The sequence below is a fragment of the Centroberyx affinis genome, unplaced genomic scaffold (assembly GCF_046629955.1).
Source record: "Centroberyx affinis isolate AG114_WGS23_722 - 3 ecotype Tasmania unplaced genomic scaffold, CSIRO-AGI_Caff_v1 ptg004640l_1, whole genome shotgun sequence".
Classification (NCBI taxonomy): domain Eukaryota; kingdom Metazoa; phylum Chordata; class Actinopteri; order Beryciformes; family Berycidae; genus Centroberyx; species Centroberyx affinis.
In genome coordinates this window covers 124,674-235,672 of record NW_027282241.1, presented here as the reverse complement: position 1 = coordinate 235,672, position 110,999 = coordinate 124,674, and the positions used below count along the sequence as shown (strand labels likewise).

The window sequence follows — 110,999 nt, the reverse complement described above, 5'->3', positions numbered from 1 at the left end:
TGTCACAATTATGACAGTTGTCCCACGTGAATGACTTAAGATTTATTTATTGATTCCAATAGGTTCCAATTTGAGCAGTCCAATACAAGTCACATGTCGGGAGCACGCCTCGCGATCCTGTTCACACGGATCAAAAATCAGATCTCTGTCAAATGTGAGGGGGAGAATTCAGAGCTGGGAGACTGTCAGCTGCAGTGTGAACACAGCCATAAAACATGTCACCTCAGCCCCTGCAAATCTGACATGCCGCCATCATCAGCGATGCAAGATAAATTTAGACATTACGGTTGCGGTCGAGATGATGTGATGAGTTGACTTGGATGACACCGGGGTTGCCATGAGTTTCTGGTGTTTGTGTGTGTGTTGCCTTGCCTACTGTGACTTTGACTATATATGAGAGGGGCCTGGAGGCCGTCACTGACCCATCTGTCACCCTGCTCCGTCACCTATCATATACACAGCGACTCAAATCTTTCCTGTTTTCTAAAGCGTATTAGTAGCTTTTGTAATGTGTTTATTTTTATTGTATTTGTAATTATAGTTTTCCTTGTTCAAGTTTTGCTTTTATGTGAAGCACATTGACTTTCCCTGTGTAGGAAATGTGCTATATAAATAAAATTTTACTTACTTACTTACTTACTTACTTATATGCATTTGAAAAGCTCATTCAGGCTATATACAGTATGTATTTAAGAAACAAAATGTTTCCCCATACTGATTGATCAATATACAGATGATTACAAAACCTAAAATGTTAATAATTTGAAAGTAACCGAGTCAATTGAGGCTATTAATAATGTCAATAATATTCAGTAGTGGGTGGATATTTCAATTTAGGACAAACCCAAAAATTAAACACAAATGAATTCTCATTTGTCTCACTGTCCCCACATAAATCAGTAGTGATGCAGTGCAGGGTTAACCAAAACTAAAAGAGTTTATTCACTCTTTTATTTGTTGTGTTATCTGTCCACTTTTTCGGCTGATATAAATCCTTAAAATAAAAAATTGTAGTGTATATTATAGTAAGTATTGTCAGACTGATTTCAATTACAGAGAAATAAGGTCTTTTCAAGAAAATACAATAAAATAATAATGATTGTTCTTCTGCTGATCATTAACCAGAGCTTATAGTTGAGCCTCCCATTCATTTACCAGTACAAGAGTGAAAACATGCCTTTTGATTTCACGCTTCCACTGAACATGTGGGTTGTCTCTGACATTTACCATGTGTGTCAGATTGCAAGAATGTGTGTTTGTGTATGTGTGTGTGTGTGTGTGTGTGTGTGTGTGTGTGTGTGTGTCTAAGTGTAGGTGTGTGTGTATTTTCCATGTGACAGATGTAGCTTTTTGTCCTACAGTATAACATTCAAGAAAGAATTGTCTACAATATTAAAGATGCTTCGTGTAGCATAAATATCAGTATATCATTGTCAACTGTGATACCTTGGTTTAATTACTGTAAACAAATGAGACCATGGTCAAGATGATTGGTAGCCTCTATAAGCCCCGATGCCTCCTGTCACATAGAGGATTTTTCTATTTGCCCCTGTCACTCTCCCGGACGTCGCTCCTCATTTGTTTTCTCTTTGGTTTTAGTGAATAGGTCAAACACGTTGGAAGAAAACTCTGAAAGCTTTAGCTCCATTTGCACTGGAAGAACAGCATCCTCTTCCTGTTTTGTGCCGTAAAGCAATCCAGCAGATTTCCCACCACATCCGGCCTGGTGACTCACAATGTAAAATGCAGTGTAGAGGCCGGTAGAGGCTAATGGCTCAAATTAATGTGGAAATGATTTATTGATGTTAAAATGCTACACATAACACCTTCAACACAGGATAGCAACACATGCTTACTGTCTCTGTATGCATGCATGCATCCAACACAGGGACCATCATAACTTCCTGACCTGTTTATCTCTCTGTGTTGCCGTGTGTATACACAGTATGTACACTGTAAGCAGAGCTGCCACGCATGTTTCCCCCCAAACACAGCTGTCAGGCTGGGATCTGGAGGAAAGCACCAGGTCACGCTTTATTCACACATTTCATTCAAGTGACTGCAATGCGAAACATGCTTTATAATAAAAGAACAAAAAGATTAAAGACAACGACAACTACAGTGGGAAGTTTACACTATCCAACAGCCAAATGCTTTTTTCGCTCTGGCTGGAAAGTTTGTGTACTTCTCCAGTCACTTTGACAAGTAACCAGCTGTCATTTGGAGGTCTTATTCAATCCTAACAATCTAGTTGGCTGGTAAAATATAAAAAATAGCTAGTGAATTTTCATCTGCCACTGTGGCCGCCAGTGAGTATTATTTTCCTGTCGTAATGATCGATAAGAGTAGAAAGAAAAGAAAAGAAAAAGAAGAAAAGTAAATAAGATAATATTAAACAATAGATAGAAATAGTGGTCCATGGAAGGGTGATTGTATTCATGTGCACCCCTAGGTAATAGCAATGATGAAGGCAACAGTAAACATGTCGTCCCCTATGAATGATGAGGTCCTCATCTGGATCAATCAGTAACAAATATGTCGCCTAGTTTTGAGCTCTAACTGTAGTTTCCCCTTTGGGCCAATCAGTGTCATTTTGAATGCTGGAGTGCAGCGTTTTTGTCAGCATGAGATCAGTGGTGTCTGAGGTATTGCGTGTGACACATGGGTGAGCAAACAAATGTAGTGCTTCCCCTTGTGCTAATCAGTGTATCTTTGAAAATGCCAGAATGGAGCAATGACATGTATCATTCCCTAAAGTTTTGTCAAAATCTGATCAGTGGATTATTTATGTGGAAATATGCCTCTCCCAAGGACTTGATCCTGCATTTTGGGATACGTAAATGATGGAGTTTGAGTCTCTCAACCTTTTGGTTTGGTTCACTTTTCCCCCTGCTCTAATTCTATTCTCATTCTCTCTTCACCCCTCTCTTCCCTGCCGCTCACCCCTCTCTCCCTGACTCACTCTGAACCTCTCACTCCCTCTGAATTTCTAACTAAGTCCTCCTCCTTCTCTCCCTCTCTCTTAATCTCTCACCTCTCTCTGAATCTCTCTATCCCTCTCTATGAATCTCTCAGTCTCTCCCCCCCCCCCCCCCCTCTCCTTCTCTCTCCTCATATGTTTATTTTGGGGGATTGACTCTGACTGGCTGACTGCTATGGAGGCCGGAACCATGACTGAGAGGGAAGGAGGGGGGTGGGAGGGACCTGGCAAAAAGAGGGAGTAGGGAGAGAGAGAGCGAGGGAGAGAGAGAAGTTGAGTGGGTAGTGAGCTGCTATAAAAGAGAGTGCCGGGTCTGTCAGTGGCATTAGCTTCAGCAGACTGAGATTCACACAGAACTAGGAACAACCAGAGAGAGAGAGAGAGAGAGAGAGAGAGAGACACCGAGCACCGACAGAGTTGAAACTAAGTGCTCACACAGAAGAGTGCAGAGCTGAGACCTACCAGACTGCCTTACCAGTAGATGTTTCTTTGAGACTGGTGATCTTCAATCTGCCTGGACTTGAGAGGTTTGAGGAGTGTTTTGCTTGTCTTGACTTTGGAAGGAACTTTGCTTTATTGTCTTTCTTGAGACAGAGGCTTTTCTCAAAATAAGACAAGGCACCAGAAAGAGCAAGGAAGGAAAACTTTGGGCCGTGCAAAGAGGCAATCAACTGTTTTTGCCAGTTGTGTTCACACCTGGTCACATTAGGTTTCAACTAGAATCGATTTCACACCTGTTTGGGCTCCAGTTCCCACCTATGGCTGCCGTACGTCAGATGGCCATGGAGGCCTCCGGCTTCCACGTCCTGCCGGCTCACCTTATGGCCTCGGCCATGGAGGAGTTCCCTCAGCAGCTGCCTGTCCCCAAGGGCCCGGCCAGGGGCAAGAGCCGCTCCCGCCGACCCCGCGAGGCTCGCTTCAAGACCCAGCCCGTCACCTTCGCTGAGATCGCAGAGGTGGAGGAGGAGGGCTCCTCGCCGATGGAGGAGGAGAGGGCGCGCCGCTCCTTCCTGCAGTCCCTGGAGAACCTGCGGCGGAGCACACAGACCCTCCACTGCCCGCCGGCCGCCCATCACAGCCGCACCACCACTCCCACACAGGCCAGCCTGGACTCCAGTGACTCCGACTCTGCCCAGTGAGGGCTAGGACACGCCCCTCTCCCGGCGTAGCCTCGCTTTGCCCTGACGCAGCTTCGAATGGAGGCCAACTGAACTGAACCAAACTGGCCTGTTCGCCAGCCTGCCCCTGTGTGTGTGTAGCCACTGCTGTCATATCAAAATCTGCATTCATACAGCTAAATACATACTAACATATCGATATGTGTTGCTAGAACATGCACTCGATGCAACTTTGTAAAGAACTCTACCAGTACCACTGGCTGGTTATACTGATACAGCTGTATAGATATGAGTGTAAAGGTAGCACATGACGCGGTGTTGAGCACACCACTTTGACTCTTCAGATATATTCCTTTTCTACTGTGGATGTCTCTATGAGGAAAGCTTGAAAGATGAAAGATGGCTGATATTTTTCCACTCTAAACTTGTATAGGTATTTTGTTTCAATCCAGATTTTCTAAGTGACCAGTCACCACAGAAATGACTGTTAAATATATTACTATTGTGACTTACCAAACTGTAAATACATTGACTAAGCAATGTACTGTGCTTTGAAAGTGACCTGGCAGTCATTGAAGCAGTAGAGTAGGGTTAAAAAGAGTTTGCGCTCTTGTTTTCCAGCTTCACAGTGAGTGAAATCTGTACTGTCGCCTCTATTCCTGAGCAAAAAATGCCTTTCTAAATGTCAAGATATTTATTCTCTTATTTTGTTCATAACCAAATGGAATTCTAGATGTAATTTTATTGCTCTTTCTGACTTCTAAAGTCACCTTCTTGACTTTCAAAGAGAAACATAGCCTTTATACTTTCTTTTACATTATACATACGTATATATGTTATAATGTTATGTTTGTCATATGTACTTTAATAAATATTTTCAAATATTTTTGATTCATTTAATTCATATTTGGGAAGTATATCTGTGAAAGTTAAATACTGCTATTAGTGTACAACAAGTTGATAAATGTCTTTCAGATAAATGTCCATTGATAAATGTGACATATTTACATTTTACATTTTCGACATTTAGCTGACGCTCTTATCCAGAACAAAATACAATGAGTGCAACAGCAGTGCAACAGATTGCAAACATTATAAGCAACTGACAGTAAGGAGTGTAGGAGGGTCAGTGCCTCAGCCAACAGACAATAGATGTAAGAACATTTTGCTTTGTCCCTACATTTTTTATTTATAATAGAAAAGAAAAGGTAAAGAGATAAAATCCAGGCAGAAAACATACTTTTTTTTTTAACAAGATGGGACAAGATGAGGTGTAAACAGAGGAGGGGGAAGTGATGTACATTTTGTCTATCTCCAGTGTTATTCTTAAGACAAACTGAGGTCTGGCTCATAGTTAAACACTCAGTACTTGAGCTGGGTCTGCTGCATGCTTACTGGCCCTGTGACGCACTAAAGTAATGTTGGGTTTGCATCAGCGAACTCAGCCACAACAACAGCCAGCCTGCTGAGAGAACTGCCCTCTGTAGTCTGGGAGAAACCCGGTGCAGCCGTCCCTCCTGTTGCTAATAACCCTCCTCTCCTAATCCACTCAGCGACAAGTGAAACGTGATGTATGACTTCCGTCCATGTGCGAGTCAGCACTGTGTTTCGGACAGGGCTTTAGTCGGGAACCTGCTTGCTGGGCTGCATGTGGCTTGACTAAGAATAGACTCTCTGATTAAGTAAATCTTAGAGATGAGAGAGACGTTCTCTCCGGAGGTATGATGGCTTAAGTGTTGGACCGTGAGACACGTGCCGTGGGGAGATGTTATCACAGAGGAACACAGATTTGAGATCAGCGTGACTCGTGGGTGTGCGTGTGTGTGAGAGAGAGAGAGAGAGAGAGAGAGAGAGCACGTAACACAGTTCAGCATCATACATGTGCACATCTACGTATGCACATACATCAAGTATGCATGCATTCTGATCGTTTGACGCATGCAAGTGCAACAGCACTATGGTAATCAGAGCATATCATCATAATCATGACCCACAAGCTCTCTGGGCATGGCAACCCTGACCCTGCTGCTTCTGGGGTGAAAGCCAAGCACAACCGCCCTTCCTTTGACAGCGACCACTTCGTATCTTCCAGCCAATGGGGAGGATGGACAAGGACCAGCTGGAAGCAAATGGAGGGTCAGTGTCACAGAGAGGGCCACCCTAGCTCTCTGTTTGTCTCTCTCTCTCTCATCTCTGTCTGTATCTTTTGCTCTCTCCCTCTCTCTCTGTCCACACACACACACACACACACACACACACTAGTCATTGTTTACCCAGTGCTTGGAGAGCTGTCACACTTAACCACATCCACAGCAGATTGACTGTCTGTTTTTATGTGTGACAATGCAACTCTGGAGGCATTTGCGTCACTAAGCTTTTGCTGAGAGAGTCAGGAAAGATTTGGAGAGAGTGAGAGAGAGAGAGAGAGAGAGAAAGAGAGAGAGAGAGAGAGAGAGAGAGAGAGAGAGAGGGGCAGACAGACAGACAGATAAAAAGAGAAACATATTTGTCATCTTGTGCCGGGGTGACAGATTGCCTGCTCCGGTTCATCCCTCCACTTTCCTCCCTCTTTCTCCGGCAACCTAGTTTTTATACTGTTGCCGTGGAGATAGGGGAGTGTATAAAACGTGATGATGGAGAGCATCAGTGAAATGAACCTATGAACCATACATTTCCACTCAATCTGACATATTGGTGACACCCCCCTCCTACCCAGATACATAAATCAGTTTCACTGAGTAACGCTAACTCCGCGACAGATGCCTGGCTTCTGAAGGCAACTGCTATATTAGCACTAGCTTGCTACTAGCAGCTTGGCAGTTTGGTTTGGCAAGCTGCCTCAAAGTGACAAGGTTGCTGGTTCAATTCCTAGTATGACCAGCACCCTGATCTTCCTATGTTCTCCTGAACAAGGGCACCTAACCCTCATATATACAGTATGTGTACCAGTCTGTTCCAAGAACAGGTATTGGAAACTAGCAAGCATTAATTAATAATAATAAACTTTAAATAAGACTTATGTAAAAACAGAGTTTACAAAGGTATTTACATAAAAACATAAAGATTATGTGGCTGAGTGGTAGCACGTATGACGAAAAGAGGACTGGGCCAAGAATTGAGCCTTGCGGTACCCCAGGTGATATTTGCTGATGAGGATGACAAGTTGCCTATGGTTACGGAGAATGTCCTATTGGAGATGTAGGAGATGAACCAGTCTCACTGGGACCGGTGATACCCACCCAGTGCCTGAGGCGTTCAATTAAAATTGGGTGACCTACACTATCAAAAGCTGCGCTGAGGTCTAAAAGGGTTAAAATTGAGCAATCTCCTATATCCGCTGTTAGAAGAGGGTTGTTAGTTACTTTAAAAAGCCGTGTCTCTGTGCTGTGTAGAGCTCTAAAACCAGACTGAAATTAATCAAATAGACTGTTGCTGTTTAAAAACGAAAGCAATACTTTCTCCAAAACCTACTTTCTCTTAAAGTTAAAAACACTGTGATTCAACACAATGGGCAGTTGCTTGTAAAAATGTCCTTGTGATTGTATCTGTCCTCATAAAAATAAAACATACAAATATTCAGGCAAATATTGTATTCCTGCAGCGCGAGTTTCCTCCTTTATCTGTGTTAACTTGTTTAGGTGACTCATCAAACTAGGCAGTGTTTTGTAATCAGCAGTGTTGTTGTCGCTTCAGTAACAGCCTGTTCTCTTCCCTAAAGATGCCTGCTTCAGATGGATTCAGATATCAGAGAGACAGACACACAGGTAGACACAACACTTACTCCAACAATGGAGGAGCTAAAACACGCCTGAATGGACTAGTATATCTATTAAGTCTTTAGCCTGTTGACTTAAGTCTTTAGACTGTTGCTGTTTAAAAAGGAAAGCAATACTTTCTCCAAAACCTACTTTCTCTTAAAGTTAAAAACACTGTGATTCAACACAATGGGCAGCTGCTTGTAAAAATGTCCTTGTGATTGTATCTGTCCTCATAAAAATAAAACATACAAATATTCAGGCAAATATTGTATTCCTGCAGCGCGAGTTTCCTCCTTTATCTGTGTTAACTTGTTTAGGTGACTCATTTGAAAACTAGGCAGTGTTTTGTAATCAGCAGTGTTGTTGTTGCTTCAGTAACAGCCTGTTCTCTTCCCTAAAGATGCCTGCTTCAGATGGATTCAGATATCAGAGAGACAGACACACAGGTAGACACAACACTTACTCCAACAATGGAGGAGCTAAAACACGCCTGAATGGACTAGTCTATCTATTAAGTCTTTAGCCCACTCTGACCCACATCAAGGAATAGATTAATACAGTGTCTGAAGAATCTAGGACAATATTATTTTTCTCAGCAAATCAATAGCTCACTGTGTCTCTGACCTAGATAGAGGAGCCAGGGTCCAGTCTAGAGGAGATTTGCTGTGGAAGAGTTCTCATAATTTAACTGAATGAAAGAAATCTTCATAGAAAACTAAAATGTTGACGATTAGGTCAACAACAGGCTAAAATCCTAAGGTATCTTGCGGTTAATAAAATCCTCCACCTTATTGCTTTTCATACCAGTTCTATCTCATATGATCATTTGAGTATCACAGTAATATTGTCATTGGCTCTGACTCTTGGACTCTTACCTCTTACACTTACCTTGTTTGAACAAAAGGATTCTACTGTTGCATTCATTGAAGTTGCTCTGGATAAGAGCATTATCTAAATGCCTAAGATGTAAATGTACGTATGTCAATTTTCTTCATCACACTTCACACACAGAATGCTTCAGTGCAACTCAGCACACCTGTCCTTTGAAGTATATCTGTCATACATGTGTATACTATAAAGTATTTACAATGTCACTCAAGAAGCAAATATCCTACTATATCAACTGATTGGGACATTTTATATTATTTGAAACCTTTTGGAATATTTATATACAGATATGGAGAAATTTTAACAACCTTACTAAACAACCATGGCAGAAATTCTATATTTTGGTCAAGATTTTTGATTACCTTCATCACTTCACAAGTAGTTTTTCCCCTCAGATGTGTCGTCACATATTTTGGAAATATGTATTCACTACTAAATATACTTTATAGCAATACATTCACATATGTTCAGAATAATGTACTGTGCATAGGATGTTAGAAGGTTTACCCGGCTGACATTTAGCTAAAGCTGTGTTCATCCCAGGTGTGCAGCTGGTCATCATGGCCGGTGGCATCATTCACCACTCACTGCAATCAAAATTACAATCCTACTGGATAACCTAAACACTCACATCTACAGCGTCAAATGACTCATGTCTTCTAAGCCACCTACTGGGTGACTATTCCGACATTATAGTTATTTATTTCCTTTATTTTACCAGGTAGGTTATTGAGAACACATTCTCTTTTACGATAACGACCTGCCAAAAAGACACAGAGGCACACACAAAATAGCAGCAATACAGATAAACAAATATAAACAGAGTTAAAACATTAGTAAAGACAGGCACAGACATAGCAATTAGTAGTAAAAGGACTTAACATACAGGCCAGACTTAACATACAGGCCAGACAAGACATAGTGCAGGGTTAGGACACGGGGGGCAGGGGTGTTAGGATAGTTGACATTTCCAGACGTGTGTTAAAAAAGACTTCAATAGTCTGCCAAAGGCAGCCAAGTCAACAAACTGGCCCAGCAGTAGCGATTTATTAAGTCCATTCCAGGCTGATGCAGCAGCAGAGTGGAAGGCTTTGCTACCAAAGGAGTTGCTGGTTTTTGGGACAGTGAGAGAGATTAGAGAGTTAGATCGGAGGTTATAAGTAGTAGTAGGTGTGTCCAGTGAGTGCTTTGTAAATCAGGGTGTACCAATGTGACTCACGTCTGGCCTGGAGAGAGGTGAGGCCTATTTGACTGTAAAGTGAACAGTGATGTATCCACCATGTGAAAAAAGGGATGCCTACTCTTAGGAATCAGGAATTTTCAGCTTTTTTAAAAGACTTAAAAGGAGAATACAGGTGTTATTTACAGTTATAGCCCATTTACTAGTCTAACCAGTCGACTTCTAGTTTACATTTCCTAATCTGCAATGCATGCCATATGTAATTAGATTTCAATCGTTTGCATTTCTATATATCATCCCATCCCTACTGTCCATGTTGAAATATTTTAAGTTGTCTTTTTTGTTTTATTGATTATGCACAGCGCTCCTCTTTAAAAGATAATTTGTTTTCTCATGGGATTTCCCTGTAAAGGTTTAAATAAAAAAAATTAAATTTAGAAAAATTGATAGCACAAAATCAGAAACATTTTATGGTTCTTTTTAAATGATAGTGGGTAACCTAAGTCCACAGTTGACAAAATGCTAACATTTGCGCAGACTGCTTCCTCTAGAGATTCAGGTTTTAGAGATACTGAATTATGATTTTTTTATTTAACAAAATGGATACACAGTGTGGGGTTTTGAAAATAAACTCCTCAGCTGTTGTTCACATGTAGAAGACAAGAAGAAATGAGTTCACTTGCACTTCCTAGAAGAATGCAAGAGACTGGGCATTTGTCTCTGGCAGTGTGCTGCTGGCTCTGTGTCATCCTGTCTGGCAAGTCAGACTCCAGCTAATAGACTGTCATTACAATAGTGCACTTAAAGCAATGATGTTGCCTCTCAAACATCCTGGTGTCCCACCTACACTATGGGTAAAAACCTTTTCCACTTCGCCAACATTAATCAAATGCCTCTAGTTTCTTTAGCTTCCCTTCATGTTTGTTGAGTCTCAGAGGTGACAGGACTTTGACTGGCTGCATTTCACCTGCCTGCCAATTTTGTGGTTTGAGCTTATACTGCTTGTTAGCTGGCAAAAAATACTGTTCATACAGTTTGTCCCACATGTGCTACAGCTTCCAGTTAACAAATAATTGCCTTTTTATGCTATTTTGCAGAAATCTGCTGCCAGGTTGTTGACAAAGATATAACGCACGCCCCAGGATCATATTACCGCTATTTTAGCTCCTGTACACTGGTTGCCTGTTGATTTCAAGAGTTTACTGATTGCTTATAAGGCTCAGCTAGGTCTGGTTCCCACCTCTCACATGTCTGAATGGCTGAGGGCTTAACCCTTGATGAGCTGGAGTGCAATCTGAGATCCTCAGACAGGAGCCTGTTGGCCATTTTGAATCTCAAGACCAAAGGTAACCAGGCGCCTCGGCTTTAAAGTTACAATATGTAACTTTTCATCTGGAGGCCCTCCTCCCTCTCAGTTGGTCAAATTCCCACCCCAACACATTCATGTTGATGAGCTGTCTACCTTGAAAAGCGTCTAGCCTGACTGAGGTAACAGACATCCAGAAAGCCACCACAGGTGTTGAAGAAGCAGACGGTGAACGCAGCCAAAAAAAAGTAATGCCGATGTTCGCTGTGTTTTTGAACGAGTCTTGTCTGCTACATGTTTAGCTTCGCTGTTCTTTCGTTCCATACTGCTTTCCACCATTGCTGTTGTTGTTCTGACCTTCCTGCACTTGATAGCCACATCCCAGCTCTGCAACTGGTTTATGTGTACAAAGGTCCCAAATGTCATTGAAAAGCCAATTTCACGCAAACTGAGGGGGTCACAGACAGACACAGGATATACATAATATATCCTATTATTTATTTGTTGTTATTTTTATTTTTATTTTTTAAGTTGCATATGATAACTTTAACACAGCTAGGCTTTTATGAAATCAAATTTTAGGTACATTTTCTTCAGTAAATATCTGTCATTTTTATAGCTTAGTGTACTGATTTCATTCATTATATGTTTATTGTTCGTAAATGCACTCTGTAGCTCTGTTTTGAGTTTTGAGTACTACATAAGTAAAGCAAACGTCTCAAGATATTTGGTGAATAAACAAGCCAGCCGCGGAACTGGTCTGCAGAGTCAGAAGGATGTAGTCTATTTTTTAGGGTGAGTAAGATCAGTAAAATGTTTTCAAAACTACATTTACATCTTGGCTACCATCAAGGCCTTTCCGGTGAAGCGCTCTCTTACGCAGGAGGACGGCGTGAATCACATCTATTACAATATTTTCTATGGAACAAGCGTCGTCTTTGCCAAATTCAAAGCATCTGCTCGAAAATTCCACCCACTGCCTGGGAAAGCATTATGCTAAGTAGTCTCTTGGTGTTATTGTGTGTATGTCTGACAACTCACAGGCGCACATCTGCCCTAATTACATGTTGATGAATCTATTGACATTTATAGTAATGGATTCAAACTGCTGTATGACGGCTACCCGCCTGGTTGGTGTCTACTTAACTATGTTATGAACTCAGTGAACAAAACGACCTCGATAACTTGCATTCACAAGAGAGGCAAGTTATTGTATATGTATATTCTATAGTGTAAAAAGAGTAGTAGTCACAAAAAGGGCCACTTTACTAATGAAATGAAAAACATATGAATGAGTGAAAACATACATTATCTCCAAATCCTTAAGTGAAAAATCCATCCTGTGGTCCAAATGTGGCTTTTTTTCCCCAAGGCAATTGTTGTTATTAAATATTTCTGATTCCAAGAGATCCACGTGAACTTTGACCCCAGAATAAGATTAGTCAGATTAGTCTGGAAATAAGCATTTTGGGAGCATGCACGTGTGCCCATTTGTGGGTGTTGTATGTGTGTGTGTGTGTGTGTAGGTGTGTGTGTGTGTGTGTGTGTGTGCGGGCGGGCGTGCATGCATACACGTGCATCCGTGTGTGTGCATTTGTGCATGTGTGTGTGTGTAGTCTTGGCAGCAGCATGTTCCCTAAAACATCTGAATCCCTGACCTACATCCTGGTCTCATGACTTCAGGAGCGTCTGGTGGGACTTGAAAAGCAGAGCCTGGAACTTTTACCAGGCTTCTTTCATCTCTCTCTCTCTCTCTCTCTCTCTCTCTCTCTTCATCTCTCTCTCTCTCTCTCTATTTCAAAGCTGTTCTAAGCTCTTCATCCCCCTCTACTGCTGTAGAAAAGAGGTGATTATGGATGCAAAACAGAAGGTGACCCACATATCTCCTCTCCCAGTGCTCTATTTCCTTAAAGCATTCTCTTCCTGGTTTGCCCTCTGGCCCTGGGGAGAAAGAGAAGGATGCTGGACACTTCCAGCATCCTTCCTTCCAGTGTCCTTCTTCAGAGACTGATGGACACTTCCTCCTTCAATATAAATCTGACAAATTATCTGAAAAACACATAAACTGGGTCGATGCACCTGAAGATGATATCACTTGTTTCATTGAGGATTTGGATCATAGCTGTTTCCAAGGTTTCAGCAATGACAAGTGCAATGATGTTTAGACTTTTAATGCTCCATATTCATACCGGTTATTATGTACATGAAAGATATATTTAATTAAAGAATTCACAATTTAATATGTTCATATTTGCCATTTTATTGTTTATTGTTTTTTTCCATGTAATATTGTCTTATTGTTTGTAAAGTGCTAGCAATTTCCGAAAAGGCCTTTATGGACACATTTTATTCTTACAAAGATGATTATTATATGCACTGTATACTAATACTGTCAAAGCTCTTGGCAATGGAGGCCATTTGGACTAGTGAAATGTTTGGATACAGAAACACACAAACTGAGACAAGTCTTGTTCAGAAAATATGTGAAATACATATGAAACGTGTCAACATGTTTTCTAAAAATGTCATGCACAGTCCAATTTGTAGTTGAAATCCTTTTAAGTGATTGCTTAGATCAACAAGGAAATGCCACTAAAGAGAAGAAAATATTTCCATCCTTCTGGTGTGCACACAAACCCAGTGAATCCTATTTTGCATAGAAACTGATGGAACAGTAGAAAACCCATGGGAAGAAATGGACCTCCAGTTCAAAGGACAAATGTTCTGAACGAGAGAATTTTCCATTTTAGGCAGAGAGAGGCAGGATAAGAGAGAGGGCAGCTGATTTTGGGGGATGCCAAGCTCGCTCTCTCACTGCTTTACTTGGAATACCAGAACAAGCAAACAGTCTCCAGTGGACCAACTGGATCAAAAACCCAGTGACTGAGTGTCCTTTGCCTATTTTTATTTGAAAGTATGACGCATATTACATAAGCTGATAAGCCTATAGCCAATCCAAATATACAAGGAGCCACCAAACATTCTATTTCTATTAGTGTTATAGTTGGATTAAAGGACAAAACGTTGGCCAACACCATGCCACGTCACAACAACCTTACCTTCTGACCTGTGCATCTTACATCATGCTTACCTTGATGTGAGCCAGTACCTCAATCTGCTGCATGGCATCTTTTTTTTTTCCAGTACTGAGATATTTCATAGTTATTTTCAACTGATTCTCTGGTGAATCTGTAGCTCAATGGCTGGAGCGGCCTATAGCACTAACACTGCTAGGGTTTAGGGTTCAATCCCCACCCATGCTAAAAGTGTATGCATTCAAAAAAATCTCATTCAGGAAGCTTGAAAACATAAACCGATCATCTTCTGTATCAACATATTCCAAAAAAATTTGAATTTTTTAAAAAAGCTTGTATTTTAATGTGAGAAAATATAAGCTCAATCCTGTTTAGGAGACTATAAGAATTATATGCTATGTCCAAAATGGCTGATAACACATATTTTAAGTAAGATATAGGCCTAGAGCAGGCTAAATGTTACGATTTACATCTTGTAAATAATCTTTCATATAACCTTTGGCTTTTATTCTTTTTTTTCTTTTTTTTTACTGTGTTAACTCATTGTTCTCTCTGCTTTATTGATCTTTGTCGTGGTCATTTTATCTTTATGTTATTTTTTTTTTATTATATCACTTACTTGTTAATTAATTCAGGATATCACCTGCAAGTAGTAGTGAGGGAGAAGGAGCAGTGGCCAAGAGTTTTAGGTTAAAGCGCCCCTGGCTGGTGGTTCTGGATGCAGCAGTTTTACAGTAGTAGTACAGTGTACCTTTGACAAAAAACACACATCAACTTTTAAAGCAATGCAGACCAGACCAACTCACAGACCAGCGGGATTTATTTTGCCATATTCATAAAACAAACTTGCGTCTTACCGTTACATTTTTAGACTTGCATTCATACGCTAGTATGTACTCACTGTGTGTAGCTTTAAAAAGTTAAATGCAGCTGGTGCCTGCCAATCAAAAGTCCCTAACCTATTATACATGTTGTTGTACTTCAGAGATGATTGATGGCACATGTGCCCAATCAGAAGTTAGAAGGGAAGTTATGGCGAATCACCTGCTAGTATACGCCTTATTTTGGACCAATGTGCTTGTTCGCCTGGCAGGATGCCACCAATCCCAGTAAAGGGGTGGATCCTCGTACAAGGAGCGCGAACAGTTAAGGAAAGAAGACACAAGAAAATGGCGAATAGTCTGAGTTTAGGTGTTCGATAATATTGTAACGTTAAGCATAAGGGAAATATTATTCCTACCGAAATAAGCTCGTGTCTTTGCGCAGGTACCTACTCCTTTCAAACAATGGATTGGCAACCGCTAAACAGTCATGTTAGCGTTAACTTGCAGCTAAGTTAACTTTAGCCTAGTTAGCTACGATAGCTAAGTAACGTTAAGTTAGCTAAGGTTACTGTAAATGGCGTCCCTACGGCAAGACTTGCCCAATGAACAGCCTGTCGCACGTTATAGTGGGTTAGCAAGTTTACCATTTGTTTAGCTAATGTAAGCGGAATTGAATACACTGAGCTGAAAGCTGTCCTGTTTTTATGCCCTACTCATTGATAATAATGGATCTAGTGCCACTTTCCAAGTGACGGTATGGCTTTGCACAACTTGGTTTTTGCCGTCGATGTGGATTATGGAGATCACGATTTAAGCGATCGTGTGGATGTCAGAAATCACCGTGTAAAACGAGGAATACTACGAATTCTGCTGCATTTCGGCTACAAGTATGGATTTGGGAAGGTGCGCTGGGGTTATAAATTCTTCCAGTCCAAGACTGGCCGCAATGCTAACCGCATATCCAGGGGCTCAGACTTCAAAGAACTTCGGGACAAAACTTTTGAGGACTTTGAGATGGAATTTGAAGCCAAATTGGATGTAAAGGATAAAACGTGCCCTTCCCAGCAGAAGCAGCAGCCCAATCCATCTGCCTCAGTTCAAAACGCACTCAAAGAAGCTCTTTTGGATTTCCAGTGGGACAGACCAGACATCACATCGCCCACTAAACTGTCATTGAGACCTAGGAAGTCGAGCCGAGCTGGCAAGGCTAGTATTTCACAGGAGGATGATATTTCAGGCGATGGGGAAAATGTGTTGTTTGTTGTCTCGGAGTGTCCACATTCCAGGACACAACTTGTAAATTACCTTTCCCTTCAAAACCATGACACACACAAGGACGTGTCAGACCACATTATATCCAGAGGGCTCCACGAAATGTTGGTCCAGCGACAGGTTGTGCTGCACTGGATTGACAGTAGTTCACATCTCCAGGTGAGTACAGCATTATTAAGTACTGTATCAGTCAGTGGGGAATCATCACAAGCCAAACACTGGTACATTTTGGCTGTGGCTGGTAAGTTAGTGTCCAGTGAATTTTTGAAATCCGCTAGCCACTGTAACCAGGGATCCAAAAAGTTAGTGTCCTGCCCTGGTGTCAAGAGTAGCAACCAGAAAAAGACTGCAGATGTTTTCACAGTCTGACACACTATCAAAGCATCAAACTAACTTTTTCATCCAACGACCACAGTGGATAGTTTCTAAAATTCACCCAGCACTTCCAAACAATGGTTGGTTACTTGCCAGAGTGGCTGGCTGGTAGAAAAGGCAGCAGCGCCTAAAAGTTACTAGCATTTGGCTGGTGCTGGTGTTAATCTTCCACTCTGTACACTTACTTTAATAAGTTTGATCTTTTGTCTTATTTCAGGTGATGAGATGTGAGGACCACCTCGGCTCTCAGAGGCTGTCGGCGGTCCTGGGGCAGATGGGTGGCAGAGTGGTTCCTGTGGACACTCTGCTGAACCTCTGCTGTGCTCAGAAGTCAGAGCTAGACTCCGGCCCTGGGAGAGAGGCCTTTTCCTTTGAGTCCAGCATTGGATACCTGCTGTCTTCTGAACAACTCTACCGCCTGGCTTTTCCCGTCATAGGAGGGGTTCTCCGTTGGGGGCAAGGTTAGTTACATGGAAGTGAACTGTCAAACAACGAAATCCTTTGTTATTGCACAAAAAGTCATTAGCTGTTAGGATAAATGAGATACGTGCATCAAACATGTCTGAAATGGTTTTGTTGCCTGAAACTGATTGCTTGATTCATAATGTTCATAAAATGAAGCTAAATTGTTATGATACATCATACTGTACATCCTCATTGTGGAATGGAGTTTCTTTATTTGCTAATATTTATACGTGCCAAGATTACACACTGAATACTCAAATCTACCGATTATGCAACTGATAAGAAAAACAACAACAAGGGACTTAAACATCTCACCTCAAAAAAAAAAAAAAAAATCAAGGTGACAAACTAGGACACAGTTGAATTGGATAACAATCTAAATGACAACAAAACTCAACAAGGTGGAAACCAGTATAACAAATAAGGGAGATTAAATAAACCTAATGCAGGAAATGAAGCGTCATCATTCATGTGTGCTGTGTTATTCTTCACCCAACCAGGCGACGCCTCACAGAGCTGCAGTGTCTTGGTAGAGCCGGTGTCCCGCAGACAAAGGCTTCTGCCAGAACCGGTGGAAGTGCGTCTGAAGGGAGTGCTGCAGGGCTGGGACGCCTCATCGCTAACAGAGGCCTCCACAGAGTCATGGGTGCTGCAGTGCTCCAATAGTGGAGACCAGGGACAGGCTTCCTTCCAGCATCTCATAATGGAGCTCTCGGCTCAGGCTCTGCACATGGTGAGACATTCAGCCAAGACAGTTGTTTCTTTATGCAACAATGGTGCTTGGGGCCAGTTTTTGTTTTAGTTCCACATCCGTCCCAGTTACAGCTCTATTACAGAGTACAGTACCAAAAAATGACATGACACGACATGTTCTCTCTCCACTCTCACTTTTTCTCGACTGGAAAAACACATCGCTCAAACACATCGCTCATCGCCCCATTCTCTTGGGGTTAGCAAAAGTAATTCTGGGAAATGTAGGAAATCGCTGAAGTAGAAGTAGACGAGGAGGGTTGAGCAAAAGTGGGTACACCATATAAGTAAATTACAACACTTCATAACAAAATAACTGCGTTGAACATCACAAATTGATAATGATTGGTAAGTGTGTCCCAAGGATGGATTTTTCCTTTGAACACTTGGCTGATTTGACAGGGGCTAGGAGTCTGAGGTTCCTTTTTTTTTTGTGTTTTTGTTCTGTGCATTTAAAGAACCTCCCTTTCCCCGTCTTTCGCCTGTCCCCCCAGTTTGCAGAAGTGAATGACAGCAGCCTGGTCTGCTCGGCTGTCCTCTCCCCGCTGTCGCCCTTCACGGCTCTGCTCACCGTCCTCCAGCCTGGGATCACCCAGCACAACCAGCTCCTGACCACCGACACCGTCGCCCCCGCCACAGCCGACACCTCCGCCGACCTGCCGGATGTAGTCAGCAGTGTCCTGGGAGTCGTCTATGGCATCATGGAGGAGGAGGGTGACAGTGGAGATGGTGAGGATAGAATAGTCATATTTAGGGTTCAGAAATGCTACTTGTCCATTTTGGGAAAATGTTTGTAGCTGGAATTCATCATCAAAACCTAATGTTCTTTTTTAAACAAATGGTCTGACTTGTAACTTTAAAAGTACTTATTTTTTAATTTCTAACGGGAAGTTACTGTTTACCTGCACCCTTCTTTTTGCTTCTTTTATGTTACTGTTCCTATAATCCTTATTGAAATCTCAAATGTTAAAGGAAGTTAAAGCACTAAATCTGATAGGTGGTGGTAGCGCTGTCATGTCATAGCGAAAACTGTTTTCATTTGAATACTTGGGATATCAGATTGTTTGCTATTTATTCCTGTTTGTTTGTTATTTCTCAGCCCAGTCACAGGAGCCCCAGGTTCCTGAGTGGGCCCAGCAGGAGCTCAGCCATTGGTCGAGCCCGCTGATGACGAGCCTGACAGAGAGCTGGTTCCCTCAGTCTGACCAGTCAGGAGTCAGTTCCCATTTAATGGAGTCAATGAGGTATGGGGATTCTGACTTAAAAATTCTCCTATTGATAATTATTGTATAGCACTCAACCCAGAGTTACCAAGTGCTTTACAGGCAAAAAAACAAATAAAAACCAATGAGATGAACACAAGGTTAAAGAGGAATAAAATGGATGGGTCACAGAATAAAATTAGTAAAAGCAATTGCTGTTAAAGTCTGTCTGCAGAAATATATTTTGAGAAGTGATTTAAAAGATGACTGATTTTTATGTACCTGTTTAAAGTCTTCAGGCAGGGCATTCAAAAGACTAGTTACCCGGTTGGACAGTGAATGCCCAGTCATTTTATTTATTTTGATGCAATGGATCCCTGCTCTGACATAGTAAAGAAAAATGATAGGCACCTTAAATAAGAAATGCATCCAGACATGACGAGATAGAAGTGGCCTGAAGCAAAGTTTGCTCTCTCCAGACTGGCAAGATACATGCTGCTATTATGTCAGTTAGCTGAAATCTATGTTGTGTGTGTGTGTGTGTGTGTGTGTGTGTGTGTGAGTGACAGACTTTATCGATGTTAGCTTTGAATATTTGAAATCATTTGAAAACATTTTGAAATATTTAGTGTCGGACAATATTGGAGGGAGGCTATTAGTTATGTATGAGAAAAACAAGACCTAAAACAAACTCAATCTTGGCAAAAATTGACAATTTTAGTCCAAATATTTGACTTTGTTGTGCTGTTGCCCAGGTTGCTGCATGCAGTGCCAGAGCAGAGAGAGGAGGAGGAGCTGTCTGGTCTACAGCAGGAGCTGGTCAACGGTCTGGCTGAACTCTACCAGACCTCCCAGGGCCTTGACCAAAAGAAGGGCAAGAAACGTAAGAAGACCACATCTCAAGTTTTATCTGTTTTTCAGGGTTTTTGTGCAGGCCTGTCAATTAATATGTAAGATTTATTTGATCATTTCCAGGTCTTAAAAAGTTTGGCAATTACCTAGTATCCCATTGGGGATCAGTAAAGATAATCTTTTATGGAAAAAAGTGATATTCAGTCCATAAACACATTTAGAATACACAGACTGCAGACCAGCTGACATTTCATAGATTGGGATATTGCTGTGAAGAATATTTTATACTTTTTGGCCAGATGGGGGTAATGCTCAGCCACCATCAGCATACATCATGATGTTAAAATCCAGTCAAAAATTAAGATCTTGAGTTGTGGGATGGAAAACATGTAGGAACCCTGATTTTTAAATGCACTTTGTTTATTTTAAACAGTTTGGTTATCTCCCACAATATTTCCTGTGATGTCATCTTGTCACATCTTTAATAAAGCAGTGCCTGTCTTCCTCGGTATCATTTCTCTTCTCTGACCTGCAGGTGGCGCCCAGCGCACGCCGGTGAAGCAGAAGATGAAGACCATGAGCCGCTCCCTGCAGATGCTGAACGTGGCCCGGCTCAATGTGAAGGCCCAGAAGAACCAGGCTGAGGCCGAGCCACCGGGCGCCGAGGGCAGGGGGCCGGACAGGCAGGGGAAGAGACGCTCGGATGACAAGAGCAAATCTGGAGCAGCGAACACTATCAGTGAGCGTCTCTCAACACTTCACAATACCACGACTGATGGTATCACACTGGTATAAGATAAGATGAAACCTTAACGATCCCTGTGGGGAAATTGGGTTTTTGCAGCATGGAAATCTCTCTCTCTTGTGAATGAGACCCCGTGTCTCAATGAGATTACCTGTCTAAATAAAGGTTTAATAATAAAAAAATAGGATTCAGCAAAGAAAAAATATGCAACCGACAATTTCAACACTAGAACATGTTACTTGATGTGTTATACATATATTCACACTATATATATACATATATATACTGTGTATATATATAAAAAAACAATGAGAGGGACATGGACACAAGGAACACAAATATGGGAATATACAGCACATACATGATGTGCAAAATATCACCTAGTCAAAATATGGGCAACCTAGATGTGATTTTGATTGCTATTTGATGTTGATTGATGAAGAGAGTAATCGATTGGAGAAAATCCCTATACAGAACATTCCAGGGGAAACCTGGAGTACAGTACAGGTCTTGATAAGTATGAAAAGTGAATTTGATAATTTCCAGGTCCTGAAAAGTTTGGGAATTGCACACAAAACTCTGGATAAATATGAAAAAGTTATTTAGTCATAATACACATGAGTAACCATTTAATATAGCTGCAAACACACTGCTGTTTAATATGTTGTCATATTTTTTGTTGTGAAGAGTAATCTTCAGCTATAATATGGCCTGGGTTAGTCAATCAAGACATAACAAAAAGTAAAATCGTTTCAGAGAAATTAGACCAGAATCAAGATATGATACAGTCAATAGCACAAGCCACCCTATGTTCAATTGTCCTATATTAAATTCTCTGTCTAAGTCTAATTTAACAAAACAAGTTTCATGTCTTCTCCCCTCAACCAGACTTCAGGAGTGAGGCAGAGCTGCTGACCCACCTCACCTCCAGTTATGAGAAGACTTTGGCAGAGAGAGACTCGTCTCTCCGCACCGGAGTCCAGCAACTTCTGTCTGCTGTGAAAAGCTTCCTCATGGCCAAGTCAGACCTGGGGGTGAGACATGTTTTAGTCTTTTTATGTATTTCAAGATTGACTTGACCTGATCCACATCTTTCCTTACAGCAAACTGATGCTGGATGGATTGATAGATTGTTGTGCTGCTTGTATATTGTGATTTTAGTTACTATTAATTATCTAAGCATTTTGGGATATTGCAGTAGTTTAACAACATTTAATTTCAATCAGAATGCCCACTGTAGTTGAACAAAGATGTTGAGATAAGATGCAAAAAGTGGAGTAAAATAATTTTGTATCACAGGTCATTGAGATGAATAATTTTATCTAACAAAATAATCAGAATAGTAATTTTAGCTAGAATTGTGCTGTCTAATAGGCAGATAGATTTACAGATTCATTTAATTATGACCCACTTAGGTAGTAGATTCCCTGTGAAAAGTGGTGTTTTTCTCAGGCGTCTGTTGGAACAGGAACGGTTTTCTGTCCACATACCAGTGAATGTATTCTTCCACACATCCATTATTTTCAAATCAGTAATGTTTATTTAAGGCGACAAGAAGTATATCTGAACAAACAATGTGTTTCACCTGCAGGCTTGGTCAGGTATGCACATTGATTACTGTTATCTTACTTAGCTTCAATATTAATCTTTTGGGGGGGGGGGGGGGGTTAGGGTGTCATCAGCAAGCAAGTAACATACACAGTCTACAAGACCATAACAGAGAATAGAAAGGAAAAAATAGGTGTAAAAACTAAAAACAACAACCAAGATATGTTTAACAAACAAAAAAATAAGGATAATAATAAAACATAGTTAATACATGAATGTAAGTACACTAAGGTTCAGTCCTGCAATTTCACTGTAATTAATTTGCAAGTGTAACAATTTATATCTTACTTATACTTTGCAGGTGAAGACCTCCGTCTTTGTCCAGCAGCATCTTCTCAAGTCCAGCAAATCGATCAGGCAGCTCTATGGTGCTGGTCCTGATGTTGAGAGCAAAGTCAGAGAGTGAGTGCTTTCTAACCCAGTATGTTATCTTGTTTTGAGAATGAGTATTAACATATAATTCCCTGCTCATGGACAGGTCACTTAAACTCCAGTCTGTGGTTGTACTGGCCAGATCCCAGGTGTGAAATGTGTGATTCAAGATTCAAGATCCTTTATTGTTATGTCTCAATATACAAGTACAAGAGAGTAAAAATCTTAGGTTACAGCTCCTCGACATTGCAGTAACTCTGTTAACATTGTTAACTGTTAACAGTGTTTGTAGCTGGGCATTGCTGATAAACAGCATGTGTGGCCAGTCAACTGGATAAATCAAGGTTAAAAAAGTAATTCTGTGCTGAAGCTGCCAGTAACACTTTGTCCTCTGTCCTAGGTGCCAGCTCCAGGCTTTACTGAGGTTGGAGATGTGCAAACTCCTCCCCTCGGAGCAGTCTGACTCGCTGGATGCTGATCAGATGGTAGAGGAGGTAGGACACTCACTCACTAACAAGCATCAACAATAACATTTTTTTTTTGTATTGACACTGACCACAACAGCAGGTAGATTCCAAAATTCACTAGGCGCTTTCACTCTTTTGTAAGCCACACTAATTTTTGGAATAGATAGGAATCTGAAATGGATCTGAAATAATGTCTGGTTTCCCACCAAAGAGGCAGTAGCCAAATTATCAGTATTTGGCTGGTTGCTATTGTTAATTTTCTTTGACTGATACCGGTACCCATTCTAAAACTATACTTTTTTGGTGATGCCTTTCGTTTTTTTAAGCAATTTTAAGTACGATTTCATCATGCAGTGGAGAAACTTATTTGTGTGACACATTTAAACATGACGTTTTGTTTTTCTAAATAGAATCAGACCGTGTTCAGTGGATTCCCCAGTAAAATCACCACAAACTAACAGAACATTTTAGATCTCATTGATAGAATCAAACATTTAATCGGCCTTCTTTACATTTTGAAACATTTTCATCCATCATTGGAAGTGATAGGTATTGTTTTCTGTATCCAGCCTTACTAATAGCTGTTTGAAGCCACAACCATGTTAACTACAGTGTTCTGCATACATAAACAGTTAAATTTAAACTTCCCCTGTTCCTCAGGTGGCTGACATGCTCAGGATTATCTCCCTAACCAAAGACCCAGTTTTCCTTGCAAAATTCATGCAAGATGAGATCCTCCCAGGGTGAGTGTGTTTTACTTCATGCAGGCATGTGATCTAATGGGAGGGTATTCCCTGCTTTTTATATTTATGATCATTTTCTTGTCCGTAAAATGTTAGAACACAATAGATCTGCTTGGGATGCACAATTATTTGCGTAATTGCTTCCACAATTGACCATTTTTGAGTTTGGAATTATAAGGTTTATCTGTGTGGAGTGCTGTTCAAAACTGTTAAGTGCTTCCGATGTTTTTAAATATTTAACCCCAAAAAGGTTATTTTAAAAAGAAATGACACCACACAAGCGAAAATAGCCAAATATTTATCTTCCTCACCTATAGTTCTTAGGATCTAACACTAGCCTTTCTGTGTCGTGGCAGGTTCCTGATAGCCATCCCAAGGGTGCTGGCAGACGTTTACCACAGTCTGGGCACCCAGCTCCCTGAGGCCCTGGTGGCCGTTCTGCCCGCTGACTTCTTCAGTGACGAGTCTGTTGCCAAGGACAGCGTTTCTCTTTCGGCCTCCTCACCTCCCCTCTCCAACGCTCACAGCCTGGCTTCAGACAGCGGGGATCGTCTGCAGGACCTGCGAAACCGCTCTGCCAGCAAAAGGAGGTAAGGAGGGCTTTGGGTTGTCTAGAATGACACGTTACAGGGTTCCTACAGTTATGGAAAACCTGGAACTGTCTGGAATGTAAACAGTTCAGAGAATGAAGAATTAAGAGAATGATACACACTCCACATGTTTTGGAAATATAGAAATCTGTGCATAATCCATTTTGTCAACCATTCAAGTGTTGTAAATCCAATCTGATCCAGTTTGAGAATCCAGTCTGATAAAGTTTTAGGTCCCAACTGACACTTCTAGTTAGCCTAAACTAGACTTTTTGTATAGTTGTATAGACCTAGACACCACCTATACAGCAAAAAATGTGACATTTGAACATAGATGCTGACAAATTTTGGTCCTTGAATTTATGCTTTGTCTTTAAACAACTATGGAGTTTGATGAGGCATAATATGATTAAGCCCTGATATCAATTGTGCTAAAATTTTATATTAGTTATTTTGTAAGGTACATGCCCAGGGTTTTCTTAAATGTTTATTCTTTTGTTTATGTTTTAGGAGTGGGATGCTGACTCGTCATCGCAGTATGACTGAATCATCACAGAGTCTACGCCAAATAGAGATGCCTAAGAAGACTACAAGAGCTGTAAGCTGACATAAGCAGATATTTAATCAATGCTGATATTCATCCATTTATATTGTTTTATAACTAGACCTGGATCAACTAGTATTTGCTAAATAATGTGTTTTTAACCTAGGTAGAGTCAGCCACAGAAAAGTAATTGACTTTCAAATAACTTCTGTGATTGTCTAAATTCTCTAACACTTACTGCATTGTCCTATGTGATGAAACCCTACCCACCTGGGACCTAAGAAGGCTAACACAAACCATGAAAAGTATTTGCAAATACTACCTCACTCAGGTCTCAGCCTTAATTTGAGCAGCGCCTTAGATGAGTTATTATGTTCTCAACAGACCAAACCGAAGGTCTCTGTCGCTTTGGAGAAACCAGTTGCAGAGCCGCCACCTCAGAAGCAAGCAACACAAGGTACATGCTGATTCACATCTAATTTATTCTGTATGTCCACAATGAAATGATCAATGATTGTAATTCAGGAAGGGCTCGGTATTGTTGGACACTTTTCTATATCGGTTCCAATACTTGGAATGCAATACCAATTATGATACCTTACCTTTTTCAATACCTTTCTTGCAACAACTTTCACTGTGCAAATGAGTAAACTATGTGTGAAATAAAAATGTGATATACTTTTCTAAATATGATCACATCATATTCAGTTAATCTTCTCAGTAACAACCCTATTATGCTAATTAAATCTAATTCTGATTATACGTCATTTTGAAGATTTTGACACCTCAAGATCGGTGCAGTTGCAGTAGGTATAATCTTTTGGATATCGGAGTCCTAAATACATGTTCTTAATGTCCCCAGAGGTGACCAAGGTGAGGAGAAACCTGTTCAACCAGGAGCTTGTTTCCCCCTCAAAGAGAGCCAAGCTGCCACGGAGCCAGTCTGTGTCCGCCGTGGAAAGACTGAAACGCAAGCGATGTCAGGAGTCAGAAGGTAGAGATTCAGCATTATAGGTTAATTTAGAGAAATGGTAAATGAAGGGATGAAAGCTAACCTTTTATCTACAGGAGATGCCAAATCTAAAACTTTACCTGCCACTTGTGATATTTTACCAGCCAACTAGATATTCTGTGTACTGCTAGATTGTTGTGGTTGTTTTAAACAATTCATCTCTAAAAGGAAATCCTTCCTTTTCAGAGAGACACAAACTCTTAACAAATAAAGTGTGTGAGACGCCCCTCCACAAGCAAGTGTCCAGTCGCCTCCTGTATAGGCAGAGAATGGGAAGGTATGTTTCACTTAATAATTTGCCAAATTGAGATTTATACAGGGAGAATATTGTAAAAGGCTACATTTTTCACTTCCTCAGTTCAAGATAAGATATGTTTGACCCAAAAATCATCAGCAGTAGCTGACAACTTTAAATAAGAAATGTTTACTCCAATGTTTTGACATTTCTTTTTCAGGAGATCTGCCCCAACTGAGGACAGCATTGTGGAGGAATCCCCAGTGAAACCTGCAGATGGTATTTGGCTGATGTCACAATTTTTATGACCTTTTCCCTGCACAAAATATATCTACACAAATGTAACAATTGCTTAAATACTATAGATTAGCCTTGTATTTGATTACATGCAACAAAAGTAGATGTGTCGCCTTGTGAAATGTAGACAAGAACTGGACACATTAGACACCACTGGAGACATCTTAGGTGTTTTATTAGCAACTTATTAACTATCACTTTTTGAAAAATAATCAAGCACAACAGCACAACCTGTTTTTCTTTCACAAAGCGGTGGTGATTTTTTTTTTAACATTTTGACAGCATGCTAGTGCCACTCATCTTCATTAATAACCTTTATAAATGCATTGAAATGTATGCAGGTGATGCATTGTGTTTTATTGTGCATTGCTTTTGTAACAGACCTAAGAAGGAGCCCAAGGATAAAGAAGTTTGCTAGAAGACATTCAACTACCTTCTACCCAAGCTCACAACCTCGCTCCCGCAACTTGGACAAGGCCCTCTCTGCATCCCAGCTTCCTCTCAGTGACAGCAAAGTCAGCGGGGTCAATCTAAAAACAGTCCGGTCTCCTATGCGTCTTCTCTTTGGAGCTGCTCAGTCCCCCAGTCGTCCTTCCACCTCCTTTGAGTCTTATGCAACCAGGGCCAGCAGGAGACGGCTGTCCACAGAGTCTGATGTCTTTGAGGTAAATTCTCCAAAGAATTTGTTGATTCATTAATGGGGATACATTAGTAGCCATAGCACTAGCACCTAAATGCTTTTAACTTTTGCAGATAAAGAGTGCTTTTGTTCTTTTCTTTAAACAAACTCTACCCTTGACTCCTGTGATCACCTTGTTTCACAAGCAGTTTCTTGTTTAATACAGCGATTTGTTTTGGTAGTTGAGATTCTGATAGCAGAAGTTCTTAGCCTTTGTTAACAATGCTATTGCAGGTTAAGAGGCTAACATTTCCATAAAACAAACAAATGCAGAATTGCACATGACTTAAGGATCTTCCAAATATTTTCACATGATTTTCCTACAAATGACTTGGAAATGTTTTCAGATAAATTTTTTGTAGCACTACTTTGCTAACAAATATTACCAAATTTTGCTCTAAATATGCTGTGAACAAGTACTTTTTATGTGTACTGAAGGAACTCTCACTTCATGATGAATCTGACCTCTTAAATTTCTTAACTATTTCTTTAAGTGAGTTGAGAGATGATACCAGATTGCATCCTTGTTTTATACTCCAATAACTATTTTAAAAATTGCTTGCAATAAAGGTACTCATTGGAGATGACAGTAAAGTCTAAAATTGTGCATTCATTTGTCAAATTCGGTTGGTCAATTTAACAACAGCTTGATTATTTTACCAACCTTTTTCTCTGTTTTCTTTTTAGAGTCCAAATAAAACGGGGTCACCTGGTAAATATGGGAGGGCCACTACTGGGAACAGGACACCCAGGACACCCAGGACCCCTCGGACCCCAAGAACACCCAAGACCCCACCGGCATCCAGTAGGCGGGTGCTCTCTGTCTCTGAAAGCCCTGTGGCAGGCAGCTCTCGTGAGTCTGGCATGGCACTCAGGGGCAGCCCCTTCAGATCTCCGGCCAGAAGGACCCTTATAGTACAGACGCCTACTAAGGAAAGCCCTGTGAAGAGCCCGCTGAAGGGTATTCTCAGGACCCCGGTCAAGGCCTCACTGGATTGCAAGTCCCCTTCTGGATTACACCTACTCAGGAGCCCAAGTTCCAGGACTCCCCGGAAGAGTGTCACATGGTCGCCGTCGCCACGAAAATGTAGACTGGCAGAGAACAATGCAACTTTCAAGGTGCCAGAGTCGCCTCGCAATGCAACCAAAAGCTCTCAGAGATTAGTGAGAACACCCACCAAGCTTAGCAGTCCTTTCAAAAGTCCCACCATGAAAACCAACATTTTCAAGACCCCGGAAAAGATATCTCAGAGAGGACATAGCTTTTCTCCTAAAGTACTATCAAAGGTTTTCTCCTGTGTCGGTATGTCGACACAGGAGAAAAATCAGAGGTCCTCTGAAAGGCTTCATAACAAGATGAACACACCTGTAAAGGATGTAAAAACTGACACTGTTGTTAGTCCCCAGGAAACCCCTCCGCAATCCACACCACCTCAAGACCACAACTTCTCACCGAGACCCAACACTAGAACTCCAACCAGCCCTGGTCCTATTCACCAAATGATTACTCGCTCTGGAAGAACTCCAATTAAAAGCTCAAATGTCATGTCTCCATGTAAGCCAGTATTCACGCCAGAAAGAGGTCCCACTATTTCAGAAAGATCAGATATTTCCCCAGAGTTTCCAGGAAAAACCCTGAGAAGAACTAGGTCTGGCCAAGGTGCTACAAGTAGAATCAGACATAACTTAAGGTCCCAGTCTAATGAGAGTCTGCCTTCTAAACCAAACACAGAATCTAGCTGTACTGAGACCTGTGACCCTGTGGAAAAGAAGAACATGCAGTCAGAAGTGCAAGAGAAAAAGCCACAGGCTGAACCTTCCCAAACCTCTGAAACTGAGTCAAGTTCCCAGACAGATTCACAGCAATTTGACTCTTCACATTTTAGCTCTGCCACCACAGAGGATGACAGCATGGACATTGTTGACGCTGCTGTTGTCAAGACCCAACTTAGTGGAGGTCTCAAGATGAACATCAGCTTTTCCAGGAAGCCTTCAAAGTCCAGCGAAGACTTTCAGTTTAATGAAGCCTCTCCCAAACCGCCTCTGCCACCCCAAGTCACACCTGGCCGAAGCTATGGCTTTCGGAAGACTCCTGACCGCCAACAAAGGGAGGCTGCCGCTCGTTTGGGGTACTCTACTGATCCCCCTCGATTTTCAACCCCCAGAAGTTCTGCAACACCTAGTCGACGAAGAGGCTTGGGTACTCCAAACCCTCTGACTTACCAAGTAGAATTGGAGATGCAAACATCGGGACTTCCGAAACTCAAATTCAGACGCACAGACTCTTTTAATGCTGGTGATTTGGCCACTGATGGTCCTCGATCTGGAGGTCAGAGCCCTTCAGTGGGTGTGAAATTCTCACAGCTGGAAAGCCCCTTGGCTTTGTGCTCTAAACACAGAGATCCTGGTTGTGTCTCACCATCTGTCTGCACTCATGTCACCCCAGCCAAGAGCACACCTGGCAAAGGCGTCCAAACTTACATCTGCCAATCCTACACCCCTACGCGCCATCCTGTGGGAACCATGTCCCCAATGGGAACGGCAGAGATCATCCCCTTGACCCCTTCACCTCAGAGTGTAGGCAAGGCAGCCCCAGACAACCTCAACAGCTGGCCTCGGAAGAAGAGAGCCCAGATTGGGGTGGTGGGAGGCAAGGATCGTGGCCTGAAGGGGGAGCCTCTGCTGGAGGAGCTACTGGAGGAAGCCGAGCTTGGAGTTAGCAGGTTGCAGGACATTGAGGACACTGACGACCCCTCAACCAACAAAACTGCACCACTGGCTCTGACCTCCAAGCGGTCACCTTGTATAGGAGCAGACGCATCGCCCCTCTCCCCGCTGGGAGACTTGGACTGGATGGAGAAGCTGGCTCAGCAGGCTGACGGGGCTGATCCTCAGAAAGGTGACGATGACATGATCTGGACTGCTGGAAATGGAGATGTCAAGTCAAGTAAGCTGTGATAGAACAAAGAATATTTACAGTTTCATTCCAAAATGAGAGATCTGTAATTTTTTAAACATTTTTCTTCTGAAGCAGATATGGTTTTGTATAGGGTTGACCTGGTTTCACCAGTGTGATACGGTGTCAGAGCTGCAGATTTCTGCACACTGACTGAACCGGCATTTGTCATTATAAGATGATCTGGCCATATATCAAACGGGTTTTAATGTTTTTTACACCAGCCCAACCCTAGTGTTGTAGAATGAAACCTTTCATTTTTGAATTCATCCTGTGTGGTTGTGTTACAGTAATTCAGTCATGTCTGTCTTTATGTTTTGACAGTAGCGACTCCTCCCAGCTCTAAGATGAGGAAGTCGGTGACAGCGAGTGGGATTCTGGCCCTCACTCAGTCCCCCTTGTTGTTCAAGGGCAAAACAGGCTCCGCTACTAAGAGAACTCCACGCTTTAAAGGTAAGATGCACAGTGCTTGCTTTTTGCAACTATGTTTTTATACTGCCAATCGGTTAACGTTTTTATCTACCAGGGCTGGAAACTAACTTCTTTGTCTAGTGGCTACAGTTGCTGGTGGATGCCAAAACTTGCCAGCCACCATGCCAACCTGCCAAAGTGGCTGATGTATAAAGAAAACCTTTCACCAGACAGTCTAAATCTACCAGCTGGTGACTATTTCCCATTCTGGAAGTTAACTAACGTTCCACTAAATCTCTGAATGTTCTAGACGAGGCTGCATCTGAGAGGAGGATGGGGTTTGAGTTGGAGCTTTCTCCCTTCAGCCAGCCTTCCAGACGCTCGACCACAGGGAAGACCTACAGCAGGAAGAGACTGCTAGACTGAACCACAACGCCCTCCGGCAAGCACTGCGACAAACTGCCCCATTTTGTGTTTCACTGTGAAGTCATGAGCCTGTCTGAGCCACACTTTGTCAGGTGTTCTTTTGATGGCTGGCCTGAAAGATGTCTTTCAAGCACCGCTTCAAAGCTGTTCAGATGAATGTCCCTTTCAGTCTCTTCCACCAACACGTTTGGCCCCCGAAAAAGTTTTCTGTTCTGCCCAGTGGCTTAATGGACATTTTAGTAGTTTTATATGATTATAGGTAGGCTCAACGCTAAGGTTTAAACTCCCGAAGAGATGAGCTGTTCTGCTCAGGTGTTTAAAATTGCCATTAGTATTAATTCAAACCATTATTTCCCATTGATTAATTTATCTTAAAAATTATGTAGTCATTTCCTGCCTGGGTCTTTTCGGAGCTAAAAACTTGGAAAATGGTCATGTTTAATGCCATCACTCACTTGTTCTTCAAAATTGTAATCAGCCACTTTGCAATCAAGTCAGTCTAAATTTGTTGCGATAAAGACTATTCATGTTTATTTATTAGTTTGTTTACATGTTCCCTCTGTCACAAAATTGCTTTTAAGTAAAAGGGAAGGCCTGATAATGGACTTCTAATGTAAATATGTTATATGTTGTCAAAGTCTTTTGTAAATAAAACCAATTTTCCTAATTAACTTATTGCAGACTTTTTTTTTTCCAGATACCCCACACTATATTTATTTTCTTCATTTTTCCCTTTGTTCTCAAGTCTTGGCAAAGCAGCACTATACAGTAAAGCAAACTGTTTTGAAGGAATGAGTTTTTTTCCTTGTCTTTGAGAATGACTTCATTTATATACTTCCAGTTTATCCGCTGCCACCTGATAAAAGGAAACCTGATAGTTCCACCCTCTAATCACCCACCTGTCCAAAGGTCAGTGCTGTAAAAGTTAAGTGCCCCTCATGTGATTTTGGTAGGTGCATTTATGAGTGTTGGGCACAGGAAATCACATTTAAATAGCTTCTAATAACCCAAGAGTTTTATTATACTTGATTATGATCTACTAATGAATTTGATTATTTCTTTTTCCTTGGAATTGCTGGTTGTCCTGGGTGTGTGTGCCTTTGAAATCAGTGTTGAGTATTAGTCATGAGGTATAGGCTTGGTGACGGGCACCTGCAGTCTTTGCTGCCAAGAAAGATAAGGCGACACGCCTCTAGGTCTGCCAGCCTGGGCAAAACCACAGAGGGCAAGTGATCTGCAGCAGGAGGGTCCTGCAACAGGTACGACTTCAAGCATTGTTCCCACATCAACAATATGCATAATAACAAATATGACTTATCACTCAGCTTTTCCAGAAAGACCCTGGTGATGTACGTTTCACTTTTTTTCCCTTGCAATTTATTACAATAGCACTTTTTTGGTGCCACAAATGGGCTCATACCTTTTTGTGGTTTATATGTGTTTGTTGCAGAGTAATTCCAGTTCCTGCTGCAAGGCTATGTGAACTTTGATCTGAGTACTGCATGCCTACAATTTCCTCTTTGATTCACAGATTACTGAATTATCCCCCATAAGGAGCTCAAGGCCTTTATATGAAACCGTGTTGCCAGTGTTTCAACACTAGAGATTGAAGGCCACAATATGAAATGGTGACTTTGAGTAGGTTAACCTCTGTGCGTGGGCCTGAACAGCGACAAAGACCAGATGTCTTTATTAATTCTATTGTAACCCCTATTGTGAAATCAAAAATAATCTATGTAGATTAACTGATTTGCTATTCATTTTGTAAGACACATATAGTAAGTAAATCTTTATTTATATAGCACAAAACCGTAGTTACAAAGTGCTGTACAGGAGAGAGAAAGAATAAAAACTAAATAAAAAGAGTAAAATATACACCAATGTCTATATGTATACATGCACATATACAAAAGTACACTCAACAGTCCACATGATTCAATAAAAGGCCACAGCAAAAAGATTTAGTTTTTAGATGCTGTTGGAAACTTTCTACTGAGGTAGCATTTCATACTGAAATGGGGAGCTTGTTCCAGAGTTTAGGGGCCACAACGGAAAATGCACAGTCACCTATTATGTATTAATAATAATATATAAATAATATAATATATAAATACCAATAACATCACATGAAAGGTCACATGAAACGTTTTTCATTTTTCTGTTTTGAGATGATGCTTACTGTAGCCTAATGCATATGATGACTTTATATTATAAAGATTCATATCAGAAAAAAAGTTGGGTGCTCTACATTTTACAAATACAGAAGTGAGATCAGATTACTACCAGATTTGCAGAATAGTGTTACCCAGTTGTTTTAAACTGACATAAATAGGCCTATTTGCCATAAATTCACAGTATAGTAAGTCGTATCAGACTGATGTAGGTTCTATGAAGATAGTTTTTGTTTATGTTGGTTGTTTGCCTCACAATGATCGCTGACTGGAGGTCAAAGTTCAACCACTTTTTTACCACTACTAACACATTACACTGCCTCCAATTCAGTACAGTCAGAGATGATTAAAAGTGTCTGGTCATGAATGAATGAGGAAACCTTTTATTATTGTTATAAATATTATTATTGGCACAGAACACAAAGGATAATTCTGTTTAAAGCGTTGTTGTTGCTATGGAGTAATCCATGGGCTACGGCTGGAATGATGCCTCCAGTCTGCAGTTTGCCGCAGGTGGACCTGACTGACAGCGGGGCTCCGCCTACCCAAACAGGAAGTCAGGTACGCAAATGGCTGGAGGATTTTCCACTATGTGAAAGTGCTGTAGCCCTGATCACTTGCGCCCTTCAGTATTCACACCACGCAGCCATAGTCCTCTCTACCAGTGTCAAGCCAGCTAGAATAAAACAATACCACTTCCTGTAAAATAACTTTCAAAATAAACCTTATTGATGAATGTGGCGTATCCTTTTTGGATTATGCAGTGCCACCGTGAAAATAATGTATTTAACGGAATCCATTGTAAATCTAATGTGTATTAGTGTGGTTTTGTTGATCTGCACACACAAATATTTGCTCATTCTTTTCACCATGGCAATTTGTCAAAGGTGAAACACTTTACTGCGTTGTTTCTGGTCACCATCAAACTTCATCATGGTGTACAGCACTTGAGAAATTGATTTTCTATATATCATGTCTGTTCTTTATTGAGCAATATCTAATTAACAAATAGTCCAGAAGTAAAGTTGTATTACTGTGAAAATTCCCACAAGCTTGAGAGTTGGGGTCGGCTCAACAGGGTTTCTTGGTATCTGTTTATTCTGCTTTTAGTTCACTGATCAAGAGGCATACCAGTTGACCAGTCATTCAGCTGTCTGTGGGATGGACAAGTCCCACAAAAGGGAGTGGACATTGTGTGCCCATTCCCCAAAAAATGAAGGGGAGTTGGCCTACTGGTACTGTGCTTGCTCACTGCGCTAGAGATTCATGTTGTGTGCTGTGATGATGCCCTAACATACAACCAAATTTGTAGTTTGTTAGACATTATTGGCAATCAATAAAATAAAACAGAAAAACAGAGTTTAAATTTGTATCGAAAGATAACTTAGGCCTACATTGTGATTCAACCAAAAATTGATGGAAGACAAAATTACTGCTATTAGCTATGATCAGTGTGGAAATAAATGTCTGTTGCGGGTTTGAATGGGGAATTTAATTCCAGCACCAGTTGGTCGTCAGACTCCTGAAGTCTACTGACAACGGTTTGTGCTTTTATTTTGAAGATACAACCTTCTGATTTCCGGTATTCTCCTGGCTAACTCTGGCTGGCTTGACGCAGCCTGTGTCCCCTCTACTTAACCATTCGCTCCGTTTTCATTCCATTACAGGCGGCACATCACCGAGGCGCCCATCCACCTATCCATCCCTCTCCGACTGCGGAAATAAGAGAAAAATTAGACAAAAAGAAAAATGGCAAGCAGCTTCTCGAGAATCCTGTCGTCCAAACGAAATGTTGGGATCCTGTCTTTAGTGGGAGCCGGATCTGTCACGGCGGGATTTCTGCTCCACAGGGAACATGTCACCGCCGGAGCGCCTGTCCGCAGACTCTACCCTGCCAGGTAACACAGGCCTGTTAATTCACCGTGATAGTGCTTAATTAATGCATAATTAACTGATTCATTAAGAGGCAGTGCTCTCTTTTATGTAACTGCATCATCTTCATTCAAACCACAAATTAATTCTATCACATTAATAATCAAAGCATGTACGATGATGCACCTCGGGAAAGGTGTGAAACGGGCTTTTTTTTATTTATTTATTTTTCATTTTTTGTTGTTTTTCAGTATTAGCCTATCTATAACATGAGATATTTACCCCATCAGCCTAAAACACCCTTATGAAAAAGCTAATCATCTAATACATTTTCGAAGTAGACTACACCGATATCACAGCAAAATGCAAGTCCCTGGGGAAAAATTATAGGAATATTGTAGTGATAGGAGGTGAAGAAAAACGCCCTCAAATAGGCCTAAGGTGTAGTGAGTATAAATTAACTCACTATTGAGGACACACTGCAGCTAAGTCCTTATAAAAATATGGGAATTTTAGGGTTGATGATGACGGAGTAAGCAAAGGTGTGAAACATGAATTGTGTTGGGTTTTTTTTGTCTTGTCAATATTACAACGAGACATTTACCGCATAATCCCCAAATAGACAACTGATGTCTTTGCGTTTCCTAACTGTTTAACCAACCAACACCCTTTTAGTGAACTGCTCACAGCCACAGGAGGAATGACAGGTAGGCTAGGCATGGCTATGATTTTTTTGTCTTTTCTTTTCGTTTAGCCTGTTATAATGAATCATAAGAGGCTCGCCTGCATCTGACAAAAAAAGCTGTTTCTGCGCCATAATGTATTGTATAGTGATACATGGGAACGTGTGTGAATAATAAAATACAATGAGAGGCTCCATATGGGTTGCGTACGTGTCCCTCGGCACGCCTGCAGGCATTGGGCTATAAAACAGTAAGATTAGTAAGATGTTATCTTGCTGTTGCTCAAATAAAACCCTGAAGTCTGAATTAGGATACGGATCAAACGAAAGTTAGCGTCAGTTTTGGGCTTGTAACTCAAAAAGTAATCAATTATTAATTTCTCATTTCAAAAGTAGAACTCAGTGGCGGCCAGTAATCGGCTGATTGAGTGGGGCGGGACTATATGGCTCTCACTGATTGACGAAGCATAAACGATAATACAAACTACTACATTAGTCTAAATATAAATTCACTCTTAGTTTAATATAGCGAAATGAAGTCATATTTCCTAATTGGCGATTTAATTATTATGGGAAAACTCGTATTGGTTTAGTCCTAGTCCCTGGGCGCAGCAACGCTTCCTTAGTCAGTGTTTGGATAATTCAGCTAACGTTATAAGGTTAATATGACATTTATAGGGGAAGACATCAGACGTGTTATTTTTGAATGAGAAGTGTAATGATATCAGTAAAATTCAAATAAGGCACGACTAGTTTCTGGGGAAGATAACGGCATTAATGATATTTGGCCCGGTCAGTAATGCGTGCCAGCTGACTAGCGGTGCCAGGTCGTGTCAGGTAGCCTAGCTAAAATGCGTTTATTATTGGACAGCTGGAGGCGTATTCAAACAGATTTGCAAATGCATGCAAATGTCTGTAATGAATGATTCACACACATGACGGAGTACAAAATATATTTGATGCACAGTGCTATAGTCCAGATCCACATCTTGTAAACAAATAGTTTTAGAAGACAGTAGTAGTTTTCAGCGATCCGGGAAACAAACGAACCAAAAAAAGAAAAGAAAAGAACACTAAAGTCGGGTTTGGCTGCATGTCCGATAATGGATTCCTCTGCTTTTGACTCAGAGGTTGTATGTTGCGGACGTTATTGTCCATAGCACAAAATATAGGCGTGGTCAGGGGCGTAGCTAGGAATTATGGACCCTGCACACAGGACCCCCAAACTTTTTCATGGGAAGAACATCCAGATAGTTATGAACTGGACCAAGGATCCCCATTTTTGTTTCTAGATTTGTCTTTATACAGTATTATAAAATTGTCTATGATGTAGGTGGGTTTATCAAAACCACATTGTTATACATGCTGCCGTTGTTTTAACTTTTAGGGGGTGAAATATTTTTGAAATTGAACTATACCTGATTTTGCTTTTTCACTATTCTATGCTGTGCCATGTCTCATTATCCTAAAGGATAATTCAAATAAATATATATAATATTTGCAAATTCAGTTTATTTAAATGATCCTTTTGGATAATCAAACACAGTATTAGCCTGCCCTGCCATTCAACCCCAGGGAAACAGGGACACCTGACTAAGCTACTCAGTCCCTACTTTTGCTGTATTAGCCTTTGGGTGTCATTGCCAAACCCAATCTCATTCCATCCTTGGCCTTAAGAAAGGATATTGTTTGGATGAAACCCAATGTTTGACTGCAGTTCCTTTTTGTTCTTAGACCAGGCTGCTTGGAACCTGAAGCAACACATTTGAAGAGAGAGGAGATATCATGCAGCAGTTATTAGTCTTACTGCAAATTCAGCAACATTATTAAACTAAAACAACAAACCAATCTGGAGCCTTCCTTCTCCCTCAGCATCAATGAAGCTCACTTAACATTTCATGTGAGGTTTTAGACATCGATTATTGTCAGCCTGGGCAGACCCTTGGCACTGGACTCGCTGTGCCCCCTTTCAGCTTTGTTCAGGAGCGAAGGTCCATAACATTAAACTCTCTTCAAATAATACCATATCTCCATTCAAAAAATGCATTTATTATTCAGAATACAAATATACTATGTATCGTTATGTATCCGACACTTTCATCTACGGCTAAATCTGTGGCCGTCTTGGGCAGCAGGGTGGCATAGTTGGACAGACCGTCCCGTAACCAGAAGGTCTCAGTTTCCGCTCTGTTTCTGCCCTGTGAAAGTGTCTTTGAACAAGTCACTGAATCCCTATCTGCTGCAAGGGCGCAGCTCTGTGGTTACCCTGCGCTCAGAGTGGCAAAAAATAAATTTCGCCTCAGGGATCAATAGAGTATGACCCCCAGAAAACCTTATCTTGTGTTTGCGTTGGAACAGTTCGGAGTATCCTGACCTACGCAAGCACAACAACTGCATGGCCAGTCACCTGACACCTGCCATCTATGCCAAGCTGTGTGACAAGGCGACTCCCAATGGATACACACTGGACCAGGCTATCCAGACAGGAGTGGACAACCCTGGGCATCCCTTCATCAAGACCGTGGGCATGGTGGCAGGAGACGAGGAGTCTTACGAGGTCAGACGCTTTGTTTAGGGAGGTTTAGGGCTGCATAATATTGATAAAAAAATGTATTTGTGTTTTTCTGAATGCAGTTGCGTTATAGATTGTGAAACATGTGGGCCCAGCTTTTACTGTTGTTTCTTTTTCAGCGTTTTAAATTTTTTTTTTCCTAAAATTTGTCATCTAGGGATACAATGAGATGCTAATGCTTGGGATTTGCTCAGTTTGAATAAAGTAAAAAGGTTTTCTCCAACATGCCACTTGATTTTTAGGCTAGGGATCCTGCACAATAACCAAAATACATTGCTTTCGAAGCCATCTGAAGCATATATCAATCATCATCAATTTTGCCAATGTAATATTTTTTTCTATAATTGTGCAGGTCCATGGATGTTGTTTCATTAGTTCACTTCAATGTGCCCTTACTCACAGCTTCACAGATCTGAAGAACTACGCCAAGGTCTTCCTGGTTTCCACCGGGTCGTTTACACCAAGCCATATCTTGTTGAGTCTGTTGAGTGAAGGGAATAAATCAAGATACATGGATGTATAGCTTCAAAAATGTCCACATACCAATGATCTACTTTAGCAATACAGTCAGTGTCTCAGTGACATTGTTACTGATACAAGAAATAGCTGAACCTGTTTCTCAAGTTCAAGTTCTGTGTGCTGTCACACAGGGGTAGGATTCATTTCAGCACAGAAAACCTTTAAGACTTTATCATCAGGTTTTAGATGACTGATTTTCCAGCCTTACTAAAGACAATATAGTCACCCATCCTCCCTGTCCTGTTTCAGAGTGAGGACTTTAATAGCCGAGAGTAGTTTTTAGGCTAGAAGGACGCCTCTTTTGGGAGGTCATTGTATCTATCTATAGCAAATGTCTCACTACATTCCCACCTTAATTGCCTAATAGTGATATAAAAATGTGTAGCACTGCTGATAGCATTCAATGTATTTCACAGATTGATAATAAAACCTTGGGATGGCTATGGATCAAGGGAACCAATCAATGGGAGTGTTTAAGTCACTCGGACACAAGTCGAGGCTTGGTCAACCTGGGCGAGGCTGTCTCATGTTGAAAGACCCCATGACTCCAGGTTGCATCACTCCTGATGAGTCCGAGTGCATCACAAAACGTTTTACTCATAGTGTTTTTCACTTGTGGTGTTTTAGCTGATATTCCATTTTGGATAGTTAGCAGAAGTTTTAGCTGAAGGTAATCATACAATAAAATATAAAATAGAATGTAGATCATCCAGTCAGTTACCTACTTAAAAAAAAACTGCTATGGTTTGTTGTAATGGATGCTACCAATCATTTTGTAAGAGCAGGTTCCACTATTTCGAAATGATGACAAATTTTTCTGATGAAACACACTGAACACTGGTCATATGGGTGTGATATTAGTGTTGCTCAGTTAGTGGACAGATGTGCAGCTGACCCACAGAGTGTAAAAAAGGTTTGGATTATGCAACCAGCCAACCTATGGATTTACAGATTGGGCTCAGCAGTAACATAGGCCACGCCCCTCCAGACCAGCCTGAAGAATATCATGCAGAGATGCAAGCATATGGCATTTTTCCACTAAGTTATTAAGAAAAAAAGTTACGCCCCACACCAAAATGAATCTTTTATTTGGATAGCATTGATTGATGTTGCTCATTGATTGATCATGAATTATGTGCTTGTTTCTTTTTTTGGACTTTGAACATTTGAAATTCCCAGTCATTTCTAATGAGAGAATACTGATTTCCTGTTTTCTTCCTGATAATGTCATCAAAAGTCACTCAGCCCCTTTGATGATGTGAATGAGTATGATACATGTGTACACTGACTGCACAAAATATTAGGGACACTTTTTTTATTTTTTTTATTTACTTGTTTACATTCATGATGTAATCCAGGTAAAAGGTCAAGCAAAAAGAGAATTTCTCCTTCAGGGATATCACAAAATCGTGGATCTTCTGAAAAACATTTTCTTGAACTGAGGAAAAAACTCACTGATGTCTACAACTTCTGCATATTTTAGATAATGTCAAATGTCAAACAGTATTATTAACAGTATTATGCACAAAATGTCATCTTAGATATTCAAATTTGTAAATTTTGGGTCGGTTTCAGGTATTTGCAGATCTGTTGGACCCTGTCATCAGAGAGAGGCACAACGGCTACGACCCCCACACCATGACACACCCCACCGACCTGGACTCCAGCAAGGTACTATACATCAGTAAATAAATGAATAGAATAGATTAAGACTTTAAGAGATTGAGGTTTAACTCAACCGTTGGGATTATTCCTGCCTCCGAGAAATGTTTGTACAACTAAAATTCCAACCTGCGAAACATACGTTCCACATGTAGAAATAACCTCCAACCTGTCTGTGGTCAGATCCACTCGGGCCTCTTTGACGAGCGCTACGTGCTGTCGTCCAGAGTGAGGACGGGCCGCAGCATCCGGGGGCTGAGCCTGCCGCCCGCCTGCACCCGGGCGGAGCGCCGGGAGGTGGAGAAGGTGGTGGTGGACGCCCTGGCCGGCCTGAAGGGCGACCTGACCGGGAAGTACTTCAGTCTCACCCTGATGACGGACAAGGAGCAGCAGCAGCTCATTGATGTGAGTGGTGTGGAGGAGCTGCTGTGTACAGATGTAGACGTCGTGTGTTGCAGAGGTGACACTATTTACTGTGTGCTTGCTGTACTAATGCAGCATTTTTCCTCCTTCCTCAAGAGGAATTGTATCAGAAAAATTAAGTTTTGCTCTATTTTTTTTAGCATTTTTGCTCCTTCCTCAAGAGGAATTGTTTTTAGAAAAATCTATCTATTTTCAGCTGTCAAAATTTACAAGAAATGGTTTACTAAGTTTTGTTTTGTTTTACAATAGTGGTTATAATTGTCTTTATATTTATGGCTGCAGAATTGTCTGCAGTTTTAATACAGGATAGAGGGAGGATAAAGGCATGAAGTGGGACTCATGCAGTGGCTACCACTGTATACAGTGCTACTGCAAGATTGATTCAGGATAAATGCATGAATTCTATTCTAATGGCTACTGCTGTATGTCCTGAGTGAGGTCCCAGCCATGGTTTTTACTTTAGACATCCCAGAGTTAAGGGTTTATAGAAACTTTAATGTCCTCACAGAGAAAGTACAAGTTGAAACACGTTCACAAGCCATAAAAAGGGATAAAGTACATACCGGTGACTCAAGCTGTAAAACGACACCAGAGTTGTTTCTATTTTGTATCACTAGACTCTGTTGCATGACGCATATCTTGACTGTACACACCCAAACCACAATCAAACCATAATTATGTGTTATGTAATTATCTATCAGTGGACTTGGATTAACTCTTTGGGATCTCAGAGTTGATACAGGTACACTCTGCTCCTGTGTAGTCGAATAAGTAGAGGTGGTGGTGCTAATAATACCAAGGATATGAGTTCCCACTGGGGTCACCCACACAAAAAATGTGGATAAAAGGTACATACACCTCTGTGGGCGTGGCTACAGTTTGCCTCCCAGTTGTAGCATGTCTCCAATCTAACTTCTCACTTTTTCAGTCATAGCCATTGTTGCCACTTCTGTTCTCTGTCTTTACAACAGGACCACTTCCTGTTTGACAAGCCCGTATCACCCCTCCTGACGTGTGCAGGCATGGCTCGTGATTGGCCAGACGCCCGTGGTATTTGGTAAGAGAAAAACCTGATCATACAAGTTTCTATTTAAACAATGTCTCTTAATTATTGTGCTTGCCGTAGGCAAAGCACAATGTTATTATCTCACATACTTATTATTATTATTCCACACAAAACTTGTGCGCGCTACTCCTCCTACAGTTTTCACAGTACATAGACATATGAGACATCAAAACGTGCGGCTTATTGAGGGGAAGTGTGCTATTACTTTTCTAAGACATTCGTCGCAGGCTTTTTTGAGATATTCGCGATTAAGTGCGAATTTTTCCCCATTGACTTGAATGGGACTTTTCAAGAAACAGCTGTAGCTCAGAAACCGTAAGAGCTAAAGTTCCCAAACTCGGTGGATAGGTTCAAAGTGTCCCCTTGTACTCTGATCTAAAAAATTACACCGATTGACCTAAAGGTGGCGCTATAACAGCCGTCTTTATGTTTTGGTCCATAACTTTTGAACTGTAGCGTGTAGAATCAAAATTCTTTTTTCCCTGGATTCCCTGGGTCCATACGCATCTACTCATATAGGCCACGCCCATTTCCGCCTGAAAGAATTTCCCGCAATTTTGAATTTTGTCCAAAACAGTTTTCTCGCTACTTTTCCTACAAATTTTGTCCAATCTTGTTCAACTTTGCTACACAACATGTCTGGACCGTCCTGCACAAACGTACCAATTCATTTTTTGATATTCCGTACAGTTTTGATGTTATGGGCTTCCAAAGTTTGATGACATGTTGTAGGCGGGGCCTATGATTTAAAAATTGGTATAACTCATGAACACATTATGCTATCCCATCCAAATTTGGTACAGTTGTGCACGTATCATGTCTCAGCCGACCTGTAAAATCTTGTGTCATTCCGCCAATAGGGGGCGCTACAGCGACCTATTAAGTTTTAAATGATTGTAACTCGGTGACCGTAAATGCTGGAAACACAATTCTTTTTTCCCTTGGATTGTCTTTGTTCCCTAGTAACCTTGCAGCCACTCGTGACACCCTAGCAACCACCTAGCAACACCCTAGCCTTAGTTACAGTTGTAGTTTTGAAACACACACACACACACACACACACAGGTGTAATTAACATTAAATGACTGATTCTACTTCCATTACAACTACTGCTGCTCCACCTGGTGGCGTATTCATGGCACTGTTGATTCTCCCTGTACTGTAGTATCGTGTTTATGGCGCCAGGGGGCTCCCCAAAGGCACTTTCAGCACAGTGCCTCCTGGTGGCCTATTCATGGCACTGTTGATTCTCCCTGTACTGTAGTATCGTGTTTATGGCACCAGGGGGCTCCCCAAAGGCACTTTCAGCACAGTGCCTCCTGGTGGCCTATTCATGGCACTGTTGATTCTCCCTGTACTGTAGTATCGTGTTTATGGCACCAGGGGGCTCCCCACAGGCACTTTCAGCACAGTGCCTCCTGGTGGCCTATTCATGGCACTGTTGATTCTCCCTGTACTGTAGTATCGTGTTTATGGCACCAGGGGGCTCCCCAAAGGCACTTTCAGCACAGAGCCAAAAAGTTAAGTTTCACTTTGTCCGCCAGTTTGGTTTCACTCTGTCCGCCATCTCCCGAGCCCGTTTCTCGAAGCAGGCTGACCTGCATGTAAGCTGAAGCTAACTGAAGCTATCTGAAGCTAAAGTAGAATCTATACAATTATATCATATCACCAGTTATTTCGATGCATATGCGCGAACTCAGTCCACCTGACGGCCCTCTGTTCTGTGGCGGACAGACAAGCATGGAGGAAGCATGGACACAGACGAAGCATGGAGGTTTCTGTTGGGGCCGAGTGCACTGCCGACGCTTGCCGGAGTTTCCCGGTGGCACGCTGGCGGGCAGTGGTGGTAGCTGGACGCCGAATTGTTCCCGGTGGTCGGGCGGAGATTTCGGCTGGGGTTTAGACGCCGGCGAACGGCGCTTTTGGCACCGATGGGTACCAGAGCTAACAGGGATAACATCCGGAGCTAACTGAAGCTAACCCAGGGCGGTCCGGTTTCCCGGTGGCACGCTGCTGGGCGCCGTTTTGTTCCTGGTGGTCCGGCCGAGACTTCGGCGGGGTTTTCGACGCCGGCGAACGGCGCTTTTGGCACCGATGGGTACCAGAGCTAACAGGGCTAGCATCCGGAGATAACTGAAGCTAACCAGGGGTACAATGCAGCCCGTGCTCGCGGTGGCAGGGCAGCGCGGGAGAGAGAAGCCGGCGAACGGGGGCACCAGAGCTAACAGGGCTAGCGGAGTTTTTATCAGCCAGCTTGATGCATTTGGGACAGAAGGACCGCGGTAAGTCAAAACAAATACACACAATCTGTACATTTAACGGAATCTCTAGCTTTGTTCGATAGCAGACATACTGTTGTGGAGTGTTGAGAAAAGTATCCCAATGCCTTTGAACACAACTGGCTCTCATATTTAGTGAGTCTAGTCTTTGTCAAATTGGACAGGGGCCGGGACAGGGACATTGCAAGGGCGGCAAGCACAATTAAATTTTCTTTAGAAAATTTAGCATTTTCTAGTTGAAAGGTCAAATCTCACTGTCATTGGCTCCCACAATGAATTAACTGATACACTAACCAAACAAGCTCTTCTTGTTTTTCCCATGGCGCGCCATGTGGCCGGGGGCAGAAAGTGGCAAATTCAGGTCACTCAGTCACTCAGGGACGGTTTGCACAATGGATTCTAGGGGGCGCACCATGGGTCTGCACAGGATCTGTGCTTGTTATGAAACAACTTAGTCTAATTGCTGCTCTCCGTAAACAAGAACTGTCTTCCATTCCAAAAGGAGGTGCTTTGAGGAGGAGAGTCCCTTTCCAAAATATGGTCAATTTAAAGCAAGAGACAAAACGGGAAGTCAGGGTTGTGTTCCTCCCACTTGGCCAGCTGTTGAAGGAAGATAATAATAACATTATTTAATTAATTAATTAATCAGCCATGGTGACCCACAGGGGACAGTAGTCACATTTACACAGGAATATTTGACTGAATGAATAAAATGTGAACTGGGCGAAATGCAAAAAATGGTACTTGTAATTATTTTATGCCCCCTCATTTTTTTTATTTCATGTGCATTTTTTGAAGTAGAGCTGAACAATTAATTGAAAAAAAAAAAAATCGAAATCGCAATATGAACTTCAGCAATTTCCAAATCGCAGAGGCTGCAATTAATTGCTTAAGAGAGAGAGGTGTCCGAACTGGATTTCTGAACAAGCTGTTTTAGTGCTGCGGGTAATCTTTGATCCATGAATCAAGTACAATATTGGTGAAAATCTTTCATCATACTCAAACTCGATAAATCCTGCGAACTGACAGCAATTTTAACAAAATAAAATAAAAATTACATGAATCACAATTTGAATCGCCATTGCAATATTCTGTCAAATAATCGCAATTAATTTTTTTTTTGTCAGTATCTTTAAGCCTGACTTTCAAGGGCATTTTTTTGTCCCGACTCGAGCTCCTCTTATGATTTACCCATTACCGAGCTGTGGTGGAGGTGCATCAGCAGTGCGGACGGCGCTCCCTCAGCATTCAGTTTCAGCACGTAGCCTGAAATAGCTCGATGCAACCTGTCGGCCAGCCAAGATCAATCAGCAGCCTCTCTCCTCTCTCCCTCTGCCGAACCTCTCCTCTCCTTAATAATTCACCTTCACCCCCCCCCCCCCTCCCTCCCTCCCTCATCTCCCCTTTCAGATCCATTGGCAGCATTCACTTTCTCTCTCTCTCTCTCTCTCTCTCTTTCTCTCTCTCTCTCTGCATCCATCCTCTCTTCTATTGTTTTTCTCCGCCCATATTCCCTGCTCTACTTTCTCTTCTCTTTTTTTAGATCATCCCCCCCCACACACCTTTCTCACTCTCCCTTCTCGCTTCCCTCCTCTCTACTATTCTCCTTCTCTGCCCAAGTATCCTGCTCTATTTCCCTTCGTACTCTTCTTTCTCTCCCTCTTCCCCCTTTTCTTCTGACAGCTTTATCCAGTCTCTCTTCCCTCCCTACTCTCTCCTTGACCCAGACCTTTCTGTTACCACATTAAATCTAACAGTTTTTAGAAGGTCAGTTTGGACAGATGTGCCACTGCTGTATCTGGCAGTATGCTGTATATGAAGCCTTTCATTTCAAAATGCTATAAAGCTGATCTGGAAAAATACTGATGCTTGAAATTCACTATAGTCACTGTTTCAAAAACACAGATAATTTCACTCTCAAAAGTCTTAAAATGGCTCATAACTAATAAAACCCAATAATGTGCTTTACTTTCACGCCAACAAACATTTTCTAAGAGTAGGTGTAATTTTTTTCAAACGGCGGATAACTCATTTTGGATTGAAAATCTTCATATGGTTTGTATAGGACCATACAGAACCCATTGTAAACCGCTGCTGTTGTGTGAAACCTTGTAACTCCAGTTTTTTGTGTTCTTCATATTTTTATTTGAATTACTAGTTTATATGGTTCCTTTATGTGTTGAGTAAATTCTGTGACCCTAGCAGCTATGAAACCCATTCATATCTTCCAAAATACATCAATTTATAAGTAGGAATGTCAATAAACATTTGGACTCATAGATGGACTTTTTAAAATTATTTTTAGAATTAAAAATGTTAGATTTTGATCTAGAATATACATTGATTCCCTGTAATTTGCCAGCACTTCTAAGAACTGTTGACGCAACACAACATTTCGTCTTTTTCTCCTGATTTTCTTGAGTTACGAGGCTTTCACCTGACAGTGGTGAGATGCTTTTGCTTTGTGTTGTTTGTTGTATGTGACGTCCTGTGTCTTTAGAGAAGGTTGTAAATCAATATCATGTTACAAGGCCAACAAGCACAGTGCAGCCTTGCAGACCACTCGAACAAACATAATAATCACTGACCTGCGGCAGAAACAAGCATTAGTGTCACAGACTGGAGGTTAATAGCTTCCTCCCTACTCAGCAATCTCACATGGTTTCCTTAATGGAGAAACAAATCCCATCCCATCTCTACTTCTTTTACTGTCTTATTAACTTAAACTACACGCTGCCTCCCAGTACACAAATACAAAATACAAAACAAGATTAAAAAATATATATATATATATCACATTAGGGCTGGGCGATAATTCAATATTATCGTTTATTGTCTTTCAGTGGAATCATATCGTGATGATATGAAGATATTTTAATATCGTGACACACATTGCTGCCATCTAAATTGATGATGACAAGCAAATTTTACTTAAAAACTCTCATAAAATTAGGTATGGTAGGAATATTATTTGAATATTTTTGTTTTGTTTGACATCACAGCTAACATTACCATTTGGTTCAATGAGATGAACATTAATTTGATTATTTAACGTGATTTTGCATACATGAACCATATCGTGATATATATTGATATCGAGAAAAATCCTTATGATTATCGTGATATTGATTTCAACCATATCGCCCAGCCCTATATCACATAAATATGAGCAGATGGCGGTTTGCACAACATTCCTTTCTTGTTCAAGTAATAAATGTCCATTTTGCTACTTTAACTTGCTGACTAATGCGATGCAATAGTGATTCAACCTTTACCCAATTCATGAAAGCTTTTATATTTGCTGTTCTAAACACCCGGTGTCTGGTAGCTCTTTCCCGGGAAAAATCCTCTGGTGCACAGGAAGTGATGCGTTTTCCGTTTTCCGGCAGCAGCAACACTGCTTTGTTTTGAATAAACAGAAGAAGAACTGAGCAGCGATAGCCACCATGGCTGAACAGACAAAGAAAAGAGAAACTCAAACTGCATCAACAGAAAGAAGAGAGGAGAAGAGAAGGAAAAAGACGTCACCGTCCTGCCCACAATGTTTGATTGACAGGTGATCTCGAGGAAGCGCAGTGCAGAAACACCACAGCAATGAGCGCTGAGCACCAAAGATGTCACCAATTTTTTTTTTTTTTTTTTTAAATGAGGATCTTATGGAGGATCACCCACTTAAAACCGGTTCTCTGAAATGAAATCATAAATTTCTTGTCCATACTTGATTGGATATCGGTGTCTTCTTTTATACTGACTTCTGCATCCCAGTAAATACCTCCGTCCCTCTGCAGGCACAACAATGAGAAGACCTTCCTGGTTTGGATCAACGAGGAAGATCACACCAGGGTCATCTCCATGGAGAAGGGAGGCAACATGAAGAGAGTCTTCGAGAGGTTCTGCAGAGGCCTCAAGGAGGTAAGGATGTGTTTGTGTGTGTTGTGTGTGTGTGTGTGTGTTTTTGTGTATGTGTGTGTGTGTTTTTGTGTATATGCATGTGGCTGCGAGTTTGTCGACGTGTCACGCAACTGTGTAATGCTGTGTGCACGTGCAAGTGAATAAACACACACATACCAGTCGTTCATACTGGCCCCGCGATTGTGTGTCCAACCATATTAAACACGAACACACACAAAAACACACTGTCCAAGCAAAGCCACACAAACATAAACTATTTATCCAACTGATCCAAGTTCCCCATTAGAGAAAGAGCAGTGGACACAAAAGCAATGTCCTACAACATTTGGTATTGCACTGCTGCACCGTAACCATGACTGCTATGAAGCACACACACCTCAATGCTACACAGCAAAATTGTCAGTGTTGATTTTAACTCTAACACCATGCCAGTGTTTATATACTGTATATATCCACACCCATCAGTTTGTTAATTTAACAATTTTACATCCACCCCAGAGCCATACCAGCTGTATGAGTGGACAAAAAACCCTCCAGTTAACACTTGACATCTTCAAATAATTCAAATAATTGTCACTGAAAAATCAAGACTTAACAGTGGAAAATTTGTTGTGTATGCAGACTATGTAATTCTCTCTCTCTCTCTCTCTCTCTCTCTCTCTCTCTCTCAATTCAATTCAATTCAAGGTGCTTTATTGGCATGACAGTTCACAAACAATATTGCCAAAGCATGTAACAAGAGATTAATCATCAATTAAATTATTAAATAACAAAAAAATTAAGTAACAGAAAAATAATTCCATCCCCTCCCATGTATTATTGTGTGTGTGTGTGTGTGTGTGTGTGCGTGTGTGTGCGTGTGTGTTGCTGTGCCTCCACTGTCTACTGACTGTCATTGTTTCTGTGTTTATGTCACTTGTGTTTCTGAGAAAACATAAACCAGCAAAATATAACCTTATCCAATTAAAAAAACAGAACTTTTCACATACATTCACATTCTCTCTCTCATTCTCTCTCTCTCTCTCTCTCTTTCTCTCTCTCTCTCTCTCTCTCTCTCCCTCTCAAAGGTGGAGCGTCTGATCCAGGAGAAAGGTTGGGAGTTCATGTGGAACGAGAAGCTGGGTTACATCCTCACCTGCCCCTCCAACCTGGGCACAGGGCTGCGGGCCGGGGTCCATGTCAAACTGCCCAACCTCAGTAAGGTAAGCCTCGCAGGACACACACACACACAACACACACACACACACACACACACACACACATATAATATATACAGTATATACACACGTAGGTGGATATCTACAATTTCTACCCCAGACTCACAAATACCAAGAAACTTGAGTGAAGAAACTACAGCGAGCATGCACAGCAAGGTGCATGCACACGTAGCACACCAATAAAAAGCACACACACCAATTCATACTCACATACACACACACACACACACACACACACACGCATTCGGTCTCCCTTCACACCACTGGAGGATGTTATTTAACTCAGTGAGCAGTGCAGTCGTCATTTTGAACCTTGTGGTTTCCCCTCTCTGCCTCATGATTCAGCTGCAACACCATTCTTTCAAAAATACAAAAAATGCTTATTGGGCTATAATAGAATGAAGATGATCCTTCATGCTTTATCAGATAATGAGCAGATTTGGGGAGAAGCATGTATGTTATATGCAAATGGGTCTCAGACGGATAGATGGAGAACAGGTATCTGCGGGACCTTAAAAGTATGAAGAAGTCTTAATTTATCTCAATTTAAGTCCTCAAAAAGTAAAATATCTTAAATTCAGTTTTAAGAGGTCTATACTGATGTACTGATGGGTTTATTAATTATGTTTTATTACATTATTGGCAGTTAGATTAATACTATTAATACAATATGCTGAACACATTTTGTTTTCATTGCCTCTGTTTTACTAAACAACTAATAATTGGACATCATGTCCCTCAACATTTAACTTCTTAGTGTCCTTTTTCTTATAGTGTTCATTCATAGTTTCAGAGCTTTGGCCATGTTCATTTAGTAACCCTACAGTAACACTGAAGAAACAAATTCTTAATCACACATTGAGTAATATGTTGATTGAAGCTATATAGAATAACACTTCCCTCTCCGCCCCTCCAGGATCCACGCTTCAGTAAGATCCTGGACAACCTGCGCCTGCAGAAGCGAGGGACGGGCGGGGTGGACACCGCCGCTGTGGGCGGGACCTTCGACATCTCCAACCTGGACCGCCTGGGACACTCTGAGGTACGAACGCAGGGAGAAATCCACACAGGGGTGGGGCCAAAGTAAAGGCAAAGGGAGTGACTGAGCAATTCTCTCCCTTTTTTTAGAGCAAACTGCTCTAGTGGAGTTATTCATTGACCAGCGGTTGACGCCTGTGGTTGTACTGGGCAGCTCTCAGGTGTGGAGCTGTATGAATGTAAAGCAGGGCGGTGCTGGAATCGCATGCTTGCCCAGTAAATCTTTCCTGGATAAATAAAGGTTGAAAGGACTAGTATTTGTATAGCATTGCAATGTTATCAGCTGAAAGCTGCTACGTGTAACATTTTATCGTCAATAAATCGTAACCACATGAAAAGCCCCTATGTGTAGAAAATTTACCTCAATATATAATTTTCAAATTAATTTTGATAGCATAGTGTAATCGCTGTAGAAAAATGAGACCATCTGCTACGTGTTGCTCTCTATGCATTTATTCTAGTGCAAGTAGCAACATCTTTGTGACATGACTCAACAGAGTTTGTGGGAAATGTGGTCTTAATTCTGAGAAACACTAGCACTAACAATACCACTGATGTGAGATAGAAGCTTGTCACCACCATGGTCTCATTTGTTTACGGTAATTACACCAAGGTATCACAGTTAAACATGTTCCACGTAGCACCTTTAATGAATCCGTGCAGTTAAAGGAGAGCTAGCCATGGAAATTTACTGGGAGAGGAGAGGAGAGGAGAGGAGACGAGAGGGGGAGGAGAGGAGAGGAGAGGAGAGGAGAGGAGAGGAGAGGAGAGGCGTTTTCTTGGCTTGGCTGTTGCATCTGTCTTTGTTATCTCCTTGGTCATGCTGTCATTCCTGTGACAGAGTAGACATACAATGGAGCTGTTCTCTATTGTTGTGAGTGTGTGTGTGTTGTTGGACATCATATTCTGATTACATGGAGAATGGAGAACTATTTCTTGGTGGAGTGCAGAGTGTGCAGTGCTCAGTGCAAATGTTCCCGTTTTGTTTTCAGGTGCAGATCGTGAATCACTCATCTAGTTTCCTTACTCTGCATTACTGGATCCTATTATTGGACCTGGGTCAAATAGTATTTACAGATATGTTTTGTGGTTTGTTTAAGCCCACTTAGGAACCAGGTGGAACAATACAATAAGAGTCAGGCAGATTTCTCAGTGGTTAGCACTGTCACCTCACAGTAAGAAGGTCCCAGGTTCACTTCCCATCCCCGGCCCTTTCTGGAGTTTGCATGTTTTCCCAGCGTTCGCCTGGGTTTCCTCCAGGTGATCCAGTTTCCTCACACAGTCCAAAGACCTGCAAGTCAGGTGGATTGGAGACCTTAAATTGTCCGTTGTCCACCGGTGACCTGTCCTGGATGTTTCCCTGCCTAACTGGGCTCCATCCCCACGTGACCCTAAAAGGGAGTAAGTGGGGGTGAGAAAATGAATGAAGTATTTGAAAGACCGTTTAATATACTTTAATAGACAGAACACAGGACAAAAATAAATCCCCAAATAAATCCTTGGCATAGCAGAACATTGCGGTTCTCTGACTCCATGCATCCACTCCTACACTGGGCTACTTTGAGAACGTGGGCAGCTCAGTGTGGTGTGCTCCTCCATCACCCAGACTGATGGAGAGCACTTAGTCTGAGGGCCGAGGAGTTCAGAGAGGGAGGGAGAGAGGGAACCGCTATAGCAAAACCAGGGAAGACAATGATAAAAAACGCCTTTCAAAAATGTTGTCCCTGAAAAATAATGTAGTGCCCCCTTTGGGCCAATCAGAGCAGATGCAACTAACTTTATGTGCAAAACAAAAATCTGAATTTCTGGAAAAACTAGCTTATAGGTCTTTGCAAACTTTCACGATGGTCCTTCCCAATCTATTTAATTTTATAATTTTGTTCTCGATCTCAATGTCAAAACCCATCATTCCAATAAATTTTCCCTCTCACAGGTCCAACTGGTGCAGACGGTGATCGATGGAGTCAACTACCTGATCGAGTGTGAGAAGAGACTGGAGCGAGGCCAGGACATCAAGGTGCCCCCACCCCTCAAGCAGTTCAAGTAGACACTGACCCCTGACCTCACCCCACAACCCCCCCCACTCCCCCCTCGGCACACACACATATGCACAAACACCCTCCTCTGTGCCCATAGATATGGTTAATATCTATGTCATTGCCTCATTTATTGTTACTATCTATATAATTACCCAGTGCGCACCCACATACTATATGCATCTCTATAATATAATCTAGATATATTATATTATATGCAGCTATCCGTCCAAACCCCAGCCGGAGTCCCAGAATACTGCATTGGGCCAAATTGTATTTCAGATCCTCCATTTTGAAGGATTGTCATCTTTCAAACCCAAACTGTAAATTCCAACTAAGCTCTAAGACAGCAGCAAAAAATGCACAAATTATATACTGTTGTTGTAAAGGAGCAAAGATGGCCGCCAGTTTGCCAGTCTCTGCATGGCTGAACAGTATCTATGGCTCTGCAATGGCACTCCTACTCCTTAGCCCACTAAACCCGGCTTTACCCCGCCTAGAACCTTTCCTGCCGCATGTCCTATACTCAGTGTGTCTGTTCCCCCATTTCATGTGTGTTGGTTGGCCATGGCTATTATCTGGTCCTTGTATATTCCATCCATTTGTGCTATAATCTCCATTGTGGATTGTGTGTACAGAGTTTAGTTTCTTTTCATCATTCTGAATGGATTTGAATGTAGAGTAACCACGTAAGACTGAGGAGACTCAGGTTCCTCAGAGGATTCGTACGTTTGACGACGTTCTGACAACAAACCGGCGTGAAAATGTAGCGGTGAAACGCACCCTGGTCGGGCCGGGTTCTGTACTGTAAGCTACTGAAGCAATATCATTTTAACTCACCATTGAATGTCACACTGTAACGTCTTTTATTAAAGAAATCATCTATTTAACAGTACCTCCCCTCCTCTGTCTCTCTCTTATTTATCAGTGGAGCATTGCATTTCTTCTATTTTCCGAATTACTTGAACTTTTTTTCTTGAGTGTCCGAGTGGATTTTGCCCCAGCATGAAGGCCAAGCTTGGAGTGACTTACAGTAACCATGGTAACCACGAGGCTCGAGGGGTGTGATTGCGATCAGCGTGGTTGGGTGGTGTCATGTGACAATATTTAGTCAGAGCCATAACAACACTGCATTATGCTGGAAAGTCTCTTACACAGGGTTTTGTGTGTGTCTGCAAATCAACTTGATCTTTTTGTCTTGAAAAGTTTGGAAACTGCACAAAAAGTATGCAAAAGTACTATTGTTCCCCCCTGATACATATGTGATTACACATTTTATATAGTTAATGACCCACTGTCGTGTCACATATTGTAATATTTGGTGTTATAGAGTGATATAGCCAGGTTGACTATCATATTTCCCAAGCACTGTCAGCATACATCACGGGAACGCTGACCAGAAATCTTCAAATGGAGCCAAGAAATGACGGTGTGGAAAAAAATCCAACATTTTAAAGCTGAAAATGTGTAGGAACCCTGCGTATACTGCAAAGACAATCTGTATCAGCTAGGGCTGGGTGATATGGTTGAAATCAATATCATGATAATCATAAGGATTTTTCTCAATATCAATATATATCACGATATGGTTAATGCATGCAAAATCACGTCACATAATCAAATTAATGTTCATCTCATTGAACTGAATGGTTATGTTAGGTGTGATGTCAAACAAAACTGAAATTTTCAAATAATATTCCTACCATACCTCATTTTATGAGAGTTTGTAAGTAAAATGTACTTGTCATCATCAATTTAGACAGCAGAAATATGTGTCACGATATCAAAATATCTTCATATCACCACGATATGATTCCACTGAAAGACGATAAACGATAATATTGAATTATCGCCCAGCCCTAGTATCAGCATCATTTGGTGGTGAATTATTGTGAAATCCGACCTGTAAACACACATGATCGTATGCTGCAAATATCCAGTGTAGAATCATATGGCGTCCGCAATTGAGCCCAACTGTTGAATATGTGGCTGTTTGTGTGGAGATTTGAAAGCGAGTACAAAGATGGCAGCATTTTTTCTCTCCAGTACAGTGAGTGTGTAACAAGTGCATCGTCCCATTGTGAATGAATGGATATTTGGTGTTTCCACTGGTGAAAGGACAATGACGGGACAACAAGGCGTTCTGTGTTCGGGGGAGACGCAGCTGAGATGTGAAGTGTTGGTGTTACAAGGCATGAGGAATCTCTCTCTCTCTCTCTCTCTCTCTCTCTCTCTCTCTCTCTCTCTCTCTCTCTCTCTCTCTCTCTCTCTCTCTCTCTCTCTCTCTCTCTCTCTGCCTCTCTCCCTTGAAATTTCTCTCTCTCCAAGGATTTGGAGGAGGTGACTCTTGCTGAATACACCCACCTTCTCACTCTCCTTGTCCCCTCTCTCTCTCCCTCACACACATACACACACACTCCTTTCCTCTCTCCATTGCTGTCTCTCTCTCTTTCCCTCTCTCTGTCTCTCTCTCTCTCTCTCCCTTCGCTGTCTCTTTTTCACTCTTTCCAGTGTCTCCTCAAGGAATTGGAGGAGGGCTCTCATGCTGAAAACACACATACATTCTCTCTCTATTGCTCTCTATCTCTATCACATACACACACCACACACACACACACACACACACACGTAGTACTCAAACTCAAAATGTCACAAGCATACTGCCGCAGACCCTGACTCCCCTCTCCTTCTCCTTGTTCCAGATTTGGCTGAGCGGGTTGCCATGGCAACCATCTCACCGAGGAAACGGGGGGCTCTGATGGGGGAGGAAAGGGGCTTTGTGGGTAACGGCGAACAAATCTCTTCAGCACAGCAGTGTTCCTCAGAGCAAACGTGCACACACACACACACACACACACACACACACACACACACACACACACGTGTTCCCAGGATAAAATGATGGTTGAATGGTGATGAAAACATGTTATCCTACAGCATTTAGTATATTTATCAGGGTGTATGATGGGATAACAGTATGTCTTCCATCCGGTCTACTGTAACTGTGACCTTGAACTGGTACAGATGTGTTTCAAACTGCTGCATAATAGATACTGAACAACAACCTTACTGATTTGTGTTTCTGAACGCCCCCCGTTCCCTCTCTCTCTCTCTCTCCATCCCAACTCCACTGACACTGACCACCGACCAAAAAACACTCCAGGGTTAAGCCTAGCCTCATTTGGTTCTTGATTATTTCCGTCTAATTTTGTCATTTCCTCCTTAGCTGTAGGTTTACTGTAAACAGAGGCTGGACTGGAAGGGGGGCAGCTCTGCTTTAAGGGATTATCAAGGCTCTGTAAGTCTCAGGAGAGAGATGAGGGGCATTGATTCAAGGATATAAGACTGTTGTTGCACAAAAAACACGGCTTTGCAAGAAGTAAGCTTTTCAAGAATGAACAGAAGAATACTTATTTTCACAGTAACGCACATGTATTTTTGAAATCATATAATGGGAGGTTTTGAAAGGTTTCAAAGACTAAAAGGTCATGAAACTCACTCGGCACATAAATGACCGTATAAACTTTCAGTCCAAGTAAGAAAAACCCCAAAATTGCAGAATGTGGTTTTCCTGTACTGCACTGCATCTAGGAAGGTTAACAGGAGGCAGAGAGGCAATGTACACTGAGTGTACAAAATATTAGAGCCAACTTTATTATCTACATATCAATATTGTGTAACGGTGTGTATTCTTGAGTTGCACCACCATTTGCCCTGTCACAACTTGAGTGTCTCAATGCTAAAAACTCTTTCCTTGATCTGTCTCCCCTCCTTTATATCTCATCTTCCTGAGTGATGAGCAGGGTTGGGTAATAACAGAATACATGTAACAGAGTTACATATTCTAAATACAAAAAAACATGTCACTGTATTCCATTATGTTACCTAAAAAATAATGTATTCTGGGGACAGATACTTGTGGACAAAGTAGGGGATTACCTTTGGGAAACTTTCGAAGTGAAAGTGAGAAACTGAGAAGGCTGTTTAAATAGTGGCAGGAGTTCATCTTTATAAAATGTGTTTTTCTGTTCTGTAACTTCAAATATACAGTAATCTGAAAATAACTGAAAGTAATCAGAATATATTACTGAGTTCTCCCTTGGATTCATTACTGATTACAGTCTTGATGAGGTAACTAGCAACTGCAATGGAATACCTTTATAAAGTAACTTGGCTCCCTCTACTGGCCTTTAAATACAACTACAAGGGCATTCAAGTGCAGTGGCAGCAGTTTGAAGACTTTACTTCCTGGTTTTAGAAAAAGCAACACAAACTTAATGAAGTGAAGTTGTAGGTCAGTCACACATAGAGCTGTTTTGAGGAAGTGTCTGTCTGTACTGTGGGTGCACACAGGTCAGTGATGTACTTTACCTATTTTATAAGGGCAAAGAAGAAGTGATTCTGATTCTGAAAAATACAACATGTATCTACTTATGTACAATATAGTTATATGATATGATGTTTCAAACTTAAACAATTGCTGCAAAAAATGTGCTAAATCTTTCATCCATACATGATGGATTGATAATAGCAAATATTATCAACCCTTTTTAGAGAAGAGGCCTTGAATTCAGATTCAGATGTGAACTCAGATCATGGACTGACAAAATCATGGACTGACAAAATGTCGTACTGTACATACAAGAAGAGACATATTGCACACATACACACACTCTCTCTGACCTCTTCCTCTCAGAATATAGTTTTACACCTCATCCATTTCTCGAGAACCAACCTCGTCAACTCAGCTGACCGCTCTCTTTCCTCCTCCTCTTCCTCCTCCACTCTGAGATGAAAACAAAGCCTTCATTTGATCCCTCTCTCCTCTTATCTCTCCAAAAATCAATTCTGTCCTGTATCTGCGTGAACGGCTGCCATAATAACTGAAAGTGAATTGCTGGGAAAGTGTACAGCCTACAGTACACGCTCAAAAGGTAAGTGTGTGTGTTGAGCAGATCTGAGGTGTGTGTGTGTGTGTTTAACTGTATGAATTTGAGGCAGGGTGTCGCTGAAAAACAGATAGTGTGTTCAGTCAACCTTTCCCTCATCTTTTCTGTCTGTAAAGCAGAAAAATGTGTATCTCTTAAAAATATGTTTCCCCTGGTGGTGGATCTTCACCTCAATTTCTCACCAGAAGAAAACAAAATCTGTTCAATTTTTGCTGGCTTTTCAAACAATGAGCAGAGATCACATCTGTTTGTGATCTTATCATTTCAAAACACAAGCGTCAATTGATTCTACATGAAACTCAGGCTATACATTAGTCCATTCATTCATTCATTCATTCATTCACCACCAGGGAAACACAATATACATCGATACAAGATACAATTGTTGTCCCAACACCTGCTTCTTGGCTGCAAAGTGATATGATTAGATGTGAAACAGTGTGTCTGTTATTTTTTAAATAACAGACCTCAGAATGCCTTCATTGGCCAATCAGGATTGAGTATTCAATAATAAACACTGACAAGACTGACCCCTATGTCCCCAGTCTCTTTACTTCCCTTGTGACTTAGTTGGAATAACCTCTAAATTTCAAGGTTTTCAGCATCTCACAGCTATAGTGAATCTCATCGTCTATCATCTATAATATTGAGCTAGATAAAGAAAATGCTGTGTAGCCAGAGTTAGTATTTGGCATTCAATAGAGATAATGCTGTTTGTTAAAAGCAGAGGTAGAGACTTGAGTCACATGACTTGGACTCGAGTCAGACTCAAGTCATAATTCTAATTGTTTAGGACTTGACTTGATGCATGAAGATGATACTTGAGACTTGACTTGACTTTGGTTCTGGTGACTTGGGACTTGACTTTGACTTGTACTTTGATGACTTGAAAAGGTTTCTAAAGTCTTGACTTGAGATCTTGTGTTTGTGTAAATGACTTGGATTGAAAGTGATGAGATTTGTTCCAGCAGACGACTGAATTTAAATTCTGTTTTCTGAATTTGTATGGAATGATTGAATTTATTGAAGTTGAAACTGATTATAGAAATGAAACTCATGATGCTCTTAACAAATTCTTATCCTATTAAAACATATTGCATTGAAAAGTCCTAGATATTTAGTTTTCTTTAAGATATTAAATTGATACTGGACTCTTGATTTGTTCTGACTTGATTTTGCGTTCTACATTGACTTGAGACTTGACATTAATGAGATGGACTTGAAGTGGACTTGGCCTGGTAATCTACATTTACACTTGTGACTCGACTTGAGATTAGTGTCTCTAGACTTTCAAACCTGCTTGAGTCTTCCAGGCAGCAGTGTTTGAGATCCTGTGATCCCTCATGCTGCTGAGTCACGAAGGAGGATGCACAGATATGTTACATTGTTTCCTAGAACAGGTAGAAAACAAACTCAGGTCATGAAAAATATCATTAACTTCTCAGAAAGGTTTTGATAATCAAGCTACATCACTAATGGTTATGGCACATGGATTTACTATGTTGACAGATACCTAATCCTGAGGGCTTAGTTACATTTTCCAGTACAATTAGGAACCAAGGACAAATCCAACATGGTGACCAGTCTGTGTTCTGCCTCAGCTGTCCGCCTTTCCTCTGACATCTGAGCCTGGGTTCAGCTTAGACCGTTTAAGAGCATAAGAGACAGTTACATCAGATCCTGTCAGCTGGTAAAAGTGGAGGTTCTTAAGTCACCGCTAGTGTCGGCAGTCCGGCTGGAGGGGAATCTCTAAATACACCATGAAGGTTTTTGAAGGTTGATACCAATATTTTTAGGCTGAAGTAGCTGAGATTTAGTAGATGAGATTTTGTGCCCATATTCCATATCTTTGAGTTTGGCCAATTCTTGTCAGGGTGGAAAAGCCTCTGACACAGCATTTAGACCAGTGGTTCTCAACCCTGTGGTCCGGGGACCACCAGGGGTCCTTGAGGGGGTTCCAGGGGGTCCCCAGCAAATTGATGAATTGTTAAACTTCATTATTTCATTTACAAGAAGTGAACACAATTAGAGAATGTAGAAGAATGACTGTTTTGATCATAGTTTCACTGTTATCTCTCTATCTACAAAACAGACAGTCATGGGATTCTGGACAAAATCATATCTAACAATAAAAATATTGTCCGAAAGACAAAAACTCATCAAATGGGGGTCGGTGGCTCCAATGTGGACTACATTAGGGGTCCTTGATATGAAAAAGGTTGAGAATCACTGATTTAGACCATCATGGGACACTAAAACTCTCCAGACTGATGAAATTCTTTTAGGGTCAGCAGACAAGGTGACAAGACTGAGTGTATGATTTTATTACATTTTATGAAGTCATTTTATTTGATTTTAGCACATTGTTTTAGGGTGACCCACAGCACATATTCAGTGGGAGGGAAACTGTGGGAGACATTAGGCCTTTAAATGAAGAATTAATTTACAAAATCATAACTTAACCAATAAATTAATGAATAAAATGTGCAAAAGTACCACTGAACAGGTGTGGTAGAAAGTTTTAGTGTCACATAATGGTCTGAATGGTGTTTCAGAGGCTTTTCCTCCCTGCCAAGAATAAAGATCTGGAGGAAACAATGACTATACAAGACACAGTCAAAGTCACATAAAAGATAAAGCAAATCAAAATGTCTACATCAGTGCTCCAAATGGCAGAAGTCCAACATCAAAGCAGCAGGCTCAAGAGCCAAGCCTGTTTAATTCTTGACTAAACAAAGACAGCTCCTCATTGAGTCTGCCACAGACAGTTTAGACTCACCAAGAGAGAGCGCACCAGCTCTTTCAGCCTTAAATCTTTTCAGTTCAGTGAAGAGGGAACAGACTACATAAATAAATACACTTGACCTTAGGGACAGATGCAAAAACAGATTGTGTGACCATAAACAGCAATTTCCACCAACTGTTTTAGAAATGTAAGGGCACAAATAATCAGGAAGCCGACCCAGAATGGCCTCATAGATAAAAAAAAAAATATACCAATAAATTAGCCTATGAATGGATTAGTGGACTATGATGAGTATGCAGTGATGTAGCGAAGTGTAAACCCGCCTAAACTCATTTCACCAACCGTTTTATTTGCATAACAGAGTTGACCCACCTGTTTAAAATCTTTCTGAGGGAAGTTTATAGTATACATCATAGTGAGCAGTGTCAAATTTATGTAAGTTGTATAAAAGTTGGGGTCTTTCATGGGAAAAACAAATGAATGCCTTTCTGATAATGTAATTGATTTGTGTTTGTATTGATGGATGTTGGCCTTATGGTGATTGCTGACTGGAGGTCATGGTTTGCCCTTTTTTTTCATGATCCACGTGGAAATTGTTGCAGGGGCAAATAGTAAAAAAAATTAATATAAATCAGAATAGAGCAAATAGGCGTTGTGTAAACATACTCAATCGACAATTCCAACATGAGGAATAAATGCATGAATGAAAGCATGCAAATATATGGATGTATTAAGAGGGTATGCAAAATTGCAGCAGAACTTAATACTGACTGAAGAGAATGTGAAATATGCAGTATAATAAATGCAAAGCTACAAAACACCACTCTATAACAATTAGAGGAATAACAGAATATGAAGAAACACATTACACCTCTACATCACAGTGCTGTATGACGGTAAGTAAAGAGGTTTAAGTTTCTTTTAAATGATTAAAAAAGGGGCCATTATCACTTCCTTGATGTCAGGCTGGAGGTTTTGATTTTGGCGAACGGTGATTGGCTCTGAAACGAGGAACTCGCGTGTGCCCGCCTCTCATTGGCCGAGCGGGGCGGAGTGACGCGGCTCAAACTCCAATGGTAGGCTGCCACACTGTGGTTACGAGAAGCCCCAGCCGCTGCTGCCCAGCCTCCCCGCCGCCTCCAACCCTTTCTCTTTCTTTATCGACTAGTAGTGCGTTCTGCATTTGGCCTTTCCCCGATTCCCGAGCAGTCAGCCTCGGCCTTCATCTCGCTGGTAACGGGCCCGCTTCAAACACACACAATCTACAACCCAAACTAACGGCTTCTGCTTCACTAAAGTAAGACGTTAGCGCGGTCCACGATGCTGAGACTGATTTTCCTCGCTGCTCTCGCCGGGTTCACCCAGGCCAGTGATGTGCTTGAATTCACGGATGACGATTTTGACAGCAGAATTGGAGACCATGATCTTATTCTCGTGGAATTTTTCGCCCCCTGGTAAGTCTTTACGACGTTTTGTGGAAAAAAATAACCTGTGGAAATGTTAACGCATAAGCTAGCTGAACTTGCTGCGTGCTTCATATCGATATAATCTAACGTTAGCTAACTAGCTTGCTGGATACTTTGCTGAACTTGTAATACTGCAAGTGTTTCCCCATGGGTTTTCTCGAGATTTATTAAATGCATTATATCCGCTATACAAATTGCATACCGCCTCTTCTCTAGTTTAGCAACAGGATCCTTACTGTCAAAATCCCATTAACGTTAGCTGTATTGGTTAGTGACCTAGCATGTTAGCTAAAGCAGTAAGGTGTGTAACGGTTCATTTATTTTTTCGGTCGAGCCAGTAATCAGGAGACCGAGTTTGACGATGCACTGATTATTCAACTAGGCAAACAGCAGATCATTTGTCATAACTTATGTTAGGGTAATTTTCAAACAATCAGGTCAGCTGTGAAGTATTTCAATGGAAACTACGTGAGAATGAGGTTACTAAGGAAGTTGGGGGCGTGGCCGTACACTGTTGTAACGTCCTGATTGGCCGGGGAAGTTTTGGTGTCCACCTCTGATTGGTCCCAGTGAACTGTTACATGGTTCCACTGAGGCAAACTTGAGCAGGATGAGAGTGAAACAAGAGGATACAGCTCTAAATATTTGACGCTGCGCACAATTTCTGCTGAAATAAGTAAAGCTAATATTTTTCGTCTTGTGAATACTTTTCCTTAACTCTTGATTCAACTTCTTGTATTATCTAAATCCTGTTCATATACTTCAGTGGTATCAAATTCCACCCTGTGAAGTCACTAGATCTCCCTTAGAGTTTCCCCAAGCTGAAGCCTGAATAAACTGCAAGGGGAGTGTAAATGGTGCTTTTGTTTAACAGATCCATATTCTCTGTCCTCTCTCTCCCCCCTCTCTCTATCAGGTGTGGCCATTGTAAACGGCTAGCACCTGAGTACGAGGCAGCCGCCACGCGTCTGAAAGGCACTGTCGCATTGGCCAAGGTATTGCACAACTCCCTGCTCTTCACTTTGTCCACCGTGGTCCAACTTTCTGTACTCTGTACTCTGAACTCTGGTACTTTGTGAAACTCAGTGCCTCTTCAGAAGGTGAATGTTGTTGTTTTTTCCTTTAGGTTGACTGCACAGCCAACAGCAATGTCTGCAGCAAGTATGGAGTGAGCGGCTACCCGACTCTGAAGGTCTTCAGGGACGGAGAGGACTCTGGCGGCTACGATGGGCCCAGAACTGCAGGTATTTGGCTCTAATGTGATTTTTAACATGTAGGCCTGTATGAAATATCCAAAAGGCTCTCACACCTGCTTGAACAGTCCTAATGTCTGCTTATCCTTGCTGACTCATGATCTCGTTTATTCTGTTTGTCTCTCCATCTGTTTCTCTGTCTCTGTTGCGCTTGTGCTTTCATTTTCACTTTCTTAGATGGGATTGTCAGCCACCTGAAGAAACAGGCCGGACCAGCTTCTGTGGAGCTGAAGGCTGACGCAGATTTTGAGAAGTTCATTACAGACCAAGACGCAAGTGTTGTTGGTAGGTTCTTGCTTGGATTTCAGCCGTTTCTGTCTCCAATACTTGATTTCTCTATTTGCTAAATAGTTTAAGTTACTTTAGCCTCTGCTTTCAGACTCTGTAGCTCAGTTCGAACGTGAATCAGCATGTGAAAGTGACTTTAGGCAAATATTGGTACATTTTGACCGTGGTTGGTAAGTTTGTCATCTCCCCAGCCATCATTTAGACATCCTGTCTGTCCTGGATGTTTTTATAGTATTCGGCTCTTAAAACAGTTATATAGTGGCTGATGATTTTTGGAAATTATTTGTCACGGTGAGCGTTAGATGGAAAAGTTGGCTCCCTGCCCTCAACATGATTCATCATTCCTTCCCAGGGTTCTTTGCTGATGCTGGAAGCACGGCCCAGGCAGAGTTCCTGAAGGCTGCCAGCGCCCTGAGAGAGTCCTACCGCTTCGCCCACTCCAACTCTGAGGCTCTCCTCCAGAGCCACGGCATCGATGGAGAGTAAGTAGTATAGACACACTGCTGTCAGCCAAATAAGTCGGTCTCTTGTCAGTCAGTAGTGGAACTGGTGTGGGTGAAGCAGCAGCGCAGCAGTGACCTTTGATCTGTTGTTTCACAGGGGAGTCGTCCTGTTCCGCCCACCACGACTCAGCAACAAGTTTGAGGAGAGCACCGTCAAGTTCAGCGAGGAGAAGTTCACCAGTAACAAGGTCAAGAAGTTCATCCAGGACAACATGTGAGTCCATGTCCTATCCTCTCAGGTGCAGTTGCTCTTGCTCCTTGTAGGCAGCAGAGAGGATAGTTGATTTTATTTCCCAAGTACAATACATGTACAGGAATGTGCCTTGCTGGCATTGGTGCAGACATACAGTCATCTAGCATAGTAACATAGTACATATTGACACACATGGCACAGTGCCAAGAGGATCTCATGTAATGGGTTGTGTGTCACTCTGCAAACACAGATTCAGCTTTTACTCCGGTAGCATGACTACTAAACCTGTAAAATGCATCATTCTGGGCTCAGATTAATGGTATTTGCAGACTCCTTTGACTAAAAAATATTAGATTTTCTTCTTGGCTTGTTTTTAATCAGATGTTCTTTAGATTCCGATGTCCTAACAGGTTGGAAGCCCGTGAGATAATTGAGTGTCCCATATGCATAGGCAAATCACCGCTAAAGACAGCAGACAGCATTGGCTATAGTACAAACATTTCTCTGTCTGGTTTTGAGAGCAGATCATACAGGACAGACTGACAGGATATTGTGCAGATGATGCTAGAGAGAACTTGGGTGATCCTGCTGTGTTTGTGTGAGATTGTATGTGGAGAAGAATCAGAAGGATGCACGTCCTCACACACCACAGAAGTAATTAGAAGGGATTAACAGTAGAGACACATCTGGGTACATGGGAGGTAGACCTAACGAGTCTGTCAGCCTTAACAAGTAATTTTTTTTAACATTTTAGTCACTTGGCAGTAACTTTACAGCCCCATTATCTTAAAGTTGATATGACCAACAACATGACGGCCTGTTTAGATTTGGTTGACTAATGAATTTAAATGTGTGAATGCAGCTAGCATGCTACTTCCTGTGTTACTTATTTTGCTCCTCTGCATGATGTCCTCAAATGCTGCACTATGCTGCACTCAAAAAGTTCTGTAAGGAAGGTGATGACAATAAATAGAAAAACGGTTGAAAGAGCACTAGATAATGGTGGGTGACTTGGCCAGTAACAGTGTATATCACGGCGTAATCTTTCTGTTCTGGTAATGTCACATTCAAAATGTTAAGTGCAGGAACCCAGTGGGAATGCCTGTTTTTGTCCAGAGTTTCAACAGTGCAGTTACTTTAACACTTTGTTAATTTAAAGGCAGATATCACAATTAAGTATTCTGACTTTTCTTTTACTAGGAACACTCAAGTACACCTTTTGATAAAACAGAAACAAAAACGTTTACAACATTGGCGCACATGTTTCATTTTCATGTGATGAGATAGTTTCCTGGTGTTACCACCCGTAGGTAATGGCAGTCATGCAACAAAGCTTGCAGAGCATGTTTTCCTGTAGTTCTGTTTTTGCAACCAGACCGTGTCCCTACGGTAAAGGATATCCCCTTTTCTTAGCCAGTCTTTGTCATCTTTCTTTTGTTTGGTCAGAGATCAAGAGTTGCAGTTGTTTCACTTTTACTTTCCTCAAGCCTCACTTACATAAACAGTGCACATGGGTGCGACTCATAAAGCAGCCCTACCCATGTGTTTTCAGCAACTTTGCAGCTAATGACAGCTTGACATTAAGTCTGCAGAACGTAAATACATCTGCATGACCCAACCAAAGACTGTTCACCTGCAGCCTGGCTCATCCAGTAGAAACAGTATGGACAAATCTAAACCTTAGAACAGATTTTGACCAGTGAATTTTTTCCACTGGCATGCCACCCACCACTAGCAATATATTATGTGGTTATTCATGCGTAGCTAAAAGAATATAGCCTGTTTGTTTACATTTCGTTGTGAAATGATGAGTTCTTACTTCCTGTCTCCCCCTCAGCTATGGAATGTGCCCCCACATGACAGACGACAACAAAGACCAGATGAAGGGCAAGGACCTGCTGGTGGCCTATTACGATGTGGACTACGACAAAAACCCCAAGGGATCCAACTACTGGAGGAACAGGTAAGGAGTCCTCTAACTCACCACAGAGCTGCTCCTTCTCCAGCACCACTCTAAAAAAAACTATAAAAAAAAACAAAAAACAAGGAAATGAAGGAAACATTGTTCATTTTTATTTTGTTGGATTTGTTTTCTCTTTTTTGTGTTGCTATTGTCACTCTGTGGTACTCTGTCTTCTCCTGTAGCATTCTCCTGTCGTAGTTGGTTGTGGGAAGCTTTCCTCCCTTCATACAGGACCAGTGATTTGAGGCACATTCTTTTTCCAGTTTATCTTCAAAAGCATCACTTGGAAAACGGACCAAATGAATGTTTTGGGTTTTTTTTTCCAGGGTGATGAAGGTGGCCAAGGGCTTCGTGGATCAGGGCAAGAAGCTGAGCTTCGCCGTGGCCAACAAGAACGCTTTCGGCCACGACATCGCTGAGCTGGGCCTGGACGCCAGCTCCGGAGAGCTGCCTGTGGTGGGAATCCGCACCGCCAAGGGAGACAAATACGTCATGACCGAGGAGTTCACGTGAGTAAAGTCAAATTTATTACCATTCCACACCAAGGGTTGCTAGGAAATTTTCCATGGTGCAACAAGTACATTTAAAATGGTAAAAACATTTCACACATACACATAAATCAGTGAATCGTACATCTTCCTCTAGCCAGTTTGTTTAATTAAATAAGAATATAAAACAAACGGTACAAATCCAGTGGCGCTGTATAACTCAACAGAAGCCTATTGAAACACAGTGAGGGATGTTAGTCCTTTATGTATTTTGGGACGGGGCTTCAAAATGTGAAGTGGCACCTCTGTGAGTGGGTCACACGTCAGCATGTGAATAGCACTGAATGACGAAGGGTTCAGGTACTTTGAAATGTGAGGTGCAGTTCCAGTTTTTCTTGGTGTTCAATTCCATCCTCAACATCCTCAACCCGTCATCCTGATAGATGTCACATTGCTTTTGGAACAAGCGTGGGCCAAAATGGTGATATTTTGGGGCTGGTGTCCAGTGACGTTGCATTGGTGTTGGAATTTGATACACAGTTGCGCAACAGTGACATATGGTACTAGAGATCTGCAGAGAGAAGAGAAGAGCACTAACAAACAGATGAACAGGAAGACGCTCATTTTCATTTAACTTGGCAGGAGTTGACAATGATACAAATATTATTGTACATGAAAGTGTGACTAATGTAACCCTGGAGACATGTTGATTCTACATGCCTTTTCCTAAATGTCCCATTTCCCAGCTGATTGCTTTTAATGTTGTTTTTTTTTTTTTTTTCCCTCCCCCCAGTCGTGATGGAAAGGCCCTGGAGCGTTTCCTGCAGGATTACTTTGACGGCAAGCTGAAGCGCTACCTCAAATCAGAGCCCATCCCCGAGAACAACGACGGACCCGTCAAGGTGAGACACAGCGTCCGGTAGGGCTGAACGATTTTGAAAAAATATCTAATTGCGATTATTTTGACTGATATTGTAATTGCGACATGATTTGGGATATTAGAGGGAATCATAATTTTTACATAATTATTCTCATTTTCATTGAAAAACTTATTAAAATGATTATGGTGTGATTTTTTGCGGGGATCTGTACCAAACAAAGATGTTTTCTTAAGTCTGTAGAATATGTTGACATCTCTGCAGTTCAACAATATTTACGACAATATTTAATTTAAAATGGTATTTTGACACACATTTCGCCTTTAACAATCGCGCCTCCTGCGATTTGAAAATTGCAGTAGGCCATATTGCGATTTTGATTAATTGTTCAGCCCTAGCGTCCGGGAATGTTCCTAAATTTCTACTTTAACCTTATGTATACTCCGTGTCAGGGGTGTAATTTTTTTTTTTTTTTTTTCTGTAATGGATGTGATTTAAGTCAAAACGTTCTTGTGTCAAAGTAAAATTACTGACTTCAAAAATACTCCTTAAGTATAAGTACACAAAAGCTACTCGTTTAGCACTGACGGGGTAAATCCGTAACCTCTGCCCCTGTGTCCAGGTTGTGGTGGCTGAGAACTTCGACTCCATCGTCAACGACGACAGCAAAGACGTGCTGATCGAGTTCTATGCTCCGTGGTGCGGCCACTGCAAGAGCCTGGAGCCCAAATACAAAGAGCTGGGAGAGAAGGTAAGGGAGAGATACATGCGGGACATATACCATTTGGTAGACATTTTTATTAAAAAGGCCTTAGCATGACTAGCAGCATGACTGCTCATGTTATAAGTATGGGTGGCCCAAGTGGGAAAACGACCCCCTAACCCAGACAGTGCTGGTGCCATGCTCGACCCATTTAACTACAGGACCAGACGAAACTCAGACTGTCCCTAGAACTGGAGATTTAGATTTTATTAACCAGTTTACTTTGCAGAGAGTAACAGTTTCCCTCCTCTACCCCACACAGCTGGCCAGTGATCCCAATGTTGTCATTGCCAAGATGGACGCCACAGCCAATGATGTGCCATCTCCATATGAAGTCAGAGGGTGAGTAATGAACCACTTCACTGTCGTATTCAGGGTTTGGGGGAAAAAAATGATGCCTTCAAAGTTTTGAAACTGAAAAGATGGCCTTGAAAGTATGTGATCAGCTCTCCATCCTAGCATCAACATTTCACATCCAGAGGAAAAATCCTGTAGTGGAGAAAAGAAGCAGTTTTAAAATTAAGGATTTCACCAGGATTCCTTGACTTAATTTGATCAATGTCATGTCTTATCCCAAAATATGACGATTTGGAGTCCTTGAATTTCACCAACAAGACCTTAAAAGTCATTGAGAAAGTTGTTGAATTTGATGTCTGAGTGAATGTGGGAACCCTGGGTATAAAATATTGATTTTGATGTCTTGGTCATGTTCATAACCCATTTTAAAAAGTAGAGTGTGAAGCGCATCGTTACCTAATGCTATGATATATATTGGTTCTTTCTCATCTGATCAACCTTTCCTTCTTTTCTAGATTCCCCACAATCTTCTTCGCCCCAGCTGGACAGAAAATGAGCCCAAAGAAATACGAGGTGAGTCTCAGCTTGAGTGATCGTTAAAACAAAGTTTCATGTCTGTATTCTGGTTAAAGTCTTGGTCTTTGCCTCCTGATCTGCATGTTGGCTAATGGACTCGTGTCTCCGCTCTGGTTCCAGGGCGGTCGCGAGGTGAGCGACTTCATCTCCTACCTGAAGAAGGAGGCCACCAACCCCCTGGTGGCGCAGGAGGAGCCCAAAAAGAAGAAGAAGAAGTCGGAGCTATAAAAGCTCAGAACTGGAACTCGACGTCCCCCGCGACAGGAGGAGGATCGGGGAATCCCGACAGAGAAAGAACTAAATTATATTCCAGTCTCTTAGTGAACTACCGAATGCTCTGAAGCCAAGTCACCATGACGCGGCCCTCCCTTTGGGTCCTCCGCTGCTCTGGGAAAACTGTGGAAGGTGGAGATGTGGTGGCCAGGGCCTGCCTGATTTAAAAACAACAAAAAAAAAAATTGTTAGGGAAGAGGGACAGCTTTTGAAATTTGAGATTATTTCCCCTGGTCTGTCTACTACACCTCAGACTGATGCACTTTGGTTTGACACCAGTCTCCAGTCATCTATCGCTTTGTTTTTGTTGTCGTCGTCTTGACAAGGGGTATTGGGTTGGTGAATTATTTTTTTTTTTGTTTTTTTTTTTATTTTGTACCACGTCTTTGTTTTTGTACATTTGGAAGGATCGTGAAATAAAAGGCCCACAAAACCAAAAAGAACTGTATGATTTGATTCATGAAAGTAATCTTAAAGTTTTGAGTAAAACTATTGCTGACATTCGAGTAGGGCTCGGCAATATGGTTGAAATCAATATCAAGATAATCATAGGGATATAAGGATAGGGATATTTTTTTATATCACAATATGGCTCACGTATGCAAATTGACATGTTAAATAATCACATTAATGTTCATCCCATTGAACCAAATGGTAATGTTTGGTGTGATGTCAAACAAAACTGACATTTTTTTTTAATAATACTCCTACCAGACCTCATTTTGTCAGAGTTTTTAAATAAAATGAGCTTATTATCAACAATTTAGACAGAAGAATTGTATCACGATATCCCAAAATCACCATATCATCACAATATGATTCCACTGAAAGACAATAAATGATATTGAATATTATCGCCCAGCCCTACTTTCAAGCTACTGATGAAACCATATGCTTCCCCATTTAAAATTTGGTTTTGCTGTCACTATGTTCCCCTATGTTCCACTCACTTCCCCTGACTCTAAATCTTTGTATCATGGCATTACTACATCACCTTTTCCTTCATTTCTTGCTTCCTTTTTAAATCCATTTCTTTCCCCCCAGAAAAGAGTTTCATTCAGCTCAATACATGCAAGGTGGGACCTTGAGGATACGAGAAATGTAGTCTCGGCCATTTCTCATTTACTCAATCCAAACAAAATGATAAAATGCAAATATAAACAAATAAGGCTATTTAAAAGGTTACCACAAAAGCTTACAAACAAAATATTAGATTGACACAGGAGCTATAAAGAATCTGTTAAATCAGTGTCATGCCAGTATGCAAAAAATTAGATCTATACGCAGTGTCAGTCACAAAATCACTTCTCTGTCTTTGGGTTTTAGTGTGATATTGAAGTCCCAGGCCTAGCAACTCTGCTCTCTGTGGTTAGGCTTGGTGGAACTTGCTTCTCCTGTTTTTAGTTTCATACGTACTGTATACTTTTGTGAAGAAAAGTTTTCAGTCAGCGTTAGGTGTTGGCAGTCGTTATATATATAAAACACATAATACCAAGAGAGCTTTCTTTGCTCCATTTATGGACACTACAGTGATGCAACAGGTGCAAGGTGCAGCCGAGTCATATTCTGAGAAAGATAAATATTTCTGTGAATAGGGCTTGAATGCCACACTCATCATTGCTCTGTTAATGAAAGTAATTCTGGCCCTGATGCAGTGGCTTGATCACAGTAGTACGTCTGACTTTGTATAAGGCAACTTAAGCTGCTATTTATGTCTTTGGTGGTTATCTGCAGTGGCGTAATTATTTATCTATGAACTGTACTTGTTTAACATGACTGTGGGCAGTAACGCGCCAAGCCGGTAGGTGGCAGCCCCGCCTGTTTTGGTGATTTGAACACTTCCTGCCAAACGTCAAACGAGGAAGACAAAGAGCCAATCAGGATGGAGAACAGAACACTTGCCCGGACATGTTCACCCTGTACACGTGCTGCGGTCTGAAAAGGTAAAAATCTTCAACCTTTATGTTTACTCTTTTTCTGTCATTGCCTGGCTTTTAAGACACATATCTATCTATTTTAGCTGGTATTTGTAATTTACGTCATATTATTTTCTTGAGAGTGTGGTCTGCAGTGTGTTGTTTGACGTGGCTGTCGTGAACTAGCATAACGTCAGCTGTGCAACATTCCATTCTCTAGCATGGACACAGCGGTACGCCAAACTCCGTTCAAATATCTGTCAGTTAGATCTTGCCTTGCTCATCGGCAGACGTATATACCGCATGAAACATGACTCTATACTTATTATGAATCCATAGGGGTCAGTAGTTAATACGGTATACATACAATCTACCAACGACGTCTAAAGTCATTAAAATATAAACTTCTGCTATCGGCTCACACTGATCGGTACCGTCCATCACGGTGCCGGAGAGGACTGTAGGAATAATCGGGCTTTCAAATGTATAAATGGAGATTTTAGTGATTTACGAGCTTCTTGGTGGGTCATATGTATGCCGAATTTACCAGTGGAACCTAATGATGCAGAAAAAGTCTTAAGTCATATTTTACGAAGTATGTTATGGTCGACGACAAGAAAAACAACATTAAACTGCTAGGTTTTGGATGGAGTCTGATGTGACGTAACTTCACACAAGAAGCTTGTCACACGAGAAAACACGAAGGATTGTCTCTCCGAATTATTACCTCATACTTTAGTTAACTGTTATACTTATCAAGCTACATACCTTAGAAAATGTGTATTAGTACTCTAAAGAATTGGCCATGTTGGGTATTGCAGTTTTTCTTTCTAGTACTTAAATTTCACACACCCGGCCCTTATCCTCCATTATGTTTCTACATAGCCAGCCTGCAGAGTTTATGGGTTACAGTTACATGAAACAGAGGTAGGAAAATAGCATGTATTTACACTGTTTCTAATATAACCCAGATTACATAGACGAAAGTATTCATCTTAAAAATAGCAATTTGCTATCTGAACTCCTTCCCTAATAATACATTATGGTATTTGTGTGCGCTTTTTTTTCTCTTGCAGAAATGATTCCCTGGTCAAATATATGGGCTGATGATGGCAGAAGCCTCTAACAGGAGTAAAGCCCCCTCATGGGGGCTCCTCAACAACAATAGGTTTTTATGCAGTAAAGCCATGATGCTTCATGCTATGGAGAACACTAAAGCCAGGAAAAACCGCCAGCGAAAGAACAGAATCGCCAGCTTGAAGAGGAAAATACCAGACAACCACGATGACACACTGGATACAAATAAACTAGTCAAAAAAACAAAAGTGTGCTTGAGCCATATGGGGCAAGAAAGTCAAAGCACTCTGAACTCAGAAGACACACGCAGTGATGTGTCTAAAACTGGACAGCAGACCTCTGGGTCCGGGCAGCAGAGGTCAGCTGACCAGCAGAGGTCGGCTGCGGCTCTCGGGGAGAGCTGGGAGGTGGACAGCGGCTTCTCCTCTGAGACGAGCCCTCCGGCTAGCGGCCGCAGTTCGCCTTGCCTGTTCACCACTGTGGTGGCCTTGGACTGTGAGATGGTGGGCACGGGGCCGGGCGGGCGCTGCAGCGAGCTGGCCCGCTGCAGCATACTGGACTATCACGGCAACGTCGTCTATGATAAATACATCCGTCCCTGTCAGCGCGTCACGGACTACAGGACTCGCTGGAGCGGCATCCAGAGGCATCACCTGTGGGACGCCACGCCGTTCGCTGAGGCCAGGGAGGAGGTACGGTCTGCCTCGTATTTGTGTTTTGAGATCTGCTGCCTGATTCTCTAACCATCTCCTCTCACACAACACACTCAGTTGTTACTGTTTATTGAATACACAGTGAGCAAGTCTGTATAACCGATAGGGATGGGACGATATGCTTCTCTCCCAATACGATGCGATACATGATACGGGTTTTGATTCGACCACGATACAATCTAACAAAAGTTCAAAGACAACAAAGAATGATTTTCCCCTTTCAGGTCGTTTAATTCGATTATCACAGCAGGCCGGAAAACTATTCAGTATGTCACAAGAAAAAAAGCCAAATTTGAGGAAAAATCAGAAAAATTCCACATGAATGATGATAAATTTGTATGGTAGAAATATGTTTTTTCCTATCCCATAAATCAGTTTGAGATCCACTGAATAGAGTATAGATTTTGTTCCTGCTTGCTTCCCCATTTGAGTCTTGCACAAGGCTACCTTTAAAGTTAAGATCAAGGTGACAAGGGACTTTCCACCAATCACAGATCCCAATGTATTCCCTAATTGTGTCCCACTATAAGTCATTCATATTTTAAGTTGTCTTCTTTTGCACTTCCATGGCTCCTCTTCTTCCAGATCCAGGCTATTCTAGAGGGCAAGGTGGTGGTGGGCCACTCTATCTACAATGACTTTGAGGCCTTGGACATGCTCCACCCGGGTCACATGGTCAGGGACACCAGCACTACGCGTCTCCTCACCCGATTGGCCGGCTTCCCCCGCGGGCGCTGCCTCTCCCTGAAGATCCTGGCCAGTAAGCTGCTGGATAGGAGGATTCAGGTGAGAGCTTCATGAGCGTGGGTCACTTTGGAAAATGTAAACGAAATCTGGAGATGTTTCATCACAACTATTAGTATCTTTAAGTATAAATATAAGTATAAATGTGTTTGATTTTATTGCTACAAGGACAGATAAAACTTTTCATTTGCTCTCAAATACCATGAAAGAAATAAGGCTTCCGCTGTCATCTCTAAGAACTACTAAAGGGACATTTTTAGAAATATTAAGGTTTTTTGTGTAGTATTATAAATTAATAAATACTTTGGGAGTATAATAAAAAAATTCCAACAATCAGAAACATGTTTGCAGGCAGGTTATCAAAAGACATTCTGGGAAACGTAGCAAAGTGGGTTCACCAAAAAAGTAGATTACAACACTTCATCACAAAACAACTCCAGGAATGCAGTGAAAATCACAAATTGTGTTATTTAACAGTGTAAGAGTATCTGAGGGTGGATTTTCCCCTTTAATAATGTCCACACATAACTGCAGTGTACTCACCTGTTCAGTACATGATTGTAATCAAAGAATTCTTGCTGATCATAACTTAACCCCGTCTGGTTTTCCCTGCCCAGGTCGGGAGGCGGGGCCACTGCTCGGTGGAGGACGCCCAGGCCGCTCTGGACCTCTACAAGCTGGTGGAGGGCGAGTGGGAGCGGGAGCTGCAGGAGAGGATGAGGGACGACGACGCAGCGCTGGAGCCCAGCTTTGCCTCCTCCAACCACTACATGCAGGACCAGTACTGGCCAGAAGACCTCACAGCTGACAGCCAATGAGAGGAGGGAGAGGCGTGGCCTGGAAGCAGGGACTACTAACAGTGTAGTCTGTACTAATTATATACTTGACAGACTTAAAAGGAAAAAGTAAACAGCAAATCAGTGGTAGATAAATAATTAAAGGTCCCCATTACGTGGCGATGAACTCATTCATCAGAGTGGTTTCAGATGGCAGATAGCTTGAATAATGCACATTTTGACAGAGTCTGGATGAGAAATAATGTAGGTAGTAAATGCTCAGTATGTCTGTCTTACTACCCTAGTATTAGTCTTTCTAACAGAAGAGAATACTGTGAAAAATAGGACATAAGACTTTCATTCCTCTGTAAAACAAATGGCCTGACCACATTGTCTCATATGAGAAGACGTACTGTATCACCTTTTGGAAGATAACTGTAGTTCTTGAATGAAAACACATGCTAACTTATTACTCGAGTTTTAAACATGTTAAACATGTTTTAAAGTTCCTAACAGCATATTTTTCTTGCTGTGTGTTACCAGATTTTTGCCAGAAGAGGTGTTGACAGGTTTTTAGTAATCATGCTGTTTCAGACTATGTTTTGTTCATAGCGTGAAAAGTGTCGACACTAAGTTGGTGCTCTTAAAGTCGGGGTCATTAACAAATCAGATGCAAGGTTTAAAGTTCCAGTTCCTCAACAATACTTGCTCTTACTTGAAGGGTTAATTTATCAACTATTTAAAGGTTTGGCTAAGTGTTACATATATTAAATATTCTAGACTACTTTGATGGTTGTGTTCACTTGTAATGGTGGGATTTCATTACCACTCATTGCATGCTGCTCTTAAATGCCCTAATAAAATGGCAACATTAAGAAATAATATCTTAGTCTGTGGTCTTCATTTGATTTTGATGAGTAAATGTGACAATAATGGAAGGAATTTGAAAAGTGAAAATTAGAGACAAGACAGATCACCTGTTTTAAGAATGCAAAGTTAAGTTTGATTTGTTTCTGTTGTGCTGGCTCTTTCACCTCAGTATAACTTAGTAGTTTCTGGTTAAACTGCAATTCCCAGCTGTAAGAGAAGAGAGGCCAAGTCAGAGTTGAGTTGGTGAGAGGCTCCTTTAGTGTTGTACGCCCTCCAGTGATCAGTACAGGAAATCCTACGCTTGGCTCTGAACATAGTTTACTCTTTCCACAGATTAAAACACAGCTCAAACTCAGTGTCACGCTTTGTCATTTCCCTCAGTTTTATTGATGCTGCAGTTTGTGGAGAAATTGAAAGAAAGATTATAGATGGGTTTTCACTTTGTTGATGAGCCTGTGAACCTTGAGAGAAGAGTGAGAAAACTTCTAATACATATAATAAATAAGGAATTGCTGTGCTCATACTGCTCAGTTGACAGTGAAATGGGCAGGCGATATTTCTGCTATTCAACTGCAACAACTTTTTCATCAAAGAAAAGAAGGGAAATGCAAGTAGTCTGAACTAACATAAGCTCACAAAACTATATTTCCCTTTAATGGAAGCTTTGCTGCAGTTAATCTTCTAATGCAAAGTAAATGGTAGCTTGGTACCTTCAAAAATATCTTCTCCACCACTGCTTATCTTATTGTACTGTATGTTATCTTATTTTAGCATATTGCATCTTATCGTATCTTGTCTTATCGTATCATGGTATCATATTCTATCGTGTTGCATCTTATTTCATATTATTTTATCGTATCATGTCGTATCGTATTTTATCGTATCATATTGTGTCATATCTCATGACCTCCCCGTGGTCTTGAATCATTAGGTCAAGGATCACGCTAATGCAGGGGAAACACTCCAAGCATGGCGTCATCGAGCGCTACGAAATCCCCCGTCTTGAGCCAATGTTGGATCAGCAACAGCAGCATTAACAAATGAAACCGCAGTTCTGTTGGGATTGGGAAACGCTGGAGGGATCATCCAGGTCAGGGGTCAGTCACAATGGCAGCAGGTGAATGTGGGTCTGTTTCCAAACGCATTGCAAAACCCACCACATTAAACATGGGTTGACCCAGTAGTCTCAATTCATTTGGCGTGAGCGGAGTCTGACATAACACTGCAGGGATGGGATTGTTAGACACACAGAAGTACCATTCAGTTTTAATGCATGATCCCTGCAATGTCCATGTTTTACATATATTACATTAATTTTATGTGCTTATTGTATGTCATTAGTTTGTGTAGGCCTAAGGGGTTTGAGCGTGAGAATAACTGGATTAAGTGTGTGGCATTATAGTATCTCTTATTTTCTATAACAATTACACCTAAGCTGCAGATGGAGATGTACAGTTTTTATACTCTCTCTAAATAGCTCTCTAAATGGCTTTGACCTTGTGCCTCAGCTTCTTTCTCTCTCTCAAACACACACACACACACACACACACACTCTCTCTCTCTCTCTCTAAAGCTTTAACTTGGCCCTATGGCTCAGCCCGTAGGGAGCACAGAGCCTGGCATTGTTTGGCCAATCCAGCTACTTTAGCTCCCCAGACCACTTCGTTGAGAAGATCAGGCCTGATTTATCAGCTTACTGGTCGGCTGCCTGCTCCCTTCATCGTTGCGTCAGGAGGAAAACGTGTGCCGATGACGTCAGAGCTACCAGCGTCTTAGAGAGGAAAATGTCCGACTTCCAATCACACAACCGCCACACAAAATAACAGCCGGCTGGTGCGATGAGTCCATAGACACTCGTCACTAAGGCACTTCCAGATGCAGAAGAGAAGATGGGGTGAGATCCAACAGCACTGACAATCTCTTATGTGTGCATGGATCATTCACTGGAGTTCCTCTTTAAACAGTATTATCAGAATCAAATCACTTTATTCACCAAGTGCCATAAATGCACAAGAACTTGCCCCTGGTGGCACTGATGCAGAGACATAAACAACTTAAACTGTAACACAGGATGAGGTACCACTATACCAGGACCTCACATTCACTGAAAAGGACCATTGGAAGACATATAATAGAGTAGACTATACATATCACTCTACATATTGCTGTTGTTGGGTGAAAACCTCATATCTCCAACTTTTGCCAACTTTTCAGTGACTAATAAAAACAGAACAGCCTTGTTTTTAGCTTGATGACCATGTATGATGATGATGAGTTTATCTAATTGGTTCGAATTTCACAAACTCAAGGGATGCAGAATTTTCTCAACCCATAGAGAAGCATATAATCCTTCAATATGAAAAGCGACAAAATTGGAGTTACAAGGTTTTCAGCCTACAGCAACAATATATAAATTCAGCATTCAATTACCATGATTACAGTCTCCTACAGTATTTGTTCTCCAATGGCTCTTTGTTAATTTGTTTTCACGCACACTTCCTTGTTCCCTCACTAGATTACTTGAGATTAATCTCCAGACCTTTTACTCAATCTCATTCAGTTGTGATTAGACATGGAGATTGAGCACATGTCTGTACTGTGTACTATGCACTGATCACATTATATAAACATGCCTCCCACTTTATAACCTTTACGTTACTCTCCATTCCTAATGCTCAGAGTAATACACACACATTAACACACACACACACACACACACTCTGCAGCACAGCAAGCAAAAAGATTGGTAAGATATAATATGCATGTGAAAAGTAATCTGATCACAGGGAATTGTGGATAATTTGGGGTCCGTGTTTACTGATATGAATGGACCTAAGCCCAAATCCAAATCCTTATAGTGGAGGTGGTTGTTGTGTGTGTGTGTGTGTGTGTGTGTGTGTGTGTGTGTGTGTGTGCCTAACCCTAACCCTATTTTGAAGATTTCCCCTTCACATCATTCAGATATCAACCAATGCTATCAGCTGGGCTTAGAATGATGGATTTCTGATGTCAATGCAAAGACCTCATGTAATTTGTGAGATGTTCAAAGCAGAAAACTGGCCTAAAACTGGCCTTTTTCTACAGAAAGGCATACTCTGTGAACTACTAAATAGCCTACCGCTGCTTTACCCCTTTTGCTTTGCTTCTTTTTTCTTGTTTTACTTGCTTTTAATACTCTTTATCTTACAGCAGTGTAAGATTTGTGAGAGTGAGTATTTGGACGCTGCCCCAAGTCTGCTGGCAGCTCCATAAAGACCAAACTATGCAGAAGTTAATGAGACTTATTCTCACACAGAACTACAAGAACCTTCATACTCCTTAACAACCTTCAGCTGTCCGCTCAAGTTTGTTATAAATAGAATGCATTGTTATGAATAGGAGGTAATGTATTCACCCTTTAGTTTGTTTGTCTGTCTGTCTGTCAGCAGGATATCTCAAGAACTTATAAACAGATTTCCATGAGATTTGGTGGACAGATCGGCCTTGGGCCAAGGAACAATTTATTTGATTTTGGTGGTGATCTGGATCTGGTATTTCTGATATTTGATGATTATCAGTTGTAGCCTTAGCTATGAAACTAACACAGATGGAGACTTGATTTCAATGGTAAGGGGATGTTTTGAACTTCACTTCAAATTTAAGTGTTAGGAATGATGTCTTTGTGTGTAACAAAAAGTTGGAGAATTGTTCAGCGTTGGCGGCAGTTTGTGCTCTTCTAGACATTATTATTATTATTGCTAGTCCAGTTCTTTGTTGACTGGCTGTTCAAGATGGTTTGGTGTTAGAGATGGGAACTGACCCAACAGTATCAGAACCAGATTGATTTCCCATTTCACCATCATGCCTCTAAACATGTGAAACAGGCTCCTCCCCTCCTGTCACCCGAGTCTGCTCACGTTGCAGAAATGAGAGTGAGAATCAACAGTTACAATGGACACTTTTCACTCCGTTCAAGTCGCCTAGGAATGCAATCATCCCACCAGCCCTCGTTAAAGCCCTCCATCACTCTCCATTCCCCCTTAAACCGCCTCTTACCTAAAAGCCTAAAAGCGTATACCCAACATTACATCATCTCTATGTTTCCTGGCCCCGCCTTTATCACAGCAGCAGCTCTGCCATTGGCTCAGCATCCTCACTTTCTCCCCTCCTCCTGCCCTCTTCCCCTCTGCCACTTTTATGCTGATTATTGGAAAAGAAATCTGATGGGTGTAATCTGGTGTGACGCCACTAATCCCAACACTACAAATCATAGGTGCCCTGCACCCTGCTCCACACAGAGTCCTGTGACACCCGGCAGCACCGCCACAGCCTCCCCAGGTAAGACTCTGCTGATGTGGGGTAACCGGTACTACCTCACCCCCTTTCTGCCTTGGATGTTGTACAGTAATTTTACCAAACTGGAATTTGGCCTCCTGGGTCCAGCTGTAGTTTTGCTGTTGTTGATGGATCAATGCTTTTGACCAGGGACAAGGAGGATGCTGTGTTGCCTTATTCAGTAACATGAAACAGAAAACTGATGGATGCTCAGCTGCTTTTGATTTCCTATCACAATTTCCTCCTGTATTTCTAAGGCATTTGAGTGCTGAGCCTGATAAGTAAAGACTTGTTCAGTGGGTAATGTCTTGTTCACCCTAAAAATGCTTACACTCATGGCTGTAGAGCTGCAATCTTTGATCTTTGGAAGTGTCTACTAAATAGCATATACTGTATCTGTAAATATCTCCAGCAGTCTATTATAGAGTTATAACAGGTGGAAGGAAAGCTGTAGTATTTTACTGTCTCCTAACTGATGGCCTGAGGCCTTTCAGCAGCAGTCTGGCTGCAGAAGTCTCTTTTTGGTTCAATTTGTTGAAGACTGATTAACTTAATCAATATGAAGAAATGGAGTAGTCGTTTACCTTTGATAGCCACGAAGCTGAGCTGACTATGTTTAGTCTGTACTTTATTGATCCTGCATACATACAAATGATCATGTCTCAAATCCTTGAGATTTACAACACTGTTGATTATGAAGCAAAACACTGTGAACCTAAATCTCCTGATAAATCATCTAGCAATGGGCAAATGCTAAATATAGCACAACCAAGGCACCCTGAGAGCAGGGAGTGCAGGATGGAGGGGGATTAATTTGCAGTACAGTAGGTGAATTGTTTCTTTCTATATTTAACTGACAGCTAAACTGGGTTTCATGTGAATCAACAAATCCCTCTCCTTTTTCCTCCAGAGTGAACAAAGCTGACCTAAAGAGCAGAAGACATGGCCGTCGTTGTAAGTACATTCCTTTTTTTTTTTATCTTTGTTTTACAATGATTATTCAAAACTGTTTGGGCCAAGTTGTGCTCAGAGACAACTATAAAGATGAAGAAGGATTAATCAGTGTTGATGTTTTATATATGTGAGTTATAACAGGGGCATTTGGGAGATGCACAAGGCAACATGGTTGTGTAATCTGTAATACCCCCCCTCACAAAGTATAGTTCACAGCAGCTCAATATTTCTCAAGACCAAAGCCCATTGTTGCTGCTGGGATGCCGTCAACAGCTAGCCTTAGCTGCTAATCTCTGGTTTACTGGTAGTCTTTACCATGTATTTACAGGCTTTACTGGACTCATGTGAGGGAGATTAACCTGCAAACACTGAGGCCTATTGATTATGGTTCCACAACTCTCTGGAGGACAGGAGGTTTGACTCACGTGGATTAGACGTGTTTTAAACCTCATGCAGCAGTTTGTTAGCTACCAAGTCTTGTGAGAGAATTAGATTTTCTGCATTTAGCTGATGCTCTTATTCAGAGCGAATTACAATGAGTGCAAAAGTAGGAAAAGCTTATCACAAGCAACCAAAAGTAAGGGGTAGCCTACAAGGGGAATTATGGTGGAGCTGGCAGTCTTTGAATCACTTTAAGTGTCACAGAGTGTTTCTCTGCAGACACAATGTAGACACAGATAAATGTAGAGGAATTGCACATTGTTTCTCTGTAGTCACAAATGGAAAATTCCAGTTGATTCCAGTAGAGCAAGTCTACCGGTTTCTACTTGAATAAATGGGTTGCTAATAGATACAGCTGGATTGCTGTAATGTTACTGGTCCAATTTCCCTGCCAGTAAAGTGCTAGTAGTTTCAACTGGATTCAGTTGCCAGATCACAAGAGAGAAACCATTTCACTCCCAGTGGATCTACTGGTTTTACATGCTAATGGTTTCTGTGGGATTCAATTGGATTCAACTGGTGTGAGCTGAACTGGTTAGGGCCAATTCTCTACCAGTAGAACTACTTGTTTAATGTTCTAATAGCTTCTACTGGATTCAACTGCTGCCAGTTCTACACAGTGGCACCTGCAGGATTGAACACAAAATCCATCAGTTGTATCAGTGGGGAAATGATCAGTTCCCGTTCAAAAACAGCACAGAAATCGACCACATCTTTCAAATTTTTGTATGTTTGGGTTTCGTCACCTGTAAACCCTCTATCATATTCACTGCCCCCCTCTCCCCTCCCTCCCGTCAGAGTGGAACTTTCCGTATGGTGTCGGAGGAGGAGCAGGCCCTCAGGGCCAAGCTGGAGCGTCTCACCGTCAAGGACCACGGGCCGGTGTTTGGACCCTGCGCCAAGCTGCCAGATCACACTGTGCAGAAGGTACATTACAGTAGCTATACTTCTTCTCACATATAACTTGAGCTCCATGAACAGCTTGTCAGTTCATGAGGATGTGTAACACCTGTTCTTATGATATAATTAATAGCACAAAATGAGAGCAAATTATGGTAACTTTTAAAGGATAGTAGATAAAATGATAATACTTTTACACACTGGATCCTCTACATTTTAGAGATACTGTAAACTGTTTGTTTTTTTAAACCAAAGGGAATATAGCATTTTTTTATAAAACTCATGTAGTCATGTATTTCATCACACTCTCCCTGTACATTTCTACCATCCATCATTCATTCACCACACTGATAAACATAAACTTTTCATTCATTTCATTCACTTTTCTTATTATATCTAACCAAGTTGCATGAAACCAAAATCAAAACGATTGGATTTGTACCTGTATCCTACCAGTCCTCACTGCCTCAGCGCTAACTGTCTGGTCTGGCTCCCCCTGCAGGCCAAGGACGAGCTGAACGAGACGGATGAGAAGCGGGTCTCGGCGGTGAAGGAGCTGCGGGGAATCATTAAGGAGAAGGCGGACGGAGGCGACGACCTGGCCAAGGGGGTGCAGGACACCTTCGGGGAGAAACCCGACTCTTTGCTGGTCCGCTTCATCCGCGCCAGGAAGTACGACGTGCCCAGAGCCTTCGATCTCATGAAGGGTGGGTCTGTAAACTGACCAATCAGTGACAAATACGTCACCTGTAAATGTAGTGCCTACCTTTGGTGAATCAGTGAAATTTAGAAAATGCTGGAGTGCAGTGGTGTCTGAGATATTGTGTTACGGACAGACGCATGGATGAATTAACAAATAGATGAAGACAGATCCATAGTTCCCCAACAACAACTAGTTTACAATAGACAAAAATCTATTAGGTTTTCTGAAGTGAGATCTGGAAACAGGGTTTGACCGATATGGGCTTTTGTGAAGGCCAATACCGATATTTTTGCATTGAAGCTGCCAAGAGCCGATATTCCATATCTTTAAACTTGACCATTTTCATGCCAAAGATTTACATTTCCACAGAGAATTGTATTTTGTCAGGGTGGAAAAGCCTCTGAAACAATATTAAAACCATCAAGTAACACTAAAATTCTCCATTGAAACATTGAAAAAATGTAGACTAATGAAATCCTTTTAGATTGTTTGGCAGCTCCTTAAGGCACCTGTTAAATTATAGGGGAAACTCTGGGATAGATTAGGCCTTTAAATGATGAATACATACAAAAAGCATTATCAAACAATTAACTGAATAAATAAGATGAAAACAAGAAGTAAACAGAAGTTAATTGCAGGTTTGAGTGTTTTTATGTAGCTGTGGTCAGGGAGGAACCTTCATCATATCACCAGTGGATGACATGACTGGACGATAGCTGATATGTAATAGAAGGACAGTATCGGCCCGGTCTGACCCTAGTATCTGCTGGTCCTGCGTCTCCATCCAGGCTACGTGCGTTTCAGGAGGGATTACCCCGAGCTGTTTGAGAACCTGACCCCGGAGGCCGTACGCAGCACCATCGAGGCCGGATACCCCGGCATCCTGCCCAGCAGAGACAAGTACGGCCGCGTGGTGCTGCTCTTCAACATCGAGAACTGGGACTACGAGGAGATCACCTTCGATGAGGTACGCGCTGGATGGCCACAGATCCCACAATGCAACCCGGAAATGTAGATCTCACCAGAAGGGAAGAGTGACACAACTAGAACAACATTCTGATACTCTCCAGCTACACAAAGAGCTGATTTTTGATTCTTTGTGGCATTGATCTGGTCTTCTCATAGCTGTCAAAACTAGGGCTGAACGATTTTGAAAAAATATCTAATTGCGATTATTTTGACTGATATTGCAATTGCGATATGATTTGCGATATTAGAGGGAATGATAATTTTTACATCGTTATTTTCATTTTCATTGAAAAACATATTAAAATGATTATGGTGTGATTTTTGCAGGGATCTGTACCAAACAAAGATGTTTTCTTAAGTCTGTAGAATATGATGTGCAGGCCAGGTGCTGATCTGCAGCACGACAATATTTAATTTAAAATGGTATTTTGACACTCATTTCGCCTTTAACAAATATTGCGTCTCCTGCGATTTAAAAATTGCAGTAGACCATATTGCGATTTCGATAAAATTTCGATTAATTGTTCAGCCCTAGTCAAAACTAGGAGAAATCACATACACACAAACAGATTTTTCCCTGTTTAGACGGACATGAGAAACATCATATCCGTGCCACAGAGATTTAAATGTAGCTAAAGATCCACTCACTTTCAAAATATTGAGGATAAAGAGGAGATACACTGGGATACACTAAGAAATACACTGACACATATCATCAAGGTGTAGCTCAACTGAGTGAGTAAAAATGGTGTGTGTGTGTGTGTGTGTTCATGTGTGTGTGTGTGCAGATCCTGCGAGCCTACTGTGTGATCCTGGAGAAGCTGCTGGAGAACGAGGAGACTCAGATCAACGGCTTCTGCATCATCGAGAACTTCAAGGGCTTCACCATGCAGCAGGCGTCGGGCATCAAACCCACCGAGCTCAAGAAGATGGTCGACATGTTGCAGGTGGAAAACGCCTGTCAAACGTATCCCAAATTTATATCATGGACTAGTTCATATATCAAGGACTAGGGTGCTTCCACAGGTAGATTAGAAGGTGGGATAGATGGATTTTCTATAAATGAATGCTGCAAAAACTTGAAAAATCAAGTTTGTTTTTAGTTCATTTTGAGCATTCTGATGTTTTCAAAGCCTGTTTTTTAAAGACTGTAAGTTGAATTGTGTGTATTTTCATTCTTAAAAGTACACAATACACTACACAAGATTTAAAAGTATGTAAAAAAAACTCCAAAACAACTACAACAGTAAATTGGCTACACAAAAGATTTTTAAAAAAGTTTCAATGTTAATATCTATCAAATCAAGTGTGAACAATCTTATACCACATAGAAAATACTGTAAATAAGTCTTCATATCTAGTTGTAGCTTAAAGATTAGAGAAGCAGGTGAGTGACAGGACAGGTTGCAGTTTTAAATCCCTTCTGCAATTAATATTCTCTCCTCACTTAACACTGACCAGGTGCCCTTGAGCAAGGTATTTAGCCTCTAACTGCTCCAGTAGAGCTGCTCAGTGGTTAAAAGTAGAATACTGTGGTTGCACCGGTCAGATGCCAGGTGTAAATATGTACAGCTATGTGATAACCGTCCCTCGGTAAACAAATTCTCCTGTACTCCACATTTAGCCCTCTAGTGTTTTCCACAGGATTCCTCTTCACTGCAGGGTTAAGTGACCATCATCTCTCTGTTGTCTCACTCTTTCCCCCCCATCAGGATTCGTTCCCTGCCCGTTTCAAAGCTGTGCACTTCATCCACCAGCCCTGGTACTTCACCACCACCTACAACGTGGTCAAACCCCTCATGAAGAGCAAGCTGCTGGAGAGAGTGAGTGGGGAAGCGGGATAGAGTACAATAATTAGACATAAGAATAAGAATAATACTAACACTACTTCTACTACTAATTATACGACAATCTTGTTAGCCAAAATTGACAGAATATATCTCAAACTTTGGTTTCAGGGCAAGACGTACAGAATACAGTTAATAAAATTTGTGCTAACATGATTTAGACCAGTGGTTCTCAACGTGGGGTCCGGGGACCACCAGGGGTCCTTGAGGAGATTCCAGAGGGTCCCCAGGAAAATGATGAATTGTTAAACTTCACCATTATTTAATTTACAAGAAGTTAACACAGTTAGAGAATGTAGAAGAATGACTGTTTTGATCATAGTTTCTCTGTTATCTTTCTACTTACAATACAGATAGTCATGGAAAACAAAGGCATAAGTGACTGACTAGCTGTACATATCTAACAATACAAATATTCTCAGATTTGGGTCAAATGGGGGTCCGTGGGCCTAATGTGGACTACATTAGGGGTCCTTGATATGAAAAAGGTTGAGAATCACTGATCTAGACTGTCATAACATTAGGCTGCCTAACATTTTAACCATATGTATGTTCATATAGGAGTCATGTCTTTAATAATGAATACGTTTTATCAGAGCAGGGGGAGTCTTCATTAGTGGCCAAAACCAGACACACACTAATAAAAATCAAACAAAAAAACCCCACACAATAGTGAGTTAATCACCTTGGTTGAATTTTTAATACTTGGATATAATACATAGATTTAATCCTATTTGGGGATTTATGTTTCATTGTTTAATTTAAATAATCTAATGGTTCAAAATTGAGCAGTTAACCAGTATTACCTCAGCATTTTATTACATTTTACATTGTTTCTGATAGGTGAAGCTGACTACAGGCTTGGTACTAGTGTATACTACTGACTTTACTACTAGACATTACTACTGATTAGCAGAGCTGACTGTAGGATCTTGACTTTCTAATACCCATAATGCCACTGATGTAGCAGGAAGTAGACACAGAATGGCTGCATGAACACAAGTAGTAATAAAAATTTGCATTATGATGTATTTTAGGAATAAACAACAAAGGCTATCTATATTTTTCTGTATACCAGTGAGTATACAGAGTAATATGCCCATTTAGCAGCAATATTACCATTGATTTATATTGGATGGTCGGGTACCAAATCCCCACCTCCTCATATACCTCCACACCAAAATAACAGCTGCTCTCCTCGCTCCAGGTGTTCGTCCACGGAGACGAGCTGGACAACTACTACAAGGAGTTTGACGCCGACATCCTCCCCGCCGAGTTCGATGGAAAAAGCCCCAAGTATGACGGCAAGGCCACATCAGCCAAGCTGTTCGACTAAACACCCTCCTCTCGAGCCGTTATGCATTACGAACCCCATAGACTGTGGAAACTCAAAAGTCCAATCTAGCTGTGTGGTTGTAGGAAGACGAAAAAAAAAGAAAAAGAAAACATAATGTGTGAAAGCCATGAATGTGTGAGATGTTGGTGTTGTTTTCCAGTGGTTATGTGAAGTCCTGACAAAGCACAAACAAACAGGAAGGAGGCAGTTCTTTTACTCTTTTACTCTTTAGCTTCATGCTGCTCTATATTCTGTATAAGCAATTTGGTCGACACTTTTATCCAAAGCACCTTACAGTTCCACATTGCCAGCAACTCTTTTGAGACATTTCATCAAAGAAAATAAACTCAAAAACAAGAGAGAAGCTCCCAAACATCTACTCAAAACACACAGGCTTTTACTTCCATTAAGACGAAATGAGAGTCTTAACACTAGAGCGTATGTGATTTCCTCTCTTTCCTCTGTTAAACTGTGCTTTGTCTGGACCTCAGTCCACCCACACAGCTTGTTAAAACTGGCCGGCCCCAGCTTTCTCAGTTTCCACCCTGACCATCCTCCTTCAACTTCGACACAAGGCTGATATTCCAACAAGTGCCTGTCTCTTATGTGTTTGGTTTTTTTTGACTGTTCTGCAGTATGAATATTGTGTTTCACCCAGTGTGCTGCCATGGTGCGCTGATAAGAACGTCACCACTAAGGAATGTGTACAATAAACTGTATATAAATGTACATAATCGTCTTTGAGTCTCTCTGCAATTCAGTCTTCAATCAAAAAATATGGTGTGGGATCTGTTTACATGCAAAATGATCTAGGAATATGGGTTAGGTTACAATAAACAGACACAGATACCTGAAAATGATTTATTAATGGATTAATCCAAACCAAATTTATTATTCATGGCTGTAATGTGTAGCACATCAAAACAAAGCACATTATGATTAGACTATAAATGTCACACCAATATGCTGATATTATAGTGCAGTGAAATAATCTATACAGTACAGCAGGGACTGTAAACAGTAAAGTAAAGGCAAACAGCAGAGGTACAGTACATATTGCACATGGAGAGGCAGTGATGGTGCTGGTGGAAGTTGAATTGGGCTTTTCAAGAGCAGATTGAGGTCCTTTTTATTTTTAATAATGACAAGCTAGCTGGCGTTTTAGGACACGTAAAAAGGTTTTGACATCAGTGACATTTGTGAAGAATTGACAAAAGTCCCCAGTTGGGATTTATTAACAATGCTAGTGCAAGTCAATTGGGAGCAAAACCATCTCTCTTAAATGTGCATGCAAGTAAGCCCCAAACAATTATATTACATGTTTTTTAGTCTTATTATGGTTTTGCTCTTCATTATTTTACACTAGCACTGCTGACAGACAGTCAATCACTAAAAAAACAAAACATTAGCACCAAATCTTTTTGGATGAAAGGAGGTGAGTTATCAATGGGACTGGGATGTAAAAATCCTGAACCAGTCTTGGGTCAAATAATGGTAAGCAAATAATGTTAGTGCTTGTTTTAATCTGCTGAGTACCAGCTGGGTGGAGTGAAGTGCACTGGTAGTGTCTGATTAGTTGTTAATCATCGGAAAACACCCTTAAGAAAGTATATTAATGTGAATTTAGGAACCTTTTCTGTGATTGTCTAAACTCTCTGACAGTCATTGTATTGTCTTATGTGGTAAACTCCACCCATAAGGTATGTGGCCCTCAGTGGCATAAAACTAAAGAAACCCCCACAAAACCTTAGTCACTTGTCAAAAATGTCAGGCATTGTTCTATTTAATGTTTGTTTGTTTTTTAAAATAAATCCTCTGCTGTGTTTAAGCCACATGTCTTTATCAGGGAGTCACATGTGGCCACAATGCAGCGGTCTTTCTAAATCCCTAAACATTGAACAGAACAACGGCAGTTTAATAAATCTATTTTTATTAAAAAATGAAGAGTGCATTGGTCCAATTGTTTTTTTCTGATTCCATTGAAAACCCACTGTGAAGGAGCACCTTACAATCATTACTTGCATATTTAATTTTATATACATACTGCATGTCACAGTAGCGCTCTCTTCTCTCCTTGCTTTTGAAACCATGTTCAGTATTTGAAAACACTGTTTGACCCTGGTTTGTCCTGAACAGCCTTTCAGCCTCATTAAGAAGACACAGACTGAATCCCATCCACTTTTCTCGGTACCTTATGCTGTGGATTATAGAGTCAGGTATTTTTCCACACTATGCATGGAACATCTGTATGGTATTAATCAATGTTAGCAGCAGCATTTAGGAAATTAAACCACCTGACCATTCTCATCCTATAGCAGGAGGCACAATAACAACGGCTGTTACCTGCTGGCCTGTTAATGACTGTGGAGCAATTCATGGAGTGGGACAAGCTGACCTAGAATAGGAGACTGTTATGAGCAAAGTGTTAGCCCTGGTTTACATTAAGCCTCCATATTTCCCTTCAATGACTCAGTGGAGAGGATGGGATTATCACTGGAAAGCTCCTTTGGATTTTTAAAATTTCACTTCTTCTTTGTGTTTTATCACTCTCAACATACATCTGAAGCCCTGATTCTCCTGTCGTGAAGTTAAATAGTAACACAACAGGCTGATGGTCCACTGTGCACCATGGAAAATACAGTGAGGGAAAGTTAGAAAAAGTCAAAGCCAGCAACATGATGCTGCACCATACAAACACAAACCAAACTGGTTTATGAACAGCAGTGTGATTTTTTTCCCCTCAATATAGCAACACAAATCCTCTTAGTAGAAATAAGAAATAAGATAGCATCATATCAAATAATAAAACATGTGAAATATATTAGGACATTCAAAGAGTTTGACTTGCACAGAAGAGGGAAGATGTCATGTTTACATTAAACGCTGGTGATCGCTCCTGTAAAGATCAAATCATAACATCTAATGTCTATGTCACTCATCAGTTTCAGCTCAGTGATTCAAGTTGAACTGGAAACCCAAATCTGTTGCACATTCGCAGTTCTATTAAGGCACTTAAATCGAGAAGTGAACTAAAATGGGAAAAAAACAAAAAACAAAACACACATATTATTTTAAATGTGTTTCACTGTCATAGCTTCCATCATCCTCGTTAAGGCTCCAGTGCTGAATACCAAAAATGCTTTGGTTTTAAAATAATGTGTCTTTTCCACTTCACTAAGCTGAATTTTCCCATTTTCAGTGATTTAATAATAATGTCCAATGACCCTTGCAGTTTCCAGTGGGAGACACATAAAACATGACACACAGCAACAAGCTAAATCAGCCTACTGTAGAACAGTGCAAGTGCCATTCAGACACTGATGGAGAGAAACAGGGAAAAACTGTTTCTCATCCCATTCAACCCATTTTACCCAATTTATGTTACAGACTGAAGAAGCAACAGCTGCCAATAACCAGCAGGGGGCGAGCATGACATCATGGCAAAAGTGAAAGGAAAAATCCCTCTGATCCTCTTACACTGTCACATATCATTAATTTGTGATGTTCAGTGTATTCCAGGAGTTATTTTGCAATTAAGTGTTGTAATTTACTTTTTTTGGTGAACCCACTTTCCCTCAACCTGCCTCTTCTACCTCTACTTCAGTTCATGATTATCCTACATTTCCCAGAATGACTTTCGACAGCACAGGCATGAACTGTGAAATTAAAAGGCCACTTTTACTGCATGTGCCATCAGGTCAGCCTCAGTTTGTTTATTTTACCTCCTCGGTTTGTGTATGCTTTACTCTTTTCCAAATGGACTGTGTGTGACAGATATTAAGGCAGTGATTCTCAACCTTTTTCATATCAAGGACCCCTAATTTAGTCCACATTAGAGCCACAGACCCCCATTTGATGAGATTTTGTCTCTCGGACCCAAATCTGAGAATATTTTTACTGTTAGATATGATTTTGTCCAGAATTTTTAAGGCTATCTGTATTGTAGGTAGAGAGATAACAGTGAAGCTATGATCAAAACAGTTGTTCTTCCACATTTGCTGGAGACCCCCTGGAACCCCCTCAAGGACCCCTGGTGGTCCCTGGACCCCACGTTGAGAACCACTGCATTAAGGGACAGTAAGGCAGTTTCTTAGTAGGCAAAAGACAAAAGAGGATGAGGTAGAGCAGAAGAAGAGAGAAGCGTGTATGCATGTGTGTGTGTTGATTCATAGTTTTCTCTCCAGGTGTTTCCTCCAACACACATGTACTTGTATGTACCGTGTGTGTGTGTGTGTGTCTTACACACTTGGCGTTGCGCCTGTGCTCTGCAGGCAGGAGTGTGTGTGGTGGCGGCCGGTCCTCCGGCAGGGCGGCCGGTTCTTCTCCCACAGACAGATGGCGTCGGCGTAGTCGACTATGACCTTGTCCATCCAGGTGAGCGGGTGGGGGAACAGCACCGCCCCCTCGAAGAAGCCCAGGTGGCCTCCATGTTGGGTCAGGGCAAAAATCACGTTGGGCTTCTTCTCTGGAGCGGCAGACAGAGAGAGAGAGAGAGAGAGAGAGAGAGAGAGAGAGAGAGAGAGAGAGAGAGAGAGAGAGAGAGAGAGAGAGAGAGAGAGAGAGAGAGAGGAGGATCGTTTTGTGAGCGTTTTTTTTTCTCAACAGTACAATATGAACAGGAATCATATCAAATTCTATACGAGCCCATCCATCCCAGTAAATGTGAATTTAAAGGAAAAATCCACCCTCAGATACTCTTACACTGTTTTGTATTTATGATGTTCAATGCATTCCAGGAGTTCTTTTTTGATGAAGTGTTGTAATTTACTTTTTTGATGTACCCACTTTCCCTCAAACTCTTTTGCCTGATTCTACTTCAATTAGTGATTTCCTACATTTCCCAGAATGCCTTTCAACAACCCTCAGAGAACGGGAACTTGTTGCATTCCTAGAGCAACAGTGATTTTTCAGTGACATTTTCTGCTATCATTGTAGCTGCTGGTAATATCTTGATGACATGTCAAATAATCTACATTTGGCAAATCATCTGCTGGAGTAAGAAAAATACCCAGAAATGCAAGGTACATCAGAGCTGTGTTTTTTTTAACAGTGTTAAAATGTTGTGGGTGGAGTTCATGTTCATGTTTTTGTATTTGGCAAGTGATTCTGACTCCATTTTCCAAGTTTCCAAGGATGAATATCTTGAAAAATGAATCAGCAGTGACAGTGAATGCTTTTCGGCTAAACAGCTGATGAAGGCTGTATAACTGGAACATGTTTGTTGTGACTCATTTTCCCCTCCTGGCCATCCTTCCAGGTTTTGGAAGTTTCCAAGCCTTGTGCACCTGACCGTGTCCCTGTGATTTTTGGGTTGAGCACCTCCACCGCCTTTAGTAATTAAACGCACCCTGATCCTGTCGGTGCAGAAGTAATTAATTAGGTTCCCCTGCTCTGAAGGTGGAGGTATCGTTAGAGCGGCTCGGTGGCTCGCTGGTCAGCGGTCAGGACGCTGGCTTTCCTCACAGAAACACGACGCCATGCTGCTTTCCCTTTCTGTCATTCTACACTCTCCACTCACACACTTCTTAGCATTTTTATGTAAACACACATTTTAATTTTCCCTACCCATACACACACAGCTTCACACAGAAATACACAAACACACCAAGGTTATTATCGTTAATGAAAACTAACAAAATAACAAAAACTAGGTGTGAAAAAACATTTTTGTTAACTGAAATACAAATAAAAACGAGGCTTTACAAAAAAACGATAACTGAAACTATACTGTGTGTTTACAAAACTAACTAAAATAAAATAAAATTATAGAGAAAATGTCTTTAGTTTTCGTCTTTATTTCATTTCTTTCATTTTTTTTCAATTTATTTCATACATAAGCCTAGTATTTTGAATTTTTGAATCTCGCCCCTGACAAATACCCCATATTATAAAAAAGACTAAAACTAACACTAAACTAATAAAAACTAAACTAAAACTAAGCATTTTCAAAAAATAAAAACTAAACTAAACTAGCAAACCCGCTTTAAAAACTAACTAAAACTAAACTGAAATTGAAAACAAAAAGTCAAAATGAAATAAAAATAAAAACTAATGAAACATGCAAAACTATAATAACCTTGAAACACACACACACACACACCAAAATTGCTCCAAATCACTATACTCAGTCCAATGTCAAATTTAGTGGGCACCTTTTTGGACCTCACACACTGCCGTCACATTCACACACATTTCACACAGACCTAAGCTGTCGTCATCACAGATGACAAACAAAACAAATCACAAGTTACGTGTTTATGAGAAGCTGTCAGTGAACTACAGTGACCTGTGTGGGACAATAAACTGTCTCCCCTAACATCCAAGCCAGGTTTCTACATGAGCAGAAGGGGAAGTTACATCACATCCTGAGCACTGATAAATATTTATGTGTAAAGATGTTTATCATTCTGGTAAAAAGGAACTGGTCTGGACACACACTCTCCAACGTGATTTCAGGTCTTTTGCTGCAATTTTGTTCAGATGATCTCCCTACCAAAAGGCAAGTAACGTGAATTCATACATATTTGAGAAGCTAAATATCATTTTTTATAAATATCTGTAGATATTCAGATATAAAGACAATGACTTATGAACTTGTACACAAACAAGAAGTGCAAATCCTTAGGTTGCATGGAGAGTGAGATCATGTAAAATAATGACTCTTCTGATCTGAGTTATGCCCCCGCTGTCAACAACGTTTATGAAACGGGGGTTTGTAGTCTGAAGCAATGGTTCTCTGGTCCTGGTCCTCAGAGCCCAGAACCCTGCTGGTTTTCTGTCCAATTGCATTCACCTGCTATCCCAGGTATAAATCAGGTCCCTGATTAGATAGCTGGAATGAAAACCAGCAGGGCTCTGAGTCCTGAAGGCCACGTTTGAGAACCACTGGTCTAAAGCGTATTGATTTGGGCATCCTTTGTATTACAAATAAAAAAAAAACCCTGCTATAAACAAAACTCAAATCAAAGCCATTATGATCATGCTTTGAAACTCTCCAAAAATGTGAGTTTTGGTGCATCAAGTCAGGTCTGCCTGGACCAGGATCTCTGTCAGCCACACCCAGAGTTTCATGCCAAACTGAAACCGGCTGCCTTTAGCTTCAGTGGCCATTTGGCAAACCATCAGTCATGCTGTACTTCAAGACCCAGCCTGCCGCTGCCCTGCCCAGATCAGGTTAGCCATCTGTGTGTATGCATGTGTGTGTGTGTGTGTGTGTATATATGTGTATGTGTGTGTATGTGTGTGTGTGTGTGTGTGTGTGTGTGTGTGTGTGGGTAAAGTAGGTTAGTGGGGAAGAGAGCGACTGGTCCATATGGAGAGCAGCAGAGTGGCTGGTTAGGAAATGTGTAGTGAAGAGTTACGTGCACCAAGGCAGCTGGTGCCATCAGTCGGGTTTCTGAATCCTCCAACACACACACACACACACACACACACACACACACACACACACACACACACACACACACACACACACAGTAATGACCTTTTTACTGTGCAAAGACGTCAACCTTCAATTCAGAAATTTAAACAGCAAATCACATAATAATGGAAGAGCCGTCATTCTTAAATAATTTCTATATAGACTCCATATAGGAACCTTTTTATGGTCACTTGCTGAATTGACTGAATTGAAAGTGAATTGACAGCCACTATCACATACCTACACACATACATATGGGTTGTTGTTAGCTTTTAAAATGTCCATTTATTAGCTTAGACCTAACAGAATCTTTATCATTTTCTTGTGTGAAACAGTATAGTGCAAAGGGAGCCATTTTGTTGTCAGTGTTTATAAAATTAGTGACTTGGAGGAGAGTAATAATTCAAAAAACAGAAGTGTGTTGTTGTGACACACTTGCATAAACCACAGGAAGATTTTCAGCCCCTAGATGTTTTTTTAATCCATATTAAACTCTGGCCATTAACTGCTGGACAACTGTTACCGTACTATAATAATCAGGGTCGTAGTTTTCCTTTAATGTGTTTCACATTCTCAACTGAAATAGAATGAACCAATTTTGGCTGCAGCTACTGAGGGGCTAAATTAAAACATCTATTTATTGGGCTATCACTATGCAGTGAAGTGTATTTTTGAGGTTAATTAAGTTCACATTGATTTATACAATCCTTCTTTTCAGAGGTACATATCCATTGTTTTTCTCAAGTGGTGAGCAGAATATTGCATGTTGTCGTTGGGTGAAAAACTTGCATCTCCAAAATGTCAATTTTTCAGGAACTAATAAAAACTTGTTTTTAGTTCCATGACAATTCATTTTTTTTGGCGTTATCCAATGGGCTTTGAAAGAGTTTGATAAACTTGTGAGGTCTTTTTCTCAACCCACAGAGGAGCCATGCAATCCTTCATTTGAAGTGAAAACATGAAAATCATCAAAATTGGAGTGACAAGGTTTTCACACAACAACAGCGATATATAATGTTTTGAATTATCAAATAAACTCAATATGGACATTATATAAATGATTTCAATGGAATTACAGTGAGTAATGAAAGAAAAAAATAAGAGGAAATAAAACAGTATGTTTCCTTCCACCAAAGAGCAAGTTTAGGATTTCAGTGGTGAAGGTCTAAGTCGACGCTTCTCAACCTTTTTCATATCAAGGAGCCCTAATTTAGTCCACATTAGAGCCATGGACCCCCATTTAATGAGATTTTGTCTCTTGGACCCAAATCTGAGAATATTTTTATTGTTAGATATGATTTTGGCCAGAATTCCTTGACTATCTGTATTGTAGGTAGAGAGATAACAGAGAAACTACGATCAAAACAGTCATTCCTCTACATTCTCTAATTGTGTTAACTTCTTGTAAATGATATAATGGTGAAGTTTAACAATTCATCAATTTGCTGGGGACCCCTTGGAACCCCCTCAAGGACCCCTGGTGGTCCCCGGACCCCACGTTGAGAACCACTGGTCTAAGTCACATTTTCCCCCACAAGGCCTAGTAATGCTGATTTACACACACAAGGGCCAATGCTAGTGACCTATACAGACACTGAGGGAGAAGGCAGTGGCGCATGGCCACAAACACACACACACACACACACACACACACACACACACACACACACACCTATAAATAATCCCACAGCACAGGGGGATCGCATGGCCCTGAAAAATTCAACAAGACTGTCTGGTCAGGGTGCCGCTGAGCAGATAACTCCCACAAGACTTTATCAACACTTAGGAGTCTGAGTCCAGCAGAGAAGGAGAGAGAAGAAGGGACAAGCGGTTCACCCGGTCTGGACTGGTGTGAGTTGTGTAACTGAGTTAATGATGTTGAAATAAAGTATTCATCTTCCTCTAGGAAATGGATAGGGCCTACACACAAAATATAAGTTGTCTCAACCTATCTGCAAGGATTTAGTTCACCTGATCCTGCATAAATAAACAGGTAGAGGAGGAGAGAAGCATTTTGGATTTTTAATCTTAAAAGTCTGCACCCTATTGATATGAATGAAGATTTTAATGTGAATGAGTTTTCATGGGTTCTAATGCTTGTCTTTAATTATTCATGTATGTAGTAATGTTGTAATGTTTTATTATGTGTGGCCCGCATGCAGTAGGTTTAAAGCTTCATTGTTGACTCCTCTGACATGTGACCTATTTTCTGATTGGTCTAAGTCCACTAAGGCGGTCATTTTGAAAAGGTATTTAAGATCCATAAAAAGAGTATTTTTGCGAACATCCCATCACCTCCAAGTGTAGCTGAATTTGTTTTTTATAATCCAACATATCATAGCTCACAACACCATCAGTAACACCCAAAATACTTCAGATTCATTGAGAACTAATCAATAGCAGCTATAGATAAATGAAATGAAGCTGTAGAGGCAAACCTGCGAGTGAGCGTGGGATCGCCAGCAGTGACTGATGAACCAGAGGATCATCTGAGGAGTTTACCAGCAGGAGAGGCACCGTGACCTGGGAGAGCAACAACATGACTCACATTTACTCTGTCAACGGCTTTGGAGGGCCTAATGCCCTGTTGTGTTGTTGTTTACTTTAGTTATTATTATTATATTATTATTAGTAGCAGTAGTAGAAGTAGTAGTAGCAGTGGTAGTGGTAGTAGCAGTAGTAGCAGCAGTAGCAGTAGTAGTAGTAGTAGTAGTAGTAGTAGTAGTAGCGGTGGTAGTAGTAGTAGCAGTAGTAGTAGCAGTAGTAGCAGTAATAGTAGTAGTAGCAGTAGTAGTAGTAGTAGTAGTAGTAGCAGTGGTAGTAGTAGTAGCAGTAATAGTAGTAGTAGTAGTAGTAGTAGTAGTAGTAGTAGTAGTAGCAGTGGTAGTAGTAGTAGTAGCAGTAATGGTAGTAGTAGCAGTAGTAGCAGTAGTAGTAGTAGTAGCAACAACAGTAATACTAGTAGTAGTAGTAGCAGTAGCACCAGCACTATTACTAGTCATAGCAGCAGTAGTAGCAGTAGCAGTAGTAGTAATAGTAGTAATAGTAGTAATAGTACTAGTTGTTGTAGTACTAATATTAGTATTAATATTCACTGACACCATCCTACTAAATGTCACCATCCTGTCTGCTGTAATCAATATCTGAACACTGGAGGCTTCTCACTCACGTTGTGGATGTACTGTACACAGCTGTCCTTCTCATAGTACTCTTTCAAAGAGCTGTAGCCATGGAATTTTCTGCAATACAAATCATGTTAGAACATGAGTGATGCAGCACCAAGTACAGGCACGCAACAGCAGTGTGTCCTGTTGAGGAGTGTTTGAGCGAGACACTGAACTCACTGAAGTCACTGACTTTCAGCTAAATGCCTACAATGTAAAATGTAACTGAGATAACCATTGATGAATGTGAAGGGCCACAAGCAGTCTTGTTAAATAAAATAAAAGAAAAAATTTGACCTCATGATGCTGTCATCGATCTGCATTAGAGAAGTGGCTGTGTACAGTCTGCTCAGGTCCGCATCCTCCATCTTGCTGGAGTTCATGCCAAACAAACTGCCCCTGGTGAACAAAACGATACAGACATTTAATGACATAGATCAGGACAGGAGACTAACTTTTTTGTCCACTGGTGACAGTGACTAGTAAACCCTACAACTCCCCTGCCACTCTCACCATTTTACCAACTAACTAACTTTTTAGAATAGAGCAAAACCTCTAAATGATGGCTGGTTGATAGAGTAAATAAACTTTAGTTACAGCCACAATTCACCAGCATTTGGCTAGTGACTAGTAAAATGCCAAAATAAATTTCTCATCTCTAGGCAGATTGCACAATAATAGGAAAGCACCGCTTCCTCCTGTGGATGTTTATCTTGCCGTGTTACATTGTTGCCATAGCAACCCACTGATCATCTACGGACTACAAACAATTTAAGCTGCCTCGATAAGCTACATACATCTCAAAGAGAGATTTGCAAGACTCAAGCTGCGTTTTGTTGCTGTCTGACATAGACACCAGAATTCAAAATGATGTAGAGGCTTTTCTCTATTAAGTTTCATTTGAAGAGTTTCATATATCCATCAAATGAAAAATATATTACCTGTCAGTGCAAAATGATTGCTGGTATCAAAGTAAAACTGACCCTAGAAGATAGTTTAATTTACTAGTTACTTTAATGTTTATTTATATAGCACTTTTCAAAACAGTTACAAAGTGCTTATAGCAACACTTTAGATGACATAATGCTGTGTGTTGGTGGTGTGTCTCCACCTGTGTGACAGGATGAGCTTCTTCATGTTGTCTGCCATCAGGAAGTTGTACAGCCTCCGACACTGGTCCCACTGAAGGAAGGTTTCCTGGGCTCTACACACACACACACACACACACATGCACACATACATACACACTTGCACTTACTTGCACTTTGGATATAAAATGCATTTGTAATGTATATGTGTACAGTTGGGATAATCAAGGATTTGGTGCAAGAGGGGTGTAAGTGACATTTTGGCCAGAAATAAGCATCATATGTCATTAGAAAGCTCTTGTTGAGCTCTATCTTATGGTCAAAAGAACATTTGTAATTATAAATAAAATTAAAATAAAGAGGAAAATCCAAAAGACTCATGTGTTCAACACCCAAACCCCAGATTAAATTTGGTGCAAAAAGGCGGTAACTGCATTTACTAGCTTTTTTGCAGAATATCTGATGCAATCAATTAAAGTTTTGTTTTTGCTCTGCTATAAAATTAGGAAAATGTCACTTATGCCTCTTTCACTCTAAACCCTTGTGGTGTTCACCTGGTTTAAGTTCCTTGGTTGAAAATTAATGAAGACCTGATTTGTGTGAACAACTAACAAGCACATGTGCTGACAGCCTGTATATGGCCTTGTGTGCACTTCTCTTTATTTGTACAGTACACACACACAGACACACACACACACACACACACATACACATACTCGCACACGCACGCACACACACAAGGTGCAGTGAAGTCTGTGGAAGCCATGACGTGTGTACTGATGTTGTTGTTACACACAAAGGAAACCAGAGAGCAGTTCAGCCTTGACTTTGGCCTACATCTGAATGAACAATTAGACTGCAGCGCAAGCCAGATAGAATTCCTAACACACACACACACACACACACACACACACACACACACACACACACACACACACACATACACACACACACGGAACCACACTACGGTAGGAGAAACCACTGATGTGGACTACAGATCTATTGGCAAACAGGAACCTTTATGCAGAATATTAGTAATATTGATACTAAATTTTCTTTCATACTTCATCAATTGTAGCCCACTGAAAGACTAAAGACACACAGTATTCCTCCATTCAGTGCAGGAGCAATTTTGTTGCACTGTGCCGTACCAGTTTTTGCCATGAGTATCAATTTTAAGATGATTACAAGAGATTGAAAAGCTTCAAGGAGGGCTGATTCTTGTCATAAAATCCACGTTTTCTTCTGGTTTATCAGAAATTCATCTAATTCTTTTTCTTTAGATTATTTTTGGCAATACTGTGTTAGGGAACCGTTGACAGTAGAGAGGAAGTAAAGTGGAAAAATGGGAAGAAAAAAGGATGATGACATAAAACAAAGGTCCCACGCCAGATTTGAACCCCGGCCAACTGAGCCAGCAAGTCTAGATTCATGCCATTCATGCATGTACTACTACTAAGTAATTAACTTTTATAATGCGCTTTCATTCAACAAAGAAATGTGTCACCAAAAGTATTGTTTAAGAACCAGCATCCCTATCCAAAACTTTCCAAACATACCCAGCCCTCGTTCTACCAACCTGAGAGCGCTGTATCCCTGGCAGACGCTGACGCAGCAGATCACTCGGTCCTGGTTGGATCGGTTCTCACCCAGGAACTTACACACGATGTTTCCCCCCAGACTGAAGCCCACCACCACCAGCATCGTCTGGGGGAAGGCCCGCTTGATGTAGCCCACCATGGCTGCAAACTCCCACGTACAACCTGGATGGAAGAGAGACAGTTTCACAGCTGTGCAATACTGATAAATATGCAACTTTTGACTGAAGACGTACTCTGATGAAGGCTAAGCAGCTGGAACATGCATGTGTGCCAAATTATTTGATACAATGGGATTTCTTTGGCGTATAACCTAAATACATGTCTTTTAATTTTTGATACAGCCACCCCTTACAATGAAAACCTTCAAGTCACTGTCCTTTAACTTATGTTTCCTCTTTAATTTTCCACACAACACACTACTGAAATTGACCTACAGTCAAAATATCAGCTGCTGTACTGGCTTTAATAAATGTTTCATAAAAACATGTGTCAAATAAAAAACAACAAACAAAATCAAAATAACACGCAAGCATGTTTAGAGCAATTTCCTCAAACTCCTTCAGTTTGGTCTGTTTGGGCAGTTGAGAATATTTGAACTCAGGTGACACCAAATAACCGCACCAAGACTACCTGAAGACCTGAAGTCTTGGTCCTTTTACAAGTGAACTGCAGTCCAGCTCATTAGGTGTGAGAATGTAATCTGAACCAATTACAGAAAATTACCACAAAACACTAGGTTTTATGGGTACAAAGAGATGGATATTGACTGATAGCCAGCAATTACTCATACTTGGAAAGCCTAACATACAGTAACAACATGAACTTTTAGAACTTTAAACTTGGAGTAAAGATGAGGCGAAATCCCTTTTCAACATATTAAATTACAGCAAAGAGACAAGTCCAATAGGGCTGCAACTAACGATTATTTTCATTGTCGATTAATCTGTCGATTATTTTCTCGATTAATCGATTAGTTGTTTGGTCTATAAAATGTCAGAAAATGGTGAAAAATGTCGATCAGTGTTTCCAAAAGCCCAAGATGACGTCCTCAAATGTCTTGTTTTGTCCACAACCCAAAGATATTCAGTTTACTGTCATAGAGGAGTAAAAAAAACAGAAAATATTCACATTTAAGAAGCTGGAATCAGAGAATTTTGACTTATTTTTCTTAAAAAATTACTCAAACCGATGAATCGATTATCAAAATAGTTGGTGATTAATTTAATAGTTCACAACTAATCAATGAATAGATTAATCGTTGCAGCTCTAAAGTCCAACATGCTTAGCTAAAGTTACAGGGACTGGAATCAGATTTGTTTTGACTCTCCCCTGCGCCAAAATCTGTAACCCAGTGGGATGACAGGTTACCAAGACTCTGTCCAACAAGCTGCTTGTCGGTTCATGTGACTTTTGTTTACAAGCCCTGGTTCGCTTCTAATTAGGCAATGTGACCCCAAACGAACCAAAAAATGAAAGTAAACTTTTCCCCTATGGTTTGAACCAAAGAAAACAAGCTGCAGGTGTGGTAGCACCCTTAATTATAAACAGCCGGCGGTATTCCCTCCTTACCGTAGGTGAACATGCGCGGCGAGGTGAGCTCTATGTTGGGCAGAGCGCCCAGGTGGTTCAGCACGGCACAGCGGTAGCCCTGCCGCTGGGAGTGATCCACGAAGGTCCGGATGTAGTTCTTCTCGCTATGGTTACCGATCCCGGGGCAGATTACCATGGTGATGTCGTCTGCATGGCAACACATAGGCATACACACACATACACACAAAACAGGGAGTCACTGTGGGGAAATGTGGATGTCATGCAAGCTTCTGTGTGTGTGTGTGTGTGTGTGTGTGTGTGTGTGTGTGTGTCTAGTTAATTGGCTGCTGAAATCCATGGCATTTTCCCTCTGGGGATTTCATTAGTGGTCTTTCTCTCTGTGTATGGTATCGGTTGCTCGCTACTTGATGCACTTATGATATAAACAAACACATGAAACTTAGGAGAGAACATGAATAAGTGCTGTCTTCAGTGAAAAACAAGCTTTAAAAGACAGAAGATCAGTAGATATTGGCAACAGATAACATGTTGGAAGACAAGTCCCTATAGCTGCACTAGCCATTGAATTGGCTTGAATTAATGTGATGTTACTGTAGAGCTATACAGTTTAAAATGTGGTGAAACCAACTCCTGAAAGACAACAGTGGATTTTCTTAATGAAATCTGGTCCCATATGAGTGGTAAAGTGTCTGTTTTTGTCAGAAAAAAACCCCAAAAAACAGTCTCTCACCCCCTGTGCTGTGGTCCCCAAGTGCTTCGAAGAGGTCAAAGGTCGCCGTGGCCCCGTCCTGCATGGGCAGGAAGTTGCGGATGCCGGAGGGCGTTGGAGTGTTGATGCGCCCCATCTTGCCGTACAGAGCCGTCTGGAGGTGGCCGCTCTTCCCCCACAGCAAGGGAGGAATGTATCTACAGAGAAGGACAAGCTCCGTCTTACATAACGCAGCTTTAACCTCTAACCCTGAAGAGGTTTCATTACAGTCTTGGCCAAGATTATCACCCTGCAGACAGACACACACACACACACACACTCCGACCCCAGGAGGCGGCAGAAGACTATACAGGTCTACAGGCCGCCTGCATCATTTAACTGCTGCCTGCCAGCTGAGATGGCTGGGTAAACACCGAGCTTCAGATTCCCTACCTTAGATTCCCTACTTTCACTGAGTTTTTTAAATTAATAATCCACAACATCTCCATATCTTCTATATAACACAAGAGGATCATATTCCCATATACGTAAACATATTAACCAAATGGATCGCATGAATCCAGATGGATATAGGTTCACATTTTCAGGTAATAGAGCTATGTGGCCCACTATACCTAGCAATTTAGTGTGTAGTCCAACTCCAAGTAACCAGTTTGAGTTCAAGTAATCCATGCTAGACCAGTCTTTTCCTCAATTGTCCTTTTAAATATCTTACATTTGGCACTACCTTTTCTACTAATATTACATCATCCTGTCAGTGGTTGTGTTGTAAGATGTGTAGCTGATTTTATTTTATTTTATTTTATTTGGATCTCTTTTATCCCATTGGCTAATCTTCCAAGAGTCCACATTAAAAACATTTAAGCATACAATAATTCATATTAATACAACACATAATTGTTGACACACACATATCATATACATACATGCATACATACACACATATAACCTACATACATTGGCACATATCCTGTTCTTGAGTGAGGTATTGTAATGAATTCCATAATTTAACAGTTCTGAAAATAAAAGTCCGTCTTCCCATTTCAGTTTTTATTTTTGGTAGTACATAATGATTTTTATCTCTTATTCTTATGTTAACTTGATGTTTATCACGTACTAATAACAGTTTGTCCTTAATACTAACTGGCTTGTTAAACTTTCGAATTTTTGAAATTAGTGCAATAGAATGTTGTCTCACATGTTGATGTATAAGGTGATCGAGTCCCAAGTCCAAGTCCAAGTCTGAGTCGTCAATATTCAAGTCAGAGTCGAGTCACAAGTCATCAAAGTTGGGCCTTGAGTCGGACTAGGAACTACCAAACACTCACTCTTTGGTCAGCATGGGGCAGGACTTGAGCAGGTAGCGGCTGAGCGGCGTGTCCTGGTAGGTGACGTCCGGCGGCGCCGTGGGACTCTTCAGGTTCAGACAGCGGACGATGACGTACAGGACGGTGGCCACCGCCGCCAGCTTCATGCCGTCAAACATGGCCGGCAGCTCAGGGCCGAAGGTGTGGACGTCACCGTCCCCGAGGGTGGCCATGGTGGACATGGGACAGGACCTGCGTACAGTGTGTTAGGAAGCGTTTACAGAGACACATGACACAGGAGCTGAGTTCTTTAGAGCAGTGGTTCTCAACGTGGGGTCCAGGGACCACCAGGGGTCCTTGAGGGGGCTCCAGGGCGTCCCCAGCAGACTGATGAATTGTTAAACTTTATTACGTTTACAAGAAGTTAACACAATTAGAGAATGTACAAGAATGACTGTTTTGATCATAGTTTCTCTGTTATCTCTCTACCTACGATACAGATAGTCATGGGATTCTGGACAAAATCATATCTAACAATAAAAATATTCTCAGATTGTGGCCCAAATGTAGACAAAATTAGGGGACCACGATCTGAAAAAGGTTGAGAATAACTGCTTTAGAGCATAATATGACTCTGCTGAACATATTCAATCTCCTGAAATGTAAAAATAAATATAGGATACTACAGCTAGGCCGATATATCGGTTTGGCGATACTGGCCTTTTATTGAATATCAGATATCGGCCAGTCATTTTGTCCACAGTCGATATGATGGAGGTTTCTGCCCGACCACTGCTACATAAAACACTTGAAATTTTCTTGTCTTTTCACATTTTATTGATTCAAATTCATTCTTCATCTTCATCTACAGGTATCTATCTCAGATTTTTCACTACCATTGAATAGGTGAGGTGGATCCTGCTAACTCTAAAATAATGTCATTAGTCTGGGTTTCAATGTAGAGTTTACAAGTCTTTCCCACCGTGCAAAGAATAAAATTCTGGGGGAAAGACTGAATACTTTTTTATATATATATATTTTTATATATAATTTTGCTGCTTCAGTCCAAAAGTATCGATAGTGAATTTCGATATGATCAAACCCTTGTGGATGCTTCATATGAGAGCAACAGAGTAACAGATCAACAGAGCAACAGAGCAACAGATGACTTCAGAGTGGTTTGAAGAGTTTTACTCACCTTGCTTTGTCACTTTAAAGAAACTGCAGCTGTTCAGAGTCCCTCCTTGATCAGTTTTAAACCCAAGTGTGATGATGCTCAGCACTGGAAAACAGACAGTTTTAATAATTCTGTCAATACATTCTGCAGTCACTGCTGTTCTCTAAAGCTGCAAAATAAAACACCATATTAAAAGAATAGAAACATGCAACTGTGGGGCAAAATCAGTCATTCATGGCTCTTCTATCTCACTCACTTCACTTATTATGCAGAACTAAGATACAGATCAGCATGCTACAGTGTATCCACTGATGGTTGAATAGAATAGAATAGAATAGACGGGTGAGTAGACAAGGCTAGAATAGACTAGACTAGACTAGAATAGATTAGATTTGAATAGATGGGTGAGTAGAGTAGACTAGACTAGACTAGAATAGAATAGAATAGAATGGAATAGGTGGTTAGAATAGAATAGACAGGTGATTAAAAATAGAATCAACCAGAATAGAATAGAATAGATGTTGACTAGAATAGAATAAACAGTTGATCAAAAACAGAATTAAACAGACAATAGAATAGAACAGGTCCTGACTTGAATGAAACAGAATATAATAGAATAGATAGAATAGAACAGAATAGAATAGATGCTGACTTGAATAGAATAGAGTAGATGTTGACTACAATAGAATAGAATAGAATAGATGGGTGAGTAGACTAGACTAGACTAGACTAGAATAGAATAGATTAGAATAGACGGGTGAGTAGACTACACTAGACTAGAGTAGAATAGATGGTTAGAATAGAATAGACAGTTGATTAAAAATAGAATCAACCAGAATAGAATAGAATAGATGTTGACAAGAACAGAATAAACAGTTGATCAAAAATAGAATTAAACAGACAATAGAATAGAACAGGTGCTGACTTGAATGGAACAGAATATAATAGAATAGATAGAATAGAACAGAATATAATAGATGCTGACTTGAATAGAATAGAGTAGATGTTGACTACAATAGAACAGAACAGAATAGATGTTGACTACAATAGAATAATCAGTCGATCAAACAGAATTAAACAGAACAGAACAGACGCTGACTTGAAAAGAACACAATAGAATAGATAGAATAGAACAGAAAAGAACAGAACAAAGTGAAACGAATACCCCGCAGCTACAGAGAAGTCGCGGAGAGTTTGAGCTTCCTGGCGTCGCTTCCTGCTCTCCGTCTCTGTTTGTTTTTCTCTCTTTCTTTCTTCAGGTGAAACTGTTTCCAGCAGGGAGCGAAACTGAAGTGAAGCTGAAGGTTTTTAAACTCAAACTCGGCTCGGCCTACCATTCTGCTGTCGGCCTGTGAGTCCGGTCTGTCCGGGCCCGGGTCCATCCGGGCTGCTGACCTTCTCTCTCTCTCTCTCTTTCTCTCTTTCTCTCTTTCTCTCTCTCTCTCTCTCTCTCTGCCTCACCGTCTGTTTACATGACAGGAGACTGACCAGCAGGGCGCTCGTGATGCCTTCAGGGGCTCCTAATAAGCTCCTACTTCTGAGAACGGAGGTCACAAATACAACTTGTTGCGCATTCAAGTGCTTCTGGTGGGTAGTAATAACAAAATGAAACCTGTTATAGTGTTGTTGTTTTTTTAATGGTTGTTGTTTGATTTAGAAATCAAATTGCATAACAATACTAGTAGTGGGAGAGTAAAGAGGAGAAAATGTGCATCAGGCATGTAACTGATGTTTTACTAGTCTATATTTATTAGTTATTATTGTGTATGCATCACAACCAAAATCTCGCAAGGTCACAATTCTGGCATCATATAAAAATTCCCAAGTCACTTTGACAGGCCAATGTGCACTCAAATTGAAAGTAGGAATTTCCGACAGCACCTGAAGGCAGCATGACAAACAGCGCTCTACTTCCTATATCTGAGAAACTAACGGCAATTCACATGTTGCTGTTTCATTTGACCACATGCCTCCGTGTCCGCCTACCGGAAAAGAACGTTATTAATTAATAAGAACTATAATATTTTAGAAGGATACTTCACAAAAGAAAAGTTTGAAATATCAGGCAGCCACGATATAGCCTAGGTCAAAAATATGGCAAGAAATTTCTACAGTTTTACAACAGGAGAAGTAAAATAAGGTAACATAAACTCACTGTACCACAGACACTCTTTAAGTTCCTATAGGAATTTTATAGGAATATCATATAAATATTATAGGAATAGTGCTAATATAGTGATACCAAGGAGATTAAAAAATACCATAAATTACTAGTCCTTATAGGAATAATATAGGAATATCATACGAATATTAGGAATATTATAGTGATATCAAAGGAGACAAAAATAAATAAAGTAGAATAAGGTCACTATAAACATGGAATACCACAGACACTCCTTAAGTCCCTATAGGAATATCATAGGAATATTATACGAATATTATAGGAACATTAGAGATTTTCACATCTTTTGATCTGTGCATCAGAGATACTCCAAGCTGCAGCAACTGGCATTAAATGTGTGTGTTTGTTGTTATTACTGTATTATAAGTATCATGCATAAGACTACCTAAATTCAGTAACCAAAATTAGATGTTAGATTAGACCTCTTCAGTACATCCAAAATATTTTGTTATTGTATGGAAGGTGGAAATGACTTTAATATATTCATACTTGGTTATCTAGATGTTTCAAGTGGGTCTCGTTCATATCAATACAAATTAGTAATGTTTACAGTATTTTCTAAGTTACCTCAGTTATTTAGTAATGAGCAGTCAGATCCGATTTCCTTGAAGCCCATTTTTGACCACCAGGAGGCGCCATCCACCAAAACATTTGTTCAGACCGCAGAGATGTGCCAAACAAGACATCACTATAATATTCCTATAATATTTCCATAGGGTGTCTGTGTTACTTACTAGTATTTAATGGTATCTCCTATGATATTCCTATAATCTTCCTATAAGCGCTATTATTATACTTGATTATACTATACTTTTTTTTATATCCTATGGTATCACTAAAATATTCCTGAAAATTCCTATAGGGACTTACAGTTTATGTGATATATAATATCCATTGTAAAGCTAATGTAAGTATAATGTAAGTGTAAGTAGCCTACACTGTAAGTTAATAATGTAAGTTTTAAAAAAATCAGAATAAAAGGAAATGCCACTCATTTAAAGAAAAAAATCTATTATTTTATTGGTCTTATGGCATCCAATCAGTCCAATAAATATTTATGAACATGTATATCTCTCTGCCCAAGCTAGAATCCAGAGAACCAGGACTTTAATTTAATGCAACGGCCCCACTGTAAATGAACTACAGCATGTGAACATACATAGTTGTCTGAACTTTAACATCAAAATGAGTTTTTGGATTGTTGTGGCTTCAGTGTCAGTTCCAAGCCAGAAAATTTCCCTTCCCTGTATCCGCTGGGAAATCCTCCCAGGCTCTGTCACGTTCCCCTGCTCCGTCATTCACACTCCATTTCCTAAGCTGCTGTTCACGAGTGTGACTTCTGTCTCGTTTCCGGATGGGAGACAGAAGTGAAAGTTCACTGGTGCCGACCCACACCTGTTCCCAAAGCTTTGAATCATCGGTAGGCTATTTCCCCTTTAAGTGGGCCTACCTCTGCTCCTGTATTGTTTCTGTGTATGGGAAAACAGAAGTGAAATTTCACAGGTACACACCAGTCATATACTGTAATAATTGTATAATTCAAAGCTGAAACTGAGCGGTGTTCCCCTTTAAATGTACCACTGCTTCACACGGTTGAGTTTACAGGATTATTCTTACACTCCACACACCAAGGATTAGGATCAAAAAGGCTCCCATCTCATTGAAGTGCTATCTAACCGTCATTATGTGATAATTAACTCCATCCGGTCTTTGGCTCGGTCTTAGTGAAGGCCGGTCACGAGAAAAGGCTCAGCTTGACAGAAGAGGAACATCAGAGGACGGCGGTGTGAAGTCTCACCACATTTGACTGCTGTTTGAAGTCAACTGGGTTTATTCACATGACTCTCTGATCTGTTCCTGGACTGAGTTTCATTACTGTACATTTTGCTTTAATTCTAAGCCTGCTCATTGACATTACATTTCTGGCACTTAGCTGACACTCTTTTACAGAGTGACCAATAGTAACCAGGTAGAGGTTTAACATCTTGAGGAAGGACACTTCAACAAGACATATTGCTGATGATGGAAAAATCGACATTTGAGGGATCAATCCTGTGACCTTCTGGCTACAGGATGAGTCAGATTCTCTAAACCCTACGTTTTCTTGCTCCCCACATCTTTTTCACATTTTCCCAAGCATTTTCAGGAACTTATTGGGTTTATGGTGATGATGTGGGTGCTTAAAGTGCATTTTATATAGGAAACTACATGAGTGAATTACATCAGGGAGATTACAAAATGATTGGTTCGACACCAGCTCCTCTAATTCAAATGAGGGAAATCTGCTGATTGGGGGCTGTCCAGAACTGTTTATTGATGGGAACCAATCAGGACCAAGTCTTGTTGTGATTTGCTGACTGGAGTTAGTCTGAAACTGACTGTAAAAAACAAAGAATTCTTGAAAATGCAATAACTTTAAATTTAACCACTCAACATAAAACTTTAACAGTATCTCCATCAAACATCTTTGATCATGTATGTACATAAATAGAAGAAAATCAGAATTCCTACAATAGGGCCCCTTTAAGTTTTAGACTTTTAATGTCATCACTGTGGCAATTTGTTGCAGCTTAAGTACATGAAGGTTAGGCAATACATCTTATATTATTGCACCAGTTATATCACATTACCCAGTTTTTTACCCAGTGTTTTACAGCAAGGGCTTGGTATGCATTTATGGGAAATACCTCAGGCTACCTCCATGCATTTACATTTGCATTCAATTTATAGAAGGCAGGATAAACAAAAATAATTTCCAGACATATTTCACCTCCTAAAAAAAGGAAAGACATGGATTTTCATTATTTTTTGTTTTCTATGCTCCTCATCTCATCATGTAGGCGTCGGTGTCAGGAGTCCTTCGATTCCCACCGTACAGTATATTCACCCTCTGTTTGACCTGCTGCTGGCCATCAAACTAATGAGTGGGAATATATGAGGAGATTTAGTATCACACTATAGCTTAGAAATCCGCCTTTGATGTGAAAAGATCATCTGGAGGAAGGTTTTTTTTTTCTTCTTCTCCAACAACGTGAGAAGAAGGGGCTTTTACTGTAGATTTCACACAGTTGTGAGACCGAACCATCGGTGTGTTTTGAACTGCATTTTTTTTTACGAGGAGATGGAGACAAACCAAGCACTGAGATGTGAGGAGAATGGACCATCAAAACCAAGCAGCCCTTTTCTCTTCTCTTCACTTGTGCTGGTCGCCAAGCGTGAGATCACTTTGAGCCGCATATAAAATCACTTTGCCTTGTTACTAGGTTACAGAAAGGTAAATTTTACCCTGCCAATCAAACTGTGTGTGTAGATTTCACATCTGGGAATGTTAGCTGTTGTGCTGTTGTACAGTGCGCCACACTGTAAGCCACACAGAAAGAAATGTAAAGATCAGAACAGCATGTATCCCATCCTTTAATGTTGACATTCATGTGTACTGTAGTTATATTTAGTCTGTCCTTTTTCTCCTAAATGTGGAACAGGATGGAAATGAGCAGACAAATGATATTCCTGATTCACCCACACAAGAGGAGTGAGGTGAAAGATTGAAAAAAGCCCTTTCACACTCACACCTATTAAAACCAATTCTTTCGGCTCACACCCACTGCTACTGACAACAAAAACAAAATCAACTCTGACCCACAGCAGGATCTCGGCTCAAGAAACGCCCACATATCGACCTTTCAGCACACCACAATAAAACGCTAACCTTCATCTGCATTTCAGAGGAGGGTTTCATCATGAGAGTTTTCCCAGAAGTGTTTAAAAGTAGGAGGCCAACTCACATCTACCAGTAAAGATGCATTCAGTTAACCAGTTACTGGCCTGTTTGATTCAATTAAGCGGGGTAAAAACATACACATCCAGTCTAAACCAAGTGCAGAAAAAACCAAGCATAGAAGCAGAAGTAGTGTTATGCTGGCTGTTTCACATGCACACAAACATGCATTTTCAAACATGCATAAAATCAATTGAATTGAATTGAATTGAATTGAACTGAATTGAATTGAATTCATTGTACATTTTCCTCTGTTTTATTAAATTACCATGCCAGTTGAAACAAGA

General features: G+C 41.0%; 7 protein-coding genes across 8 annotated transcripts; 6 read left to right on the top strand and 1 right to left on the bottom strand.

Annotated features, from left to right (window-relative positions):
• The first annotated feature begins 3,322 nt into the window (after positions 1–3,322).
• Positions 3,323–4,962, top strand: cunh11orf96 (chromosome unknown C11orf96 homolog). The gene has a single exon (XM_071544722.1). The coding sequence runs from the start codon at positions 3,739–3,741 to the stop codon at positions 4,117–4,119; it is 381 nt and encodes a 126-aa protein (XP_071400823.1). The 5' UTR covers positions 3,323–3,738; the 3' UTR covers positions 4,120–4,962.
• A 10,883-nt stretch (positions 4,963–15,845) lies between these two features.
• Positions 15,846–31,680, top strand: ticrr (TopBP1-interacting, checkpoint, and replication regulator). Its single transcript, XM_071544718.1, has 22 exons — positions 15,846–16,520; positions 16,954–17,197; positions 17,702–17,934; positions 18,446–18,680; positions 19,051–19,195; positions 19,909–20,036; positions 20,541–20,744; positions 21,639–21,784; positions 22,660–22,760; positions 23,131–23,224; positions 23,858–23,940; positions 24,297–24,530; positions 25,041–25,128; positions 25,459–25,531; positions 25,937–26,068; positions 26,273–26,363; positions 26,542–26,600; positions 27,000–27,283; positions 27,985–28,674; positions 28,705–30,244; positions 30,578–30,706; positions 30,975–31,680. Exons 1-22 carry the CDS (start codon positions 15,846–15,848, stop codon positions 31,088–31,090), a joined length of 5,724 nt encoding a protein of 1,907 aa, XP_071400819.1. The 3' UTR covers positions 31,091–31,680.
• A 3,213-nt stretch (positions 31,681–34,893) lies between these two features.
• ckmt1 (creatine kinase, mitochondrial 1) lies at positions 34,894–53,434 on the top strand. Its single transcript, XM_071544711.1, has 9 exons — positions 34,894–35,159; positions 38,174–38,372; positions 40,482–40,577; positions 40,752–40,973; positions 41,963–42,048; positions 48,125–48,248; positions 49,316–49,450; positions 50,382–50,507; positions 52,437–53,434. Exons 1-9 carry the CDS (start codon positions 35,011–35,013, stop codon positions 52,548–52,550), a joined length of 1,251 nt encoding a protein of 416 aa, XP_071400812.1. The 5' UTR covers positions 34,894–35,010; the 3' UTR covers positions 52,551–53,434.
• A 7,947-nt stretch (positions 53,435–61,381) lies between these two features.
• Positions 61,382–69,712, top strand: pdia3 (protein disulfide isomerase family A, member 3). The gene is made up of 13 exons (XM_071544712.1): positions 61,382–61,688; positions 62,617–62,695; positions 62,827–62,944; positions 63,131–63,238; positions 63,594–63,723; positions 63,842–63,958; positions 65,775–65,900; positions 66,227–66,409; positions 67,182–67,290; positions 67,889–68,017; positions 68,292–68,371; positions 68,842–68,899; positions 69,023–69,712. The coding sequence occupies exons 1-13, from the start codon at positions 61,555–61,557 to the stop codon at positions 69,128–69,130; spliced, it is 1,479 nt and encodes a 492-aa protein (XP_071400813.1). The 5' UTR covers positions 61,382–61,554; the 3' UTR covers positions 69,131–69,712.
• A 1,368-nt stretch (positions 69,713–71,080) lies between these two features.
• On the top strand, positions 71,081–75,263 carry isg20 (interferon stimulated exonuclease gene). The gene is made up of 4 exons (XM_071544721.1): positions 71,081–71,118; positions 72,168–72,860; positions 73,467–73,667; positions 74,243–75,263. The coding sequence occupies exons 2-4, from the start codon at positions 72,198–72,200 to the stop codon at positions 74,441–74,443; spliced, it is 1,065 nt and encodes a 354-aa protein (XP_071400822.1). The 5' UTR covers positions 71,081–71,118; positions 72,168–72,197; the 3' UTR covers positions 74,444–75,263.
• Positions 75,264–79,568: 4,305 nt separating this feature from the next.
• On the top strand, positions 79,569–87,430 carry LOC139665641 (retinaldehyde-binding protein 1-like). The gene is made up of 8 exons (XM_071544723.1): positions 79,569–79,588; positions 80,496–80,539; positions 81,779–81,907; positions 82,383–82,587; positions 83,372–83,550; positions 84,341–84,499; positions 85,265–85,375; positions 86,607–87,430. The coding sequence occupies exons 2-8, from the start codon at positions 80,528–80,530 to the stop codon at positions 86,733–86,735; spliced, it is 924 nt and encodes a 307-aa protein (XP_071400824.1). The 5' UTR covers positions 79,569–79,588; positions 80,496–80,527; the 3' UTR covers positions 86,736–87,430.
• Positions 87,431–87,594: 164 nt separating this feature from the next.
• On the bottom strand, positions 87,595–106,222 carry LOC139665637 (monoacylglycerol lipase ABHD2-like). 2 transcript variants are annotated; one of them, XM_071544719.1, is made up of 11 exons: positions 106,087–106,222; positions 104,774–104,857; positions 103,597–103,827; positions 102,290–102,465; positions 101,578–101,745; positions 99,987–100,170; positions 98,431–98,523; positions 97,617–97,718; positions 97,325–97,394; positions 96,594–96,678; positions 87,595–91,200 (listed from the first exon to the last, which is right to left on the bottom strand). In XM_071544719.1, exons 3-11 carry the CDS (start codon positions 103,815–103,817, stop codon positions 90,974–90,976), a joined length of 1,326 nt encoding a protein of 441 aa, XP_071400820.1. In that variant the 5' UTR covers positions 103,818–103,827; positions 104,774–104,857; positions 106,087–106,222; the 3' UTR covers positions 87,595–90,973. The 2 variants fall into 2 exon arrangements, with proteins under 2 accessions (XP_071400820.1, XP_071400821.1); XM_071544720.1 differs by lacking the exon at positions 106,087–106,222 and adding an exon at positions 105,918–106,074.
• Positions 106,223–110,999: the final 4,777 nt, after the last annotated feature.

Excerpts from the sequence above, each read along its gene's own strand:
- cunh11orf96 (XM_071544722.1), top strand. The coding sequence starts at position 3,739 with ATGGCTGCCGTACGTCAGATGGCCATGGAGGCCTCCGGCTTCCACGTC.
- ticrr (XM_071544718.1), top strand. The coding sequence starts at position 15,846 with ATGGCTTTGCACAACTTGGTTTTTGCCGTCGATGTGGATTATGGAGAT. Across the intron at positions 28,675-28,704 it reads TGAACACACCTGTAAAGGAT|GAAACCCCTCCGCAATCCAC; the intron begins GTAAAAACTGAC and ends GTTAGTCCCCAG. Across the intron at positions 30,707-30,974 it reads GAGAACTCCACGCTTTAAAG|ACGAGGCTGCATCTGAGAGG; the intron begins GTAAGATGCACA and ends TGAATGTTCTAG.
- ckmt1 (XM_071544711.1), top strand. The coding sequence starts at position 35,011 with ATGGCAAGCAGCTTCTCGAGAATCCTGTCGTCCAAACGAAATGTTGGG. Across the intron at positions 42,049-48,124 it reads CCAGACGCCCGTGGTATTTG|GCACAACAATGAGAAGACCT; the intron begins GTAAGAGAAAAA and ends GTCCCTCTGCAG. Across the intron at positions 50,508-52,436 it reads ACCGCCTGGGACACTCTGAG|GTCCAACTGGTGCAGACGGT; the intron begins GTACGAACGCAG and ends TCCCTCTCACAG.
- pdia3 (XM_071544712.1), top strand. The coding sequence starts at position 61,555 with ATGCTGAGACTGATTTTCCTCGCTGCTCTCGCCGGGTTCACCCAGGCC. Across the intron at positions 61,689-62,616 it reads GTGGAATTTTTCGCCCCCTG|GTGTGGCCATTGTAAACGGC; the intron begins GTAAGTCTTTAC and ends TCTCTCTATCAG. Across the intron at positions 63,959-65,774 it reads AAGTTCATCCAGGACAACAT|CTATGGAATGTGCCCCCACA; the intron begins GTGAGTCCATGT and ends TCTCCCCCTCAG.
- isg20 (XM_071544721.1), top strand. The coding sequence starts at position 72,198 with ATGATGGCAGAAGCCTCTAACAGGAGTAAAGCCCCCTCATGGGGGCTC. Across the intron at positions 72,861-73,466 it reads TCGCTGAGGCCAGGGAGGAG|ATCCAGGCTATTCTAGAGGG; the intron begins GTACGGTCTGCC and ends CTCTTCTTCCAG. Across the intron at positions 73,668-74,242 it reads TGCTGGATAGGAGGATTCAG|GTCGGGAGGCGGGGCCACTG; the intron begins GTGAGAGCTTCA and ends TTCCCTGCCCAG.
- LOC139665641 (XM_071544723.1), top strand. Across the intron at positions 81,908-82,382 it reads CAGATCACACTGTGCAGAAG|GCCAAGGACGAGCTGAACGA; the intron begins GTACATTACAGT and ends CTCCCCCTGCAG. Across the intron at positions 84,500-85,264 it reads AGATGGTCGACATGTTGCAG|GATTCGTTCCCTGCCCGTTT; the intron begins GTGGAAAACGCC and ends CCCCCCCATCAG.
- LOC139665637 (XM_071544719.1), bottom strand. The coding sequence starts at position 103,817 with ATGTCCACCATGGCCACCCTCGGGGACGGTGACGTCCACACCTTCGGC. Across the intron at positions 98,524-99,986 it reads CAGGGATACAGCGCTCTCAG|AGCCCAGGAAACCTTCCTTC; the intron begins GTTGGTAGAACG and ends GTGTGTGTGTAG. Across the intron at positions 96,679-97,324 it reads GTGTACAGTACATCCACAAC|GTCACGGTGCCTCTCCTGCT; the intron begins GTGAGTGAGAAG and ends TTGCTCTCCCAG.